The sequence below is a fragment of the Canis lupus genome, chromosome 27, assembly GCF_048164855.1.
Source record: "Canis lupus baileyi chromosome 27, mCanLup2.hap1, whole genome shotgun sequence".
Classification (NCBI taxonomy): Eukaryota; Metazoa; Chordata; class Mammalia; order Carnivora; family Canidae; genus Canis; species Canis lupus.
In genome coordinates this window covers 34,773,330-34,917,508 of record NC_132864.1, presented here as the reverse complement: position 1 = coordinate 34,917,508, position 144,179 = coordinate 34,773,330, and the positions used below count along the sequence as shown (strand labels likewise).

At 45.1% G+C, this 144,179-nt stretch overlaps 3 pseudogenes; 1 reads left to right on the top strand and 2 right to left on the bottom strand.

Annotated features, from left to right (window-relative positions):
- Positions 1 to 33,943: 33,943 nt before the first annotated feature.
- Positions 33,944 to 34,419, bottom strand: LOC140619629 (ATP synthase subunit d, mitochondrial pseudogene; annotated as a pseudogene).
- Positions 34,420 to 37,789: 3,370 nt separating this feature from the next.
- LOC140619027 (large ribosomal subunit protein uL11-like) lies at positions 37,790 to 103,553 on the bottom strand (annotated as a pseudogene).
- A 16,213-nt stretch (positions 103,554 to 119,766) lies between these two features.
- LOC140619069 (large ribosomal subunit protein uL30-like) lies at positions 119,767 to 120,493 on the top strand (annotated as a pseudogene).
- The last annotated feature ends 23,686 nt before the right edge of the window (positions 120,494 to 144,179 follow it).

The following is a 144,179-nucleotide window of genomic DNA, read 5'->3' as shown; positions in this document are numbered from 1 at the left end:
ACAGTGCAATTGCTGGGTCGTAGGGCAGGTCTATTTTGAACTGTTTGAGGAACCTCCACACAGTTTTCCAGAGTGGCTGCACCAGTTCACATTCCCACCAACAGTGTAAGAGGGTTCCTTTTTCTCCGCATCCTCTCCAACATTTGTTGTTTCCTGCCTTGTTAATTTTCCTCATTCACACTGGTGTGAGGTGGTATCTCATTGTGGTTTTGATTTGTATTTTCCTGATGGCAAGTGATGCAGAGCATTTTCTCATATGCATGTTGGCCATGTCTATGTCTTCCTCTGTGAGATTTCTGTTCATGTCTTTTGCCCATTTCATGATTGGATTGTTTGTTTCTTTGGTGTTGAGTTTAAGAAGTTCTTTATAGATCTTGGAAACTAGCCCTTTATCTGATACATCATTTGCAAATATCTTCTCCCATTCTGTAGGTTGTCTTTTAGTTTTGTCGACTGTATCCTTTGCTGTGCAAAAGCTTCTTATCTTGATGAAGTCCCAATAGTTCATTTTTGCTTTTGTTTCTTTTGCCTTCGTGGATGTATCTTGCAAGAAGTTACTGTGGCCGAGTTCAAAAAGGGTGTTGCCTGTGTTCTTCTCTAGGATTTTGATGGAATCTTGTCTCACATTTAGATCTTTCATCCATTTTGAGTTTATCTTTGTGTATGGTGAAAGAGAGTGGTCTAGTTTCATTCTTCTGCATGTGGATGTCCAATTTTCCCAGCACCATTTATTGAAGAGACTGTCTTTCTTCCAATGGATAGTCTTTCCTCCTTTATCGAATATTAGTTGACCAAAAAGTTCAGGGTCCACTTCTGGATTCTCTATTCTGTTCCACTGATCTATGTGTCTGTTTTTGTGCCAGGACCACACTGTCTTGATGACCACAGCTTGTAGTACAACCTGAAATCTGGCATTGTGATGCCCCCAGATATGGTTTTCTTTTTTAAAATTCCCCTGGCTATTTGGGGTCTTTTCCGATTCCACACAAATCTTAAAATAATTTGTTCTAACTCTCTGAAGAAAGTCCATGGTATTTTGATAGGGATTGCATTAAACGTGTACATTGCTCTGGGTAACATTGACATTTTCACAATATTAATTCTGCCAATCCCTGAGCATGGAATGTTTTTCCATCTCTTTGTATCTTCCTCAATTTCTTTCAGAAGTGTTCTATAGTTTTGAGGGTATAGATCCTTTACATCTTTGGTGAGGTTTATTCCTAGGTATCTTATGCTTTTGGGTGCAATTGTAAATGGGATTGGCTCCTTAATTTCTCTTTCTTCAGTCTCATTGTTAGTGTATAGAAATGCCACTGATTTCTGGGCATTGATTTTGTATCCTGCCACGCTACCGAATTGCTGTATGAGTTCTAGCAATCTTGGGGTGGAGACTTTTGGGTTTTCTATGTAGAGTATCATGTCATCAGCGAAGAGGGAGAGTTTGACTTCTTCTTTGCCAATTTGAATGCCTTTAATGTCTTTTTGTTGTCTGATTGCTGAGGCTAGGACTTCCAGTACTATGTTGAACAGCAGTGGTGAGAGTGGACATCCCTGTCTTGTTCCTGATCTTAGGAGAAAGGCTCCCAGTGCTTCCCCATTGAGGATGATATTTGCTGTGGGCTTTTCATAGATGGCTTTTAAGATGTTGAGGAATGTTCCCTCTATCCCTACACTCTGAAGAGTTTTGATCAGGAATGGATGCTGTATTTTGTCAAATGCTTTCTCTGCATCTAATGAGAGGATCATATGGTTCTTGGTTTTTCTCTTGCTGATATGATGAATCACATTGATTGTTTTACGGGTGTTGAACCAGCCTTGTGTCCCAGGATAAATCCTACTCGGTCGTGGCGAATAATTTTCTTAATGTACTGTTGGATCCTCTTGGCCAGTATCTTGTTGAGAATTTTTGCATCCATGTTCATCAGGGATATTGGTCTGTAATTCTCCTTTTTGGTGGGGTCTTTGTCTGGCTTTGGAATTAAGGTGATGCTGGCTTCATAGAACGAATTTGGAAGTACTCCATCTCTTTCTATCTTTCCAAACAGCTTTAGGAGAATAGGTATGGTTTCTTCTTTAAACGTTTGATAAAATTCCCCAGGGAAGCCATCTGGCCCTGGACTCTTGTGTCTTGGGAGGTTTTTGATGACTGCTTCAATTTCCTCCCTGGTTATTGGCCTGTTCAGGTTTTCTATTTCTTCCTCTTCCAGTTTTGGTAGTTTGTGGCTTTCCAGGAATGCGTCCATTTCTTCTAGATTGCCTAATTTATTGGCGTATAGCTGTTCATAATATGTTTTTAAAATCGTTTTTATTTCCTTGGTGTTGGTAGTGATCTCTCCTTTCTCATTCATGATTTTATTAATTTGAGTCTTCTCGCTCTTCTTTTTAATAAGGCTGGCTAATGGTTTATCTATCTTATTAATTCTTTCAAAGAACCAACTCCTGGTTCTGTTGATCTGTTCCACAGTTCTTCTGGTCTCGATTTCGTTGAGTTCTGCTCGAATCTTTATTAACTCCCTTCTTCTCTTGGGCGTAGGATCTATTTGCTGTTTTTTCTCTAGCTCCTTTATGTGCAAGGTTAGCTTTTGTATTTGAGATCTTTCCAGTTTTTGAATGGATGCTTGTATTGCGATGTATTTCCCCCTTAGGACTGCTTTTGCTGCATCCCAAAGATTTTGAACGGTTGTATCTTCATTCTCATTAGTTTCCATGAATCTTTTTAATTCTTCCTTAATTTCCTGGTTGACCCTTTTATCTTTTAGCAGGAGATGGTCCTTAACCTCCATGTGTTTGAGGTCCTTCCAAACTTCTTGTTGTGATTTAGTTCTAATTTCAAGGCATTATGGTCTGGGGAAGATGCAGGGGACAATCCCAATCTTTTGGTATCGGTTCAGACCCGATTTGTGTCCCAATATGTGGTCTATTCTGGAGAAAGTTCCATGTGCGCTTGAGAAGAATGTGTATTCAGTTGAGTTTGGATGTAAAGTTCTGTAGATATCTGTGAAATCCATCTGGTCCAGTGTATCATTTAAAGCTCTCGTTTCTTTGGAGATGTTGTGCTTAGAAGACCTATAGAGTATAGAAAGAGCTAGATTGAAGTCACCAAGTATAAGTGTATTATTATCTAAGTATTTCTTCACTTTGGTTAATAATTGATTTATATATTTGGCAGCTCCCACATTCGGAGCATATATATTGAGAATTGTTAAGTCCTCTTGTTGAAAAGATCCTTTAAGTATGATATAGTGTCCCTCTTCATCTCTCACTACAGTCTTTGGGGTAAATTTTAGTTTATTTGATATAAGGATGGCTACCCCTGCTTTCTTTTGAGGACCATTCGAATGGTAAATGGTTCTCCAACCTTTTATTTTCAGGCTGTAGGTGTCCTTCTGTCTAAAATGAGTCTCTTGTAGACAGCAAATAGATGGGTCCTGCTTTTTTATCCAGTCTGAAACCCTGCGCCTTTTGATGGGGTCATTAAGCCCGTTCACATTCAGAGTTACTATTGAGAGATATGAGTTTAGTGTCATCATGATATCTATTAAGTCCTTGATTTTGTGGACTGTTCCAATGAACTTCTTCTTAAAGGGGAATTTTAAGAGTCCCCCTTAAAATTTCTTGCAGAGCTGGTTTGGAGGTCACATATTCTTTTAGTTGCTGCCTGTCTTGGAAGCTTTTTATCTCTCCTTCCATTTTGAATGAGAGCCTTGCTGGATAAAGGATTCTTGGTTGCATGTTCTTCTCATTTAGGACCCTGAATATATCCTGCCAGCCCTTTCTGGCCTGCCAGGTCTCTGTGGAGAGGTCTGCTGTTACCCTAATACTCCTCCCCATAAAAGTCAGGGATTTCTTGTCTCTTGCTGCTTTTTGGATCTTCTCTTTATCTTTGGAATTTGCAAGCTTCACTATTAAATGTCGAGGTGTTGAACGGTTTTTATTGATTTTAGGGGGGGATCTCTCTATTTCCTGGATCTGAATGCCTGTTTCCCTTCCCAGATTAGGAAAGTTTTCAGCTAGAATTTGTTCAAATACATATTCTGGCCCTCTGTCCCTTTCGGCGCCCTCGGGAACCCCAATTAAACGTAGGTTTTTCTTTCTCACGCTGTCGTTTATTTCCCTTAATCTATCTTCATGGTCTTTTAATTGTTTGTCTCTTTTTTCCTCAGTTTCCCTCTTTGCTATCAACTTGTCTTCTATGTCACTCACTCGTTCTTCCACTTCGTTAACCCTTGTTGTTAGGACTTCTAGTTTGGATTGCATCTCATTCAATTGATTTTTAATTTCTGCCTGATTAGCTCTAAATTCTGCAGTCATGAAGTCTCTTGAGTCCTTTATACTTTTTTCTAGAGCCACCAGTAGCTGTATAATAGTGCTTATGAATTGGCTTTCTGACATTGAATTGTAATCCAGATTTTGTAACTCTGTGGGAGAGAGGACTGTTTCTGATTCTTTCTTTTGAGGTGAGGTTTTCCTTCTAGTCATTTTGGTCAGTGCAGAGTGGCCAAAAGCAAGCTGTATTGGGAAAAAGAGAAAAAGAGAGGAGAGAAAGAAGGAAAGAAAAGAGAAAGAGAAAAAAAAGGGAAGAAAGAAAAAAACGAAAAAAAAAAAAAGAAAAAGAGAAAGAAAAAGAAAGGAGAAAAAAAGAGGTGGGGGAAGGAAACAAATCAAAAAGCAAAACAAAACAAAACAAAACAAAAAATAAATAAAAAAAAGAACCACGGGGCAGTATCTTCTGATTCTGTGTACTTTAAGTCCCTTGGCTTCTCCTGGAAGTTGTCAGTCTAGCTGGTATTCTGGGGGAGTGGCCTGCTGTGCTGATTTTCAGGTGTTAGCACTTGGGGGAGCTGCTGTGCCCCCTGCCTGGTGCAGGGCTCAGTGGGGGTTGTTTACCCCGTGAGGCCCCAGGAGCAACAGCCCCAGTGGCGGGGCCAGCTCTGGAAACCTGGATTCAGCTCCTGCAGGAACTCCGGAGCTCTCCGTCTGCAGGGTCTGGAGGCTCCGGGGCGGGGCCGCTGATCTGCTCAGCTCGGGCAGGAGCGTCCTTGCTCTCCTGGACTCTCCCGGCCTCTGCCTGTCCCGGGGGGAGGCCGGATCCTGGGCTGTGTCCCGGCGCCCTGTGCTCCGGAGCCTGCGCTGGTGGATTCACGCTCCCGGTTCGCGCAACCCCCTCCGCGGAGGTGCCGCCCAAGCCCCTCCGAGCTGCTCCTGGAACCGCGGAGGCCCCTCTGCACGGAGCCTCTTCCTCTGCCCGAGCCCCTCCGAGCTGCTCCCGGGGCCGCGCAGCCCCCTCCGCGGAGCCGCCGCCCGAGCCCCTCCTGGCTGCTCCGGGTCCCGCCGGGTCCCGCCGTGCGCGCTCCAGCCCTTAGGGAGCTCGGCGCACTCTCCTTGGCGCGCAGTTGCTCTTTTACTGTCCCAGGGAGCCCGAGGGCATCCCCTCCCTCCTTGGTCCTGCTCCAACTCCCTGTGAGCCCCTTTCCGCCCAGGAAGGTCGGTGCAGCTCCTGCATCTCCGGGACGGGGCTCTCCTGTCCTGGGGACACTCGCCCCGGCCTCAGCCCGGCTCCTCGCGGGGCCCCTCCCCCTCGGAGGCCTTTTGTTTCTTTATTTCTTTTTCCCCGTCTTCCTACCTTGATAGATGCACGAACTCTTCTCACTGTAGCATTCCAGCTGGTCTCTCTTTAAATCTCAGGCCGAATTCATAGATTTTCAGGATAATTTGAAGGTTTTCTAGGTAATTTGGTGGAGACAGGTGATTTGGAGACCCTACTCTTCCGCCATCTTCTATTTATTCTGAGAATGGGTTCTATCCAGCATTAAAAGCATGAGTTCCACATGTTCTCACAGAAATGTATTTGCATTTTAACCTCCATTTTTTGTTTATTTTTGTGTATTTTAGGGATCCCTGGGTGGCGCAGCGGTTTGGCGCCTGCCCTTGGCCCAGGGCGCGATCCTGGAGACCTGGGATCGAATCCCACATCGGGCTCCCAGTGCATGGAGCCTGCTTCTCCCTCTGTCTGTGTCTCTGCCTCTCTCTCTCTCTCTCTCTCTCTCTCTGTGACTATCATAAATAAATAAATAAAAATAAATAAATAAAAAAATAAAAAAAAATTAAATATTTTTTTTGGAGTTAGTTTGCCAACATATATTATAACATCCAGTGTCATCCATCAAGTGCCACCCTCATTGCCCGTCACCCAGTCACCCTATTCCCCACCCACCTCCCATTCCATTACCCTTGTCCGTTTTGTTTTTTTTTATAAATTATTTTTTATTGGTGTTCAATTTGCCAACATATACAATAACACCCAGAGCTCATCCCGTCAAGTGCCCACTTCGGTTCCTCTCACCCATTCACCCCCACCGCACGCCCATCTCCCCTCCACCACCTCTAGTTCATTTCCCAGATATTGGAGACTTTCATGTTCTGTCTCCCTTTCTGATAATTCCCTTGTTCTTTTTGTACTAAAATATTTGTTGTATCAGTGACAAATCCAAGAAGCACAGTGTGTTCACAGATGAGCACTAGTGTGGCTCACATCAGGCCATATTGTGTTAGATACAGTCTACACATTAGAGATATATTCAGACCCTCAATCATTGTCTCCATCATTCATTTCTCCCTGTACAGAGTCTTTTCTTTTTGGACAAACCTAATTTTTTCACATATTTTGCTGTGGTAAATCCCCAGCAGTGCAGTTGCTGGGTCATAGAGCAGGTCTATTTTTAATTCTTTTTTTTTTTAATTTTTTTTTTTATGATAGGCACACAGTGAGAGAGAGAGAGGCAGAGACACAGGCAGAGGGAGAAGCAGGCTCCATGCACCGGGAGCCCGATGTGGGATTCGATCCCGGGTCTCCAGGATCGCGCCCTGGGCCAAAGGCAGGCGCCAAACCGCTGCGCCACCCAGGGATCCCTATTTTTAATTCTTTGAGGAACCTCCACACAGTTTTCCAAGGTGGCTGCACCACTTCACATTCCCACCAACAGTGCAGGAGAGTTCCCGTTCTCCACATCCTCTCCAAAATTTGTGGTTTCCTGCCTTGTTAATTTTCCCCGTTCTCACTGGTGTGAGGTGGGATCTCATTGTGGTTTTGATTTGTATTTCCCAGACGGCAAGTGATGCACAGCATTTCCTCATGTGCTTGTTGGCCTTGTCTATGTCTTCCTCCATGAGATTTCTGTTCATGTCTTTCGCCTATTTCATGATTGGATTGTTGTTTCTTTGATGTTGAGTTTAATACGTTCTTTATAGATCTTGGATACTAGCCCTTTATGTGATTTGTCATTTACAAATATCTTCTCCCATTCTGTAGGTTGTCTTTGAGTTTTGTTGACTGTATCCTTTGCTGTGCAAAAGCTTCTTATCTTGATGAAGTCCCAATAGTTCATTTTGCTTTTGTTTCTCTTGCCATGGATGTATCTTGCAAGAATTCCATGTTGTACTACAAAGCTGTAGTCAAGACAGTGTGGTTGGCACAAAAACAGACACATAGATCCATGGAACAGAATAGAGAATCCAGAAGTGGCCCCTCAACTTTATTGTCAATTAATCTTCGACAAAGCAAGAAAGATTATCCACTGGAAAAAAAAACATTCTCTTCGATAAATGGTGCTGGGAAAATTGGACATCCACATGCAGAAGTATGAAACTGGACCATTCCCTTACACCATACACAAAGATAAACTCAAAATGAATGAAACATATAAATGTGAGACAAGATTCCATCAAAATCCTAGAGGAGAACACAGGCAACACCCTTTTTAAACATGGCCACAGTAACTTCTTGCATGATTTCACAAAATTCTTTTTTTCTTAATTGGAATTCATTTTGCCAACAATTTGCTATGTTATGTTAGAGCATAACACCCAGTGCTCATCCCATCAAGTGCCCCCCTCAGTGCCTGACAGCCAGTCACCCCCTACCCCCACCCACCTCCTTTTCCACTACCCCATTTCCATTTCTCAGAATAAGGAGTCCCTCATGTTCTGTCTCCCTTTCTAATATTTCCCACTCATTTTTCTCCTTTCCTCTTTATTCCCTTTCACTATTTTTCATATTCTCCAAATGAATGAGACCATATAATGTTTGTCCTTCTCCAATTGACTTATTTCACTCAGCATAATACCTCCAGTTCCATCCACATCGAAGCAAATGGTGAGTATTTGTCGTTTCTAATGGCTGAGTAATATTACATTGTATACATAAACCACATCTTCTTTATCCATTCACCTCTCGATGGACACCGAGGCTCCTTCCACAGTTTCGCTACTGTAGACATTGCTGCTATAAACTTCGGGGTGCAGGTGTCCTGGTGTTCCACTGCATGTGTATCTTTGGGGTAAGTCCGCAGCATTCAATTCCTGGGTCCTAGGGCAGATCTATTTTTAACTCTTTGAGGAACCTCCACACAGTTTTCCTGAGTGGCAGCACCAGTTCACATTCCCACCAACAGTGCAAGAGGGTTCCCCTTTCTCCACATCCTCTCCAATATTTGTGGTTTCCTGCCTTGTTAATTTCCCTCATTCTCTCTAGAGTGATTCCACACAATTCTTAAGATGACTGTTTCCAAATCTCTGAAGAAAATCCATGGTATTTTTTTTTTTTTTGCTCAGAATATATAAATTTATTTATTTATTTATTTTTAATCTATCTATTTATTTTTAAATTTATTTATCTAATTATCTATTTACTTATTTTTATTTTGTATTTTGTATTTTTTTAAATATTTTTTTAAATTGTAGTTCAATTTATCAACATATAACATAACACCCAGTGCTCATCCCATCAAGTGCCCCCCTCAGTGCCTGTTACCCAGTTACTGCAACCTACCACCTATGGTATTTTCATGGAGATTACATTACATGTGTAAATTGCCCTGGGTAGCATGGACATTTTCACAATATTAATTCTTCCAATTCATGAGCATTGAATACTTTTCCAAGTCTTTGTGTCTTCCTCCATTTCTTTCAGAAGTGTTCTGTAGTTTTTAGGGTATAGATCCTTTACCTCTTTGGTTAGGTTTATTCCTAGGTATCTTATGCTTTTGGGTGCAATTGTAAATGGGATTGACTCCTTAATTTCTCTTTCTTCAGTCTCTTTGTTAGTGTATATCAATGCCATTGACTTCTGAGCATTGATTTTGTATACTGCCACACCGCCAAATTGCTGTCTGAGTTCTAGGAATCTTGGGGTGGAGTCTTTTGGGTTTTCTATGTAGAATATCATGTCATCGGTGAAGAGGGAGAGTTTGACTTCTTCTTTGCCAGTTTGAATGCCTTTTATTTCTTTTTCTTACTTCTTTTGTCTGATTGCTGAGGCTAGGACTTCTAGTTCTATGTTGAATAGTAGTGGTGAGAGTGGTCATCCCTGTCTCGTTTCTGATCTTAGAGGAAAGGCTCCCAGTGTTTCCCCATTGAGAATGGTATTTGCTGTGGGCTTTTCATAGATGGTTTTTAAGATGTTGAGGAATGTTCCGTCTATCCCGACACTCTGAAGAGCTTTGATCAGGAATGGATGCTGTATTTTGTCACATGCTTTCTCTGTTTCTACTGAGAGGATCATATGGTTCTTGTTTTTTCTCTTGCTGATATGATCAATCACATTGATTGTTTTACGAGTGTTGAACCAGCCTTGCATCTCAGGGATAAATCCCACTTGGTAATGGTGAATAATCTTCTTAATGTACTCTTGTATCCTTTTCTTTTTTATAAATTTATTTTTTATTGGTGTTCCATTTGCCAACATATAGAATAACACCTAGTGCTCAACCCTTCAAGTACCCCCCTCAGTGCCCGTTTTGTTGTATCCTATTGGCAAGTATCTTGTTGAGAATTTTTGCATCCATGTTAATCAGGGATATTGGTCTATAATTCACCTTATTGGTGAGGTCTTTGTCTGGTTTTGGAATTAAGGTGATGCTGGCCTCATAGAATGAGTTTGGAAGTATTCCATCTCTTCCTATCTTTCCGATCAGCTTTAGTAAAATACGTATGGTTTCTTCTTTAAAAGTTTCATAGAATTCTCCAGGGAAGACATCTGACTCTGGACTTTTGTGTCTTGGGAGGTTTTTGATGACTGCTTCAATTTCTTCCCTGGTTATCGGCCTGTTCAGGTTTTCTATTTCTTCCTGTTCCAGGTTTGGTAGTTTGTGGTTTTCCAGAAATGCTTCCATTTCTTTTAGATTGCCTATTTTTTTGATGTATAGCTGTTCATAATATGTTTTTAAAATCGTTTGTATTTCCTTGGTGTTAGTAGTGATCTCTCCTTTCTCATTCTTGATTTTTTTAATTTGAGTCTTCTCTTTCTTCTTTTTAATAAGGCTGACTAATGGTTTATCTATCTATTAATTCTTTCAAAGAACCAACTCCTGGTTTTGTTGATCTGTTCCACAGTTCTTCTGGTCTCGATTTCATTGAGTTCTGCTCGAATCTTTATTAACTCTCTGCTTCTGCTGGGTGCAGGATCTATTTGCTGTCTTTTCTCTGGCTTCTTTAGGTGCAAGATTAGCTTTTGTATTTGAGTTCTTTCAGTTTTTGGATGGATGTTTGTATTGCGATGTATTCCCTCTCAGGTCTGCTTTTGGTGTATCCCAAAGATTTTAAATGGTTGCACCTTCATTCTCATTGGTTTCCAGGAATCTTTCTAATTCTTCCTTAATTTCCTGGTTGACCCTTTCATCTTTTAGCAGGATGGTCCTTAACCTCCACGTGTTTGAAATCCTTCCAAACTTCTTCATGTGATTTAGTTCTAATTTCAAGATATTATGGTCTGAGAATATGCAGGGGGCGATCCCAATTTTTGGTATCGGTTAAAACCTGATTTGTGACCCAGTATGTGATCTTTTCTGAGGAAAGTTCCATGTGCACTTGAGAAGAATGTATATTCAGTTGCAATTGGATGTAAAGTTCTGTAAATATCTGTGAATTTCATCTGGTCCAGAGTATCATTTAAAGCTCCTATTTCATTGGACATGTTGTTCTTAGAAGACCTATCGAGGGTAGAATGTGCTAGATTGAAGTCACCAAGTATAAGTGTATTATTAACTGGGTATGTCTTAACTTAGGTTATTAATTGATTGATATATTTGGCAGCTCCCACATTTGGGGCATAAATGTTCATGATTGTTAGGTCCTCTTCTTGGATAGATCCTTTAAGTATGATATTGTGTCCCTCTTCATCTCTTACTACAGTCTCTGGGATAAACCTTAGTTTATCTGATATAAGGATGGCTACCCCTGCTTTCTTTAAAGGACCATTTGAATGGTACATGGTTCTCCAACCTTTATTTTCAGGCTGTAGGTGTCCTTATGTCTAAAATGAGTGTACTGTAGACAGCAAATAGATGGGTCTTGCTTTTTTATCCAGTCTGAAACCCTTCGCCTTTTGATGGGGTCATTAAGCCCATTCACGTTCAGAGTTACTATTGTAAGGTATGAATTTAGTGTCATCATGATACCTATTCAATCCCTGTTTTTGTGGACTGTTTCCTTGGACTTCCTCTTTCTTTTGCAGAGTCCCCCTTAATATTTCTTGTAGAGCTGGCTTGGTGGTCACATATTCTTTCAGTTCCTGCCTATCTTGGAAGCTCTTTATCTCTCCTTCTATTCTGAATGAGAGTCTTGATGGATAAAGTATTCTTGGCTACATGCTCTTCTCATTTAGGACCCTGAATATATCCTGCCAGCGCTTTCTGGGCCTGCCAGGTCTCTGTGGAGAGGTCTGCTGTTATCCTGATGCTTCTCCCCATAAAAGTTAGGGATTTCTTGTCTCTTGCTGCTTTAAGGATCTTCTCTTTATCTTTGGAATTTGCAATTTTCCCTATTAAATGTTGAGGTGTTGAGCGGTTTTTATTGATTTTAGGGGGGGATATCTCTCTATCTCCTGTATTCTGATGCCTGTTTCCCTTCCAAGTTAGGGATTTTCTCAGCTATGATTTGTTCAAATACATATTCTGGATCTCTGTCCCCTTCGCTATCCTCAGGAACCCTAATTACACGTAAATTTTTCCTTCTGAGGCTGTCATAAATTTCCCTTAACCTTTCCTCATGATCTTTTAATTGGTTTTCTTTTTTTTTTCAGTTTCCCTCTTTTACATCAACTTGTCTTCTATGTCACTCACTCCTTCTACTACCTCGTTAACCCTCGTCATTAGGCCTCCAGTTTGGATTGCATCTCTTTTAACTGATTTTTAATTTTGGCCTGATTAGATTTAAATTCTGGAGGTATGAAGTCTCTTGAATTCTTTATGCTTTTTTCCAAAGCCACTAGTAGCTTTATAATTGTGCTTCTTAATTGGCTTTTGGACATTGAATTGTTTCCAAATTTTGTTATAGTGATTTTTTTAAGATATAGAATTGGATTGCATAATGTTCAATCCTCTAAGATAAGACATCAAATTAGTAAATCAACTGATGAATATCACATGGTCTCATTAGACCCTGAAAGATCCTATGACTAAACACACTCTCTCCCACACACAAAAAAACTTAGCCCCACAGCTAGGATATTAGCCAGTGAGGTGGTGGGTGGAGTACATTTCTACAAGTTCAGAAACAAGGAAGTGTGAGTTAAATTCCATTATAATTCAACATCTTCTTCAAGTATTAGACGACACAAGTAAGAAATAAAAATTACTGGTTACATCATAGCATTGAGGGAATGGTCATGAAGTTATTTCAAAAGACCCAAATATATAATTCTTCCATAGATTCTTGGGGCTGGTGCAGGTGTGACAGGAGAAATCACCCCAATGAGCAAAAATAATAGGCCTTCCTATTGAAGACTACTAAGAGTATTACATGGGTCTCGAAATTCCAGAAATAGGTAAATGACCAAGGATGGAGATCCTGGATTCATCAGAGGTCAGGTGAGAGAATGAGCACCCTGAACATTTCACTCCACAATCAATGAACTTCAGTCCAAAGAAAATCTGTGCACTAACCTGATGAGGGAGATGACCTTTCTGTGTCCTTTTAGCCCCTTTGTCTAGGAAGTGGCTGAATGACTTTGGGGACAGAGGGAAGGAGGATTGCTTCCTCCCAGATGGTTCCCCTGGAAGGACCTTGACCCATGTTGGTGGAAGCAGGAGCAACAGAAACAGAATCCAAAGGCTAAGCCTGAGCAGATGAGGAAGGGGTTCTGATCTCAGTTCCCACAGGGCTGGAGCTCTGTGTGAGCCCTGAGATGTTGTCATAGGAAAGGTTGTGAGGAGTAGCTTCCTCCTCAGGCCTCAGCCCAGCGATGGTCAGGGAGCTAGATCACCAGACAAGGAGCCAGAGAATGGATCAGGGTCCACAGAACATCTAACCATCATAAATAGATGAGGATTGGTTGCCCATTCACGGAGCTGTTTGCACTAGGACACATACTGGACACTTCTGATGTGTCCTGACTCAGAAAGAGCTGTATTCAGGGTGGCCATTTCTGCCCTGATCTGTCATGGAATCTATCCTCAGGGCAGTGGACCCTGGCACCCAGGAATCTGTGCTCAATTTAAGAAAATCACACAATATCTAGCTCCCAAGGATAGGCTTCAAGGAGAAATTTCAAAGAATGTGGAAAGACTTGGGTAAACAAATTTAGTGAGATGGATCTCAGAACTCAGTTCATATCAAAGAAGTAGCTGACTTTGCCATAAGGCCAGGGGTGCACAGGCAGTGCCACTGTTTTAGGGACAGCAGGTTTGTGTCTCACTTCCCTGTAGGCCCGGAGCACTGTGGGAGCACCAAGCGTGAGATCATAGGACTGACAATAATAATCAGCCTCGTCCTCAGCCTGGAGCCCAGTGATGGTCAGAGTGCCTGAATTGCCAGATTTGGAGCCAGAAAATCGGTCAGGGACCCTTGAAGGTCGATTCCCAGTACCATCTACAAGGAGTTTAGGGGCATTTCCTGGGAGCTGTTGGTACCAGTTCACACCAAGCATACCGATGTCATTCGTGCTTCCAGAGCAGGAGATGGTGATTCTCTGGCCCAGGGATCCAGACACTGAAGGTGGCTGATTCAGCACAGACTGGGCCCAGGACCCTGAATGGGGGAGAGACACAGAGAAAGTTATGTTCTTTTCTTTAGACAAGAGGAGAAATCAAGGCACATGTATCCTACCAGGGCCCCTTCTCTCATCCCCATATCTAATCACCTGTGCAGTGAGCAAGGAGGGTGAGGAGGAGAGGGGACCACGCCATGGTGGAGGTCATCACTGATCCTGCCTTCAGTGGTTGCAGAGCTGAGCAGACCTCCTCTAATCTCTCCCTTCCCCTATTCAACCTCTGAGAGAGGGAGGGGCCATCCATGCAAATAAGACCCCAGGTCCCACTACCAGCGGATATTAATGGGGTGTGACTGGGAGGGGCTGAATGGGCTAGGCGTGGGAGGTCTGAGCTATGAGCCCTGACACAGGCAGTAGCAGGTGGAAAATTTCTTGTTCTGATCAACCCTTATCCTTCAGAAACAGGTGAAGGATGCTCCCTGGGTCCAGGCCTAGACAAAGCATTGTATGACATGGTGACACAATGAGTCTATTAGAGATAACTCAGGCCTCCTCACTACACTGTCCATTGTCAACCTCATTAGGGCCAGGACATGTGTCCCCTTATGTGGCCTCCTATCCCCACAGGGCACATTTTTACTCTATTCATGCTCCACATAGTGAGTCTGTCCACAGATCCCTGAGCTGTTCATAGGACAGGCCTGAGGTGATGTCTCTTGTAGAACCACATAGATGAGGATCACAGCAAGAGCAGTGATGTGTCCATATTGACACATAGCCGGGTTTGATTTCTTTCCTCTTACTTGATTTCTCTCTGGTTTGTGGAGTTCTCCTCTCCTAGAAGTTCCCTCAGCACTGAGAACCAGGGAGCGCTCTTCCCGGGTTGTGGGTAGAAGTGGTTGTGTGCATTGTAGAAGATTATACACTGGACATCCCTCAGAAATCTCTGCCAGGCCTGAGTCCCCAGCAGAGAGCACAGGGCCCAGCCCCCAGGACCAGGCTCCTTAGTGTCTATGGTCCTCAGTAAGCAGTGGAGTAGGGACCACAGGGTAGTCCCACCGCACCCCCTGCTGGTTTGAAGAGCACACACTCACCCTGGCCTGAAGACCTGAGTCCAGCAGGTTTCTGCAACTGCTGATTTGATTTCTAGATATGGTAAAACTAATATATTGTACTTCATTCTTTTGTATCTCACCCTTGGGAGGTGTCCCAATCTTTAGGAGGTTCAGGAATGTACATCAATGGCCATTTAAGATATTTTTCCTCCAAAGAAGGCACTGCACACTTTGTGTCACTTCATTGGCCTGTGATTTTGGTTACACTTTCATTGTTAGTTTTCCATCTGCTATGCATCAAAATAAGAGTTTTTACCTACTGTCACAAAAAACTACATTGTGTTGCACATCTTCATGTTGTCATAAACGAAAAGTTGCTCTAATTGGCATTGTGACAGGAGCATCATGTATGCCATTTTGCAGATGCTATGTTTACACCATGCCACACTGTCGAAAAGTAAAATGCAATGGAGGTATCAATTCTCAGGCATTTATTCACTGGCTTCCATCCTTCCCTTCTCTATGTGAAGAACCTTCTCTTCTGTGAATACTGCACTCACGCACCATCATTCTTCAATAGATTTGCCACTATGTGGTCTTTTCAAGGAATTTGGATGAGGATGTAAATACGACAATTTTGCAATCCTGTAATGTGTTTGACAAAATGCATCCTCATGTAGGCAAATGGCAATTCAACAGGTACTCAGTTAAGTGAAATGTTAGCAGATTTTCATACAGCTGACCCGCATGCTGCAGTTCATTTTCTCAAGAACTTTGTCTTCTGTGCTCAGAATGTTCTCTACGATTGAGCTATTCATTTTCTTCAACCAGTAGCTGTAGCCTAGTCAGGTCCTTTCTTCTTCCCCACGTGAACAAATGGAATCCAGTCCATGGGTCTGTCACCCTCCCCAAGATGGAAGTCTATGTATTCCTCTTGTCCTCTGTCTTAATATCAATTCCTTAGTTCACAACTCCTCTCCAATCAAATCAGACCCCCAAATATAGAAAGGTCCACAGGCATAGGTCATTTTTTTATTGCCACAGATCTATTCCTCTTCATGGATTTTCTATTGAGGTGAATTTACAAATGTATTCAACAAGCTGGTCTTGAATTTGTCTTTGGTGTCAGGGTGGGGTTTCAGCTTTGTGTATTCAGTAGTAACACATACACAAAAGGAAAAATCTCAAGTGTGGGACACACAGTGAAGACAGACACAGAGAAATCTATCCATGCTGTTGATGCTCCCCAACATGAGATCACTCTGGCTATGTGGAGGCACTGCCTGTGTAGACTCCATCACCTCCTACAGAACTTCAACATTAACCTCTCCATGTTCTCTCCACAGCATGGCCTTGCACTTCACACTTCCCTGCTCCATTCCAGTTGCCTCAGTACAGGTGCCCAGCCCTGCCCACCTGGTGTTGGTTTTGAACACTTTTGGAAGCTCCTACATGTGAGCTGAAACTGGCCCCAGTTCTGAGAGAGCTGGGAAAGACAGGAGAAAGAGGAAGGCCATGATAGATTAGTAGATGACTAATAAGTAAAGGGGACATGCATACAAGTCTTGTCTTGATCAGCAGCAAGATGAATAGATCCTCACATGCATCCACTAAATCTTAACTTTATGAAGAGGTCATTACTAGGTTGAGGCATGTGTACACCAAATCACTATCTCAAGGATACATTCTTGGGGCAGATTCTGGAGTAGCAAGGCAACCAGAACCCACCAAACACAGACAGGACAGAGGTGAAGAGCCTCAGAGGGCCTGAACCCAGCTCTTGGGTCAATCTATGGTTACACCTATTTCTGACATTCCCCAGCAATTGCGATACAGAGTTTGTTCTGTGACCTATGCAAAACCTTTGTCATTTTTAATCTGGATTAAGGATTTCTAATTGGAGTGGGGGGTGTCTGGGTAGCTCAATCAGTTAATATCTGCCTTCAGGTCAGATCATGTCCCTGGTATCCAGAGATAGAGACCTGTGTTTGTCTCCACACAGAGCAAAGTCTGCTACTCCAGCTGACCCTCCCCACCTCATCTTCTTCCTCTCAAATTAATTAATTAATTAATCAATTAATCAATCAATTATGTTTATAAAATTTATTTTTTATTGGTGTTGATTTGCCAACATATAAAATAACACCCAGTGTTCACCCCATCAAGCGGCCCCCTCAGTGCCCGTCACCCACTCAACCCCACCCCCCGCCCTCCTCCCCTCCCACCACCCCTAGTTAGTTTCCCAGAGTTAGGAGTCTCTCATGTTCTGTCTCCCTTACTGATATTTCCCACTCATTTTTTCTCCTGTCCCATTTATGCCCTTTCACTATTATTTATATTCCCCAAATGAATGAAAACATATAACATCTGTCCTTCTCCAATTGACTTATTTCACTCAGCATAATACCCTCCAGTTCCATCCATGATGAAGCAAATGGTGGGTATTTGCCATATCTAATGGCTGAGGAATATTCCATTGTACACATAGACCACATCTTCTTTATTCATTCATCTTTCGATGGACACCAAGGCTCTTTCCACAGTTTGGTTATTGTGGACATTGCTGCTATAAACATCAGGGTGCAGGTGTTCCAGTGTTTCATTGCATCTGAATCTTTGGGGTTAATCCACAACCGTGCAATTGCTGGGTCATAAGGCAGATATATTTTTAACTGTTTGAGGAACCTCAACACAGTTTTCCAGAGTGGCTGCACCAGTTCACATTCCCACCAACAGTGCAAGAGGCTTCACCTTTCTCCACATCCTCTCCAACATTTGTGCTTTCTTGCCTTGTTAATTTTCCCCATTCTCACTGGTATGAGGTGGGATCTCATTGTGGTTTTTATTTGTATTTCCCTGATGGCAAGTGATGCAGAGCATTTTCTCATGTGCTTATTGGCCATGTCTGTCTTCCTCTGTGAGATTTCTGTTCATGTCTTTTGCCCATTTCATGACTGGATTGTTTCTTTGCTGTTGAATTTGATAAGTTCTTTAGAGATCTTGGAAACTAGCCCTTTATCTGATTCATCATTTGCAAATATCTTCTCCCATTATGTAGGTTGTCTTTGAGTCTAGCTGACTGTTTCTTTTGCTGTGCAAAAGCTTCTTTTCTTGATGTTCCAATAGTTCATTTTTGCTTTTGTTTCTTTTGCCTTCGTGGATGTATCTTGCAAGAAGTTACTTTGGCCAAGTTGAAAAAGGGTGTTGCCTGTGTTCTCCTCTAGGATTTTGATGGAATCTTGTCTCACATTTAGATCTTTCATCCATTTTGAGTTTATCTTTGTGTATGGTGAAAGAGAGTGGTCTAGTTTCATTCTTCTGCATGTGGATGTCCAATTTTCCCAGCACCATTTATTGAAGAGACTGTCTTTTTTTCAGTGGATAGTCATTCCTCCTTTGTCAAATATTAGTTGACCATAAAGTTCAGGGTCCACTTCTGGATTCTCTATTCTGTTCCATTGATCTATGTGTCTCTTTTTGTGCCAGTACCACACTGTCTTGATGACCACAGCTTTGTAGTACAACCTGAAATCTGGCATTGTGATGCCCCCAGACATGGTTTTCTTTTTTAAAAATCCCTTGGCTATTCTGGATATTTTCTGATTCCACACAAATCTTAACATAATTTGTTCTAACTCTCTGAAGAAAGTCCATGGTATTTTCATAAGGATTGGATTAAACGTGTAAATTGCCCTGGGTAACATTGACATTTTCACAATATTAATTCTGCCAATCCATGAGCATGGAATACTTTTCCATATCTTTGTGTCTTCCTCCATTTCTTTCAGAAGAGTTCTATAGTTTTTAGGGTATAGATCCTTTACCTCTTTGGTTACGTTTATTCCTAGGTATCTTATGCTTTTGGGTGCAAATGTAAATGAGATTGACTCCTTAATTTCTCTTTCTTCAGTCTCACTGTTAGTGTATAGAAATGTCACTGACTTCTGGGCATTGATTTTGTATCCTACGGCACTGCCAAATTGCTGTATCAGTTCCAGCAGTCTTGGGGTGGAGGCTTTTGGGCTTTCTATGTAGAGTATCATGTTATCGGTGAAGAGGGAGAGTTTGACTTCTTCTTTGCCAATTTGAATGCCTTTTATTTCTTTTTGTTGTCTGATTGCTGAGGCTAAGACTTCTAGTACTATGTTGAATAACAGTGGTGAGAGTGGTCATCTCTGTCTCATTTCTGACCTTAGGGGAAAGGCTCCTAGGGTTTCCCCATTGAGAATGATATTTGCTGTGGGCTTTTCGTAGATGGCTTTCAAGATGTTGAGGAATGTTCCCTCTATCCCTACGCTCTGAAGAGCTTTGATCAGGAATGGATGTGTATTTTGTCAAATGCTTTCTCAATGCCTATTGAAAGGATCATATGGTTCTTGTTTTTTCTCTTGTTGACATGATGAATCACGTTGATTGTTTTACAAGTGTTGAACCAGCCTTTCATCCGGGGATAAATCCTACTTGGTCATGGTGAATAATCTTCTTTTTTTATTTTTATTTTTTTTTTAATTTTTATTTATTTATTATAGTTACAGAGAGAGAGAGAGGCAGAGACACAGGCAGAGGGAGAAGCAGGCTCCATGCACCGGGAGCCCGACGTGGGATTCGATCCCGGGTCTCCAGGATCGCGCCCTGGGCCAAAGGCAGGCGCCAAACCGCTGCGCCACCCAGGGATCCCTAATCTTCTTTTTTTAAATTTTTATTTCTTTATGATAGTCACATCACAGAGAGAGAGAGAGAGAGAGAGAGAGAGAGAGAGAGAGAGAGAGGGAGACACAGGCAGAGGGAGAAGCAGGCTCCATGCACCGGGAGCCCGACGTGGGACTCGATCCCGGGTCTCCAGGATCGCGCCCTGGGCCAAAGGCAGGCGCTAAACTGCTGCACCACCCAGGGATCCCAAATAATCTTCTTAATGTACTATTGTATCGTATTGGCTAGTATCTTGTTGAGAATTTTTGCATCCATGTTCAACAGAGATATTGGTCTATAATTCACCTTTTTGGTGGGGTCTTTGTCTGCTTTTGGAATTAAGGTGATGCTGGCCTCATAGAATGAGTTTGGAAGTACTCCATCTCTTTCTATCTTTCCAAACATTTTTAGTAGAAATGGTATGGTTTTTTCATTAAACGTTTGATAGAATTCCCCTAGGAAGCCATCTGGCCCTGGACTTTTGTGTCTTGGGAGGTTGTTGATGACTGCTCCAATTTCCTTCCTGGTTATCGGCCTGTTCGGGTTTCCTATTTCTTCCAGTTCCAATTTTTGTAGTTTGGTAGAAATGCATCCATTTCTTCTAGATTGCCTAATTTATTGGTGTATAGCTGTTCATAATATGTTTTTAAAATCGTTTGTATTTCCTTGGTGTTGGTAGGGATCTCCTCTTTCTCATTCATGATTTTATTAATTTGAGTCTTCTTTCTCTTCTTTTTAGTAAGGCTGGCTAATGGTTTATCTATCTTATTAATCTTTCAAAGAACCAGCTCCTGGTTTTGCTAATCTGTTTTGGTCTCAATTCTATTGAGTTCTGCTCGAATCTTTATTAACTCTCTTCTTCTGCTGGAGTTAGGATCTATTTGCTGTTTTTTTCTCCAACTCCTTTAGGTGCAAGGTTTGCTTTTGTATTTGAGTTCTTTCCAATTTCTGGATGGATGCTTGTATTGTGGTGTTTTCCCCCTCAGGACTACTTTTGGTGTATCCCAAAGCTTTTGAACGGTTGTATCTTCTTTCTGATTAAGTTTCCATGAATCCTTTTAATTCTTCTCTAATTTCCTGGTTGACCCTTTCATCTTTGAGCAGGATGGTCCTTAACCTCCATGTGTTTGAAATCCTTCCATACTTCTTCTTGTGATTTAGTTCTAATTTCAATGCATTTGGTCTGAAAATATGCAGGGGATGGTACCAATCTTTTGGTATGTTAAGACCTGATTTGTGACCCAGTCTGTGGTCTATTCTGGAGAAAGTTCCATGTACACTTGAAAGAATGTGTATTCAGTTGCCTTTGGATGTAAAGTTCTGTTGATATCTGTGAAATCCATCTGGTCTAGTGTATCATTTAAAGCTCTTGTTTCTTTGGAGGTGTGCTTAGAAGATCTATTGATTATAGAAAACACTACATTCAAGTCACCAAGTGGAAGTGTATTATTACCTAAGTATGTTCATGATTGTTAGGTCCTTTTGTTGGATAGATCCTTTAAGTATGATATAGTGTCCCTCTTCATCTCTTCCTACAGTATTTGGGATAAACTTTAGTTTATCTGATATAAGGACGGCTACCCCTGCTTTCTTTTGTGGACCTTTTGAATGGTACATGGTTCTCTAACCTTTTATTTTCAGGCTGTAGGTGTCCTTATGTCTAAAATGAGTGTCTTGTAGACAGCAAATAGATGGGTCTTGCTTTTTTATCCTGTCTGAAACCCTGCACCTTTTAATGGGGTCATTAAGCCCATTCACGTTCAGAGTTACTATTGACAGATATGAATTTAGTGTCATCATGATGCCTATTCAGTCCCTGTTTTTGTGGATTGTTCCCTTGGACTTCCTCTTTCTATTACAGTATCCACCTTAGTATTTCTTGCAGAGCTGGCTTCATGGTCACATATTCTTTCAGTTCCTGCCTATCTTGGAAGCTTTTTATCTCTCTTCTATTCTGAATGAGAGTCTTGCTGGATAAGTATTCTTGGCTGCATGTTCTTCTCATTTAGGACCCTGAATATATCCTGCCAGCCCTTTCTGGCCTGCCAGGTCTCTGTGGAGAGGTCTGTGGTAATCTAATATTTCTCCTTAAAAGTTAGAGGTTTCTTGTCTCTTGCTGCTTTGAGGGTCTTCTCTTTATCTTTGGAATTTGCAATTTCCACTATTAAATGTTCCAGTGTTGAGAAGTTTTTATTGATTTTAGGTGGTGATCTCTCTATTTCCTGGATCTGAATATCTCTTTCCCTTCCCATGTTTGGAAAGTTCTCAGCTATGATGTGTTCAAATACATATTCTGGACCTCTGTCCCTTTTGGCGTCCTCGGGAACCCAATTAAACAGATTTTTCCTTCTGAAGCTGAATTTATTTCCCTTAACCTATCCTCATGATCTTTTAATTGCTTTTTGTTTTCCTCAGTTTCCCTCCTTGCCATCAGTTTGTCTTCTATGTCACTCACTCGTTCTTCTACCTCATTAACCCTCATTGTTAGGACATCTAGTTTGGATTGAATCTCCTTTAGTTGATTTTTAATTTCTGTTGACAGGCCTTTTAATAGAAGACTTCATAGTAATACATCAATGGATAGCAGCATATTTTCTCAAAAGAACTTGAAAGAGCCTTTGACAAAATCTAAAATATATATATATATATATATATATATATATATATATATATATAATAGAAAGTCTCAAATACACTTGCAATTTGGTAACCCATTCTTTCCCTTGTGCATGTATTTAGCGCCACAGCCAGGACCTTAGCTAATGGGGTCCAGTAAGAGAATATTTTCCAAGGAACAGGGTGGTGTAACATTCAACTCCCTTATTACTCAACCTAATTCTGCAAGTATTAGATAATGCAATTAGACAAGAAAAGTCACTGGCTGCATCCTGTAATGGATGGGAATGGACAGGTAGTCATTCTAAAAGATGCAAATACAGAATTCAGGTATACATACTCCAGTCCTGGTGCAACCATAACAGAAGAAATCTCCCCAATTGTATGAATAATACGTGTTCCTGCTGATGACTAATGAGGGGATGGCCTAATTCTGGAAACTTCTATGAATAGGTAACTGAAAACCCATGAATCCTGAGATGTCAGGAGTCAGATCCACATCTGCCTGTCCCTGTCATGAACTTCACTGCAAAGACACTCTGTGTCCCAACCTGATGGGGGATGTCCTTTCTATGTATTTTTGGAAACTTGGTCTAGAAAGGGTTGCTGTGAGTGACTTGATGATAGAAGGGAAGGAGGAAGCCTTCCCTCCAGGGCAGTGTCCTGGATAGCCCCATGGTGGCAGCAGCAGGAGCAGGAGAAGCAGAAGACACAGGCTGAGCATGAACAGATGCTGTGTTCCCGCTCCCAAAATATGAGAAAGGCGTTCTGCTCCCAATTTTCACAGGTCTGTGGCTCAGTGTGAGCCCCAAGAATATTGTACCAGGAGGGGCTGTGAGGAGAAGCCCTATCTTCATACCATAGCCCAGTGATGTTCTTGAAGCCATAGTTGCCAGACATGGAGCCAGAGAATGGATCTGGGCCACCAAGTGATCTAAATGTTATTTATAGATATAAATATAGATATAAATAATGTTATTATAGATAAGGATTTGGGAGCTATAGGTACCAGGACACACACTGCACACCCCTGATGAGCTGTGTCTCAGACAAACCTGGCTTCTGCATGTCTGTCTCAGCCTTGACCTGTACAATCTCATTGCCCAGGGCAGCCTGCCCCTGGCAACCAGGAATGTCTGTTGAATCTGAGAAAATCCTACCACGTGTTCATGCCTAAGTTGGATTTTGGGAGCTCAGTTTAAAGAGAATGTGGACAGATTTTGTAGATAAACTCTCCTGGAGTGTATCTCAGACTCCAGATTACACCAAGGAAATAAAGGAACCAGCTGACAGCCAAGGAATAGGAGCTGCAGCGGAAACCCTTTTGCTGTGGGGACAACAGGTTTGTGTCTCACTTCCCCATGGACCCAGAGCACTGTGTGAGCATTAAGACTATCATCCCACACTGAGCAGTAATACTCAGCCTCGTCCTCAGCCTGGAGTCCAGAGATGGTCAGGGAGGCTGAGCTACCAGACCTGGAGCCAGAGAATTGATCAGGGACCTCGGAGTTTCCGGTATCATCCCCATAGATGAGGAGACTGGGTGCCTTTCCTTATACTGTTGGTACCAGCTCACATAAGTATAAATTTCCAATCCACTATAATCAGTGTTGCTAGGGATTCCAGTGCAGTAGATGGTGACCCTCTGGCCCAGTGACCCAGACACTGAGGGTGGCTGAGTCATCATGGACTGGGCCCAGGACCCTGCAAGGGTGAAAGATACAGAGAAGGTGATGCTGAGGTCTGAAAACAAGAGGAGGAAGCAGGTCCTCATATGTCCTCCCAGGGCCCAGGCCCCTGTCCCCACAACCAGTCACCTGTGCAGTGAGCGAGGAGGGTGAGGAGGAGAGGGGACCAGACCATGGTGGAGGTCATCACTGATCCTGTCTTCAGTGGTCCCACAACTGAGCAGAGCCTTCCCTCATCTCTCCCTTCCCCTCTTCATCCTCTGAGAGGGAGGGGCTGTCCATGCAAATGAGACCTAGGCCTCTGACTCCTCCCTGGCCCAGTGTCAGGTGCCTCTGCCAGAGGATATGGGAGTGGTGGGCAGTGGAGGGGCTGTGTGCGGACCCAGGGCATGGGGATTTCCTAGCTGTGATCCCTGAGCAGAGGGCATAGGCTGTACCAGGTGACAGGTCCCAGCTCTGATCAACTCAGATTCCCAAGCAAATGGACCCTAGTGCACTCTGGTGCATGTTGCCAGGCATACCCTCATCTGATTGGTGACTAGAAACTGTTAGAGATAAGTTCTATCTTTCCACTTTTCTGTCCAATGTTTTCTCCATTAAGGACTTGCCAGCTGTCCCCTTCAGGGTCCTCCCATTTCCTCAGTGTAAATGTTAGGCTCTACTCAGACTCCTCAGTTGACTCCAACCATGGTGCTCTCAGCTCTTCATGGATAAGGACTGAGCTGGTGTCTCTACATAAACTACATTTAAGTCAGGATCAAGTCCAGAGCAGGTATGGGTGCCCCTAGACCCCTTCTGTGAAGGACACTCTGTATTTTTTTCTTTTGTGACACCTCTCTGTTTTCCAGATCTCTCCTTGCTCTGAGGGTCCCCATGGGCCTTGAGCACCATGATAGCATCCCCAATTCTGTTTTCACAGAATCAATACCCTGATCACCCCAGGCATACCCTAGATATCCAGAGATCCTCTGGAGCTGAGCTGCCTACAAGGACCGACACATTTGTGGGATCCTGCGCATCAGCCTCCTCCCAGGAGAGCAGGTGTTCATGACATCTCATGGCTTTCCTGGTGACAGGAACCCTGTTACACTGAGTGTCACTGGTATTACTTGTTGATGGGGTTATGCTACTTGGAGATTATAATGCTGAGGGTGACCCTGAATTCGGGAGTGAGAGGGAAGCCTGGAAACTGCAGAGACAAACTCTACGAGAGAGGAGGAGAGAGGGGTGTCCCAAACACGTACACACACACACACACACACACACACACACACTCACACACATCTAGAATGAGAAAAATCTCCATGAATGCTCAATATACCTTTCCTTAGAGGCTTAGCATGAGGACAAGTGTCCCCTGTCCCTCTTTATGCCTTCTCTACTATCTAGGGTTGATCTCCATGCACACCCATCCCACAGCAGGATTCCTGTTAGACATTCCAGAGTCCTGGAGCCTGGAGCCAAAGAAGGCCAGTGTCTGGAATGTCACTTCCCCTCAGGAGGATGGAATTGACACAAGGACGAGGAACTTGGTGCAGATGGACCCTGATAACACATCCTATGAAAAGGAAGATTGAGTCCCATGCAGCGGGAGATGTCTGTCCATTTTCATCCCTGCAGACACAAGTCTCACAGCTGAGGGGTCTTCAGGTCTCAGGAAGCACAGCACAATAGGGACCACACATTCGCCTTTTCTTGCTCCCCCAACTTCACCGACATAGTCACTGTGCCTGGGGTCCACTGGGGACTCCCTGGGGTGCCCTTGAGGGGACATTTGTAAAGGAGCTTATGACTGTGATTTCATGGAAGGAGGGAAAGTGTGTGGCTGAGTGAGTGTCCTGATGATTTTCAAAGCAAATATTCTCCAAAACAAGAAAAATAGTGTATGTGAAAATATAAATCCACTGTCTCCCGTGCTGACTATGTCAACACTGACTTTCCGTGGGGCCCCAGTGATGATGAAGGTGAAAAATTGAATACACCAGTAGCTCCTATGTGCCAACCCTCAAAGCCTGAAAGAACATCCATTTGTGGGAAATACTATAATGTCATTGCCATATTACAGAGATTGACCAGGCTGGTGGCGTGTGTGAACTACATCGAGGATGAGATCAGGAGTCAGATGGTGAACGGATTCCATGTTGGTCCACGTTCTGCTACTTCTCCTTAGAGATGGACCATGGAGACTGGAAACGACACCAAGAGCATTGTCACTTTTCTCTGAATTCCTGATGTGGACACAGAGTTCAGACCTGAAGAGCCAGAGACACTGGAGCCTGAAGCACAAGGGAAAGGAGAGAAGAGGAGGGTGGGAGTGGAGGTGTTGTCAGGGAGTCTGAAGAAGCTGTGACTATTTATCAGTTGGTTCAGAGGGAGGAGAAATTGTGTCTGTGATCAAGGTGGGTGTTAACATATGGTCTATGGTTGTGTCCTCAGTCACACAAGAGTCACATTTTATGGCATGAGATGTGGGTATGAGCTTGACTGTCTAGGCTCCATTTTCTGTTGAGACACCTTATTGTGAGATCTTAAAAACTACCGTTCGGTCTGCCCCTGGTCCCCGCTCCTGAAAACCCCATCTATTCCTAAGTGACAAGAGCACTGGGAGCATCTTTTTTTGAATGAAGGGACTCTGGATGGGCTCCTGGGTGGCTCTCAGATGGGGCTGATCCCTAGAGAGATCAAGCCCTGGTCAGAGGCTGGGAACATACACCTGCCCAGCCCCATCCTTGTGAGAGAGGGAATGAGCTCCAGGAGGGTGAACATATCCCTGCCAGATGAGTGACTGCCCAGGTGTGGGGGGTCCCCCTGAAGGGCCCAGGGGATGCACAGAGCCCCTGCTGGTTACATGTCCCTCTCTGGGTCCTCAGTGTCCTGAGGTTAACATCTAGAGCTCTGTCACCAGCACTCAGCAGTGACCTGAAGGACTGTGTGAAGCACCCTGTGGGGTCTGATGTAAAGATCATGGATACAGGGTCTGTGATCTGAGAGCATCCCACATGGAGGGAAGAGTCATCCCGAAATAAGCACCCCTGTGAGAGGGGGAATGTCTACAAAACGTAAGTCATGCAAAAGACTGAGCCTATCACACTCCTTGGGACATTTAGGGAGCTGCTCAGAGGAGGGCCTTTCAGTTCACCTCAAGAAAGCAGTGACCATGTTTTGCACATAGTCATAGAAGAAAAAAAATCAAAGCCGGCCATAAAGATCTTCAAATTAGGATGGAAGGCAGCGATTTCACAGAAGCACCAGCATCTGGTGGCGACGTGGCCCTGTGATGGGAGGACGGACAGAACAGGGCAGGACTGAAGATACCAAGTTGTCAGGGCAGAGCAACTGAGGCAGGAACACAGCAGGTGGGGTTGCAGGTGGTTGTACTCCCAGGAGCTGCTCAGGCCTCCCATCCAAGTACTAACCAGGCCCGACCCTGCTTAGCTTCCGAGATCAGACGAGATCGGGCGCGTTCAGGGTGGTATGGCCGTAGACTGCTCAGGCCTTTGTAGCTGTAGGAAGGTGAGGAGAGAAGGGGGAAGAGGACAGTGTGAACCGGGGTCTCTGCTATGACAGGCCCATCAGAGGGGCTGCTGTTGCTGCAGGGAAGCCTCAGGTAGAGAGAGGCTTCTCTGTGCATGAAGGAGTAGAAGATCTGGGGAAGGAGCACAAACACTGAATTCCTAGCTCAGAAATGGGAGACCCTGACCTTCAGGAGCAGTGCCCAGGACCCGAGGTTGGTTTGCAGGCCTGGTGAGCACGTCCCAGAGAAGGTGTGGCTGTGTAGGGGGTACAGGAGCCTGGAACTGACCCAGAGCCCCCTTCCAGGTGAAGGACAGGAGACAGGAGTCCTGGAGGCAGTGTCTGTCAGTCCAGGCTGGCTCCCTGGGGCCATCCCTTCAGTGTCCCTGCAGCATGAGGGGGAATGAATCCTCATCACTGTTCTAGGTCTCCAGGAGTGAACCGGGTGTCAGATGAGGTGAGACCTGCCCCTCTTCATATTCCCATGGGAATGTTGTAGGAGAGCTCAAGACAGTAAGCATGTGTTTGGAGGAGATGTTTGCAAACCTTCACACCACAGGGGAGAAGGATTGATGGAGGAGTATGAGCTGAATTTCCCAGGTGAGGCTGCAGTGGCCAGGACACCAGACATCATAAATAAGGGGGGATGCAGAAGGACCCCAACTTTTCCCCCCACCTGATATCCCAGGACCCAAGGCACAGGGAGGCAGAGCTGAAGGGTCTCTTTTCCCTTCAGCACTCCCAGGACGAGGAGCTCTGTATTCTCAGTACTGCTCCCCACTCCTACTTCCTCTCCCTGGTGTCTATCATGGGGAGGGGTTGGTCGGAACCCCATGAACTCTAGGGACCTGGGGCTGACAACAGGTAGGTCCTGGGCCCAGACTCAGGCAGGAGTACCTTCCTAGCTGCCAGCACCCCATCAACCCAGGGACAGGCACCCAAGATGTTGCTGCCCCAGGCCTGGTCCGCTCTGACTTAGATGAGGGGACAGGAGCCCAGAGAAGAGCTCCCTGCCCCAGTGCTGTGGGTCCCCTACCCATTGAGTTTGGAGGACAGGCCACACCCAGGTCACACCCAGCCTTCTTGAGGCTGCACCTCATGGCCCCAAATGGCTCAGAATCCCCTGCTGTGGCTCCTCCCTAGGGACTGCCTCCAACTGTCCCCACTGCTTCTCCAGGATTAGAGAGAGGCTCAGGGTCAGCACAATCCCCAGGGCAGGGAGCACATGGACAAGGACATCAGTGTTGCTGCCCCCTTGGACTCCAGTGTGGGTCCCTGAATCCTGGTCTCTCTCTATCTCTGTGTCTGCCTCTCACCCCAGCTCCTTCCTCTGTCCGCTGAGCTTCTGTCCACACTCCTGGTTGGGAGGCCACAGGCTCGCTCTGTATCATGACCTCTGTGTATGACCCCAGGTGAGTTCTACAATTTTTAGTTTGATAAGTAATCAACCTTTACTTTTCAAAGTTTCCTGAGTTGTAGCTGAAGGACCTCCTGCAGTCGTCCACAAGGGTAGGTCCGACCTTGACATTGGTTATGGAGAGGCTGACCCCTCACAACACAGGACCTTCTGTTCCTGAAGGGACAACGCTGGCTCCCACCATCTGCACCCTTGGACGTCATCGTTCAATTCCAGGCAAGGCTCTGACACATCACAATGACTGCTCCCCCGCCCGCCCTGGGGACAGGCCCTGTCATCTGGACTAAGGGGCTCATGTGCAGTTTCTCTGCTCCCTTTTCAAACTGCCTGTTCAAACTCCCTCAGGCACCACCTTCTTGTCTTCCCCCCTCAAGGAGACGGGGGTTCACACTTCATTGGAGAAGTGGATAAGATGAACACTGGTGTTATATAGAGACAAATTGAATGCAAATAAAATATTTTTTTAAAATTAGGGTGCCTAGGTGGCTTAGAGTTTGAGCATCTGTCATTGGCTCAGGGCATGATCCTGGAGTACTGGGATGGAGTTCCCCATTGGGTTCCCTGCAGCGAGGCTGCTTCTCCCTCTGCCTGTGTCTCTGCTACTCTCTCTGTGTCTCTTACGTATAAATTAAAAAAATCTTTAATAAAAGAAGAAAATATGCATCTACAGAGACTCCTTGCTGGCTCAGTCAGTGGGGGTAGGATTCTTGATCTTAGTTGCAGGTTTCAGACCCATGCTGTATGTAGAGGTTAGTGAAAAATTCTTAAAAATAGGAAAATATAAATGTAATATTTCCTAAAACATAGTATGATGGTGTGTGCACTCATCTGTATGGATTTCATTCCTGTTCTACATATTTTATGAGGGAAAAAGCATTAGTGATGTTAATATCAATTTGTATTAATAAACATTTTGTCTAGCATTTTCGAGAATCCATTGGTATCATGTGTAAGAAAGGAAAGCATTACAGAAAGGCACCATTTCATGCCAGCATCCCCAGGGAATATGCTCTACTGTGGTCACCAGTAAAGGGATTCACTACCTTAGGGCCTGTTTCCCAGGTTGGGAGCTATGGACCCAGGACTGTGGCCCACCCCCTCATCTGTCTCTGTCACTGTGCTTAGGATCACTGTCATGCACCTGACTGTAAGCTCCACAGAAGCTTCTCAATGACAAGGATCAGAGACAAGGGCCCAGAGGTTTTTGTCTCGCTGCCTCCTTATCTGAGATACTGTGGGTAAGTGTAGCTGCTCCCACTGCCTTGATACACAGCACTGTAGTAGTAAGCCTCATCCTCAGGCTGGGCTCCTGTGATGGTGAGGGTGGCTTTGTTCCCAGAGATGGATCCAGAGAAGTGATTAGGGACCCCAGAGGGGCGGTTGTTTGTGTTGTAGATAAGCATGCGAGGAGACCGGCCTGGGGTCTGCTGGTACCAATCAGGGTAGTTACTTGTAGTGACTGACCCAGAGCTTAGGCCACATGTGAGTGTAACTGTTCCTCCTGGAGACACTGACAGTGATGGCTCCTGGGTCACCACAATCTGAAAATCAGCTCCTAAAACCAAGAGGAGACAAAGGTTTTGTTTTGGGAAACAAGAGTCACATGAGTCCCTGCTTTTATGTTCCCCCAACAGATGCAGAGTCCATTTCTCTGAACTGAGCCATAGGCAAGGAGCCCGAGAAGAAGCACCGACCAGGCCATGGTGGGGACCCTCACGCGATGTGGCCTCATGAGCTGTTTGGCGGGATTAGGGTGTTCCTGAGCCTTTTCATGTCTCCAAACCTATGAGAACAAGCAAGAGCTTCATGCAAATCAGCTCCCAGGCTCCTGCTGACCCAGTCTTGGTCCACACTGGCTGAGATGAAGGAAGAGAATTCCAGAGCAGAGCCCTCTGCCTCCAGGCCTGTGGGTCCCCACCCCTTGTGCATGGAGGACAGGCCACATCCAGGTCACACCCAGCCTTCCTGAGGCTGCATCTCATGACCCCAAATGGCTCAGAATCCCCTGCCTTGGCTCCTCCCTGGGGACTGTCTCCAACTGTCCCCACTGCTCCACTGCTTCTCCAGGATCAGAGTGAGGGTCAGGGTCAGGACCATCCCCAGGGCAGGGAGCAGATGTATAAAGACATCAGGGATGCTGCCCCCATGGACTCCAAGGTGGGTCCTCGAGGTCTGGTCTCTGTCTCTCTCTATCTCTGTCTCTCACCCGAGCTCCTTCTCTGTCAGCTGAGCCTCTGTCCCCACTCATGGTAGGGAGGCCACAGGCTCGCTCTGTCTCCACGATGACCTCTGTCTGTGGCCCCAGGTGTGTGCTATAATTTACAGGTTTATAAATAATCAACCTTTAGTTTTCAAACTATCCTGTGTTGTACCTGAAGGACCTCCAGAAACATAAGGGCGGGTCCGATCTCCACACTGGCTATGCAGAGGTCGAGACTCTCACAACACAGGACCTTCTGTTCCTGAAGGGACAACGATGTCTACCATCAGCTGTGACCATGGACATCATGGTTCAATTCCAGGCCTGGCCCGACACATCACAAGGACTGAGCCCTCAGCCCAGGGGACACACTCTGTCATCCTAAGGGGCTCAGGTGCAGTTTCTTTGCTCCCTTTTCAAACTTCCTGTTCACAATACCTCAGATCCCCACCCTCCTGTCCTCCCCCTTTGGGGACAAGGGGTCACACCGCCTTGGAGAAGTGGATCGGATGATATTTCCCTGTGAGCTCCGTCATGGACCCGATTCCTAGAAGACATTCTCTGCCTGCATGAAGGAGCTGTCGCTCTGGGGTAGAGTTTCCTGAGCTATGACAACACAGCAGTGTGGTGTGGCCACCATCCCAGTGCCGACATGTGCATCAGCAGAGCAGGGATGGGGCTGAAGGACCATGATAGCCTCACGACCTAAGAGTATTTCTTTTACTGAGAAATAGACAATGACAAGTGAATGTACACTAGCCTAAAAGAACCTTTCCCTGATCCCAAGGACAAAACTTTCTCTTTCCTTTCACACACTGTGTGCACAATTGGCTACTCTGAGTGATTCTGAGGTCAGAGATGATGAAGCAAGTGCCATTCCCAGAAGGTCCCCAAGATGCACCTGGGCCCAGGGCATCAACTGAAGAATCAGCAGAAACACATGGGGAGCCTAAGCAGACAGCTGCTGGGGCGCTCATTCACTTTGCAGTCAGGTAACTGGTTTTTGTCTCACTTCCCCACAGGCCTGGAGCACTGTGCCAGCATTGAGACTGCTGTCCCATGTTGAGCAGTAATACTCAGCCTCGTCCTCAGCCTGGAGCCCAGAGATGGTCAGGGTGGCTGTGCTGCCTGACTTGGAGCCAGAGAATCGATCAGGGACCCCTGAGGGTCGGTTACTACTACTATAGATGACGGTTCTGGGGCCTGTTCCCGGGAGCTGCTGGAACCAGCCAACATTATATCTACCGATGTTGGAGCTGCTTCCAGTGCAGGAGATGGTGACCCTCTGGCCCAGGGACCCAGACACTGAGGCCGGCTGAGTCAGCACAGACTGGGCCCAGGAACCTGCAAGAAGGAGAGAAATAGACAGGGTGATGCTGGAGTCTGGACCCCACATGTCCTCCCAGGGCCCCTACCCTTGTCCCACATCCAGTCACCTGTGCAGTGAGCGAGGAGGGTGAGGAGGAGAGGGGACCAGCCCATGGTGGAGGTCATCACTGATTCTGTCTTCGGTGGCCCCACAGCTGAGCAGAGCCTCCCCTCATCTCTCTCTTCCCCTCCCTCTTCATCCTCTGAGAGAGGGAAGGGCCTTCCCATGCAAATGAGACCTCAGCTCTCTGACCTCTCCCTGGTCTTGGGTCAGGTCCCTCTGCCTGAGGATGTCAGAGGGTGGGCAGAGGAGGGGCTGGTTGGGGCTGGTGTGTGGTTCGGGAGGTCCCACCTGTGAGCCCTGAGAAGAGGTCACAGTCAGTGCCAGGTGGTGTTCCCAGCTCTGATCAAGCCTCAGCCCTAAGAAATAAGCCTCATCTGCCTTCTAGAATCCTGACACCACCTCACCCTGCATGACATGGGGATCAGTTGGCCATAGGACTCAGGTTCTGTCTCCAGAGCTCTGTCCGCTCTCCTCCTATGATCTGGACAAGTCTCCCCGCATGTGGTCTCCCATGACTGTGGCATAGATTTTAGTCTACACTCTAATATCTCGGTGTGAGGGACTCCTGGGTCATTCAGTGGTTAAGCGTCTGTCTTTGGCTCAGTGCCTGATCCTGGAGTCCTGGGATCAAGCCCACCATCAGGCTCTGTGCAGGGAGCCTGCTTCTCCCTCTGCCTATGTCTCTATATCTCTCTGTGTGTGTCTCTACCATGGACCCCTTGGCTTTTCATGGGCCACTCAGTACTGAGATGGTGTCACTACACCAATTTGTCTGACATCACTGTCACATCCAGAGGAGTGAAGGGTCCCTGTGTACAAGTGGCCTCTTTGCGCAGGATGCTGAGATCTTCCTCCTATATTATGACCCTGGTTGCAGCCCTCTCCTTCTCTGAGTTTCCAGAAATACTGAAGACCCAGGGAGCTAGATTTTCCAGGTAGTGGGTGGAAGCCCTCGTGTGCTTTCCTGGAAAGGTTACACACTGAACATCATTGTCATCTTTCATTGTTTTAACCTGTTTTAAACATTAGGTCTCCCCACCCTGTGGGCAGGGACTCCCTCCCAGGGTCTGTCCTCCCTGCACATGGACACAGGTCCGCAGGAGCCCTGCCATGTGAGGTTGTGTGTGTGCCACTGACCTCAGAGCACTAGGGGCAGACGTGCCAGGGTGTTTTAGCAGGAAGATGTGACAGCTGGAGAATTTCTGCCAAGAATCCAGAGGAAGAGATTGCATATTGGTCACCCCCTAGACCAACTGTGCACATAAATTGGATGAATTTTTTTCCATATCATTATTTTTAATGTCCAAGGTTTATAATATGAGAGCCAGGTCTTTCTCCTCAACTCAAGTTTATAAATTTTCAACTGGCTTGTGAGGTCAACAGGGATACTTCTTCTTGTCTAATTTGGTTTCTGGGAAGACTTCATTCAGGTCCTCAATGGTCATCTGATCAAATGGAATTATGTTCTTCATCATCTCCAGCTCTTTTTCATGTTCTTCAATCCTGGCCTTTGAGAGGGACAAAAACTCAGCACAGCTTTTCACATATTCTTTTTCCTCAGCATCCACCTGGACAGTATATTTATCCTCTGACACAAGAAACTTCAGGGCATTAAACTTCTTCTCAAAGTCACCTACCCAGCCAGCCCTTGTCACATTGGCCTTGTAGTAAGCCCAGTCGGTAGAAGGTGGTTTCTCAGGAAGAGTAGCCAACCGGGAGGTATCTCATTCCACGATTTCAGGGAGTTGTCAATGCCCTTCTGGTTTCGGGGTATGATCTCCACAAAAGCTACCCAGTCAATGGTTTTTATTTTTATTTTTTTAATTTTTATTTATTTATGATAGTCACAGAGAGAGAGAGAGGCAGAGACTTAGGCAGAGGGAGAAGAAGGCTCCATGCACCCAGAGCCCGATGTGGGATTTGATCCCGGGTCTCCAGGATCGCGTCCTGGGCCAAAGGCAGGCGCCAAACCGCTGTGCTACCCAGGGATCTCCAGTCAATGGTTTTAGAGCAAGTTTTCGCCCAGCCATCTTGAGATCCTTCACTGACCCTGGCAACCCACAGTCCTGAATGTTCTTTTTAAGAAAATCTTCTCAATATGCATTGATGAAGACTCAATGATGACGTCACTGTGAAGACACAGGTGGAATTACGAGTATATTGTTCACATCTGTGCGTACTGCTTGGAGAATAACGATGGAAGTTGCATTTAAAACCTCCGTGCAGTGACACCTGGTGGCTCAGTGCTTGAGTATCTGCCCTTGGCTCAGGTCATTATTCCAGGGTACTGGGATCAAGACCTGCATCAGGCTTCCTGTGGGGACCCTGCTTCACCCTATGACTGTGTCTCTGTCTCTCTCTATTTGTGTCTAATGAATAAATAAATAAAACGTTTAAAAAAAGAATGACTTTGGCTTTCATTTAAATAGACATTTAAAAACATTTTATAGAAACATTTATCTCTTTTTTTTTCTAAAGTTTTTTTTTTATTTATTTATGATAGTCACACACACACAGAGAGAGAGAGGCGGAGACACAGGCAGAGGGAGAAGCAGGCTCCATGCACCGGGAGCCCGATGTGGGATTCGATCCCGGGTCTCCAGGATCGCGCCCTGGGCCAAAGGCAGGCGCCAAACTGCTGCGCCACCCAGGGATCCCTCTCTTTTTTTAACCTTATGATTATATCATGTGTCTGATCATGCAGGCAGGAAAACCTGAAGGGGTGCCCATGAGTCCCCATGAGGACCCTGTTGTATGAACTTCGCAGCCATCTGAGTGCCCTGCATTGGCCATGGTGTCCTTGAAACCAGAGAAGTGGCTGGGGACCCTGGAGCCCTGGTGAGTCTCAGTAGAACGTCAGCAGGTACTCAGGAAGCTTCCTTGCTGCTGGAACCACCGTATGGCCACTGCTGCAGCCGCTGCTCAGATTGCAGGTGAGTCTGGTTGTTATTCCCCAGGATACAGAGAGGGAGGGCGCTGGGTCAGCACAGGCTGGGACGGGGAACCTGCAGACACATTCATGGGTGATGGAGCAGGGGCCAGACTGAATTTCCTCAAACCTCTAAGCTAGACCAACTGACGTAGGCTGACAGTGGCTCTGTGTCCCTGAGGTCAGTCCTGACCTGTGCACTGACAGAGTAGAATGAATATTAAAGATCCCAGGCCAGGGTGACACAGTCCCTGGTCCCCTTCATGGGCTGGGCTACCCCAGGCCTCCTCTTCTCCTCCACCCTCTGCCATAGGAGGGGCTGTCCATGCACATGGGTGCCACCCACTGACTGCCCAGCCCCTCCCTGGGCCCTGCTCACAACACACACTGCCCAGCCCCTCCTGGAGCTCTGCTCACAACACACACTGAGGAGGATGGAGGTGGCTTCAGCCCTGGGGACAGCCCTGGGGGGAAGCACTTGCTGAGACTACACACAGGCCCGCAGGGGAGACTGCCAGGCCAGAGGGGCCACAGATGCTGAGTCCCCATCAGGGAGCTCATAACCCAGTTCTCAGGCCCAGGCACCCTGAGTGAAGCATCCTCACTGAGCAGCACTGTAGGGACCACAGGGCAGTCCCTCAGCGCCCCCTCCTGGTCACAGGGCACACACCTCGGCAAGGCCCAAAGCCCTGAGAGCCCAGCTGGTTTCCAGGGCTCACCAGTTCTCTCCCCATTGGCATGGACAGGTCTGACTCTCAGAATGGGTTCCATCTCTTGGGCATTAGAAGCATGAGTTCCACATGTTCTCACAGAAATGTATTTGCGTTTTAACCTCCCGTTTTTGTTCATTTTTGTGTATTTTTTATTGGAGTTCGATTTACCAACCTATAGTATGACATCCAGTGCTCATCCGTCAAGTGCCCCCCTCATTGCCCATCACCCAGTCACCCCATTCCCCCACCCACCTCCCCTTCCACTACTCCTTGTTTGTTTTGTACCAACATATTTGTTGTATCAGTGACAAATCCGAGAAGCACAGTGTGTTCACAGATGAGCCCTAGTGTGGCTCACAACAGGCCATATTGTATTAGCATACAGTCTACACTGTAGGGACATATTCAGACCCTCACTCATTGTCTCCATCATTCATGTCTCCCTGTACAGAATCTTTTCTTTTATGGACAAACCTCATTTTTTTCACATATTTTGCTAAGGAATCCCCTTATTAGGATTGTGTTGAAACATGGAAATTATATATACTACTGAAGATGGTGGAAAAGTAGGGTCCCCAAGTCACCTGTCCCCACCAACTTACCTAGATAACCTTCAAAGCATCCTGAAAACTTACGAATTCAGTCTGACATTTAAAGAAAGAACAGCTGGAATGCTACGGTGAGAAGAGTTCATGGTTCTATCAAGGTATGAAGACAGCGAAAAAAGAAATAAAGAAAAAAAGGCATCCGAGGGGGAGGGTCCCCGAGGAGCCGGGCTGAGGCCGCGGCGAGCACCCCCAGATCAGGAGAGCCCTGCCTGGAGGAGCAGGAGCTGTACCAACCTTCCAGGATGGACAGGCGCTCACAGGGAGTCGGAGCAGGACCCCAGGAGGGCGGGGATGCCCTCAGGCTCCTGGGGGCACGAGCAGAGCCCCTGCCCCTGGGGAGAGCCCCACACCCCACGGCGGAGCTCCCTAAAAGGCTGCAGTGCGCCCCACAGCCTGGGAGCAGCTCGGAGGGGCCTGGGCGGAGGCTCTGCAGAGGGGGCTGCACTGCCAGGAGCGTGATTCCAGCAAAGCAGGCCCGGGAGCCCAGGGTGCCAGGGACACAGCCCAGGATCCCGCCTTCCCCTGTGATAGGCGGGGGCGGGAGGGCCCAGGACAGCGAGGACACCTGCCGCCGGGGGCCCCGACCTGAGCAGATCAGCAGCCCTGCCCAGGAGCATCCAGACCCCTGCAGACTGGGAGCTGCGGAAGTTACTGTGGGAGCTGACTCCAGGGATGGGGAGCTGACCGCTGCCTCTGCTATTGTTCCTCCTGGTGTCACCTAGTGCCACAGACAGAGCAAGTCTGCCAGGGAACAGGGACTTCACAGGATAAACAGCTCCCACTGAGACATGACGTGGCAGGGGGCAGGACAGCTCCCCAAGTGCACACACCTGAGAGTCAGCATAACAGGCCCCTCTGCTAGAACCAGCTGGAAGGACAGGGGAAGAGCAAGTTCTTTTTTTTTTTTTGTCAAATGATCCTTTATTAAAATATTTTCCTTTGTAGTCAACTCTCTGGGCATTCAACTGCATAGCTATTGATTTCATCTATGATGTCATGATAGTTACAGCCACCAACATTGCAGCCCACAGACTGGGCAGTCCCCAGGATCTCTTTAATGGTTCTAGAGTGTTCTCTGGCTAGAAATCCATGTCGCGTCTGTTGGGCAATATTGACAAGCTCATCAAAAGTCATATTTCCACTGTGCTTAATGTTTTTCTGCTTTTTTCTGTCTCTTGGTGGTTCCTTGAGGGCTTTGATAATCAGGGAAGAGGTAGAAGGTACCACTTCAATCTGGGCCTGTCTGTTCTGAATGATCAGTTTCACTGTAATCCTTATAACCTTCCAATAACCAGTTGTCTTGACGATGTCATAACCAACCTTTTTTGGAGACAGTCCCAGCAGCTGATCTTCGGGGTCAGGGCAGATGTGGCACCAACCTCACCACCGGTGCACCTCAGGAACATGACTTTGATCTCTTTGGGATTGAACTTAGGCGGAATAGTGGAGGCAGCTGGTGTCGGATGAACCCGGATTCGGGAGGACCAAATACAGTTGCACCTTTGCCTCCTCCGAGCCAAAAGCGGAAGAGCAAGTTCTTGACCAAGCAGTGCTGGAAAGCTCCAGGGGAAGTTCAGGGACTTACAATATATAGAACAGAGGATACCCCTCCTTGGTTTTTTGTTTGTTTGTTTGTTTTTTGTTTTTTGTTTCTGTTTGGTTTGGTTTTTTGTTCTTTGTTTGTTATATCTTATTTTTACTTTTTTCCTTCCATTTTCCAGTACATCTAGCTTTTAGCCACTCTGCACTGAGCAAAATGAGTAGAAGGAAGAACTCACCACAAAAGAAAGAATCAGAAACAGTACTCTCTCCTAGAGAGTTACAGAATTTGTATTTTTTTTTTAATTTTTTTATTGGAGTTCAATTTGCCAACATATAGCATAACCCCCAGTGCTCATCCCAAATACCCCACTCAGTGCCCATCACCAAGTTACCCCAACTCCCAGCTCAAATCCCCTTCCAGTACCCCTTCTTAATTTCCCAGAGTTAGGTATCTCTCATGTTTTGTCAACCTCACTGATATTTTCACTCATTCTCTCACTTTTCTCTTTATTCCCTTTCACTAATTTTTATATTCCCCAAATGAACAAGACCATATAATACTTGTACCTTTCCAATTGACTTTCTGACATCGAATTGTAATCCAAATGTCAGAAAGCCAATTCAGAAGCACAATTATAAAGCTACTAGTGGATCTGGAAATAAAAGCATAAAAGATTCAAGAGACTACATGACTGGAGAATTTAGATCTAATCAGGCTGAAAATAAAAATCAAATAAATGAGATGCAATCCAAACTGGAGGTCCTAATGACAAGGGTTAACGAGGTAGAAGAACAAGTGAATGACATAGAAGACAAGTTGATGGCAAGAAAGGCAGCTGAGCAAAAAAGAGAAAACCTATGAAAAGATCATGAGGAAAGGTTAAAGGAAATAAATGACGGCGTCAACAGGAAAAATACACGTTTAATTGGGGTTCCAGAGGGCAATGAAAAGGATAGAGGAGCAGAAGGTGTCTCTGAACAAAATGTAGCTGAGAACTTCCCTAACATTGGAAGGGAAATAGGCATTCAGATCCAGGAGATAGAAAGATTCCCCCTAAAATCAAAAAAATAAAATCAAAATTCAAAACCTCAACATTCAATAGGGAAACTTGCAAATACCAAAGATAAAGGGAAAATCCTTAAAGCAGCAAGAGACAAGAAATCCCTAACCTTTATGGGGAAAAGTATTAGGTTAACAGGAGACCTCTCCACAGAGACCGGGCAGGCCAGAAAGGGCTGGCAGGATATATTCAGGGTCCTAAATGAGAAGAACATGCAGCCAAGAATACTCGATCAAGCAAGGCTCTCATTCAGAATAGAAGGAGAGATACAGAGCTTCCAAGACAGTCAGGAACTGAAAGAATATGTGACCACCAAACCAGCTCTGCAAGAAATAGTAAGGGGGACTCTGTAAAAGAAAGAGGAAGTCCAAGGAAACAATCCACAAAAACAGGGACTGAATAGGTATCATGATGACACTAAACTCATAACTTTCAACAGGAAATCAATGTGAATGAGTTCAATGACACCATCAAAAGGTGCAGGGTTTCAGACTGGATAAAAAAGCAAGACCCATCAATTTTCTGTCTACAAGAGACTCCTTGTAGACAGAAGGACACCTGAAACCTGAAAATAAAAGGTTGAAGAACCATTTACCATTCAAATGATCCTCAAAAGAAAGCAGGGGTAGCCATCCTTATATTAGAAAAATTAAAGTTTATCCCAAAGACTGTAGTAAGAGATGAAGAGGGACACGATATCATAATTAAAGGATCTATCCAACAAGAGGACTTAACACTCATGAATATTTATGCCCCGAATGTGGGAGCAGCCAACGATATCAATCAATTCATAACCAAAGTTAAGACATACTTAGATAATAAATCACTTATACTTGGTGTCTTGAACACAACACTTTCTAGAATCGACAGATCTTCTAAGCACAACACCTCCAAAGAAACAAGAGCTTTAAATGATACACTGGACCAGATGGATTTCACAGATATTTATAGAAATTGACATCCAAACGCAACTGAATATGCATTCTTCTCAAGTGCACATGGAACGTTCTCCAAAATAGACCACATACTGGGTCAAATATCAGATCTTAATCAATACTAAAGATTGGGATCGTCCCCTGCATATTTTCAGACCAGAATGCTTTGAAACTAGAACTAAATCACAAGAAGTTTGAAAGGATTTCAAACACATGGAGGTTAAGGACCAGCCTGCTACAAGAAGAAAGTGACAACCAGGAAATTAGGGAAGAATTAGAAAGATTCATGGAAACTGTTGAGAATGAAGATACAACCATTCAAAATCTTTTGGATACAGCAAAAGGAGTCCGGAGGGGGAAATATATCGCAATACAAGCATCCATCCAAAAACTGGAAAGAACTCAAATACAAAAGCTAACCTTGCACGAAAAGGAGCTGGAGAAAAAAACAGAAGATAGATCCTACATCCAGACGAAGAAGAAATTAATAGATTATAGCAGAACCCAATTAAATAGAGACCAAAAGAACTGTGGAATGGATTAACAAAAACAGGAGTTGGTTCTTTCAAAGAATTAATAAGATAGATAAACCATTAGTGAGCCTTATTAAAAAGAAGAGAGAAAACACTCAAACTAATCAAATCATGAATGAGAAAGGAGGGATCACTACTAATACCAAGGAAATACAAACAATTTTAAAACATTATGAGCAGCTATAAGCCAATAAATTAGGCAATCTAGAAGAAATGGATGCATTTCTGGAAAACCACAAACTACCAAAAATGGAACAGGAAGAAACAAAAAACCTGAACAGGCCGATAACCAGGGAGGAAATTGAAGCAGTCATCAAAAACCTCCCAAGACACAATGTCCAGGGCCAGATGGCTTCCCAGGGGAATTCTATCAAAGGTTTAAAGAAGAAACGATACCTATTCTACTAAAGTTGCTTGGAAAGATAGAGATGGAATAGTTCCAAACTTGTTCTATGAGGACAGCATCACCTTAATTCTAAAACCAGACAAAGACCCCAACAAAAAGGAGAATTATAGACCAATATTCCTGATGAAAATGGATGCAAAAATTCTCAACAAGATACTACCCAATAGGATCCAAAAACACATTAAGAAAATTATTCACCATGAACTTGGTCACAGTAGCTTCTTGAAAGATACATCCATGAAGGCAAGAGAAACAAAAGCAAAAATGAACTATGGAGACTTCATCAAGATAAGAAGCTTTTGCATAGCAAAAGAAACAGTCCACATGCAGCCCGGTTGGCTCAGCGGTTTAGCGCTGCCTTCAGCTCAGGGCCTGATCCTGGAGACCCGGGATCGAGTCCCATGTCGGGCTCCCTGCTTGGAGCCTGCTTCTCTCTCTCTCTCTCTCTCTCTCTCTCTCTGTGTGTGTGTGTCTCGTGAATAAATAAATAAAATCTTAAAAAAAAGAAAGAGTCCACAAAACTAAAAGGCAACCTACAGAATGGGAGAAGATATTTGCAAATGACGTATCAGATAAAGGACTAGCATCCAAGATCTATAAAGAACGTGTTAAACTCAACAACAAAGAAACAAACAATCCAATCATGAAATGGGCAAAAGACATGAACAGAAATCTCACAGAGGAAGACATAGACATGGCCAACAAGGACGTGAGAAAATGCTCTGCATCACTTGCCATCAGGGAACTTCAAATCAAAACCACAATGAGATAACACCTCACATATGTGAGAATGGGGAAAATTAACAAGGTAGGAAACCACAAATGTTGGAAAAGATGTGGAGAAAGGGGAACCCTTTTGCACTGTTGGTGGGAATGTGAACTGTTGCAGCCACTCTGGAAAACTGTGTGGAGGTTCCTCAAAGAATTAAAAATAGATCTGCCCTATGACCCAGCAATTGCTCTGCTGGGGATTTACCTCAAGGATACAGATGCAGTGAAATTCCGGGACACCTGCACCCCAATATTTATAGGAGCAATGTCCACAGTAGCCAAACTGTGAATGGAGCCTCAGAGTCCATCAAAAGATAAATGGTAAAGAAGATGTGGTCTATGTATACAATGGAATATTCCTCAGCCATTGGAAACGCCAAAAACCACCATTTGCTTTGACATGAATGGAACTGGAGGGTATTCTGCTGAGTGAAATAAGTCAATCAGAGAAGGACAAACATAATATCGTCTTATTCATTTGGGGAATATAAAAAATAGTGAAAGGGAAAAAAGAGGAAAGGAGAAAAAATGAGTAGGAATTATCAGAGAGGGAGATAGAATATGGGAGACTCCAAACTCTAGGAAAAGAACAAGGGGTGGTGGAAAGGGAGGTGGGCAGGTGTTGAGGGTGACTGGGTGATGGGCAGTGAGGGGACACTTGATGGGATGAGCACTTGGTGTTATGCTATATATTGGCAAATTGAACTCCAATAAAAATAAATAAATAAAAAATAAATAAATAAATAAATAAATAAATAAATAAATAAATATTTCGTTTAGCTCTGCAAGAAACTACCCAGTTATTTTCCCAAGCACCTTGGACATTTGGCATTCCCCCAAGCAGTGTAGGAGAGTTCCTGCTGCCCCACATCCTGGGCACCATCTGATGTTGACGTGGTACTGAATTTTAGCCTTGCTGATGGGAGTCTGGTGCTACCTCACTGTTTCGGTGTGTAGTCCCCCAGTGACTTTTCATGTGGGAAATCTTTACACAGGTGCAGTTGTTCTCTGTGTACATTTTTGGTAAGGGTTCTGTTCACATCTGCTCACTGGGATGACACGACCCAGCATCCTGTAATTCAGGAGCTTCCAAAGCTCCAATCTGAAAGGAAAGAGAGAAAAACGTTATCACCAAATACCAGAACTCAGGGAATTCTCACTAAATCCCTAGAATGGTACCAGTGGACAGGCAGGGCTAGGCAGTATGCCAACTGGTTCTCCTGGGTCACACATCTTGCACAACTGCCCTTCTTCTCATTCCAACACAGCAGTAGTGTGGGTAATATCGCTTCTGAAATCCATGTAACTATTTTTTCATTGGGAGATGAATATCTTCAAAAGGAGGTATTTTCATTGGAATTTAAACAAGTCTGGAATTTAAATTTAAACAATTCTGTTTCTAGTGAGATACAAAGCATTCAAAGCCAGATTCTGAGCCTGTGTTGCTTAGAGGCTGGGACAGGGGAGTGATGGAATAAGAGGTGAATAGTAGGGCAGCCCAAGTGGCTCAGAGGTTTAGCGCCGCCTTTAGCCCAGGGCGTGATCCTGGAGACCCGGGATCTAGTCCCACGTTTGTCTCTCTGCATGAAGCCTGCTTCCCCCTCTGCCTGTGTCTTTCCTCTCTCACTGTGTGTCTCTCATGAATAAATAAATAGAAGAAAATAAAGATGTGAAGAGTAGATGTTATCACATGTCCCTGGGAAACAGAACTTATCTGGGTGATGTTGATCGTATGTGGCTCTACAGTAATGATGATCAATCTCTCCCCAGGCTGCAGCCCAAGGTGGTCAAAGACGTTTTTGTCAACACACCTGGGCCTGGAAAATTAGGGTTGAATCCCTGGCTGGTCTCTCAATGCTGTTCTGGGTCACAATATAGGATCTCTGCCTGAGAGCTGTGGTAACATTGCCATGGCAACCCCTGTGTTTCTACTGCTCTTGTGAAAGAGAAGATGACCTTGGATCTGGGGTCATCAAGAGATTCCTTAGGGCAGTGATACATGTACACATGGGAGAGTTCTTACTCTTGATATTCACGTCCCCTACAGCCCTGGATTATGGAAAAGCTCCAATGGGGACTAAGGGAAGAAGGAGACAGAGTCAGTACCTGTGGGCTCAGGATTCCCACTCACAGGAGTCTCTATCAACCTGGTGACAGCTATAGCAAATGTTCATTCATGCACCCACATCAACCAACTTCACTGAGGCAGGCTGAGCATTTTCCCAGTAATGGTGCAACATCCCCCAAATCTCATAGCCCATAAAAGAATTCATGGCCATAGGCCCCAAATTCGTACTTTGACGGACCCCATCTCCTCAGGTGCACAACCCAAGCCTCAGGTGCTGAGCGAGGGATCCCATCCAGCTCTGAGAATGGAATTGGCTACGACCTGTGTCCTCACACAACATCCCACATCCCAGTGTTCAGGCCTAAGACACAGTGAACCTTGGTCACTTCTGAGCAGTGGAGCCTGTGAGGGAAGGGAAGGCTCTGCTCTGAGCCCTGGAGGTGCCGAATCCATGCTGGGGAGGACTGCACCCCCTATTTATTTTTTTTATTTTTTATTTTTTTTAAGTTTTCAAATCAAGATATATTTTATTTATTTTTTTAATTTATTTTTTATTGGTGTTCAATTTACTAACATACAGAATAACCCCCAGTGCCCGTCACCCATTCACTCCCACCCCCCGCCCTCCTCCCCTTCTACCACCCCTAGTTCGTTTCCCAGAGTTAGCAGTCTTTACGTTCTGTCTCCCTTTCTGATATTTCCCACACATTTCTTCTCTCTTCCCTTATATTCCCTTTCACTATTATTTATATTCCCCAAATGAATGAGAACATACAATGTTTGTCCTTCTCCGACTGACTTACTTCACTCAGCATAATACCCTCCAGTTCCATCCACGTTGAAGCAAATGGTGGGTATTTGTCATTTCTAATAGCTGAGTAATATTCCATTGTATAAATAAACAACATCTTCTTTATCCATTCATCTTTCGTTGGACACCAAGGCTCCTTCCACAGTTTGGCTACCGTGGCCATTGCTGCTATAAACATCGGGGTGCAGGTGTCCCGGCGTCTCATTGCATTTGTATCTTTGGGGTAAATCCCCAACAGTGCAATTGCTGGGTCGTAGGGCAGGTCTATTTTTAACTGTTTGAGGAACCTCCACACAGTTTTCCAGAGTGGCTGCACCAGTTCACATTCCCACCAACAGTGTATGAGGGTTCCCTTTTCTCCGCATCCTCTCCAACATTTGCTGTTTCCTGCCTTGTTAATTTTCCCCATTCTCACTGGTGTGAGGTGGTATCTCATTGTGGTTTTGATTTGTATTTCCCTGATGGCAAGTGATGCAGAGAATTTTCTCATATGCATGTTGGCCATGTCTATGTCTTCCTCTGTGAGATTTCTGTTCATGTCTTTTGCCCATTTCATGATTGGATTGTTTGTTTCTTTGGTGTTGAGTTTAATAAGTTCTTTATAGATCTTGGAAACTAGCCCTTTATCTGATATGTCATTTGCAAATATCTTCTCCCATTCTGTAGGTTGTCTTTTAGTTTTGTTGACTGTATCCTTTGCTGTGCAAAAGCTACTTATCTTGATGAAGTCCCAATAGTTCATTTTTGCTTTTGTTTCTTTTGCCTTCGTGGATGTATCTTGCAAGAAGTTACTATGGCTGAGTTCAAAAAGGGTGTTGCCTGTGTTCTTCTCTAGGATTTTGATGGAATCTTGTCTCACATTTAGATCTTTCATCCATTTTGAGTTTATCTTTGTGTATGGTGCAAGAGAGTGGTCTAGTTTCATTCTTCTGCATGTGGATGTCCAATTTTCCCAGCACCATTTATTGAAGAGACTGTCTTTCTTCCAATGGATAGTCTTTCCTCCTTTATCGAATATTAGTTGCCCATAAAGTTCAGGGTCCACTTCTGGATTCTCTATTCTGTTCCACTGATCTATGTGTCTGTTTTTGTGCCAGTACCACACTGTCTTGATGACCACAGCTTTGTAGTACAACCTGAAATCTGGCATTGTGATGCCCCCAGATATGGTTTTCTTTTTTAAAATTCCCCTGGCTATTCGGGGTCTTTTCTGATTCCACACAAATCTTAAAATAATTTGTTCTAACTCTCTGAAGAAAGTCCATGGTATTTTGATAGGGATTGCATTAAATGTGTATATTGCCCTGGGTAACATTGACATTTTCACAATATTAATTCTGCCAATCCATGAGCATGAAATATTTTTCCATCTCTTTGTGTCTTCCTCAATTTCTTTCAGAAGTGTTCTATAATTTTGAGGGTATAGATCCTTTACATCTTTGGTTAGGTTTATTCCTAGGTATCTTATGCTTTTGGGTGCAATTGTAAATGGGATTGACTCCTTAATTTCTCTTTCTTCAGTCTCATTGTTAGTTTATAGAAATGCCACTGACTTCTGGGCATTGATTTTGTATCCTGCCACGCTACCGAATTGCTGTATGAGTTCTAGCAATCTTGGGGTGGAGACTTTTGGGTTTTCTATGTAGAGTATCATGTCATCGGCGAAGAGGGAGAGTTTGACTTCTTCTTTGCCAATTTGAATGCCTTTAATGTCTTTTTGTTGTCTGATTGCTGAGGCTAGGACTTCCAGTACTATGTTGAACAGCAGTGGTGAGAGTGGACATCCCTGTCTTGTTCCTGATCTTAGGGGAAAGCCTCCCAGTGCTTCCCCATTGAGAATGATATTTGCTGTGAGCTTTTCATAGAAGGCTTTTAAGATGTCGAGGAATGTTCACTCTATCCCTACACTCTGAAGAGTTTTGATCAGGAATGGATGCTGTATTTTGTCAAATGCATTCTCTGCATTTATTGAGAGGATTATATGTTTTTTTTCTATTTTTGATGTGATGTAATCATTGATTGATTTATGAGTGTTGAAACAACTTTGAAACCCAGGGATAAATCCCACTTGGTCATGGGGAATAATCTTCTTAATGTACTTGTTGAGAATTTTTGCATCTCTCTTCATCAGGGATATTGGTCTATAATTTCCTTTTTGGCGGGGTCTTTGTCTGGTGTTGGAATTGAGGTGATGCTGGCCTCATAAAACAAGTTTGGAAGTATGCCATCCCTGTCTATCCTTTGGAACAGCTTTAGTAGAAAAGGCATTATTTCTTCTTTAAATGTTTGATAGAAATCCCCTGGGTAGCAATATGACCCTGGTCTTTTGTGTCTTGGGACATTTTTGATGACTGCTTCAATTTCCTCCCTGGTTCTTGGCCTGTTCAGGTTTTCTGTTTCTTCTTTTACAGTTATGTTAATTTGTGCTTCTCCAGAAATGCATCCACTTCTTCTAGACTGCCTAATCTTTTGGCTTATAGATGCTCATAATATTTTTTTAAAATTGTTTGTATTTCCTTGATTTTGGTTCTGGTCTCTCCTCTTTCATTCATGATTTTGTTGATTTGAGTCATTTCTCTCTTCTTTTTAATAAGGCTGGCTAAAGGTTAATCTATCTTATTAATTCTTTCAAAGAACCAACTCCTGGCTTTGTTGATCTGTTCTACAGGATTTCTGGTCTCTATTTCATTGAGTTCTGCTTGAATCTTCTGCTTGGTGTAGGCTTTTTTGCTGTTCTTCTCCAGTTCCTTTAGGTGCGACATTACCTTGTGTATTTTTTTTTTTTTGCAAATTATTGAGAGATGCTTATACTCCAATGTCTTTCCCTTTTTTTTATTTTTATTTTTTTTATTTATTTATGATAGTCACAGAGAGAGAGAGAGAGGCAGAGACACAGGCAGAGGGAGAAGCAGGCTCCATGCACCGGGAGCCTGGCATGGGACTGGATCCCGGGTCTCCAGGATCGCGCCCTGGGCCAAAGGCAGGCGCTAAACCACTGCGCCACCCAGGGATCCCAACAATCTTTTTGAACTTGGCCACCGCAACTTCTTGCAAGATCCATCCATGAAGGCAAGTGAAAATAAAGCAAAAATGAGCTTTTGGGACTTAATCAGGATAAAAAGCTTTTGCACAACAAAAGAAACAGTCAACAAAACTAAAAGACAAACTACTGAATGGGAGAAGAGATTTGCAAAGGACATTTCAGATAACGGTCTAGTATCCAAGATCTATAAAGAAATTTTAAACTCAATAGCAAAGAAACAAACAATCCAATCATTAAATGGACAAAAGAGATGAACAGAAATCTCACAGAGGAAGACATAAACATGGCCAACATGCACGTGAGAAAATGCTCTGCATCACTTGCCATCAGGGAAATACAAATCAAAACCACAATGAGATACCACCTCACACCAGTAAGAATGGGGAAAATTAACAAGGCAGGAAACCACAAATGTTGGAGAGGATGTGGAGAAGGGGAAACCTCTTGCACTGTTGTGGGATTGTGAACTGGTGCAGCCACTCTGGAAAACTGTGTGGAGGTTCCGCAAGGAGTTAAATATAGATCTGCCCTACGACCCAGCAGTTGCACTGCTAAAGATTTACCCCACAGATACAAATGCAGTGAAATGCCAGGATGCCTGCACCCCAATGTTTATAGCACCAATATCCACAAGAGCCATACTGCAGAAGGAGCCACCATGTCTTTGACAGATGAATGGATAAAGAAGATGTGGGAAAGATATCTATATATACTGGAATTTTACTCATCCATCAGAAAGGATGAATACCTACAATTTATTTCAATGTGGATTGAACTGTAAACTATTATTCTGAGTAAAATAAGTCAGTCAGAGAAAGACAATCATATGGTTTCACTCATATGTGGAATATAAGAAATAGTGAAAGGGACTACAAAGGAAAGGAGGAAACTGAATGTGGTAAAAGTAGAGAGGAAGACAAAGCATGATAGTCTCCAGAAATATCTCAGGAGAACTTTGTGTGCCTGAGACCCTTGTGGCTAGATCCTGTGAAGAAAGGGAGGGGGATAAGGAGAGGTCACCCTGGGCACTCTGGGACCCATGCAGAGAGGATCTGTTACCAATTGTGGCTTGATTCATGCTTCCCAGTCCTGTGGATCCAGGAGCTGAGACCCAGAGCCCCCACCCTTCAGCTCCTTCACTCCCCTTCCTCTCCCCAGGCCTGGAGGCCAGTCAGTGGCAGCCAAGATCAGCCTGGTGGTCCTGGGGCACTGAAGAAGGGGCTGCATGGTGTTGTGGGAAAGGAGGACATGAGGCGCCTGGAGAAGGACCTTCAGGTCAGGAATGTAACCTCAGGGACAGGATCTGGGAGGATCCTGGGAGGATGCATGATGTTTGTGTGAGTCATTGATTAGGGCCATTTTTCTTTCCTTCATTCCTTCTTTCCTTCTTTCTTTCCTTCCTTCCTTCCTTCCTTCCTTCCTTCCTTCCTTCCTTCCTCCTGCAAAAACTGGGCAATGTGTGTCCTCTTTCATATCTCCCTATTTTTAAAGATAATGTCATTCTCCACTTTCATGTCTAGATCTCTGAGCCCAAATGTGTAGTAGCTTGGCAATGATTAGTTCTTTCCTTAAGTCCAAGCTTTAATTTCCCTTCCATTAAAAAACAACATGACGGGGGGGAGGAGCAAGATGGCGGAAGAGTAGGGTCTCCAAATCACCTATCTCCACCAAACTACCTAGAAAACCTTCAAATTATCCTGAAAATCTACGAATTCGGCCTGAGATTTAAAGAGAGACCAGCTGGAACGCTACAGTGAGAAGAGTTCGCGCTTCTATCAAGGTAGGAAGACGGGGAAAAAGAAATAAAGCAGCAAAAGGCCTCCAAGGGGGAGGGGCCCCGCGAGGAGCCGGGCTGAGGCCGGGGCGAGTGTCCCCAGGACAGGAGAGCCCCGTCCCGGAGGAGCAGGAGCTGCACCGACCTTCCCGGGGGAAAGGGGCTCGCGGGGAGTTGGAGCAGGACCCAGGAGGGCGGGGATGCCCTCGGGCTCCCCGGGACAGTAACAGCAACTGCGCGCCCAGGAGAGTGCGCCGAGCTCCCTAAGGGCTGCAGCGCGCACGCGGGACCCGGAACAGCTCGGGGGGCTCGGGGGCGGCTCCGCGGAGGGGGCTGCGCGGCCCCGGGAGCAGCTCGGAGGGGCTCGGGCAGAGGAAGAGGCTCCGTGCGGAGGGGGCTGCGCGGTTCCAGGAGCAGCTCGGAGGGGCTCGGGCGGCGGCTCCGCGGAGGGGGCTGCGCGGCCCGGGAGCGCGAATCCAACAGCGCAGGCTCCGGAGCACAGGGCGCCGGGACACAGCCCAGGATCCCGCCTCCCCCGGGACAGGCAGAGGCCGGGAGGGCCCAGGACAGCAAGGACGCTCCTGCCCCGAGCTGAGCAGATCAGCGGCCCCGCCCCGGAGCCTCCAGGCCCTGCAGACGGAGTTCCTGCCGGAGCTGAACCCAGGTTTCCAGAGCTGCCCCGCCACTGGGGCTGTTCCTCCTGCGGCCTCACGGGGTAAACAACCCCCACTGAGCCCTGCACCAGGCAGGGGCACAGCAGCTCCCCCAACTGCTAACACCTGAAAATCAGCACAAAGGGCCCCTCCCCCAGAACACCAGCTAGACTGATAACCTCCAGGAGAAGCCAAGGGACTTAAAGTACACAGAATCAGAAGATACTCCCCGGTGGTTCTTTTTTTTTTTTTTTTTTTTTTTTGTTTTTTTTTTGTTTTGTTTTGTTTTGCTTTTTGATTTGTTTCCTTCCCCCACCCCCCCTTTTTTTTCTCCTTTCTTTTTCTTTCTCTTTTTCTTCTTCTTTTTTTTTCTTCTTTCGTTTTTTTTCTCTTCCCTTTTTTTTCTCTTTCTCTTTTCTTTCCTTCTTTCTCTCCTCTCTTTTTCTCTTTTTCCCAATACAACTTGCTTTTGGCCACTCTGCACTGAGCAAAATGACTAGAAGGAAAACCTCACCTCAAAAGAAAGAATCAGAAACAGTCCTCTCTCCCACAGAGTTACAAAATCTGGATTACAATTCAATGTCAGAAAGCCAATTCAGAAGCACTATTATACAGCTACTGGTGGCTCTAGAAAAAAGCATAAAGGACTCAAGAGACTTCATGACTGCAGAATTTAGAGCTAATCAGGCAGAAATTAAAAATCAATTGAATGAGATGCAATCCAAACTAGAAGTCCTAACGACAAGGGTTAACGAGGTGGAAGAACGAGTGAGTGACATAGAAGACAAGTTGATAGCAAAGAGGGAAACTGAGGAAAAAAGAGACAAACAATTAAAAGACCATGAAGATAGATTAAGGGAAATAAACGACAGCCTGAGGAAGAAAAACCTACGTTTAATTGGGGTTCCCGAGGGCGCCGAAAGGGACAGAGGGCCAGAATATGTATTTGAACAAATTCTAGCTGAAAACTTTCCTAATCTGGGAAGGGAAACAGGCATTCAGATCCAGGAAATAGAGAGATCCCCCCCTAAAATCAATAAAAACCGTTCAACACCTCGACATTTAATTGTGAAGCTTGCAAATTCCAAAGATAAAGAGAAGATCCTTAAAGCAGCAAGAGACAAGAAATCCCTGACTTTTATGGGGAGGAGTATTAGGGTAACAGCAGACCTCTCCACAGAGACCTGGCAGGCCAGAAAGGGCTGGCAGGATATATTCAGGGTCCTAAATGAGAAGAACATGCAACCAAGAATACTTTATCCAGCAAGGCTCTCATTCAAAATGGAAGGAGAGATAAAGAGCTTCCAAGACAGGCAGCAACTAAAAGAATATGTGACCTCCAAACCAGCTCTGCAAGAAATTTTAAGGGGGACTCTTAAAATTCCCCTTTAAGAAGAAGTTCAGTGGAACAGTCCACAAAAACAAAGACTGAATAGATATCATGATGACACTAAACTCATATCTCTCAATAGTAACTCTGAATGTGAGCGGGCTTAATGACCCCATCAAAAGGCGCAGGGTTTCAGACTGGATAAAAAAGCAGGACCCATCTATTTGCTGTCTACAAGAGACTCATTTTAGACAGAAGGACACCTACAGCCTGAAAATAAAAGGTTGGAGAACCATTTACCATTCGAATGGTCCTCAAAAGAAAGCAGGGGTAGCCATCCTTATATCAGATAAACTAAAATTTACCCCAAAGACTGTAGTGAGAGATGAAGAGGGACACTATATCATACTTAAAGGATCTATTCAACAAGAGGACTTAACAATCCTCAATATATATGCTCCGAATGTGGGAGCTGCCAAATATATAAATCAATTATTAACCAAAGTGAAGAAATACTTAGATAATAATACACTTATACTTGGTGACTTCAATCTAGCTCTTTCTATACTCGATAGGTCTTCTAAGCACAACATCTCCAAAGAAACGAGAGCTTTAAATGATACACTGGACCAGATGGATTTCACAGATATCTACAGAACTTTACATCCAAACTCAACTGAATACACATTCTTCTCAAGCGCACATGGAACTTTCTCCAGAATAGACCACATATTGGGACACAAATCGGGTCTGAACCGATACCAAAAGATTGGGATTGTCCCCTGCATATTCTCGGACCATAATGCCTTGAAATTAGAACTAAATCACAACAAGAAGTTTGGAAGGACCTCAAACACGTGGAGGTTAAGGACCATCCTGCTAAAAGATAAAAGGGTCAACCAGGAAATTAAGGAAGAATTAAAAAGATTCATGGAAACTAATGAGAATGAAGATACAACCGTTCAAAATCTTTGGGATGCAGCAAAAGCAGTCCTAAGGGGGAAATACATCGCAATACAAGCATCCATTCAAAAACTGGAAAGAACTCAAATACAAAAGCTAACCTTACACATAAAGGAGCTAGAGAAAAAACAGCAAATAGATCCTACACCCAAGAGAAGAAGGGAGTTAATAAAGATTCGAGCAGAACTCAACGAAATCGAGACCAGAAGAACTGTGGAACAGATCAACAGAACCAGGAGTTGGTTCTTTGAAAGAATTAATAAGATAGATAAACCATTAGCCAGCCTTATTAAAAAGAAGAGAGAGAAGACTCAAATTAATAAAATCATGAATGAGAAAGGAGAGATCACTACCAACACCAAGGAAATACAAACGATTTTAAAAACATATTATGAACAGCTATACGCCAATAAATTAGGCAATCTAGAAGAAATGGACGCATTCCTGGAAAGCCACAAACTACCAAAACTGGAACAGGAAGAAATAGAAAACCTGAACAGGCCAATAACCAGGGAGGAAATTGAAGCAGTCATCAAAAACCTCCCAAGACACAAGAGTCCAGGGCCAGATGGCTTCCCAGGGGAATTCTATCAAATGTTTAAAGAAGAAATCATACCTATTCTCCTAAAGCTGTTTGGAAAGATAGAAAGAGATGGAGTACTTCCAAATTCGTTCTATGAAGCCAGCATCACCTTAATTCCAAAGCCAGACAAAGACCCCACCAAAAAGGAGAATTACAGACCAATATCCCTGATGAACATGGATGCAAAAATTCTCAACAAGATACTGGCCAATAGGATCCAACAGTACATTAAGAAAATTATTCACCATGACCAAGTAGGATTTATCCCTGGGACACAAGGCTGGTTCAACACCCGTAAAACAATCAATGTGATTCATCATATCAGCAAGAGAAAAACCAAGAACCATATGATCCTCTCATTGGATGCAGAGAAAGCATTTGACAAAATACAGCATCCATTCCTGATCAAAACTCTTCAGAGTGTAGGGATAGAGGGAACATTCCTCGACATCTTAAAAGCCATCTATGAAAAGCCCACAGCAAATATCATTCTCAATGGGGAAGCACTGGGAGCTTTCCCCTAAGATCAGGAACAAGACAGGGATGTCCACTCTCACCACTGCTGTTCAACATAGTACTGGAAGTCCTAGCCTCAGCAATCAGACAACAAAAAGACATTAAAGGCATTCAAATTGGCAAAGAAGAAGTCAAACTCTCCCTCTTCGCCGATGACATGATACTCTACATAGAAAACCCAAAAGTCTCCACCCCAAGATTGCTAGAACTCATACAGCAATTCGGTAGCGTGGCAGGATACAAAATCAATGCCCAGAAGTCAGTGACATTTCTATACACTAACAATGAGATTGAAGAAAGAGAAATTAAGGAGTCAATCCCATTTACAATTGCACCCAAAAGCATAAGATACCTAGGAATAAACCTAACCAAAGATGTAAAGGATCTATACCCTCAAAACTATAGAACACTTCTGAAAGAAATTGAGGAAGACACAAAGAGATGGAAAAATATTCCATGCTCATGGATTGGCAGAATTAATATTGTGAAAATGTCAATGTTACCCAGGGCAATATACACGTTTAATGCAATCCCTATCAAAATACCATGGACTTTCTTCAGAGAGTTAGAACAAATTATTTTAAGATTTGTGTGGAATCAGAAAAGACCCCGAATAGCCAGGGGAATTTTAAAAAAGAAAACCATATCTGGGGGCATCACAATGCCAGATTTCAGGTTGTACTACAAAGCTGTGGTCATCAAGACAGTGTGGTACTGGCACAAAAACAGACACATAGATCAGTGGAACAGAATAGAGAATCCAGAAGTGGACCCTGAACTTTATGGGCAACTAATATTCGATAAAGGAGGAAAGACTATCCATTGGAAGAAAGACAGTCTCTTTAATAAATGGTGCTGGGAAAATTGGACATCCACATGCAGAAGAATGAAACTAGACCACTCTCTTTCACCATACACAAAGATAAACTCAAAATGGATGAAAGATCTAAATGTGAGACAAGATTCCATCAAAATCCTAGAGAAGAACACAGGCAACACCCTTTTTGAACTCGGCCATAGTAACTTCTTGCAAGATACATCCACGAAGGCAAAAGAAACAAAAGCAAAAATGAACTATTGGGACTTCATCAAGATAAGAAGCTTTTGCACAGCAAAGGATACAGTCAACAAAACTAAAAGACAACCTACAGAATGGGAGAAGATATTTGCAAATGACGTATCAGATAAAGGGCTAGTTTCCAAGATCTATAAAGAACTTATTAAACTCAACACCAAAGAAACAAACAATCCAATCATGAAATGGGCAAAAGACATGAACAGAAATCTCACAGAGGAAGACATAGACATGGCCAACATGCATATGAGAAAATGCTCTGCATCACTTGCCATCAGGGAAATACAAATCAAAACTACAATGAGATACCACCTCACACCAGTGAGAATGGGGAAAATTAACAAGGCAGGAAACAACAAATGTTGGAGAGGATGCGGAGAAAAGGGAACCCTCATACACTGTTGGTGGGAATGTGAACTGGTGCAACCACTCTGGAAAACTGTGTGGAGGTTCCTCAAAGAGTTAAAAATAGACCTGCCCTACGACCCAGCAATTGCACTGTTGGGGATTTACCCCAAAGATACAAATGCAATGAAACGCCGGGACACCTGCACCCCGATGTTTCTAGCAGCAGTGGCCACGATAGCCAAACTGTGGAAGGAGCCTCGGTGTCCTTTGAAAGATGAATGGATAAAGAAGATGTGGTTTATGTATACAATGGAATATTACTCAGCTATTAGAAATGACAAATACCCACCATTTGCTTCAACGTGGATGGAACTGGAGGGTATTATGCTGAGTGAAGTAAGTCAGTCGGAGAAGGACAAACATTATATGTTCTCATTCATTTGGGGAATATAAATAATAGTGAAAGGGAATATAAGGGAAGGGAGAAGAAATGTGTGGGAAATATCAGAAAGGGAGACAGAACGTAAAGACTGCTAACTCTGGGAAACGAACTAGGGGTGGTAGAAGGGGAGGAGGGCGGGGGGTGGGAGTGAATGGGTGACGGGCACTGGGTGTTATTCTGTATGTTAGTAAATTGAACACCAATAAAAAATAAATTAAAAAAAAAAAACATGACAAGGGAGCCTTTGAACCAACTTGCAGTTTGGAAACTTTGGTTCTCTTCTCTCATAAGCCCATGAGCACTTGGACTAGCAGATAGAAGGACTATTCCTGTCATTATTCTATTTTAATTTTATCTCAAGATGTGCACACAACACGTAAAGAACTCTGAAATTCAACAAGGAGAACATAAACAATTCCCTACTTTTTTTTTTTAAACTGAGCACAGTACACTGAGGAAAATATACTGATTGCAAAGAAGTGCTTGAAATGATTTTACATTACAGAAGGAACCGTTCCTACATATGTATTAGGACAGAAAAGAGAAACATGATGCCTGTCTGCTAATTTCCCATGAGGATAACGACATAGAACATAAATGCTGAAAACATTTGTCCACTGGAAATCCATGAAGACATGAAACTTTTTAAATGAAATAGGAACTAAATGTTGAAATAACAAAGGTTGAATTGGAACACACAGGAAGCTAGATTCTTTTGGACAATCCGCCAAATGCTGGCTATGGATCGGGGTGTCCTGAATTCCCTCTATCATTATTGAAGGAGGTACACTTAGATGAGAATTTGGCAATATAGAAAATAGATCCTGGTGACATAATCACGACAGCACCTTCTCTCATTGATGAACTGAACTGGGAGCTTTCAAAAGGAGCGCTACCTCCAGGCATATTTAACATTGTGACTGAATTAAAATGAAACAGTTCTCTTTCTCACATGCAAAGGCTCTGCTCTACTTTAATTTAAAATGAAAAATAAAACCTCATAGAGGCAGGAAACTTAAGTTGTGACAGAGTGGGGTGAAGTACAGTAAAAAAAAAAGGAATTCTAATTTTATAGGACATATGTTACTATCCATTGGAGAGGCCCTGGGTATTCTGAGGCTCAGAGGGATGGTGTGTTGGACTCTAAAATGAGGAGGAAAAAACAAACACAAAGAAATAACCACCACAACACAAAGTGTGAGGTCCCTGAGCTGAGCTCCTAGGGCTTCTTACCTGTTGGTCCCAGAGGCAGCATTTTATGTTAACAGCAGAACCTCCGGGCAGTATAGTTTCTGAACCCTAGGCTCACTGCCAGTTTTCAGTGGGGGACACGCTGGTTATTGGAGACATCTCTGTTATGGTGGGAGGCTCATCATAAAGTTCATTTATTTAATTAGCTTTCTCATTTGGAGGCAAAAAGAAGTCCCTGGGATCAGGACTGCAAGTGACACTCTGTGTTGAAAATATGCATCTATAGGGGCCCTGGGTGACTCTGTCAGTAGAGGGTGGGATTCTGGATCTTTGGCTTGTAGGTTTGAGCCTCACCTGGGTGTAGAGATTACTGAAAAATGAAATCTTAAAAGAAAAAAATTATACGTATATATGTAATGTTTCCTAATACCTAGTATGATGGTGTGCGCTGTCATGTGGATGGATTTCATCTTCTATTCTACACATTTTACAAGGAAAAATATATGTGATGTTAATATTTTTTAGTATTAATATACATTTTGCTTAACATTTTAAAGGCTCCATGGGTATTGTGTGTAACAAAGAAAGAACTATGGGGGGCACCATTTCATATCAGATCCCAGGGACTATGCTCTACTGATGTCACCAGTAAAGAGATTAGCATCCTCAGTACATGTGTCCCAGCTTGGAACCTGTGGCTTGGTACTGTGTCCCACCTCCTCATCTGCTTCTGTCACTGTGCTTAGCATCAGTGTCATACACCTGACTGTAAGCTACATAGAACCTTCTAGATGATGAGGGTCAGAGACAAGTGCCCAGGGGTTTTTGTCTCACTGCCTCCTTATCTGAGACACTGTGGGTAAGAGTACCTGCTCTCACTGCCATGATCTGTAGCACAGTAGTAGTCAGCCTCGTCCTCAGGCTGTGGCCCAGAGATGAGCAGGAGCCCTGTATTGGCTGAGGTATCCTTGGATCCAGAGAAGCTGCTGGAGACCCCGGAGCCCTGGTGTTTATATGAGTCTGAGTAGTAGTACAGGAGATCCCGGGGGGGGGGGGCGGCTCCCTGGCTTCTGCTGGTACCAGTACATGTCATAGTCACCAACACTGAAGCCACTGCTCAGGGTGCAGGTGAGTCTGGCTGTTGTTCCCGGGGATGCAGAGAGGGAGGGTGGCTGGGTCAGCACAGGCTGGGACAGGGAACCTGCAGACACACACATGTCACAATGACGACAAGAGACAGGGTGCATGTGGTTGAGGAGCTGAGCCACAGGGATCCGACTCAGGCTGGGGTCCCCCCTCCTCTTTCACTGGGGCCTGTCCCTACCTGTACAGTGACAGAGGAGCACAAGGAGGACAGAGGTCCAGGCCATAGTGATGCAGCCCCTTCTTCAGCCACAGAGCTGGGGTTGGGCTGCCCCTGGCCTGTCTTATACCCTGTCCCAGGGCCTCACAGAGGAGGGGCTGCTCATGAAATGTGACCACCCCTGCCTCTCCCCCTGTGCACTTACAGGTGTGTGCCCCTTTGACAGGGAGGATTCCTGATGCACTAGCTTCCCCCTGGTGGGCCTGGAGGAAGCAGCTGCTGGGACCCACACACAGACCCAGGCCCTGGGACTCCTCCAGGTCCAGAGAGGACACAGCTGCCCATTACCTACTGAGATCAAAGGGCCCAGGACCTAGGCTTCCCATCAGTGAAAGGCTGCCCAACCTAAAGCCCCTGTCCTTCAGAAACCCTGAGACTCCATCTCACTTTGCCCCCTGCTGGTCTTGGGACAAATCTCTCCTTCTTTCCCACCTCAGGCAAGCCTCTCTTCCCCTGTTTCTCTGACCCCTGTTCTCCCACCATGGGAGAGTGATGCTCCAGGGATGGATAGACGTCTTGGGGTGTCGTCTCTGATCAGGACTCTTCTGCGTATTTGGATCTAGCGGGAGGGACCTGTGAAGTGCTGAGCCAGGAAAGCCTGGGAACTGCTGTAGGTCTGAGGATAAAACTTAGGGGACAGAGAGGAAAGGTGATCTGTCTCCACAGGGGGAGCCCAAGGGAGACAGGCTGGCTGTGAGTGATGAGTGTGAGCAGGAGCTTGTGGGATGGACACACATCTTCATAGAGGAGGACACAGAGGATGGGAATGCTGGGCCCTTCTTGAGCAGGACTGACAGGACACAGCAAAGGCTGATGATTTTTCTGGAGGTTTGGACAGAACAGGCATCCAGCAGGAACCAGTGTAGGGCCATCCTGTGACCTCCCTTCCTTTTACTGTGAGAGTTTTCATCCCAGCTGTGTCTGTTGTCACTGCTGCTCATTACAGAATTAGCTCCAGGGGATGTCTTAGGACAGAGCTAGGGATAGGAGACCTAGAAGTTACATTAGGGCATGGCAGGAGGAATATGACAGCAGAGGAAACAGGGAAGGGTGAAGGGCTGGTGTCCCAAGGTGGGACAGTGAGAGGTGACCCACTGGACCCCAGCTGTGGGAGGCACAGGGATGTTCCAGAATTTCAGGTGATTTTTTTCAACTCCCACATTGTCAGGGTTGCCTGGAGTGACACAACTGAGATCCAGAGGGGAGAACAGGTTGAAGGCTGGAGGTGGTCCTCTCATCATGTGTCACAGTGTCTATAGTGTGACATGGAGAGGTGTGGAGACACTAATAGACAACCAGGGCTGTAAGGGTGCCTGCTCTCCCCCAGAGGATGGATGTGTGTGTTACCTTAACCACCTAATTGAGGGCTTGGTCTGCATCATCCGTCCATTCATTCATTCATTCATTCATTTTTTTCTTTAAACATACACTTAAGGAATGTCCAGTTATGTCAAATCTCTCTTCATCATGAGATGAAATAAATCAGAATTTTTTTACATTTCAAAAAAAAGAATTTTTATACATTTCATAATTGCTCATACTTGTCTGTTTGATATATACGCATGGTTGCTGTTTGCTTTTCTCAATGTCTGTGTGTGAGAGCCCAACATATCACAACATAGGTTCCTAATCAATCACTTTGTCTATTTATCGTAAGGTTCTTTGATACACTGTAAAAAAGTTTGCAGTTTTATATATATCAAAGTTAAAGATAAGAAGGACCTAACGTGTAAGAAGAAAAGGAAGAATCATAAAGAATAATTGAAAAATATCTCAAAAACACAATGTCAGGTTCTATAAGTCAACATAAAACATAGAAATGGGTGACGGGCACTGGGTGTTATTCTGTATGTTAGTAAATTGAACACCAATAAAAAAATAAATTAAAAAAAAACATAGAAACAAGTGATTGATGTCGTATTACTTAGAAATAACAAATAAAATTACGACAATCTGAGAAGTAATGAAATATATTTCATCGTGAATAAACTGGGGAGTCACTGCAATCAGCGAGGATCCTTCACCTTGAAGGGAGTCTTGAGCCACCCCTAGACCTGTCTCAGGCATCACCAAGGCTTCCCGGTTCACAGGAACCCTTTCCTACTACGGAGGTCTGGAGTCAGTGGTGAGCACAAGGATTGGAAAACTGGATGTGGGAGGAGAACCCGGGGTCCAGCAGCTCCTCCCAAAGTTGGAATATGCAGACAGAAACCCTCTCCCCCGCTGGCTCTAGGGTGATGCAGGCTGTCCATGGGGAGAGCTGTCTTTGGCTGTACTGTTCATCTCTGAAGGCCCACACTGATACACTCTGTTCATGAGAGTCTATGGTACCTAGGAATCCCATCAGTGGGTCCAAGTGTGAGCAGAAAAATCTAGGGGTGCCCAGGAGAAAAAATAGGATAGAGCTTTCATGACACAAGAGAGGTCATTTTAACCCTAACTCTTTTCTGGGATCTCAGTGCTAGTAGCTCCACCTTCCCCAAACTTCTCTTACAGGTCTTCCCAGAACATGTCAGAATTAAAAAGAAATGCAAAACAAACAAACAAACAAACAAACAAACAAAAAACAGAACTCATGTCAGTAGTTAAGAATTTTAAGGAGATAAAGGGTATGAAAAACTTGACAGTCTCTTCCAGGACAGGACGGAGCCTAACCACATTAGAGACAACAAATCAGTGGTTAAACACCCAGTGCTGATTCAAAGGAAACTAGGCCCTGCATTCCTTATCCCAAATTAGGACTAAAATCCTCCCAGTTTACACTGGCTCTGAGAGCAGATCCCCAGCTTGTTCTCCCTGTAGGACAGGTACCTCTGTTTCTTTCATTCCTGAACAAATGCAACTATTTATCTTTTATCCGTACTTGATTGTTCCAAAACTCAGAAAATGCCATTATTCTTATACTTTTATGGCAATATATTTATTAACATAAGTTTGATAAGATTCTATTTTCCTTATAACAAGATATAATTGGAAACATTGGCTATATTACCAAGATGTTGACTAGAATGTTATGTTTGAAAGAGATGTGCGTATGTACACATATATCTATACATACATAATCAGGTATGACTAGACAGATCTAAGGAACTAACATTGACTTTATGGATCCAATAAAGCCTCTTGGAAATATGAGTCAGGCACCTTCTTACAGTTTCCATCCTCTTTACTCCGTGAATCAAGAAAGTCATGTCCTAGCAGGTGCAGGAATCTTGGGTTTTTAGATACCTCAAGAACAATTTACTCAACTCTAGAGGTGTTGTAAGTTAGGTCTGATGGCAAGTATGTGACACAAGTTTTCACTTGGCTCCTATCCTGGAGGAGCTGTTAAACATTTACCCAAAGGTATCTTATAAAAGGCCCTGTCAAGCAGGTTTTAAAGAGCCTGTATGATTAACTGTCATGCTTCCTGCAAATATGTGAATAATCAGAAAATTTTTGAAACTACACATATTTGGTAAATCAATTAATGTTTAATCAGCTATATTTAGTAGAAATGAGGGTGATTGTTGAGAAAGAAAATGTGCTTCAATGAAACTCCCAAGTAAATATTTGTATCCAATTCTGTTCATTAAAACCTCAACTGGATCATGTTTTTCTCTAGCTTCTAAAAAACCCTGACTATAAGGGTCCGGGTGAGATGGTGAAAAAGTAGGGTCCCAAGGTACCTGTCCCCACCAACTTACCTAGATAACTTTCAAATCATCTTGAAAACCTACATATTTGGCATGAGATTTAAAGTGAGAACAGCTGGAATGCTTCAATGAGAACAGTTCGCGCTTCTACCAAGGTAGGAAGATGGAAAAAAATAAACAAAAAAGCATCCAGTGTGGGAGGGGCCCTCATGAGGACCCAGGCTAAAGCCGGGCGGTGAGTGCCTCCAGGACAGGAAAGCCCAGTCCCAGAGAAGTAGGAACTTTACCAATCTTCCCTGATAGAAAGGCGCTTGCAGGGAACTCGGGCAGGACACCAGGAGGGGCAGTGGAGCCCCAGGTTCCCGGGGTCACTAACGGCGGAGGTACCCCCCAGGAGAGAGCATGCCACACCCCGTGGGCTGAGCTCCCTGAGGACCTGGAGCGTGCACCTGGCAGAGCCCTGGGAGCAGCTCAAGTGGCAGCTCAGGCTGTGGCTCTGCACAGAGGGGCATGCACGACCCAGGAGTGCAATTCCAGCAGCTCAGGCCCCGGAGCCCAAGGCACCAGGGGACACATCCCAGGATCCAGGGATCTCCCCGGGACATGTGGAGGCAAGGAGGACACAGGACAGCAAGGACACTCCTGCTGCCAGGAGGCCCCAAGCTGTGCAGATCAGTGACAACTGCCTCTGGAGCATCCAGGCCCCTGCAGACTGGGAGACTGTGGTAGTTACTGTGGGAGCTGACTCTAGGGCTGGAGAGCTGGCCGCCACCACTGCTGTTCTTCCTTGTGTCACCTTCCTTGTGCCTGGGAATGAGCAGGTCCACCAGGGAGCAGGGGCCTCACAGGATAAACAGCTTCCACAGAACCCTGCATCTGGCAGGGGTGGGGCAGCTCCCCCAGGTGCACACACCTGAGAATAAGCACAGCAGCCCCCCCCCCAAAGAACACCTGGAAGAATGGGGAAGACCAAGTTCTTGACCAAGCATCACAGGAGAGCTCCAGGGGAAGTCAAGGGACTTACAGTATATAGAATCAGAGGATGCCTCTCCTTTTTTTGGTTTGTTTTCCCAACCCTTTCCCCCCTTTTTCCATCCTTTTCCCAGTACAACTTGTTTTTAGCCACTCTGCACTGAGCAAAATGACTAGGAGGAAAAACTCACCATGAAAGGAATAATCAGAGAGTCCTCTCTCCCACAGAGTTAGAGAATTTGGATTACAATTCCATGTAATCCTCCCATCATCTGTCCCTTCCTGTCTTCATCTTCTGAGACAGGGAGGGCTTGTGCACAAGAATGAGACCCCAGCCCACTGACCCCTCCCTGGCCCAAGATCAGGTCCCTCTGCCAGAGGATATGAGGGAGGTGGGCAGGGGAGGGCTGTGTGTGGCCCCAGAACATGGGGATTTCCAGGCTGTGAGCCCTGAGCAGAGAGCATAGGCAGTGCCAGGTGGCAGGTCCCAGCTCAGATTAACTCAGATTCCTAGGAAAAGGACCCAAGTGCCCCCTGGTGCATGATGCCAGACATATCCTCATCTAATTGGTGACTAGAAATCATTAGAGATAAGTTCTATCTTTCCACCTCTTTGTCTCCTGTTTTCTCCATTAAGGACTCTCCAGCTGTCCCCTTAAGGGACCTCCCATCACCTCAATGTAGACTTTATGCTCTACTCAGACTCCTCAGGTAAGTCCAACATTGTGCTCTCAGGTCCTCATCAGTCAGGACAGAGCTGGTGTCTCTACACAAACTATATTTAAGTCATGATCAAGTCCAGAGGAGTTAAAGCGGGGCAAGATGGTGGAAGAGTAGGATCCCCAATTCATCTGTCCTCAACAACTTACCTAGAAAACTCTCAAATCATCCTGAAAACCGATGAATTCAACCTGAGATTTAAGGAGAGAACAGCTGGAATGCTAGAGTGAGAAGAGTTTGCGCTTCTATCAAAGACAACTTGTTTTTAGCCACTCTACACTGAGCAAAATGAATAGAAGGAAGAACACACCACAAAAGAAAGAATCAGAAACAGTATGACTCTCAAAGAGTAACAGAATTTGGATTATAATTCAATATCAGAAAGCCAATTCAGAAGCACAATTATAAAGCCACTGGTGGCTCTAGAAAAAAGCATAAAGGACTCAACAGACTTCATGACTGCAGAATTTAGATCTAATCAGGCCAAAATTAAAAATAAATTTCATGAGATGTAATCCAAAATGGAGGTCCTAACGATGAGGGTTAATGAGGTAGAAGAACAAGTGAGTGACATAGAAGACAAGGTGATGGCAAGGAAGGAAGCTGAGGAAAAAAGAGAAAAACAATTAAAAGACCATGAGGAAAGGTTAAGGGAAATAAATGACAGCCTCAGGAAGAAAATATCTATATTTAATTGGGGTTCAGAGGGCGCCGAAAGGGACAGAGGACCAGAAAGCATATTTGAACAAATAATAGCTGAGAACTTCCCTAACTTAGGAAGGGAAACAGGCATTCAGATCCAGGAAATAGAGACCCCCCCCTAAAATCAATAAAAACTGTTCAACACACTGATATTTACTAGTGAGACTTGAAAATTCCAAAGAAAAGAAAAGATCCTTAAAGCAGCAATAGACAAGATATCCCTAACATTTATGCAGAGAAGTATTAGGTTAACAGCAGACCTCTCCACAGAGACCTGACAGGCCATAAAGGGCTGGAGGGAGATACTAAGGGTCCTAAATGAGAAGAGCCTGCAGCCAAGAATACTTTGTCCAGTAAGGCTCTCATTCACAATAGAAGGAGAGATAAAGAGCTTCCAAGATAGGCAGAACATGAAAGAATATGTGGCCACCAAATCAGCTCTGCAAGAAATATTAAGGGGGGACTCTGTAAAAGAAAGAGGAAGTCAAAGGAAACAATCCACACAAACAGGAATTGAATAAGTATTATGATGACACTAAATTCATATCTTTCAATAGTAACTCTGAACGTGAATGGGCTTAATGATCCCATCAAAAGATGCAGGGTTTCAGACTGGATAAAAAATCAAGACCCACCTAGTTGCTGTCTATAAGACACTCATTTTAGACCTAATTACACCTACAGCCTGAAAAATAAAAGGTTGAGGAACCATTTACCATTCAAAGGGTCCTCAAAAGAAAGCAGGGGTAGCCATCCTCATATCAGATAAATAAAAATTTATCCCAAGACTGTATAAGAGATGAAGAGGGACACTATATCCTACTTAAATGATCTATCCAATGAGAAGTCCTAACAATCATCAATATTTATGCCCTGAATGTGGGAGCTGCCAAGTATATCAATCAATTATTAACCAAAGTTAAGACATACTTAGATAATAATACACTTATACTTGGGAGACGTGAACACGGCCCTTTCCAGAAACAGTAGATCTTCTAAGCACAACATCTCCAAAAAAAACCAAGAGCTTTGAAATATACACTAGACCAGATGGATTTCACAGATATTAACAGAACTTTACATCCAACTGAATACACATTCTTCTCAAGTGCACATGGAACTTTCTCCAGAATAGACCACATACTGGGTCCCAAATCAGGTCATAACCAATACCAAGATATTGGGATCATCGCCTGCACATTTTCAGGCCATAATGCTGTGAAACTAGAATGAAACCACAAGAACTTTGGAAGGATTTTAAACATGTGGAGGTTAAGGACCATCCTCCTAAAAGATGAAAGGATCAACCAGGAAATTAGAGAAGGATTAAAAAGATTCATGGAAACTAATGAGAATGAAGACACAACCATTCAAAATCTTTGGGAAAGAAGTCAAACTCTCCCTCCTCACTGATGACATGATACAGAACATAGAAAGCCCAAAAGACTCCATGCCAAGATTGCTGGAACTCATAAAGCAATTCTACAGTGTGGCAGGATACAAAATCAGGACACAGAAATCAGTGGCACTTCTATACACTAACAATGAGACTGAAGAAAGAGAAATGAAGGAGTCAATTCCATCTACATGGCACCAAAAGCATGAGGTACCTAGGAATAAACCTAACCAAAGAGGTCAAGGATGTATACACTAAGAAGTACAGAACATTTCTAAAAGAAATGGAGGAAGACACAAAGTGATGGGAAAATATTCCATAATCATGGATTGGAAGAAATAATATTGTGAAAATGTCAATGCTACCCAGGGCAATGTACACATTTAATGCAATCCCTATCAAAATAAAATGGACTTTCTTCAGAGAGTTGGAAAAAATCATCTTAAGATTTGTGTGGAATCAGAAAAGATCCTGAAGAGCCAGGGGAATATTCAAAAAAGAAAACCACATCTGAGGTCATCTCAATGCCAGATTTCAGGTTGTACTACAAAGATGTGGTCATCAAGACAGTTTAGTACTGGCAAAAAAAAAAAAAAAAAACAGACACATAATTCAAAGGAAGAGAATAGACAATCCAGAAATGGCCCCTCAACTTTATGGTCAACTAATATTTGACAAAGGAGGAAAGACTATCCACTGGAAAAAGGACTGTATGTACAATAAATGCGGCTGGAAAAATTGGACATCCACATGCAGAAGAATGAAACTAGACCATTCTCTTACACCATACACAAAGAAAAACTCAAAATGGATGAAAGATCTAAATGTGAGACAAGATTCCATCAAAATCCTAGAGGAGAACACAGGCAACACCCTTCTTCAACTTGGCCACTGCAACTTCTTGCAAGATACATCCATGAAGGCACGGGAAACAAAAGCAAAAATAAACTACTGGGACTTCATCAAGATAAGAAGCTTCTGCACAGCAAAAGAAACAGTCCACAAAACTAAAAGACAACCTGCAGAATGGTAGAAGATATTTGCAAATGAGGTATCAGATAAAGGGCTAGTTTCCAAGATCTAAAAAGAACTTATTAAAATCAATAGCAAAGAAACAAACAATCCATTTATGAAATGGGCAAAAGACATGAACAGAAATCTCACAGAGGAAGACACAGACATGGCCAACAAGCACATGAGAAAATGACCCGCATCGCTGACCATCAGGGAAATACATACAAATCAAAACCACAATGAGATACCACCTCACACCAGTGAGAATGGGGAAAATTAACAAGGCAGGAAACCACAAATGTTAGAGAGGATGCGGAGAAAGGGGAACCCTCCTGCACTGTTGGTGGGAATGGGAAATGGTGCAGCCACTCTGGAAAACTGTGTGGAGGTTCCTCAAAGGGTTAAAAGTAGATCTGCCCTGCAACCCAGCAATTGCACTTCTGGGGATTTACCCCAAAGATACAGATGCAGTGAAACGCCGGGACACCTGCACCCCGATGTTTATAGCAGCAATGGCCACGATAGCCAAACTGTGGAAGGAGCTTCGGTGTCCATCGAAAGATGAATGGATCAAGAAGATGTGGTTTATGTATACAATGGAATATTACTCAGCCATTAGAAACGACAAATACTCACCATTTGCTTCAACATGGATGGAACTGGAGGGTATTATGCTGAGTGAAATAAGTCAATTGGAGAAGGACAAACATTATATGGTCTCATTCTTTGGGGGAATATAAATAGTGAAAGGGAATAGAAGGGAAGGGAGAATTAGTGTGTGGGAAATATCAGTAAGGGAGACAGAACATAAAGACTACTAACTCTGGGAAACGAATTAGGGGTGGTGGAATGCGAGGTAGGCAGGGGGTGGGGGTGACTGGGTGATGAGCACTGAGGGGGGCACTTGGCGGGATGAGCACTGGGTGTTATGCTATACGTTGGCAAATTGAACTTCAATTAAAATTTTAAAAAAAAATGTCCAGAGCAGTTATGTGTGTCCCTAGACCCCTTCTGTGAAAGACTTGGTGTACTTTTTTCTTCTGTGACATCTCTGTTTTCCAGATCTCTCCTTGCTCTGAGGGTCCCCATGAGTCTTGAGCAGCATGACAACATCACAACCCTGTTTTCATAGAATCAACGTACTTATCACCCTCAGGCCCACACTAGAGCCCAAAGATCCTCTGGAGCTGATCTGCCTACAAGGACCGACTCACTTTTGGGTCCCTGCACATCAGTCTCATCCCAGGAGAGCAGGTGTTCAGGGAATGTGATGGCCTCCCTGATGACAGGAACACTGTTATACTGAGTGTCACAGGTATTACTTGTTGATGGGGATTATGCTTCTTGGAGATTGTAATAGGGGGGACCCTGATATCTGGAGTGAGAGGGAAGCCTGGAAACTGCAGAGACAAACTCTATGAGAGAATAGGAGAGAGGGGTGTCAGAAACTCGTACACACACACACACATATACCTAGAATGAGAAAAATCTCCATGTCCACTCACTATACCTATCCTTCAGAAGCCAAGCATGAGGACACAGGTCCACTGTCCCTCTTATGCCTTCTCCACCCTCTTGGGTTATTTCCTTCCAAACGCATCCTCACAGTAGGCTTCCTATAAGACTCCAGGGTCCTGGAGTCTGGAGCCAAAGAAGGCCAGATCTGGAATGTCATTTCCAAAAGCAGGATGGAATTGACACAAGGACGATTAATTTGGAGCAGATCAACTTTGATAATACATCCTGTGAAAAGGAAGATTGAGTCTTGTGCAGTGGGAGATGTCTGTCCATTTTCACCCTGCAGACGCAAGTCTCACAGCTGAAGGGGATCCAGGTCTCAGGAAGCACAGCACAGAGGGGACCACATAGTCCCTTTTCCTACCCCTCCATTTAACAGACATATCTCACTGTGCCCAGGATCCCCTGGGGCCTTCTGCCCTTGAGAGACCATTTGTAAAAGAGCTAATGAATGTGACTTCATGGATATAGGGAAAGTGTGTGGCTGAGTCAATGCCCTGATGGGTTTAGAAACAAACATTCTCAAAAACAAGAAAAATAGTTGGTGTTGGGAAGCCCAGGTGGATCAGCGGTTTACTGCTGCCTTCAGCCCATGGCCTGAACCTGGAAGCTGGGATCCAGTCCCACATCTTACATGGAGTCTGCTTCTCCTTCTGCTTCTCTCTCTCTCTCTCTTTCTCTGTCTCTCTCTCTCTCTTGAAGAAATAGATAATTTAAAAAAATAGTTGATATGTGTGAAAATAAAAATCCACTCTCTCCTGTGCCAATTATATCAACACTGACCTTCTTTGGGGCCCCAGTGATGCTGAAGGTGAAAAATTAAATACACCAGTAGTTCCTATGTGCCAACCCTCAACACCTGAAAGAACATCCATATGTGGGAAATAAAATAGTATCATTGCCATATTACAGAGATTGCCCCAGACTGGTGGGGTGTGCGAACTACATCTGGGGATGAGATGAAGAATCAGATGATGAAGGGATTCCATGTCGGTCCAAGTTCTGCTACTTCTGCCTAGAGATGGACCCTGGAAACCAGAAATGACACCAAGAGCATTGTCATTTTTTTCTGAAATCTTCACGTGGACACAGAGTTCAGAACTGAAGAGCCAGAGACACAAGTCTCACAGCTGAGGGGTCTCCAGGTCTCAGGAAGCACAGCACAATAGGGACCACACATTCGCCTTTTCTTGCTCCCCCAACTTCACCGATATACCTCACTGTGCCTGGGGTCCACTGGGGACTCCCTGGGGTGCCCTTGAGGGGACATTTGTAAAGGAGCTTATGACTGTGATTTCATGGAAGGAGGGAAAAGTGTGTGGCTGAGTGAGTGTCCTGATGATTTTCAAAGCAAATATTCTCCAAAACAAGAAAAATAGTGTATGTGAAAATATAAATCCACTGTCTCCCGTGCTGACTATGTCAACACTGACCTTCCGTGGGGCCCCAGTGATGATGAAGGTGAAAAATTGAATACACCAGTAGCTCCTATGTGCCAACCCTCAAAGCCTGAAAGAACATCCATTTGTGGGAAATACTATAATGTCATTGCCATATTACAGAGATTGACCAGGCTGGTGGCGTGTGTGAACTACATCGAGGATGAGATCAGGAGTCAGATGGTGAACGGATTCCATGTTGGTCCACGTTCTGCTACTTCTCCTTAGAGATGGACCATGGAGACTGGAAACGACACCAAGAGCATTGTCACTTTTCTCTGAATTCCTGATGTGGACACAGAGTTCAGACCTGAAGAGCCAGAGACACTGGAGCCTGAAGCACAAGGGAAAGGAGAGAAGAGGAGGGTGGTTGTGGAGATGTTGTCAGGGAGTCTGAAGAGGCTGTGACTATTTATCAGTTGGTTCAGAGGGAGGGGAAATTGTGTCTGTGATCAAGGTGGGTGTTAACATACGGTCTATGGTTGTGTCCTCAGTCACACAAGAGTCACATTTTATGGCATGAGATGTGGGTATGAGCTTGACTGTCTAGGCCCCATTTTCTGTTGAGACACCTTATTGTGAGATCTTAAAAACTACCATTCAGTATGCCCCTGGTTCCCGGGTCCTGAAAACCCCATCTATTCCTAAGTGACAAGAGCACTGGGAGCATCTTTGTTTGAATGAAGGGACTCTGTATGGGCTCCTGGGTGGCTTCCAGATGGGGCTGGTCCCTAGAGAAATCAAGAGCTGGTCAGAGGCTGGCAAAATTCACTTGCCTAGCCCCATCCTTGTGAGAGAGGAAATGAGCTCCAGCAGGGTGAACACAACCATGCCAGGAGTGTGATGCATCCCAACTTCACAGGCAGAGAAGCTCCTACACATAAGTCACTCCCAGGTTTAGTCCTAGGTGTCTCTTCACCTGGCTGTTCACCTATCTCATTTATCAGGTCCTTTAATGGACTGGCAAACAGATGAAAGAATTTCCCAGAGTTCTGTGAGCTTCTCTAGCAAGTTAATCAAATCTGAGGAGGGAATCATGAGAACCTGATGAAGGAGTCATGAGAACTCCTTATTCCTACCCAAGCTGGACAGAAGGTAGGGGTAAGCTATTCCTTTCTGTTGGCATCAAAGAAGGTAGCCGTGTCCAGGGACTGAGCTCTGATCCTGTGCTTCTGACACAGTCTCCGGACAGAGAAATTGTTACATTGACATACGTTGTAGAACACCCAGTTGAGACTACATCCCACAGAATTGCTTGTTTCAGAGAGAAGAAGAAAAAAAAGAAAGAAAAAACAAAACAAAAGCCTAAAAAACATAGGATTTAAGACAATAGTATGATATGTAAAACATTTAGTGTGTGTAGTCAAGGAGAGACAAGAGGAGGAAGTCCAAGATATTTGTATTAAAAGTCTTTGTTGGGATGCCTGGGTGGCTCAGTGGATGACCTTTTGCCTTTGGCTCAGGGCATGATCCTTGGGTCCTTGGACCCAGTCCCACATCGGGCTCCCTGCAGGGACTCTGCTTCTCCCTCTGCCTGTGTCCTGCCTCTCTTTCTGTGTTTCTTATGAATAAATAAATAAAATATTTTACCAAAGTATTTTTTCTAATTTTACACAGACCCTGGAGTATTTGTAGCTGGGCTCTCTTCCTTCACCTGATTGTGCACCCGGGACACCTGTGGTGCCTCAGTCAACATCAGAATCTGTGCGTCACTCCTCCCTCCTCAGGGACAGGTGTCCCAACACAGTACTCTTCCTGAAAGGACACTCACAGAAGCTACTCAATAAAAGAGGCTCAGATACAAAGCCTGTGGACCCAAGGTTTATTGTCTCACATCCTCACTATCTGAGAAACTATAAGTCATGAAGCCATGAGCTGTATCCACAGCATTTGAAAAAGACAGTTTCCTCCTCCTTAAAAAACATTCTCCATTTGGCATCCAAACCAAAGCATCCCAGTAATAGTCCTAGTCCTCAACCACCACTGATAGACTAGTTGTCAGGTGGCAGCACAACAATGAGCAGGAGCCCTGCATTGGCCGAGGTTTCTTTGGATCCAGAGACGTGGTGTCTATTAGAGGGGAACCTCAGCAGATACCAGGCAGGGCTCCCTGCCTCTGCGGGAGCCGTTATAAGGAACAGCTCCCAACACTGATGCCTCTGCTCAGGGTGCAGGTGATTCTGGCTGTAGTACCTGGAAACGCAGAGAAGGGGGTGCTGGGTAGCAGAGGCTGGAACAGGGTACCTACAAACACAGACATGCATGAGTGATAGGGCATTTTTGCCAGAAGGTTCTCAGTCATAGGGGCTGATAACGTCTTGGAAGCTCCCTCAGAAGTCAGATTTTGTCCCTACCTGACCAAAGAGACAGGAACAGGAGGAGAACAGGTATCTAGGCCATGTTGCTGAAGACCCTGCCACCACAGTGGGACTGGCCTGTCCCAGGAGTGTCATATCTCACTGCTGACCCAGAGAAATGAAAGTGCTTATTCTGCAACTTTGCACCTTCTGCCCTACTCTCAGACTCCACCTAATTAGTGATTCAGGAGCAGAGGTAGGACCTGAGGACAAGAAGGCTGAGAACAGGCTCTGCTCACAGTGGGAAACAGGGATGAGTGGAGGGAGCAGCTGTGGGAACCCCCACAGGACCCTGCCCAGGAGCCTCTGCCAGGCCCGGAAGGCACCAGGCTGCTGGGGTCTCAGCCTCTGCCCAGCCCTGAGGTCCGGGGCCTTCCCCAGCTAGGAGGGACCCCCTGCAGGGCCCAGGAGATGCACAGTTCTGCCTGCCGGTTACATGTCCTACTCAGAGTCCTCAGAGTAGTGAGGTTAACATCCAGAGCTGTGTCACCAGCACTCACCTGTGACCTGAAAGACTGTGTGAAGCAGCCTATGGGGTCTGACGCAAGGAACATGGATACACTGTCTGTGGTTGAGAGCTTCCCACATGGAGGGAAGAGTCATCTAGCTATAATCACCCCTGTGAGTGTGTGAATGTCTACAAAATATAAGTCATGCAAAAGACTGAGCCTATCCCACCTGTGGGACATTTCGGGAGCTCCTCAGAGGAGTGCCTTTCAAGTTCATCTCAAGAGAGGAGTAACCGTGTCCTGCACAAAGAGTCATAGAAGAGAAAATCAAAGCAGGGCTTAAAGATCCTGAAACCAAGATGGAAGGCAGTGATTTCACAGAAGCACCAGCACCTGGTGACATTTAGGTCACCTCCCCGGTGAGATCCCCTCATTTGGGGATCTCCTCCCTGGATGGGAGGGCAGAGAGAACAGGGCAGGACTGAAGATAACAAGTTGTCAGGGCAGAGCAACTTAGAGAGGAACACGTCAGGTGGGGATGCAAGCAGCTGTGCTCCCAGGAGCCACTCAGGGCTGTGCAGCAGGAGGAAGGCTGGGAGAGAAGGGGGAAGAGGACTGTCTGAACCCAGATCTCTGCTATGACAGGCCCTTCAGAAGGTGCTCCTGTCACTGCAGGGAGCCTTAGGTAGGGAGAGGCTTCTCTGTGCATGAAGGAGTAGAAGATCTGGGGAAGGAGCACAAACACTGAATTCCTAGCTCAGAAATGGGGGCCCCAGACCTTGAGCAGCAGGAGCAGTGCCCATGGCCTGAAGCTGGTGTGCAGGCCTGGTGAGCAGGCCCCAGGGTGGGTGTGACCGGGAAGGGGGGAAAGGATCCTGGAACAGACCCAGAGCCCCCTCCCGGGGCGCAGCAGGGGCAGAGGAGTCTTGGAGGCAGCGTCCCTCGGACCCACGGGAATGTTCACGCAAGGCTGAGGGGAGTGAGCATGTGTTAGGGGGATGTTGGCAGACCTTCACACCCCAGGGGGAGGAGGAGTCAGGGAGGAGCATGAGCTGAATGTCCAAGGTCAGGCTGCAGTGCCTGGGACAGTGGGCACAATGAAGTGGGGATGGAGACGAACCCCAACCTCTGCACCCACCTGCACATCCCCAGGACCCCTGCCACAGGGAGGCAGAGCTGGGGGCTCTCTCTCCTCCCTTCAGCCCCTGGGAGGAGGAGAATATATCCTGGTCAACACTCCACCCCAAATTTCTCTCCTTGATTTCGGTCATGGAGGGGCCCTGGAGGATTCCCCTGAACTGTGGGGGCCTGGGGCTGACAGCAAGTGGGACCTGGACCTCGACACACGTAGGAGCTGTCTTCCAGGTGCCAGTACCCCGTGGACCCCAGGGGAAGACCCCCAGTCCCCTTCTGCCCCAGCCCTGGTCCCCCCTGACTGATGAGGGGACAGGAACCCAGAGCAGAGACCCTTGCCTCTAGTGCTCTGGGTCCTGACCCCTTGTGCATGGAGGACAGGCCACACTCAGGTCACACCCAGCCTTCCTGAGGCTGCACCACATGACCCCAAATGGCTCAGAGTCCCCTGCTGTGGCTCCTCCCTGGGACTGTCTCCAACAGTCCCCACTGCTCCACTGCTTCTCCAGGATCAGAGTGAGGCTCAGGGTCAGCACAATCCCCAGAGCAGGGAGCACATGGACAAAGACAGAGATGCTGCCTCCATGGACTCCAGTGGGGGTCCTTGAAGCCTGGTCTCTCTCTGTCTCTCTCTGTGTCTGTCTCTCACCCCAGCCCCTTCCTCTGTCAGCTGAGCCTCTGTCCACACTCCTGGTGGGGAGGCCACAGGCTCGCTCTGTCTCTATGATGACCTCTGTCTGTGGCCCCAGGTGTGTGCTATAATTACAGGTTTATAGATGACCAAGCCTTACTTTTCAAAGTTTCCTGTGTTGTAGCTGAAGGACCTCCTGCAGTCATCATCAGAAACACAAGGCAGATCCAACCTTGACATTGGTTATGGAGAGGCAGAGACCCTCACAACACAGGACCTTCTGTTCCTGAAGGCACAACACTGGGTCCCACCCTCTGTGACCATGGAGGTCGTGGTTCAATTCTAGGCACGGCTCTGACACATGACAATGACGGACCCCTCCACCCTGGGGACATGCTCTGCCATCTGGACTAAGGGGCTCATGTGAAGTTTCTTTGCTCCCTTTTCTAACTGCCTGTTCAAACTCTCTCAGGTCCCTTCCTTCCTGTCCTCCCCCTATCAAGGACACGGGGTCACAGGCCCTGGAGCAGTGGAGGGATGATGTCACCCTGTCAGCTCTGTCATGGATCCCAGACTCCTAGATGACATTCTCTGCCTGCATGAATATGCTGCGGCTCTGGGGTCCTGTTTACTGAGCTGTGACAACACAGCAGTGTGGTGCAGCTGCCTTCACAGTGCTGTGTATGAGAGTGACATCACCAGGAATGCAGTCACCTCACATACTCATCCTCCTCCTTCCTCCACCTGCTGTCAATCACTGGCCTCCTTACCACCTCTAGATTCCCACCTCTTCCAAAATACAGTGAGATTCCAGTGATGTGGAGTGTAGCCTGTGGTATGTTCTTCTTCCCGAAGAAATGTGCAGGTAATTCTCATGCATAATTTTGGACTTGAGAACTTATTTTCTTTAAATATTGACTAATATCACCCTCTACTAATATACAACATGTTTGAGGACATTTTCATTACATCAAGTCTGATCATTTTATAAACAGCTGGTATAAAAAATCAGTGTGTAAATTTTTTATTGCTTTCAGGGGTGCTGATTATGAATAAAGTTTCCATAAGCAAGCACATGGGTGTTTTTCTCTGGAAAGCTTTTTTTATACCTTTTATTATTTTGATTGTGGCATTGATTTATGTGTTTCATGCAATCATCAAATGATAAGGAAAACTAGTCATTTGTTTGAGGTGAGGAAATAATGATCCTAGTTGCAAAGAGAGCTGACATGTGCATCAACAGAGCAGGGACCAGGTTGAAGGACCATCATAGCTTCACAACCTAAGGGTGTTTCATTTATTGAGAAATCAGAACAAGATGAGTGAATGTACACTGCCTAGAAGAACCTGTCCCAGCTCATGAGGACAGAACTTTCTCTTTCCTTTGAGACCCTTTGTGTAAAATGAGGCTACTGAGAGTGACTCTGAGGTCAGAGACGTGAAGGAGTCTCCATTCCCAGGAGGGTCCCCAAGATGCAAGTGGGCTCATGGCATCAACTGAAGAATCAGCAGAATCCCAGGGGTTCCTAAGCAGGCAGCTGTTGGGGTGCTCACTCACTTTGCAGATGGGTAAGTAGGTTTTTGTCCCACTTCCCCACAGGCCTGGAGCACTGAGAGCACTGAGACTGCTGTCATATGTTGAGCAGTAATAATAAGCCTCGTCCTCAGCCTGGAGCACAGAGATGGTCAGGGTGGCTGTGCTGCCTGACTTGGAGCCAGAGAATTGATCGAGGACCCCCGAGGGTCAGTTACTATTACCATAGATGACGGTTCTGGGGCCTGTTCTCGGGAGCTGTTGGTACCAGCCCACATATTTTGTACGGATGTTGGAGCTGCTTCCAGCGCAAGAGATGGTGACTATCTGGCCCAGGGACCCGGACACTGAGGCCGGTTGAGTCAGCACAGACTGGGCCCAGGACCCTGCTAGGGGAGAGACACAGAGAGGGTGATGCTGGGGCCTGTATACAACAGGAGGGAACAGAACCCCACATGTCCTCCCAGGTCTCCTCCCCCTGTCCCATATCCAGTCACCTGTGCAGTGAGCGAGGAGGATGAGGAGGAGAGGGACCATCCCACGGTGGAGGGAGGTCATCCTTGATCCTGGTTCTGTGGTCCCACCACTGAGAGGAGCCTCTCCTCCTCTCTCCCTTCCCCTCTTCATCCTCTGAGAGAGGGAGGGTCCCTTCCATGCAAATGAGACCCCAGTTCTCTGACTCTCCTGGCCCTGGGTCAGGTCCCTCTGCCTGAGGATGTCAGGGAGGTGGGCAGGGGAGGGGCTGTTTGGGGCTGGGGTGTGGTTAGGGAGGTCCCAGCTGTGAGCTCTGAGAAGAGGCCAATCAGTGCTAGGTGGTGTTCCCAGCTCTGATCAAGCCTGACCCCTCAGAAATAAGCCTCAATCGACTTCTGGCATCCTGACACCACCTCACCCTGCATGACATGGGGATCAGTTGGCCATGTGACTCAGGTCCTGTCTCTGGAGCTCTATCCACTCTCCTCCTATGATCAGGACGTGTGTCCATGCACGTGGTCTCCTACCTTGCAACGTAGATTTTAGGCTTCACTTTAATTTCTTGGTGTGGGGGACTCCTGGGTGCCGACTGGTTAAGCATCTGTCTTTGCCTCAGGGCATGATCTTGGAGTCCTGGGATCAAGTCCCACATCCGGCTCCCTGCAGGGAGCCTGATGCTCCATCTCCCTATTTCTCTGCTTCTCTCTGTGAGTGTTTTTTTTTTTTATTGGTGTTCAATTTACTAACATACAGAATAACACCCAGTGCCCGTCACCCATTCACTCCCACCCCCCGCCCTCCTCCCCTTCTACCACCCCTAGTTCGCTTCCCAGAGTTAGCAGTCTTTACGTTCTGTCTCCCTTTCTGATATTTCCCACACATTTCTTCTCCCTTCCCTTATTTTCCCTTTCACTATTATTTATATTCCCCAAATGAATGAGAACATATAATGTTTGTCCTTCTCCGACTGACTTACTTCACTCAGCATAATACCCTCCAGTTCCATCCATGTTGAAGCAAATGGTGGGTATTTGTCATTTCTAATAGCTGAGTAATATTCCATTGTATACATAAACCACATCTTCTTTATCCATTCATCTTTCGTTGGACACCGAGGCTCCTTCCACAGTTTGGCTATCGTGGCCATTGCTGCTAGAAACATCGGGGTGCAGGTGTCCCGGCGTTTCATTGCATTTGTATCTTTGGGGTAAATCCCCAACAGTGCAATTGCTGGGTCGTAGGGCAGGTATATTTTTAACTGTTTGAGGAACCTCCACACAGTTTTCCAGAGTGGCTGCAACAGTTCACATTCCCACCAACAGTGTAAGAGGGTTCCCTTTTCTCCGCATCCTCTCCAACATTTGTTGTTTCCTGCCTTGTTAATTTTCCCCATTCTCACTGGTGTGAGGTGGTATCTCATTGTAGTTTTGATTTGTATTTCCCTGATGGCAAGTGATGCAGAACATTTTCTCATATGCATGTTGGCCATGTCTATGTCTTCCTCTGTGAGATTTCTGTTCATGTCTTTTGCCCATTTCATGATTGGATTGTTTGTTTCTTTGGTGTTGAGTTTAATAAGTTCTTTATAGATCTTGGAAACTAGCCCTTTATCTGATATGTCATTTGCAAATATCTTCTCCCATTCTGTAGGTTGTCTTTGAGTTTTGTTGACTGTATCCTTTGCTGTGCAAAAGCTTCTTATCTTGATGAAGTCCCAATAGTTCATTTTTGCTTTTGTTTCTTTTGCCTTCGTGGATGTATCTTGCAAGAAGTTACTGTGGCCGAGTTCAAAAAGGGTGTTGCCTGTGTTCTTCTCTAGGATTTTGATGGAATCTTGTCTCACATTTAGATCTTTCATCCATTTTGAGTTTATCTTGGTGTATGGTGAAAGAGAGTGGTCTAGTTTCATTCTTCTGCATGTGGATGTCCAATTTTCCCAGCACCATTTATTGAAGAGACTGTCTTTCTTCCAATGGATAGTCTTTCCTCCTTTATCGAATATTAGTTGCCCATAAAGTTCAGGGTCCACTTCTGGATTCTCTATTCTGTTCCACTGATCTATGTGTCTGTTTTTGTGCCAGTACCACACTGTCTTGATGACCACAGCTTTGTAGTACAACCTGAAATCTGGCATTGTGATGCCCCCAGATATGGTTTTCTGCCACAGTTCACTTGGCTTTTCATGGGCCATTTAGGATGGAGGTGGTGTCTGTAGACCAACTGCTCATCCAGAGGAGTGAAAGGTCCCCTTGTACAAGTGGCCTTTTCTGCACAAGATACTGAGACCTTCCTTATATATGATCCCCCTGATTGCAGCCATCCCCTTCTCTGAGTTTCCTGAAATCCTGAAGACCCAGGGAGTGGATTCTCCAGGTTGTAGGTGGAAGCCCTCGTGTGCATTCCTGGAAAGATTATACACTGAACATCACTGTCATCTCTCACTGTTTTCTCCTGTTTAAAACATAAGTTCTCCCCATCCTGTGGACAGGGACTTCCTCCTAGGATCTGTCCTCCCAGCACATGGTCAAAAGACTGCAGGAGCCCAGGCAGGTGAGGTTGTGTGTGCCGCTGACATCAGAGCACAGGGGGCAAACCTGCTGGAAGGTCTTGTCAGACAGGAGTGACTGCTGAAGTTGCTCTGACAGAGACCAAGGGACAGAGTTATGTGTGAGTCGCCCCTCAGTCAACTGGGCATTTAAAAGGGATGTGGGCTCCTTCACACAAAATGCCTCTCAGGGATATTGATTTAAACTCAGTGACAAAGTAACTGTGAGGCTTCAGGTGGAATCACTATGCACCTTTCCCAGATCTGTGCTTAGTGCAGAGAGAATATGGATGAAAAGTCTGGTTAAGGAATTGGATGCAACAACAACTGTAAAGGAAGGCCTTCTGTTCTTGCTTGAAAAGGAGTCTACAGCCTTTTAATGAAATCAACTTTCTGTTTTTTGGTCATAGCTGTACTATTTTGGTTTTTTTCTACAAGCAGGAAAGTCCAAAGTGATGGCTAAGGAAACTCAGGGAGTGCCTATGCCTCCAAATTTCAGAGGCATGTCAGCCATGGAGTCACCAAACACGCACAGAGCTTCCAGGGCAGAGCAATCTGAGGTCAGACTTGACTCTGGGGTGGACACAGCTGTAGTCCTTCTGCCTGGTAACCATCATATTCAGGACATATCTATTGCTCACTCAGCCACCCTGAGCCATAGGCAAGGAGCCCGAGAAGAAGCACCGTCCACGCCATGGTGAGGACCCTCACAGATTGCAGCTTCCTTAGGCTCCTGGGATGGAATTGGGTGTCCCTGGACCTTTTAATGTCTCCTGTCCTACGAGGTTAAGAAGGCACTTCATGCAAATCAGCTTCCTCTCTCTCTCTGCCCTAGAGACACCAGCATGTCCCCTGGGAGACTTTGAAATGAGCAGACTCTGGGACCTCACACACATAAGTGACTGCACGGTGACCTTAGACACAGGGTATCAGGAGGACATCCTTCAGCAAATGACCAGCATACTGTCTCTAGTGACCTCTGTCCCAAGCTTCTACTATGGAAAGCTTGAGAGCTGAATGAGGAGATGGACGTGTTCTCACCCCCTGACCTCATATCTACTTCACCTCAAATCTAACCCATCCCTGGAACATTTTCTTCCCTCCCCAGTGACATTCCCTCTTCTGTCTTGGAGGGTCTTAGCGGTGCCTCTTCCAGCAGTGAGGACACTGGGAATCTCAGAGCCCCTGTGACAGAGGTAGGGGTAATGGTCTCCTCTCAGTTAATCATGGACCCTGTTGCAGTAGTCCCCGGGGAGCTGAACAGGGATGTCTCTTTATCAGAAATGAGCATGACATTGTGTGAACAAGTGATGCTTATGGAGCATTTTTAACTCCATTCCCCTTTGTGTTCTGCTGATGATTGTATTGTATGATTGTCCTGTCCATCTATCATTCCATGAAAATAATGTTTGGACAGGTTACTCCATGACGTAGTAGAGGACGAATTATGAGGCCTGTGTGATTCAGAGCTGACAGCTTTTGTGGCTTCAAGGCCTTAGGTGCAGGAAAGTAACCCACAGGGAGGACCCTGCTTGCTCTAGGGTGCAGGGGCCAGTGATCGATTTCCCTAGTCTTCCTGTCCCAGACCCTGACTCCCAGGAGCAGCCCACTCGCGCCCCCTTCTGGCCTCAGACACCTTGTCCCCCAGCCTGTATCAACCTTCCCAGTCCTCCTGGAAGGGCCTCTGAGCTTTGCAGTTGGACCTGTTATGTCACCACCCAGGACAGTACAATGAGCAGGTCAGCTCTGTGGGGTTGAGCCATTCATTTTTCCAGGGCATCAATGTCCTCATTTATACAGCTAACTGGAATAATTATGTCTCAGTATGTTTCAAGATTTCCTGACACTGGAGTTTGCATAGGCCTTGTCCCTGGCATCATTATTGGGATTTAATGCACTTGAAGTGAGCTCAAGATTTATTTTTTTAAATTTTTTATTTATTTATGATAGTCACAGAGAGAGAGAGAGAGAGAGAGAGAGAGAGAGGCAGAGACACAGGCAGAGGGAGAAGCAGGCTCCATACACTAGGAGCCCGACATGGGATTCGTTCCCGGGTCCCCAGGATCGCGCCCTGGGCCAAAGGCAGGTGCCAAACCACTGCGCCACCCAGGGATCCCGAGCTCAATATTTAAAGTCTGTAGAGCAGCTCATTGGTTCAACCTGGGTAATATTTCTACTTGAGGTACCCTTATAAGCTGATTTACTTGGTTTTTGTTGTTGTTGGCAGGATCTCCTGTTAGGTTAACCAGCCCTCATGTGCATGTCTTGGCTTTTATCCCTATTCTTGCAATGAGAGTCATGCATTCAGGGATGACATGTCCTTTGCTCTTGGTTACTTCTGTGGCTTCTTATTTATTCTTGGATATGACCCTTACAACAATTATTTTGTAAGGACTTGTTGATACGTTTAAGATGTTTTTTGTCTACTTGTGTAATTTTGCTCAGTACAAAGGTTGATATTAAATAACATTGCTCTAAATGGTCTATAAAATTGATATGCAGAGCCTTGTTGGCTCAGTAGGTTAAGTTTCTGCCTTCAGATCAGATCATGATCCCAGAAATCCAGGATAGAGCCCTGCATTGGGCTCGTTGCTCAGTAGGGAGTCTGCTTCTCCCTCTCTCTCTGATCCTCTCCCTGCTCCTCCTCTCTCACTCACTCATTTTCTCAAATAAATTAATAAAATCTTTTACAAGAATTGATATGATACCAATGTACCCTCAGTTTGGCTGCCACTTACTTCCTGAAGGGATAACTGATAATACTGTCTTAGATTTGCTCTAGTATTTTATATACACACACTCACATCCGTACACACACCTACACAACACATATATATTACATAACACAATGTTGTTTTTTATGTAGTTCCATTGCTCCTCATAAAACATAATCACTGAATTTTTTAAAATAGTTTTTAAAGATTTCATTTATTTATTCATGAAAAAGAAACAGAGAGGCAGAGACACAGGCAGAGGGAGAAGAGGCTCCAGCAGGGGGCCCTATGTGGGACTGGATCCCAGGACACCAAGGATCAAGTCCTGGGCTGAAGGCAGGCGCTAACTCGCTGTGCCACCTAGGGATCCCCTAATCACTGAGTTTTGACAAGCATTAAGATTCTTGACAAGCTTAGGATGCTCTCATTTTGATTCATAGTTCATCATTTATTCATAGGTTAATTTACCATAATTTCACGACTTTTTCACAATGAAATATTCAAGTTGGTTTCAATTATTTGTTATTTTAACATGTTTTAACTAGATGTACCTGTATACTTTATCTTGGAGTGTATTAGCTAGATAATTTTCATTAGAGTTGATTTCAAAAATTTGTAACGGTGATGCAGGTCATATATATATTTAATATTTTTTAAAAAGTACTTAAAATTTATGTTCCAAAATTGATTTACCAATTCATACTCTCATCATCACAGTATGAGATTTCCTATTTCAGCAGACAATTTCAGTGGATAAAGTCAAACTTAATATCTTCCAATTTTATATTGAGAAATAACTTCATTGTTTAGTTGTAATCCATTATTAGTGACACTTCCTAGATCTATAAATTGGTTTTTAGATTATATTATATTTCTAGGGCTGCCATAATAAAGCACCACAAAATAAGTGGCTTAAAACAATAAAAAAGGCATTTGTGCTGTTCATACACAACTCCACAGTCTGTAGGGAGGGGCCATGATCTCTTTGGTACCTACAGAGTAGTCCTTCATGCCTCTCCATAACTGTAAGAAATTTGAGGACAATTTTTGGGGTTCCCTGTCTGCAGCTGCAGAACCACAATCTTTGTCTCCACCCTCCCAAGGATCCCTCCTTGTCTCCATCTGACTGTCATGTTACAAGTACAGAAATCCAACGAATTAGGAGGTCACCCCACCCCCTTCATCACCACATCTGTATGAATTACATCTGCAGCACCCTTTTCCATAATAGGTCATATTCTTAAGGCCTGAGGTCTACAATTTCAACATATATTCTTTGGTAGGATACAATTTAAATGAGGATATTAGGAAAGATGAATCATTTCCAAAAAGGCTTATAATAATCACTATGTTTTATTTATTATTGATTGATTGATTGATTTACAAGTTTATATTTATTCATTCAAGGGAGACACACAGAGAGAGGCATGGGCACAGGCTCTGGGAAAAACAAGCTCCATGAAGAGAGCCTGACATGAGACTCCATCCCAGGAATCCAGGATCAAACCCAGGGCCAAACTCAGGAGTTCAACTGCTGAGTGAAGCACGCGTCCTTTTTTTTTTTTTAAGATTATTATTAGTATTTTTAAATATGTAATGCAGTTGCATTGCACTGAAATACAACCCAATAAAGTGAACATTAAGAAAATACAAAATGAGGAATTTTCCATTTTTTAAAAATTTTTATTTATTTATGATAGTCACACAGAGAGAGAGAGAGAGAGGCAGAGACATAGGCAGAGGGAGAAGCAGGCTCCATGCACCGGAAGCCCGACGTGGGATTCGATCCTGGGTCTCCAGGATCTCGCCCTGGGCCAAAGGCAGGCACTAAACCGCTGCGCCACCCAGGGATCCTGGAATTTTCTATTTTTAATTTTTTATCTGTAAAGGAAGAATTTTAATGTTCCTTTTTTTTTCTAGAGGAAATGTTTTTAGCCTCAATCTATAGTTCTGATCCTACACACATTTTGTAATACAAAATACCTGAATTTGTCTTTTAGTGACTAAGGCCTCCTGAGTCACTCATACATTTATTCAATGTTAGGACTCACACAGGGATGGAAATCAGTCCAGACCCTTCCCATGCCCATCTCCCCATGGCCAGTCTGCATTTATACTGCTCTGGGTTCAGGTGTTTGGCCATGAGATGTCAGTAATCACATGATATTTGTAGCCATACTGGATGAAACAAAGTGTATGTGTCCCTTCCTCATCTGGGTCTCTCACTGGACCCAGCACCACTATTGTGTAGCCCCAGGGATATTCAGTCTTGGCCTCAGGCTGGGCACTAGGAGATGGTCAAGTCAGATTTGCTCCCGAGAATCTGAGAAATCAGTATTTGTTGTTTTTATTATAAATAAATGGCCTAGACTTGGCCAATCTTTTCCTGGATCCAGTATGGATAGTGTCCTGTGCTGGTGGCATTGTTGAAAGTGACTGTCCCTCCTGGGGACATGGCCATGAAGGCTCCTGAGTCACCATGACCTGAGAATTGGTCCCTGAAATGAAAATAGACCCTTTTTAGGAATGAAGAGGAAAGGCAGAGGGATCCCTCCTAAGGATGCCTCTCAAATCTCCATGAATTGGGGAAGTGGCTGAGGAGGGGGAGGAGAAAGAAAGGAGTCAAGATCATGGTATGGAATTTCCACAGATTCCCTGGCCTTAAAACTGGCCCTGGTCTCTGGGATGTCTCTTTTCTGTTTAAGTTTTTCATATATTCCAAATATCTAACACAATGTGTAATAGAAGTACAACTTAGTCATTCAATACTTAAATAAATGAGCCAGTGCTCATCACAAGTGCACTCATGAAGCCCCACCACCTTTGTAACCCAAGTGAATAAAGTCCACCCACCTTCCATTAGTTTTTTTAATAAATTTATTTTTTATTGATGTTCAATTTGTCAACATACAGAATAACACCCAGTGCTCATCCTGTCAAGTGCCCACTTCAGTGCCTGTCACCCTCCCCCGGGCCACCTCTCCTTCCATCACCCCTAGTTCATTTCCCAGAGATAGGAGTCTTTCATGTTCTGTCTCCCTTTCTGATATTTCCCACTCATTTTTCTCCTTTCCCTTTTATTCCCTTTCACTATTTTTTATATTCCCCAAATGCAGAGAGACTATATAATTTTTGTCCTTCTCCGATTGACTTATTGTACTCAGCATAATACCCTCCAGTTCCATCCAGGTCGAAGCAAATCTACCTTCCATTTGGTAAGCATTAGTCAGTTCTAAAGATTTAAAGGTTTGTTTCTTGTTTTCCTCACTTTTTCCCCTATGATATTTTATTTCATTTCTTAAATTCCACATGAGTGAAATTATATATTTGTCTTTCTCTGATTGACTTATTTCACTTAGAATTATACTCTTTAGCTCCACCACGTCTTTGTAAATGATAATATTTCATTCTTTTTTATGGCTGAGTAATATATATAATATTCCATCATCCTTCTGTTCTCTCTCTCTCTCTCTCTCTCTCTCTCTTCCTTTTCATTTATCAGTTGGGCTCACACTATAATTTGGGTATTGTTGGAAATGCTACTATGAACCTCACGGTGCATGTATAACTTTAAATTAGTATTTTTGTATTCTTTGGGTAAATACCTAGGAGGGTAATGGCTGAATCAGAGTATTTCTATTTTTAACGTTTTGAGTGGCCTCCAAACCATTTTCCAATGGAGCTACACAAGTTTTCACACCCATCAACAGTGCAAGAGGGTTCCCCTTTCTCTGCATCTTTGCCCACACCTGCTATTTCCTGTTGTGTTTGTTAGCTGTTATGACTGGTGTGGGGTCATATCTCCGTTTAGTTTTGATTTGTATTTGGGATGTTTCTTTTATCTCCTCCTCGGCTCCAGGGATGAAGAGCATGCTTGGTGGTATATTGTGCAAATAGGAGACCACAATGCCGTCTGATTCTGGATCCTCAGCCCAGCTTGGAGCTTCCATCCAGGGAGGAGTTCTGGGATGGGTGAGAGCTATGGGTTTGTCCCCTGGGATGAGACAGCTGCTGTCATCTCTCCCTCTGGCAGTGAGCACCGGTGCAGGGCCTAGGCAGGTGGCACCATTTCAGTGGGTTTCAGGCCTGGCCAGCTCTGAGCAGGTGCACAGCGTCCCCTGCTGACAGCCTCAGGAGATCGTTCAAGATAGTGGGAACTGTGCAGAAATAATGGAGCCCATTTTTGGTTTCAACAAATAAGCCAGAAAACAAACAAATAAGGAGTAGCCCTAGCCCTGGAAGAAAGCATTCAGAACAGGCACCATGAAGATCCCCAGTTCTGGACACAAATGGTTACCATTTGGAAAAGCTGGGTGAAATCATCAATTGCATGCACAATTTCCAATCATGAAATGGGCAAAGATACAGATGCAATGAAATGCTGGGACACCCGCACTCTGATGTTTCTAGTAGCAATGTCCACAGTAGCCAAACTGTGGAAGGAGCCTCGGTGTCCATCAAAAGATGAATGGATAAAGAAGATGTGGTTTATGTATACAATAGAATATTACTCAGCCATTAGAAACGACAAATACCCACCATTTGCTTCAACGTGGATGGAACTGGAGGGTATTATGCTGTGTGAAGTAAGTCAATCGGAGAAGGACAAACAGTGTATGTTCTCATTCATTTGGGGAATATAAATAATAGTGAAAGGGAATATAAGGGAAGTGAGAAGAAATGTGTGGGAAATATCAGAAAGGGAGACAGAACATAGAGACTCCTAACTCTGGGAAATGATCTAGGGGTGGTGGAAGGGGAGGAGGGAGGGGGGTGGGAGTGAGTGGGTGATGGGCACTGAGGGGGACACTTGACAGGATGAGCACTGGGTGTTATTCTCTATGTTGGTAAATTGAACACCTATAAAAAATTATATTATTAAAAAAAGAAGGAGAAATTGGAGACAGAATTATGAAATTCTGTCATAGAAAAACGTGGTGCAGGGGAAGGATTTATATGGGCCTCTTAAAGAGTGAGAGAGGCGTTCTTCTTGGAATCCCAGATGAAGGGAAGATTTCCACCCTGTCTTCTGAAAATGGAGGTGATTAGTGGTTGAGGAATCAAGTCAATAACAGAGGGACAGGAGCTGAAAAGTTTGAAGATGCCCAGGAGAGGAAAGGAGGCTAAGCAAAAAATGCAGGGTGAGGGAAGACCGTTGATGGCAAAGGGAATGGACCTCCTATGCCTGGATTATTGCAGGTTCCTGGGCATAGGGCCCCCACCCCTTCATAGGAGAGCTGTCTGAGGAACCTGCAGAATGTGCTGGAGTGAATGGCTAAGGGCATAAGGAAGCTGGATAGATACAGAGAACCTGGGAGAAGATTGATCCTTTCACAACTCAACCTACTGTCAGGTCAGAGAAACCCCTGTGAACTTAACAACTTGTCATCTGCAAATCACCATAGTCTTCCAATTGAGGGAGCTCCTCCTCACTCCTCTCAGGAGGCCCCCAGTTCTTCCCATCACAAGGGTCCTCTCCTCAGTTGCCCTCTCTGATATTTGGTCACTTGTACAGGGACCTTAATCATGCTGATTTTGTACACTTGGTGCTCATACGTGCAGAGTAGAAACAGGTGGTAGTTCTGGAATCCCACATGGTGGGGTGGTGGGGTGGTGGTGGGCACCACTCCTGTGAGGGCAAGATCTGCTCTCTGAGCTACACTTGGGTAGCAGGTGGTGTTCTCATGTGCATTTTAGGTCGCAATTAGGCATTAAATAATGAAGGAAATATGACAGCACAGCATCTTGGGCACCACCATGACACCTGGGGACAGTCTTGCTCCTTCTTTCCTTTTGCTCTTGGGAATGGAGTCATTCATGACATATGGGGTCTTATTCCCCATGACTCTTCTGTACATCATTCTGGACTGGTAATGGCTTTGTCACAGGAAGAAGGAAGAGATGATGTTGGTTTCCATATGAGTTGAGGGAAAGCCCACCATCCAGTTTCTATAACCAGAGGGTTATAGTCACAGCACAGAAGAGCCTCAAATGGGTGGAGTCATTGGTCCGAGTCCCATTGGAGTAGGCTAAGGCCCTTCTCACATGTGAAGAAGTTTAGCATCAGTCCTTCTTTCTTATCAGCTGCCCAGAGCCCCCTGGTGTCCCAACAATCGTGACCCGTATTTATCAAAATGGTACTTCACAGTCGGGTTTTTCAGTGACAGAATAAGATAAGCCTCTTGAAAACTTTTAAATAAAAATGTATGATACTCAAATATGAAAATAAGTAATGAAATGTGGACAAAAATAAACAATGAATAATTTGAGATAATAATAAATAAGAAGTACATTTTATTATGAAGAAGAAAATCGTCCAAAAATGTTTAAATATACCAATTTCATTAGAAAAAATACTCAATCTAATTAGAAGCTATTCCTCAAAAAGGCATAAGATACAGTCAACTTCAGGAGAAAAACTAATGAAAATGAACATACAACCATTCAAAATCTTTGGGATACAACAAAAGTAGTCCTAAGAAGGAAATACATCAGAATACAAACATCCCTCAAAAATTTTGAAAAAAAATAAAAAACAAATACACAAGACAACCTCACACCTGAAGGAACTGGAGAAGAAGAGTAAATTTTTTTTTAGAAGAGTAAATTAAACCTACACCAAGCAGAAGAAGAGAGCAGAACTCAATGAAATAGAGACCAGAAGAACTTTAGAAGAAATCAACAAAACCAGAAGTTGATTCTTTTAAAGAATTAATAAGATAGATAAACAATTAGCCAATCTTAAAAAAAAGAAGAGACAAAAGACTCAAATTAATAAAATCATGAATGAGGAATGAGAGATCACCCCAACCCCAAGGAAATAGAAATGATTTTAAAATCTTATTATGAGCAGCTATACACCAATAAATAAGGACATCTAGAAGAAATGGACATATTTATGGAAAACCACAAACTACCAAAACTGGAACAGGAAGAAATAGAAAACCTGAACAGGCCAATAATCAAGGAGGAAATTGAAGCAGTCATCAAAAACCTCCCAAGACACAAAAGTCCAGGGCCAGATGGCTTCCCAGGGGAATTCTATCAACTGTTAAAGAAGAAATAATGCCTTTTCTGCTAAAGCTGTTTCGAAGGATAGAAAGGGACAAGATACTTTCAAACTTGTTTTATGAGACAATATCACGTTAATTCCAAAACCAGACAAAGTCCCAACCAAAAAAGAGAATTATAGACCAATATCCCTGATGAGCACAAATGCAAGAATTCTCAACAAGATGCTAGCCAATTGGATCCAGCAGTACATAGTGGAAAGGGAAGTGGGGGGTGGCTGGATGATGGGCACTGAGGGGGGCGCATGACGGGATGAGCACTGGGTGTCATATGTTGGCAAATTGAACTCCAATAAAAAATTTTTAAAATTAAATTAAAAAAAGAAAAAAATATATCCAGCAGTACATTAAGTTTATTCACCATGAATAAGTGGGATTTATCCTCCAGATGCAGTGTTAGTTCAACACTTGTAAAACAATCAACGTGATACATCACATCAACAAGAGAAAAACAAAACCAAATAATCCTGTCAATAGATGCAGAGAAAGCATTTGAAAAGATACAGCCTCCATTCCTGATCAAAACTCTTCAGATTGTAGGGATAGAGGGAACATTCTTGGTGTCTTAAAAACCAACTATGAAAAGCACACAGCAAATATCATTCTCAATGGGGAAGCTCTGGGAGCCTTTCCCCTAAGATCGGGAACACGACAGGGATGTCCACTCTCACCACTGCTACTCAACATAGTACAAGAAGTCCTAGCCTCAGAAATCAGGCAACAAAAAAAATAAAAGACATTCAAATGGGCAAAGAAGGTCATTTGCAAATATCTTCTCCCATTCTGTAGGTTGTCTTTTAGTTTTGTTGACTGTTTCTTTTGCTGTGCAGCAGCTTCTTATCTTGATGAAGTCCCCATAGTTCATTTTGCATTTGTTTCTCTTGCCTTCATGGATGTATCTTGCAAGAAGTTGCTGTGGCCAAGTTCAAAAAGGGTGTTGCCTGTGTACTTATCTAGGATTTTGATGGAATCTTGTCTCACATTTAGATCTTTCATCCATTTTGAGTTTATCTTTGTGAATGGTGTGAGAGAGTGGTCTAGTTTCATTCTTCTGCATGTGGATGTCCAATTTTCCCAGCACCATTTATTGAAGAGACTGTCTTTCTTCCAATGGCTAGTCTTTCCTCCTTTATCAAATATTAGTTGACCATAAAGTTCAGGGTCCAAATCTGAGTTCTCCCGTCTGTTCCATTGATCTATGTGTCTATTTTTGTGCCAGTACCACACTGTCTTGATGACCACTGCTTTGTAGTACAACCTGAAATCTGGCATTGTGATGCCCCCAGATATGGTTTTCTTTTTTAAATTCCCCTGGCTATTCGGGGTCTTTTCTGCTTCCACACAAATCTTAAAAAAGTTTGTTCTAACTCTCTGAAGAAAGTCCATGGTATTTTGATAGGGATTGCATTAAACGTGTAAATTGCCCTGGGTAACATTGACACCTTCACAATAATAATTCTGCCAATCCATGAGCATGGAATATTTTTCCATCTCTTTGTGTCTTTCTCAATTTCTTTCAGAAGTGTTCTATAATTTTTAGGTTATAGATCCTTTACCTCTTTGGTTAGGTTTATTCCTAAGTATCTTATGCTTTTGGGTGCAATTGTAAATGGGATTGACTCCTTAATTTCTCTTTCTTCAGTCTCATTGTTAGTGTATAGAAATACCATTGATTTCTGAGCATTGATTTTGTATTCTGCCACGCTACCAAATTGCTGTATGAGTTCCAGCAATCTTGGGGTGGAGGCTTTTGGGTTTTCTATGTAGAGTATCATGTCATCAGCGAAGAGGGAGAGTTTGACTTCTTCTTTGCCAATTTGAATGCCTTTAATGTCTTTTTGTTGTCTGATAGCTGAGGCTAGGACTTCCAATACTGTGTTGAATAGCAGTGGTGAGAGTGGACATCCCTGTCTTGTTCCTGATCTTAGGGGAAAGGCTCCCAGTGCTTCCCCATTGAGAATGATATTTGCTGTGAGCTTTTCATAGATGGCTTTTAACATGTCGAAGAAAGTTACCTCTATCCTTACACTCTGAAGAGTTTTGATCAGGAATGGATGCTGTATTTTGTCAAATGCTTTCTCTGCATCTAATGAGAGGATCATATGTTTCTGGTTTTTCTCTTGCTGATATGATGAATCACATTGATTTTTTTTCCAGTGTTGAACCAGCCTTGTGTCCCGGGGATAAATCGTACTTGGTCATGGTGAATAATTAATGTACTGTTGGATCCTACTGGCTAGTATCTTGTTGAGAATTTTTGCATCCATGTTCATCAGGGATATTGATCTGTAATTCTCCCTTTTGGTGTGGTCTTTGGTTTTGGAAGTAAGGTGATGCTGGCCTTATAGAATGAATTTGGAAGTACTCCATCTCTTTCTATCTTTCCAAACAGCTTTAATAGAATAGGTATGATTTCTTCTTTAAACGTTTGATAGAATTCTCCTAGGTAGCCATCTGGCCCTGGACTCTTGTGCCTTGGGAGGTTTTTGATGACTGCTTCAAATTGTTCCTTGGTTATTGGCCTGTTCAAGTTTTCTATTTCTTCCTGTTCGAGTTTCGGTAGTTTGTGGCTTTCCAGGAATGTGTCCATTTCTTCTAGATTGCCTAATTTATGGGCGTATAGCTGTTCATAATATGTTTTTAAAATCTTTTGTATTTCCTTGGTGTTGGTAGAGATCTCTCCTTTGTCATTCATGATTTTATTAATTTGAGTCTCATCTCTCTTCTTTTTAATAAGGTTGGCTAATGGTTTATCTATCTTATTAATTCTTTCAAAGAACCAACTCCTGGTTCTGTTGATCTGTTCCACAGTTCTTCTGGTCTCGATTTCGTTGAGTTCTGCTTGAATTTTAATTAACTCTCTTCTTCTGCTGGGTGTAGGGTCCATCTGCTGTTTTTTCTCTAGCTCCTTTATGTGTTAGGTTAGCTTTTGAATTTCAGTTCTTTCCAGTTTTTGAATGGATGCTCGTATTGCAATGTATTTCCCCGTTAGGACTGCTTTTGCTGCATCCCAAATATTTTGAACGGTTGTATCTTCATTCTCATTGGTTTCCATGAATCTTTTTAATTCTTCCTTAATTTCCTGGTTGACCCTTTCATCTTTTAGCAGGATGGTCCTTCACCTCCACGTGTTTGAGATCCTTCCAAACTTCTTGTTGTGAGTTAGTTCTAATTTCAAGGCATTATGGTCTGAGAATATGCAGGGGACAATCCCAATGTTTTGGTATCGGTTCAGACCCGATTTGTGACCCAGTATGTGGTCTATTCTAGAGAAAGTTCCATGTGCACTTGAGAAGAATGTATATTCAGTTGAGTTTGGATGTAAAGTTCTGTAGATATCTGTGAAATCCATCTGGTCTAGTGTATCATTTAAAGCTCTCATTTCTTTGGAAATGTTGTGCTTAGAAGATCTATCAAGGGTAGAAAGAGCTGATTGAAGTCTCCAAGTATAAATGTATTATCATCTAAGTATTTGTTCACTTTGTTTATTAATTGTTTAAATATTTGGCAGCTCCCACATTCGGGGCATATATATTGAGGATTGTTAAGTCCTCTTGTTGGATAGATCCTTTAAGTCTGAGATAGTGTCCCTCTTCATCTCTCGCTACAGTCTTCGGGGTAAATTTTAGTTTATCTGTTATAAGGATGGCTACCAACAAACAAATTTTGAAATCCAGATTCAGTCAGCAATGTTTTCAGGATTATCAGACCACTGCTCAATGCTTTTTTTTATAAACATATTATAACACACACAAAATATTACCATCAGAAAAAGCTGGGTGAAACATAGAGATCTCCATCCTGTATTTGTATTTATTTCTGTAAATAAAAACTTATTACAGAATAAAATTTCTACACACAAACAAATAAAAGAAAACAGGAATAAAAATTTCTTCTCTCCACTCCTCTGCATTTAAGAACAGAAAGACAGGGCAGCCCCGGTGGCGCAGCGGTTTAGCGCCGCCTGCAGCCCGGGGTGTGATCCTGGAGACCCGGGATCAAGTCCCACGTCGGGCTCCCTGCATGGAGCCTGCTTCTCGCTCTGCCTGTGTCTCTGCCTCTCTCTCTCTCTCTGTCTCTCTCATAAATAAATAAATAAAATCTTTAAAAAAAATTAAAAAAAAAAGAACAGAAAGACAGACATTTGTGCTCTACTGGTTTCCAGCCAGCCTGTAAAACTTTTCACATTGAGTTCTTGGTTATGGAATGTATTTGCTTTTCTTTACACTGTAAAGAGTAATGTGAAAATAACAATCAGGTTCTTTGTATTTTATTTACAAAGCTTTAGAGTCAAGATAAATCTCCTCCCTTCCAGCAGGTCAGCAGGATCCCCGCCATCCTAGCCCTAGAAAAAAGAATTCAGAAAGGGGACCATGAGGATCCCCAGAACTGGACAGTACGAAGTGCTCCCATTCATGCAGGTCCTCTCTCTTACAACTGAAATGTCCTGACACACTACAAGAAACAAGTATAGGAAGACTTTTGAAAGTAGAAAGAGGAAGAAGGAAGACTTCAAACAAATTCAGGAAAATTCAACAGTGCGTACCCTGGATCATTTTCTTGTGTTAGGTCCCCCACATGTAAGACAAGTTTCTGTAGGTTCCTCCAACCAAGAAACATTCAAAGGCTGATATCCAGAAAATCAAACCAGAAACACTAAAACTCCAAAAGCAGCAAATCCTTTGGGCAGAGGACATGGAGATATGTCGGCCTGAGTGGAGTAAATATTTGAAGAAACCTGCCTACCACTTGCACACACTAATGAATCCCCAAACTGTGCCCTGATGCAGGGTTCACATTATTGCTCAGAAGAGAACATGGTGTCCATATCCTCCTGGCAGAAGCAGGCAGTATCCCAATACCCACCCGCCATGGTGTCAGCTACTCAGGATATAGCTGAGCCTCCATCGCATGGAAGCATCAACAATTCTGGGAAAGGCAGGCCTAGTGGACTAGTTTGCACTCCAGGTTTTCTCACCCATGATTTTGGCAGATACAGGGGAGATCATATGAACTCCATCACTCAGCAGGGAGAATGAATGCAGTGGTACATGGCAAAGCTGGTTTTTTGTCATAACCCATTGCTGGTGGTGGTCTGAACACTGTGGAACTGAGCCTGGGCTCTCCCTGGGCCTGAAAACACTAAAGTATGATGCAGGAGGCAAGGGAGCTGGATCTGCATTTGACCATCCATTCTCTGGTGTCACTGAGGACAAGGAATGCAGTGGGGAGCAGAGGATCCACTCCCTGAAGGAAAGCAGCTCCATTCAGTCCTGTGCATCCCAACAGGTGTTGACAGGGCCCAGCAAAGAGCTTGTCCCACACCCCCACCTGATAATAGCTGGGAAGTAGCAATCACTGCCCCATCTTCTCCAGCAGAGAGTAAGCAGCAGAGTGGAAAACATTTTCACTTGAGCCACCTGGAAGCTGACATGAACACCCTACCCCTTGCTGCTGCACCTCAGCGGGAGGATCACTTGTTTGAAGAAAAATAACTGAGAACCAAGCATCTCATTATATAATAGCCATCATACCCAGGATCCTTTAAAAAATATGACATGTCAAGAACCAGGAAGATAAAATCCTGAATGAGAAAGGAGAATCGATTGCCAGCAACACTGAGATCACTCACATGCTGTAACTATTGGTCAGGTAGTTTTAAGCAACTATCATAAAATCCACGTGGTGTAAAATTACAAACACTCTTCAACAAATGGAAAAAATACAAATGCAGAAATTAAAGAGAAATCATAAAAAAATGGAAATTTTAGAACTGAGAAAGATAACAGAAGTCATTGACAGAAAGAAACTCTCCAGATGGATTCCAGAGTAGGTAACACTTCTTTTTTTTTTTTAAACACTTCTTGTTTGTTTTCTTGCTTATTTGTTGAAACCAAAAATGGGCTCCATTCCTCCTGCAGAGTTCCCACCACCTTTTCTGATCTGTTGAGCCTGTCAGCATGGAGCGCTGTGCACCTGCTCAGAACTGGCCAGGCCTGAAACCCACTGAAATGGTTTCACCTGCCTGGGCCCTGCACTGGTGCTCACTGCCAGAGGGAGAGATGACAGCAGCTGTCTCTGACCACGGGAGAAACCCATAGCTCTTACCCACCCGAGAAATCCACCTTGGATGGAAGGTGCTCGCTGGGCTGAGGATCTAGAATCCGATGGCCTTGTGGTCTCCTATTTACACAATATACCACCAAGCGCACCCTTCATTCCTGGAGCTGAGGAGGAGATAAAGAAACATCCTAAATACAAATCAAAGTTAAACTGAGATATGACTTCACACCAGTCATAACAGTTAACAGACACAACATAGGAAACAGCAGGTGTGGGCAATGATGTGGAGAAAGGGGAAACGTCTTGCACTGTTGACGGATGTGCAAACTTGTGTAGCTCCTTTGGAACACAGTTTGAAGGATACTCAAAGCGTTAAAAATAGAAATAGACTGTGATTCAGCAATTGCCCTCCTGGTATTTAACCAAAGAATACAAAAATACTAACTCAAAGGGATACATGCTCCCCGAAGTTCATAGTGGCATTTTGAGCAATTCCAGAGTGAGCCCAACTGATAAATGGTTAAAGATGTTATATATATATATATATATATATATATATATATATATATATATATATATATATGATGGAATATCACTGAATCATAAAAAGAATCACATTTTATCATTTGCAAAGATGTGGATGGAACTAGGGAGTGTAATGCTAAGTGAAATAAGTCAATCAGAGAAAGACAAATACCATATAATTTCACTCATGGAGAATTTAAGAAATGAAAAATGAAATTCTTAAGAAAAGAATTTAAGAAATGAATTTAAGGGATCCCTGGGTGGCGCAGCGGTTTGGTGCCTGCCTTTGGCCCAGGGCTCGATTCTGGAGACCCGGGATCGAATCCCACATCGGGCTCCCGGTGCATGGAGCCTGCTTCTCCCTCTGCCTATGTCTCTGCCTCTCTCTCTCTCTCTGTGACTATCATAAATAAATAAAAAATAAAAAAAAGAAATGAATTTAAGAAAATTTTCCTGCATCATAGGGGAAAAAGAGAGGAAAACAAGAACAAACCCTTAACTCTAGAAACTAACTAATGCTTACTAAATGTAAGGTGGGTAGAAGGATGGATTACAAAGGTGTTGGGGCTTAAGGAGTACACTTGTGATGAGCATGGGCTCATTTATTTAAGTCTTGAATTACTATATTGTACTCCTATTACATATTGTTTTTTTCTTTTACATATTGTGTTAATAATTAAAATGTAAAGAAAAACTTAAATAAAAAAGAGACATCCCAGAGACCAGAGCCATTTTTAAGGCCAGGGAATATGTGGAAATTCCACACCATGATCTTGACTCTTCTCCTTCTTCTCCCCCTCCTCAGTCACTTCCCCTGTTCATGGGGATCTCAGAGGCATCCTTAGGAGGGATCCATCTGCCTTTCTTCTTCATTCCTAACATGTGTCTATTTTCATTTCAGGGACCAATTCTTAGATTGTGGTGCCTCAGGAGACTTCACAGCAGTGTCCCCAGGAGGGACAGTCACTTTCAGGAATGACTCCAGCACAGGACTCTATCCATACTGGATCTAGGAAAAGATTGGCCAAGTCTGGAGCATTTATTTATAATAAAAACAATAAATACTGATTTCTCAGGCTCCCTTCTTGGGAACAAATCTGACTTGACCATCTCCTAGTGCCCAGCCTGAGGACAAGGATGAATACCCCTGGGGGCTACACTATACTGGTGCTGGGCCCAGTGAGAAACCAAGATGAGGATGGGACACATACACTTTGTTTCATCCAGGGTGGACACAAATATCATGTGATTACTGACATCTCATGGCCAAATACCTGAGCCCAGAGCACTATAAATGCAGACTGGCCATGGGGAGATGGGCATGGGAAGGGTCTGGATTGATTTCCTTCCCTGGGTGAATCCTAACATCGAAAATTATATGAGTGACTCAGGAGGCATTAGTTCACAAAAACCAAAATCAGATATTTCGTATTACAAAATGTCTGTTGGATCAGGACTATAGATTGAGGCTAAATCCATATCCTCTAGAAAAAAAGGAACATTAAAAGCCTTACAGATAAAAATGAAAAATCGATGAAGTGTTCATTTAGTATTTTCTTGATGTTTACTTTATTAGGTTGCATTTCAGTGCAATGAAAATGTTGCGTACTTAAAAATAGTAATAATATTTTTTTAAAGGTAGGCCTTCTTATTTCAGGGGTTGAACTCCTGCCTTCAGCCCAAGCCTTGATCCTGGAGTACTGGGATCGAGTCCCATGTTGGGCTCCCTGCATGGAGCCTATTTCTCCCTCTGCATGTGTCCCTGACTCTGTGTGTGTGTCTTTCTTGAATGAATAAATAAAAACTGTTAAATAAATAAATAAATAAATAAATAAATAAATAAATAAACAAATAAATAAAATAGTGATAGTTATAAACCTTTTGGGAAGGATTCTTCTTTCCTAACTTCCTCATTTAAATTCTATCCTACTGGGGATCCCTGGGTGGTGCAGCGGTTTGACCCCTGCCTTTGGCCCAGGGTGCAATCCTGGAGGCTGTAGGATCGAGTCCCATGTCGGGCTCCAGGTGCATGGAGCCTGCTTCTCCCTCTGCGTATGTCTCTGCCTCTCTCTCTTTCTCTCTGTGACTATCATAAATAAATTTTTTAAAAAATAAATTCTATCCTGCTAAAGAACATATGATGAAATTATAGAGCTCAGGACTATAAATGTGACCTTATATGCAAAAGGGGTACTGCAGATGTAATTAGTACAGATGCAGTGATTAAGGGAGTGGGGTGGCCTCCTAATTCAATTGATTCCTGTGCTTGTACCATGACAGTCAGATGGAGACAAGGAGGGATCCGTGGTAGGGTGGAGATAGAGAATGTGGTTCTGCAGCTGCAGAGAGGGAGCCCCTAAATTTGTCCTCAAATTTCTTATAGTTATGGAGAGGCAAGAAGTACTCCTCTGCAGGTTCCAGAGAGATCATGGCCACTCCTTACAAAGCGTGGAGCTCTGTATGAACAGCAGAAATGCATAGACATGGCCAACAATCACATGAGGATATGCTCCACATCACTTGCCATTAGGGAAATGCAAATCAAAAATAATAGTGAAAGAGAATAGAAGGGAAGGGAGAATTGGGTAGGGAATATCAAAAAGGGAGACAGAACATAAAGACTCCTGACTCTGGGAAATGAACTAGGGTGGGTGGAAGGGGAGGAGAGCGGGGGGTGGGCGTGACTGGGTGACGGGCACTGAGGGCGGCACTTGACGGGATGAGCACTGAGTGTTATAATGTATGTTGGTAAATTGAACACTAATAAAAAATAAATTTATTATTAAAAAAACACAATGAGATACCACCTCACACCAGTGAGAATGGGGAAAATTAACAAGAGAGGAAAAAACAAATGTTGGAGAGGATGTGGAGAAAGGGAAACCCTCCTGCACTGTTGGTGGTAATGGGAACTGCTGCAGCCATTCTGGAAAACTGTGTGGAGGTTCCTCAAAGAGTTAAAAATAGATCTGCCCTACGACCCAGCAATTGCACTTCTGGAGATTTACCCCAAAGATACAGATGCAGTGAAACGTGGGGACACCTGTACCCTGATGTTTATAGCAGCAATGTCCACAATAGACAAACTGTGGAAGGAGCCTTGGTGTCCATCGGAAGATGAATGGATAAAGAAGATGTGGTTTATGTATACAATGGAATATTCCTCAGCCATTAGAAACGACAGATACCCACCATTTGCTTTGACGTGGATGGAACTGGAAGGTGTTATGCTGAGTGAAATAAGTCAATTGGAGAAGGACAAACATTATATGGTCTCATTCATTTGGGGAATATAAATAATAGTGAAAGGGAATAAAGGGAAATGAGAGAAAATGAGTGAAAATATCAGTGAGGGTGACAAAACATGAGAGACGCCTAACTCGGGGAAATGAACAAGGAGTAGTGGAAGTGAGGTGGGCGGGGGGTGTGGGTGACTGGGTGGCAGGCACTGAGGGGGCATTTGGCGGGATGAGCACTGGGTGTTATGCTATATGTTGACAAATTGAACACCAATTAAAATTTTAAAAATTTTAAAAATACAGTAATAGATGCTTCTTAAACACTAACTTCCATAAATATCTCTCGGAATACTTGTTAAATATTCATCTATGAATGTGTCCTGTGCACCTACCAGCCCTTCAAACCAGTTCCACTGTCCTCTGATCAGTGATGCTTGACATGATACACGCTTGACTTTCACCTTTTGTGGTAACTTCTCTGGTGACACATTAATTGGCTATTTGTGCACATGGTTGTCCATTAGATAGGGAAGCATCACTTCAGAGAATGAGTCCAGAGTAATGGTGTGCAGTGTGTACGAATCATGGTATATAGAGAACAGACATGGGGGTGTGGACATGGCCCTGGTGAGCTGGTGAAACCCCCTGGGCTTCCAGGGCTTTGATCCCAGATGGGGTGTGTGCCTGTGAACAACAGAGGGAGGTGTGGGGCTGTGGGCCCTACATAACTGTTCAGTGAGGACCCTTCGCTCAATGAAGCCTGGGTCTGTGTGCTGGGCCCTCTGCTCATTGATGGGGACTCAACAGCTGTGAACTCTCAGGTCTGGAGGAGTCCCCTGAGCAGGGACTGCATGTGGTCTCATTAGATGTTTCCTCCAGGGTTCTCCCCATGGGGGAAGCCAACTCCCAACCTCCACAATGTGGTGTGAGCTGAGCTTCAGCACCAGGGCTCAGGGAGGGGCTGGGAAATCACTAGATGGACTTCATTTGCAAGGAACCCCTCTGGTATAAAATAATGGGGGTAAAAGGAGGCATCTGCGGAAGCCCACATGGTGTGGGGATGGTCACTATATCCTAGACTCCTGTCTCCTGATGTCCTTCTCTCAGTGCACAGGTACAGACAGGCCTCACATACCAGGTCCCAGTTCCTAGGCTCCATCAGCCTCTCTGGCTCATCTACTGGGAAGTTTTCTCTGGTCTTTGCTCCATTACCCATCAGTGTCTGTGTTTGCAGGTCCCTGTCCCAGCCTTTGTTGACCCAGCGCCCTCCCTCTCTGCATCTCCTGGAACAACAGTCAGACTCACCTGCACCCAGAGCAGTGGCCCCTGTGTTGGCAGCTACTACATACACTGGTTCCAGTGGAAGCCACGGAGCCCTCCCCGGTATCTCCTGTACTACTACTCAGACTCAGATGAGCACCAGGGCTCTGGGGTCCCCAGCCGCTTCTCCTGATCCAAGGATGCCTCAGCCAGGGCAGGGCTCCCTCATCTCTGGACTGCAGCCTGAGGACTAGACTGACCTTCACTGTCTAATCAGAAACAATAATGTTTCTCACAGTGACACTGGCAGATCAGGACATGGGACAAAATCCTTCATCTCTTCAGATTCTTCTTCATGAAAATTTAAACTTGTAGAATAAGTTGTAGATATATACTGTGTACTTACAAGTGCCACCTGGTTCATGGGTTTATTCTCAGTTATCTCATCAGTGTCTCTATGTCTTCAGAAAAAAAAATAAACAAGAATAAAACAAAACACTTCAATGTTGTAACATTCATGTTACCTGGGTTTCCAAATGTCATAAAACCGGATTCTCTGCTGGTAAGTGTTTTTCTCCTGAAATGAGGACAAAAAGCCTTTCTTTGACTTTATCCCCCTCAGAGGTCTTGGACCATCTAAGCAGAGGGTGCAGTCCTCCCCAGCATGGATTCAGCACCTCCAGGGCTCAGAGCAGAGCCTTCCCTTCCCTCCCAGGCTCCAGTGCTCAGAAGTGGCCAAGGTTCACTGTGTCTTAGGCCTGAGCACTAGGATTTGAGATGCTGTGTGAGGACACACGCCCTGGGAAATTCCGTTCTCAGAGCTGGACAGGATCATTTGCTCATCACATGAGGCTTCCATTGTGCAGTGGAAGAGAAGGGTTCAGTCAAAGAGGGAATTTGGGACCATGAACCATTTTATGGGATATGAGATTTGGGGGATGTTGCACCATTACTCGGAAAATGCTCAGTGTGCATTAGTGAAGTTGGGTGATGTGGGTGCGTGAATGAGACTCTGCTATAGCTGCCAACAGGTTAATGGGGACTCCTTTGAGTGGGTGTCCTAAGCCCAAGAGTACTGACTCTGTCTCCCTCTTTCCTTAGTCCCATTGTAGCTTTTCCATAATCCAGGATGTGGGGGCTGTGGACGTCAAGAATAAGAACTCTCCCATATGTACATGTGTCCCTCCCCTAGGGAACCTCTTGTTGAGCCCAGATCCAAGGCTACCTTCTCTTGCACAAGAACACTAGAAATACAAGGGTTACCCTGGCATTGGTACCATAGCTCCCAGGCATACATCCTACATTGTGACCCAGAACCGCATTGAGAGACCAGCCAGGGGTTCAAGCCTGATTTTCCAGATCCGGGTGTGTTGACAAAAACACCTTTGACCAACTTGGGCTGCCCCCTGAGGAGAGATTGGTCATCCTTGCTGTAGAGCAGCATACTACCATTATCACACAGAGAACTTCTGTTTCCTGGGGACGTGTATTAACGACTATCCTCCATGTCTTATTTCATCACTCCCCTGTCCTTGCCTGAGAGCAACACAGGCTCAGAATCAGGGTACGAAAACTTTGTATCTTGCAAGAAAGAGAATGATTGATAGTCCAGTCTTTTTTTAAATATAAAAGGACAATGAAAATACCTCCTTTTGAAGATTTTCATCTTCCAATGAAAAAATAGTTACATGGATTTCAGAACCGATATGAGCCCCACTGTTGCTGGGCTGGAGTGTGAAGAAGGGCAGTTGTGTGACCCAGGAGAACCATGTGGCCCTCTGCTCAGGCCCTGCATATCCCCTGATGCCCTCCTAAGAATTTAGTAGAATTCCCTGAGTCCTGGAATCTTGGTGATATTGATTTTCTCTCTTTCTTTCATATTGGAGCTTTGCAAGCTCCAGAATTCATGGGTGCTTGCTCATGTTTTCCCAGTGAGCAGATGTGAAGAGACCCCTCACAAAATTGTACACAGAGAACTCTTGCACATGTGTAAAGATTTCTCACATGAGGGATCCCTGGGTGGCTCAGCGGTTTGGCGCCTGCCTTTGGCCCAGGGCGCGATCCTGGAGACCCGGGATCGAATCCCACGTCAGGCTCCCGGTGCATGAAGCCTGCTTCTCCCTCTGCTTGTGTCTCTGCGCCTCTCTCTCTCTCTCTCTATGTGACTATCATAAATAAATAAAAATTAAAAAAAAAAAGATTTCTCACATGATGTTTCACAGGAGTATTACACACTGAAGCAGTGAGGGAGCACCAGACTCCCATCAGCATGACGAAAATTCAATACAACATCAATATCAGATGGTGCCCAGGTTGTAGGGCAGCAGGAACTCTCCTTCACTCCTTGGGGGGGGATGCCAAATGCCCCAAACACTTTGGAAGATGCCTGGGCAGTTTCTTGCAGAGCTAAACAAAATCTTGGAGATATAATAAAAATCCATGCTCCTTGGTAATTCTATAAATCAGTTACTTGTGTTCACCCAAAATATGTGCCTAAATATTTATTCTTATTTTATTGATGATTGCCAATAAAAATCCATGCTCCTCAGTAATTCTATAAATTAATTGCTTTTGTTCACCCAAAATATGTCCCTAAATATTTATTCTTAGTTTATTGATGATTGCCAAGCCTAGAAAACAACAAATATGCCCTGAAAATGGTAAATGGTTAAAAAAATTCTAGTATGTCCATACATGGAATGTGACTCAACAATTCAAATACAATAATTTTCAGGGCAGAAGAAGACATGGGGGAGACTTCCATGTATATTTCTCAGTAAAAGAAGACAATCTGAAGAGACTAGATCAGTGAGCATGGAGAAATGGGGGGCAGGAGCCCTGGACACTGGCTCGGCCCAAGGTCCACATGTCCCCTGCAACCACCAGAGAGCAGTGGTGCTCCCTTGTACATCCCCTGAGAGTGTCTGTCTCTGGGCCTTTTGCAGGTGCTTCTGTGTCACTCCTGGGTGAAACCTTACCCCCGAATCCTATACTCTCTTTTGCTCAGCTGGAGCCCTGGCTAAAGTCAAAGGAAGAGCTTGAAAAACCTTAGGAAAGAGGAAAGTTTGCATGAGAACCCTCCCCTCCAAACGTATTAGGGGAGCACAGAAAATGGGTTGGTAGGCCAGGTTTGGATGTGGGGCTCAGGATCCAGAGTTGGGTTGTCTCTACCCTGTTCCTCACACTCCTCCCTCACTGCATAGGTAATTTCCACATACCCTGGGCAACAAAATTATACCCCGAGAAGGTCCACTGAGTCGAATAACAAAGTCTCCATTACTATGATTTTGCTCTAAGTCCTTCTTATTGCATTCCCAGGATAGAGGACAGATGAGATAAACGGACAGATTTATGACACCCAACAAAACCTGGGCTTCTGATTGTTGCAAGGTCTCCTCTCAAGTGAGTCCTCACCACCAGAAACAAATCCCCCTCAGGGAAATGATCTTTCAGGCACCTGACTTTTATTTCTAGGATCGGCTCCAGGGAGAACCATCCATCAGAAGTCACAAGAAGAAAAGGAGGAAAGTGTCTTCTTCTCTCTTTTCTCGGTACAATATCCTTGACTCTGCAGTTTCTGGATTTCTCTGTGCTTCCAGAATTCAGACTAAGCCTGTGCTCACCCACCATCCTCAAGGTCACCATCTCCAGAATGCAGATTCCAAGTCACCAGGAAACACCAGCAACATCCTGTATAACTGGGGTCCTGTAAGTGGGGCAGCCAGGACTTGCCCTGAACACCTGCTCTCCTGGGACAAGGCTGATTCTCAGGAATCCCAAAGGCATCTCTGTCCCTATGGGCAAATCATCCCCTGACCATCCCTGGGCTCCAGTCAGCACCTGAGGCTGATCAGTACATTGATTCTGGGAGCCCAGCGTCAGTACTATTCTCACGGTTCTCAAAGGCCATGGTGACGTGGAACACACCCTCCCTGTACTCTCAGGGCTGGACTGTCACACCCTGAGTCACCCCCCTGACACCTCCAAAGAGGCTGGATCTCTGTGGAGAAAACTTCTTTCGCAACTCAGGACCACATGATCTCCCTTATCTCCACATCTCCACCACAAACATCTGGGACCTTTGACAAAAACTTTGGGGTGCAGCTGGCCTTGATATTGGAAATCCCTTCTTTTTGTTGCGGGTGGCTGGATGAGCAAGAAATCTGTCCTGAACATAATGGGTACCAGGAAGAGGGACTATAGCTGTGTCCACCCCAGAGTCAAGTCTGACCTCAGATTGCTCTGCCCTGGAAACTCTGTGTGTGTTTGGTGACTCCATGGCTGATACGGCTCTGAACTTTGTAGTCATAGGCTCTCCTTCAGTTTCCTTAGCCATCACTTTGGACTTCTCTGCTTGTAGAAATAAAAACACAATATTAAACTTATGACCAAAAATCAGAAAGATGATTTTATAAAAATGTTGTAGACTCCTTTTCAAGCAAGAACAGAAGGCCTTCCTTTACAGTTGTTGTTGCATCCAATTCCTTAACCAGACTTTTCGTCCATATTCTCTCTGCACTAAGCACAGATCTGGGAAAGGTGTTTAGTGATTCCACCTGCAGCCTCACAGTGACTTTGCCACTGAGTTTATTTATTTATTTATTTATTTATTTATTTATTTATTTATTTATTTATTTTAAAGATTTTATTTATTTATTCATGATAGTCACAGAGAGAGAGAGAGAGGCAGAGACACAGGCAGAGGGAGAAGCAGGCTCCATGCACCGGGAGCCCGATGTGGGACTCAATCCCGGGTCTCCAGGATCGCGCCCTGGGCCAAAGGCAGGCGCCAAACCGCTGCGCCACCCAGGGATCCCTGCCACTGAGTTTAAATCAATCTCCCTGAGAGGCATATTGTGTGAAGGAGCCCACATCCCTTTTAAATGCCCAGTTGACTGAGGGGTGACTCACACATCACTCTTTTTCCTTGGTCTCTGTCACAGCAAGTTCAGCAGTCACTCCTGTCTGACAAGAACTTCCAGCATCTTTGCCCCTTGTGCTATGATGTCAGCGACACTCGCAACCTCACCTGTCTGGGCTCCTGCAGTCTTCTGACCATGTGCTAGGAAGACAGTCCCTAGGAGGGAGTCCCTGCCCACTGTGTGTGGGAAACTACGGTGACAACCAAGTGCAAGTAGAGACAGATGACAAAGATTCTCAGTATATTATCTACTAGGAATGAATTCCAAGGCTTCTACACAAAATGTGGACAGATTATTCCATCTCCTCATTGATGTACAAACCTCCGAGGAAGGAATCCTCTAGAACTCAGGGAGGAGTCACATAACAGGAGAGAACACAGCATTTCACGCGGAAGGTTCCAAATGTCCATAGAGACCCGTCACTGCTCTGGACTTGATCCTGATCCAAGAATAGTTTGCATAGAGACACCACCTCAGTTCTGAGTGAAAAACACCCAAGAAGCTATGGACACATTTACCCATGAGAAGTCTAAGTAAAGCAGAAAGTTTGTCCTCTGGAAATGGGAGGTTACATAAGGGGATTCTGGACCTGGCCCTAAAGCAGTGGACAGAGCAGTGAGGAGGCACCCTTTGCTTTAGATGGACTCTGATCACCAAGTCACCCAATAGTACATCTGGGATTGGACAACAGGGGCTGATGGGGTCCACTTCTGAAGAGTCAGGGTGATTATAGCTGGGACCTGCCACCAGGCACTGCCTGTGCCCTCTGCTCAGGGCTCACAGCTGGGACCTCCCTACCTCAGGTTTCTACACAGCACCTCCCCTCCCCTGCCCACACCCTTCACATCCCCAGGCTGGGGGACTTGACCCAGGGCCACTGAGGGACCAGAAAACTGGGGTCTCATTTGCATGGAAGGGCCCCTCTCTCTCCCCGAGGATGAAGAGGGGAAGGGAGAGATGAGGGGAGGCTCTGCTCAGCTGTGGGACCACAGAAGGCAGGATCAGTGAAGACCTCCACCATGGCCTGTTCCCCTCTGCTCTTCACCCTCCTTGCTCACTTCACAGGTGAATGGATGTGGAGACCGTGAAGGGGGCCTGGGAGGATGTGTGCCATTCTTCATCCTTCTCTTGTCTCCAGATCCCAGCATCATCCTCTCTTCGTCTCTCCCCCTTACAGGGTCCTGGTCCCAGTCTGTGCTGACTCAACCGGCCTCTGTGTCTGGGGCCCTGGGCCAGAGGTCACCATCTCCTGCACTAGGAGCAGCTCCAATGTTGGTTATAGCAGTTATGTGGGCTGGTACCAGCAGCTCCCAGGAACAGGCCCCAGAACCATCATCTATAATACCAATACTCGACCCTCTGGGGTTCCTGATCGATTCTCTGGCTCCAAATCAGGCAGCACAGCCACCCTTACCATTGCTGGACTCCAGGCTGAGGACGAGGCTGATTATTACTGCTCATCCTATGACAGCAGTCTCAAAGCTCCCAGGGAGCTCCAGGCCTTGGGGGAAGTGAGACAAAAACCTACTTACCCATCTCCAAAGTGAGTGAGCGCCCCAGCAGCTGCCTGCTTAGGCTCCCCCTAGGTTTCTGCTTATTCTTTAGTGGATGCTCGGGTCCAGGTGCATCCTGGGGTGCCTCCTGGGAATGGAGTCTCCTTCATCGTCTCTGACCTCAGAGTCACTCAAATTAGCCCCTTTTGTACACAACGAGTCTTAAACAATACTGAAAGTTTTGTCCTCATGAGCTGGGCCAGCTTCTTCTAGACTAGCGAACATTCACTTATCATCTACTGATGTTTCAGTAAATGAAACACTCATAAGTCATGAGGCTGTCATGGTCCTTCAGTCCGTCCCTGCTCTGCTGATGCACGTGTCAGCGCTCTGTGCAGCTGGGATCATTATTCCCTTAGCTTCAACCAGATGACTAGTTCTCATTATTTGATGTTGTGTTGAACACATAAATCAATGCCATACTGAAAATTATATAAAGTAAAAAAAATCTTTCTAGAGAATAATCCTGATGTGATGGTTTATGGAAATTTTTTATTTTTATTTTTTATTCAAGAGAGACAGAGAGAGAGAGAGAGAGAGGCAGAGACACAGGCAGAGGGAGAAGCAGGCTCTGTGCAGGGAACTCAACATGGGACTCAATCTCAGGACTCCAGGATAATGCCCTGGGCCTAAGGCAGGTGCTAAACCGCTGAGCCACCTGAGGATCCCCTAATGGCATATTTCATAGGGAAGAAGAACATATAACAGGCTACATTCTACATCATGGGAATTTCATTGTATTTTGGAAGAGGCAGGAATCTAGAGGTGGTAAGGAGGCGAGCGATTGACAGCAGGTGGAGGAAGGGGGAGGGTGAGTGTGTGAGGTGACTGTATTCGTGATGATGTTACTCTCCTATGCGGCCCTGTGACAGTGACCACACCACACTGCTGTGCTGTCACAGCTCAGTAAACTGTACCCCCAGAGCGACAGCACCTTCGTGGAGGCAAAGAATGTCATCTAGGAGTCTGGGGGCTGTGATGGGGCACAGGGTGACATCATCCCATCCACTGATCCAAGGAGGTGTGACCCTGTGTCCCTGAATGGGGAAGTCAGGAAGGAGGGGACCTGAGGACGATGGAACAGACTGTTTGAAAAGAGATCAAAGATATTGCACATCAGCCCCATAGTACAGATGACAGTGTGTGTCCTCTGGGCTGAGGGTCAGTCATTATGATGTGTCGGAGACTTTCCTGGGATTGAACCACAACCTCCATGGTCACAGATGGTGGGAGCCAGCGTTGTCCCTTCAGGAACAGAAGATCCTGTGTTGTGAGGGTCTCAGCCTCTCCAAAACCAATGTCAAGATCGCACCTGCCCTTGTGATTCTGGTGACAGCTGCAGGAGGTCCTTCAGCTACAATGCAGGAAAGTTGTAAAAGTGAGGGTCGACTAATTATGAACCTGTAAATTACAGAACACACTTGGGGCAACAAACAGAGGTCATCATAGAGACAGAGTGAGCCTGTGGCCTCCCCACCAGGAGTGTGGACAGAGGCCCAGCTGACAGAGGAAGGGGCTGGGATCAGAGACAAAGACATAGAGAGACAGAGAGAGACCAGGCTTTGGTGACAGACACTGGAGTCCATGGAGCCAGCATCATTGATGTCTTGGTCCACATGCTTCCTGCCCTGGGGAAGGACGGGCTGACCCCATGCCTCACTCTCTCTAATCCTAGAGAAGAAGACGGGCAATGGGGACACATGGAGACACTCCCTAGGGAGGAGCCACAGTAGGGGTTTCTGAACCACTTGGGGCCATGAGGTGCAGCCTTCGGAGGGCTGGTAGTGTCCTGGGTGTGGCCTGTCCTCCATGCCCAATAGGTAGGGGACCCAGAGCACTGGAGTCCATGGAGCTCTGCTCTGGGGTTCTGTTCATTCATCTCATTTAGAGCAAACAGAGCTGGGGCAGCAGGAGACTGGGTGCCTGTCCCTGGGGCCCACGGCATGCTTGTAGCTGGGAAGGCAGCCCCTGCATGTGTCTAGGTCCAGGGCCCACCCGCTCTCAGCCCTAGGCTCCAAGACCTTAGGGGAATCCACCCAGGCCCTTCGATGACATCAGGAAGAGGAAGTGGGAGTGAGGAGCTGTGACCAGAATGCAGTACTCCTCCCCCAGGGGGATGAAGGGATGAGAGAGACCCCCAGCTCTGCCTCCCTGTGGCTGGGGTCCTGGGGGTGTGCCGGTGGGTGCAGAGGTTGGGGTTGGTCTCCATCCCCACTTCTTCATGACACCTGATGTCCAGGCACTGCAGCCTGACCTTGGACATTCAGCTTGTGTTCCTCCATGACTCCTCCTCCCCCTGGGGTTTGAAGGTCTGCAAACATCCCTCCCAACACACACTCACTGTCTTCAGTCCTCCCTGAACATTCCCTTGAGGGACATGAAGAGGGGCAGGTCTCACCTCATCGGACACATGGCTCACCCCTGAGGACTCACAACAGACAGGAGGACTCACTACCCCATATGCTCCAGGGATGCTGCAGGGAAAGCCCCGGAAGTCAGCCTGGCTTGAGGGATCAGGCCTGCAGGACTCCTGTCCCCCATCTTGCACTGGGGGAGGGGATCCAGGGACCCTACTCAGTTTCCTGCCCCCCTACACGACCACACCCACCCGGAGGTCTGCTCACTGGGCCTCCACAACCTGTCTATGTCTCTCCTCCTTGTAGGGTCCTGGGCCCAGTCTATGCTGACTCACCCTGGCCAGAGGATCACCCTCTCCTGCCCTGAAAGAGTCCCAGTATTGGTGATTATGGTGTGAAATGGTACAGGCAGCTAGCAAGAACAGACCCCAGACTCCTCATCTATAGCAATAGCAATCGATCCTTGAGTCCCCAATCAATTTTCTGCCTCTGGTTTTGGCATTATTGGCTCCTTTACCACCTCCAGGCTCCAGACTGAAAAATAGGCTGATTACTAGTGCTTATACAGTGATCAAGGCTTGTGGGGCTTTTAGAGAAAACCTGGTATTCCCACAGCAGTGGGGCTCCATGTGCTGCCCAGACTTCCTGGCCAAGTCAGCTGTTTCCTTTCTGTTTGGCTGAACTCCAGATCTGAGGCTCACCGCAGAGAATTTTGCATTCAGTTTTGTCCCCATTGCTTAAAATCTATCTCCCAACCCTGTCTTTGGCAGCAACATATGGGGAATTTTATAAAAATGAATTGAAATTCCTGGTGCCAGGGACTGTCTAGACAGTGGACAGAGTCCAGGATGGTTAAAAGAAGAACCAGGGGCACAGAATTAAGCTGCATCTGAGTCAAGACACGTCAGGAATGTCCAATATGTGTCCTGAGACTGAAAGCTCCTATCAATAGGCCCACAGATTCTCATCTACTATGATAGTTAGACCCTAGGAGCACCTGGTTAACAGGAACTCTCGCTCTCTGGCCATCTGTGGGCTGAGGACAGAAGATGAAGGGGCCCCCCAGTAAAGCTCCTGTGACAGCATCTCAGGGGTCATGCAGATTCCCTGGCTTGTCAGAACTGAGATCAGAACCCTTTTATCAACTGCCAGAATGGGTCTCCAGGTGTTGGTGAGGCTCAGCCTGTGACTTCTGCTTCTGATGCTCTTGCTACTGCCACCATCACGTCTTTCTAAGGACACCAATGTGGGAATGAAGGCTCCTCTTTCCCTCACTTCCCCCAGAACTCATAGCAGCTCCTACCTAGACAAGGGGTCTCAGAAGACACAGAAGGGCTATGTCTCCCATTTGGTTGGGACACAGAATCTCTTTGACCTCAATTCAGAGACAAGGGAGTGGTAAGCCCACTGTGTTCATCTCTCACCTGACATCTGAGGAATCTGGGGTTCCTATGCTTGGTCATTTACCTATTTGTTCAAGTTTCAATGCTATGCTATCCTCTCATTAGTCTTCAGGGGAATGCCAATTTTTGGTATTTCTGCTTCTTATGCTCCTGCTACTGATGCCATGGACCAACGTCCATCCAGGGGAACCACATGCAAAAGAGGCTCCTCCTGCCCCTTCTGTCCTCAAGGCTACTCATAGCAGCCCATTTGTAGACAAAGAGGCTTCATGAAAACAAAAATTTCTTGTCTTTATCAGCTGGGGAACACTTACTTCTATGCTGATTTATATTCATTTTTTTTCTTTGTGATTTGAATTAAATGAAAGAAATTATTTTGCACTTGAAAATATCATGGGACCTCAGCAGTACCCATGAAGTGCTTGAAGACTAAGTCAGCCCTTATTTTAAACTGATATTATTATCTACATGAGTATAACTGGCATTGACCAATTTCTAATCTTGGGGTGTTTTCTAAATAGATGCCAGTGTAAAATTAAATATTTGCCACAGGAAACCTCCATGTGAGCAATTACAGCAGATTCATTGACAATCATTAAAAACTGCAAGTGCCTAGAAATCCACATGTGGATATTAATTCCAAGTTTGTATCTAATAACAAAAACCTGGGACTGACTAAGATGTTACCCAGGAAGGGGCCCACGTATAAAACATGATATGTTCATAGTAGGATCACAGTGTAATCACATTTTAGAAAAGGCAAATCTTCCATGAGAAGGCAGACACCTGCTGTCCCTGGGGTCTACGGAGGAAAAGGGGTTGAACGTGTGGACAGTCATCTTCTTATGGCAGGCCCGTCAGACCACTACATTTATCCTTCTGCGAATTTTTTATTCTCAAGCTTAAGCACACACAGCAAGTCTTCTTTAGTAAGAATGGTGTCACCCACACTGACGATGATATTTTAGCGGAATTCATATGTTTTCCCTTCCCTCTGAGTCCCGGGCCTGTTCACAACATCCCCTCACCTACCACAGCTGCCTTTCCTGACTGGCATGTTTCCAAACCAAATCCATGGGTCTCCCCGCATTGGAAACTGAGACTAGCAGCTCTGAAGAGGACAGGAATGTATACAGAAAGCAGCCCTGGGCTCTGGCTAAAAGGCAGGAGCCCTTCCAGGTCGAGTGGACACATTCCTGCCATCAGGGGGCAGTATGGGTTTGGGAGGCTCAATCCTGAGAGATGCTGGCAATATCCCCACAGGCCTGTGAGGGTCAGGATCCTGCTCAGATCTGTTAGGTGTGTGATCTGATGACATCTGTGATCAGTTTTGTCTGCTGCCCTGGCTGGAGCACAGGGATAGTGGGTAGGAACCACTGCCTTGCCTGCAGAGTGTCCACAGTCACAAATGCCACCTGTGGGGTTCCACATCAGGGCCTGTCTTGAGAGGCGCAGAGAAGGGGGTCTCCTCTGTGACCAGCAGTGTCTTCTCTCCCTGAGGAGGGCAACTCTCCACATGAATAGCTACTTATATGGAGTGAATCCTGGGAAGAACTGAGCGTTTATGGGGCAGAACTGGGTCTTCTGTTCCCCTTCTCAATCCAGAGCCAAGGATAGGGACTGGACCAAGGGAGGCACACCGCAAGTGTCTGTTGATTCTGAGCTAAAGGACTCTTCCATGGAAGATGAGATCTGGGACAAGGCGTTGGGCAGACTCCAGGGTAGTGGATTCAGGGGCTTCATTCCATGGTGGGACACAGAGGGGCAGGAGTCCTGGGGGGACACCTGAGAAATCAGAAGTGGGGCCTGAGGACTTTCAAGCACTTGCAGGTGAGCTCCATAAACAGGCTTTGGTGCAGGCACCTGGGGAGGCTGTGTCTGCGTGTGAAAGATAAAGTCCGTGTGCAGGCATGAGGGAGAAGCACAGGCCGCGAATCTGAGAGAACTGACTTCTCAGTCTGCACCTCCACTCTTGTTAAATACCAACCTTGGAGGAAACAGATGGGTACGAAGGTGCCAGCCCATCTCAACACTGTGCGGAGGGTATAAGACCTGGGATCCAAGGCTCGGGTGGGGCCTGAAGGACCAAGATCTGGTGTCTCCACCATGGACTGGATCCTGCCTCCCTCCTCCATGTAGTCACAGGTCAAGTGAGGAGAGTGGTCACTGTCCCCCAAGAACTGGCATCTTCCAGGCCTTACCCCTGTACCATCCCTTCCAGCAGTTTTCACCTGCCTCTTAAATGGAGCCCTAAAAAGAAATAATTTCCTTTTAAGATATTGTTTATTTATTTGGAGAGAGATGAAGAGAAGGGAGAGGGCATAGCAGAATCCTTGTTCAGTGGGGAGCCAAACACAGGACTCCATCCCAGTACACCAGGGTCATGATTTGAGCTGAAAGATGATTAACCAATTGATCCACCCAGGCACCACCTAATTATAAATTTCTAAATACAGATTAAAAATGAGAAAATTGGGGATCCCTGGGTGGCTCAGCAGTTTAGCACCCGCCTTCAGCCCAGGGTGAAATCATGGAGTCCTGGGATCAAGTGCCGCATCAGGCTCCCTGCATGGAGCCTGATTCTCCCTCTGCCTGTGTCACTGCCTCTGTGTGTGTGTGTGTGTGCGTGTGTGTGAGTGATAAATAAATAAATAAGATCTTTAATAAATACATTAAAATATTTAAATAAATAAAATGAGGAATTGGTGGACAGGACACAGGATGAACTCCGCATTGTCAGTTGCTGGGAAATATTGTAAAAACTTGTAATCACAGACTGATCCAGAAGCTGGACTCAGGCACTCTGAGGCCATTCAACTCTGTCCTTGTTTGTGGATTGTGGGTTCTGCTTGACTTAGCTGCTCCCAGAGTGCGCTCCAAGAATGTATCCTTGACATAGTGATGTGGTGTTGATGTGGTGTACACAGGCCTCAACATAGTAAAGGCATCTTCATAAACATAAGACTTAGTGGATGTGTGTGAAGATCTATTTGTCTTGCTGCTGACCAACACAAGCGTTGTATGCAGTCCTCCTTTGCTTATTAGTCATCTGCTGACCTGGAGTAGCCTTCCACTTTCTCCTGTCTCTGTTCCCTGTGAGGACAGGAGCCCATTTCTGCTCATACCTGGGAAGCACCCTAGAGCGTTGGAAACCCACACCAGGTGAGCAGGGCTGGACACCTGCATCAGGCACCTGGAATGGAGCAGGGATGTGTGAAGGCAAAAGGCAAGCTGCAGAGAGAGCATGGTGGACGTTATTGTTGATGTTCTGTAGGAGGTGAGGGGTTCTAAGCAGTAAGTAAGCTCAGATACCCAGGATGATCACTGGTCGGGTAATACCAACCACGTGGAGAGGTTTCTCTGTGACTGTCTTTGCTGTCTGTCCCACATTTGAATTTTTTCCTTTTGTGTATATGTGTTATTACTGTATCCACGAAGCTCAAAACCTAGCCTGGCACCAAGGACGAATTCAACACCAGTTTCTTGAATGAATGTGTGAATTCACTGGAATAGGATTCCCATGAAGAGTAATAGATCACTTGATGGGATGAGCACTGGGTGTTATACTTTATGTTGGCAAATCGAACTTCAATTAAAAAAAAAACAATAGATCTAAGGCAAAGACAATGACGTTTTCTTGTGGAACATTTCATATTAAGAGGGCTGAATTGATCAAAGAGGAGTTGGGAACTAAGCAGTTGATATTAGGACAGAACAAGAGAAAAACACAGACTTCAATCTTGGTGAAGGTGACAGTCCATGGACTGGATTCAATGGGTTCCTGCAGGGAAGAAGAAAGGACATGATTAGCCTCCAGCTACTGGTGGAAGAAACCAGAGGGAGGAGCGGGATCATAGAGCATATTCTGAGCACAGAAGACAATGTACTTGAGCAAATGAACTAACATACATGTCAGGTGTATGACCATCTGCTAACAATTCACCAAATCAAGTACCAGAAAAATTATCATTTGCCTACATAAGCATGGAATTGGTAAAAATACAACATAGGATCAAAAAATTGTAATATTTACTTCCTCATCCCCATCCATGCCACCCATTTGCCATGGTGGCAAATCTATCGAATAATGTTGGTGCAGGAGTTTGGTGTTCACTGAAAAGAAGTTTCTTCACATGGGGGAGGCAAAGATAGAAGCCAAGATATAAATCTCTGAGAATTGATTCCCCTATTTCTCTGTATTTTTTGACAGTGTGGCATGCTGTAAATGTAGAATCTGCAAAATGACATACATCATGCTTGTGTCATGGTAGCTATTAGAGCAGTCTTTCCTTAAGATTTTATTTATTCGATGGACACCGAGGCTCCTTCCACAGTTTGGCTATCGTGGCCATTGCTGCTATAAACATCGGGGTGCAGGTGTCCCGGCGTTTCATTGCGTTTGTATCTTTGGGGTAAATCCCCAACAGTGCAATTGCTGGGTCGTAGGGCAGGTATATTTTTAACTGTTTGAGAAACCTCCACACAGTTTTCCAGAGTGGCTGCACCAGTTCACATTCCCACCAACAGTGTATGAGGGTTCCCTTTTCTCCACATCCTCTCCAACATTTGTTGTTTCCTGCCTTGTTAATTTTCCCCATTCTCACTGGTGTGAGGTGGTATCTCATTGTGGTTTTGATTTGTATTTCCCTGATGGCAAGTGATGCAGAGCATTTTCTCACATGCGTGTTGGCCATGTCTATGTCTTCTTCTGTGAGATTTCTGTTCATGTCTTTTGCCCATTTCATGATTTGATTGTTTGTTTCTTTGGTGTTGAGTTTAAGAAGTTCTTTATAGATCTTGGAAACTAGCCCTTTATCTGATATGTCATTTGCAAATATCTTCTCCCATTCTGTAGGTTGTATTTGAGTTTTGTTGACTGTATCCTTTGCTGTGCAAAAGCTTCTTATCTTGATGAAGTCCCAAGAGTTCATTTTTGCTTTTGTTTCTTTTGCCTTCGTGGATGTATCTTGCAAGAAGTTACTATGGCCGAGTTCAAAAAGGGTGTTGCCTGTGTTCTTCTCTAGGATTTTGATGGAATCTTGTCTCACATTTAGATCTTTCATCCATTTTGAGTTTATCTTTGTGTATGGTGAAAGAGAGTGGTCTAGTTTCATTCTTCTGCATGTGGATGTCCAATTTTCCCAGCACCATTTATTGAAGAGACTGTCTTTCTTCCAATGGATGAATGGATAAAGAAGATGTGGTTTATGTATACAATGGAATATTACTCAGGTATTAGAAATGACAAATACCCACCATTTGCTTCAACGTGGATGGAACTGGAGGGTATTATGCTGAGTGAAGTAAGCCAGTCGGAGAAAGACAAACATTATATGTTCTCATTCATTTGGGGAATATAAATAATAGTGAAAGGGAATATAAGGGAAGGGGGAAGAAATGTGTGGGAAATATCAGAAAGGGAGACAGAACGTAAAGACTGCTAACTCTGGGAAACGAACTAGGGGTGGTGGAAGGGGAGGAGGGCGGGGGGTGGGAGTGAATGGGTGACGGGCACTGGGGGTTATTCTGTATGTTAGTGAATTGAACACCAATAAAAAATAAATTAAAAAAAAAGATTTTATTTATTCATTCATGAGAGACACAGTGAGAGAGACAGAGACATAGGGAGAGAGGGAAGCAGGCTCCCTGGGGGGAGGCCTATGTTGGACTCGATCCCAGGACCCCAGGATCACCCCCTGAGCCAAAGACAGACACTCAACTGCTGAGCTACCCAGGCGTCCCAGGCAATCTTTCTCTTATGACAACATGAAGTAGTGTAACACAAGGCAATTTATGGCACAGTAGGTAAAAACTCTTACCTGGAAGCAAAACTGATGAAAAACTAACAATGAACGTTTAACCAAAATCACAGACCAATGAAGTGGTTCTAAGTGTGTAGGGTCTTCTCTGGGATGAAAATAGTTGCCATTGATGTACATTCCTGAACCTCCTGAGATTGGAACACCTCTCAAGAGTGAGATACAAAAGAATCAGGTACAATATATTAGAATTGCCATATCTAGAAATCAGATCAGAGATGTGTGAATAGACAGGGACCTGGCAAGTTGCAGAAACCAGCTGGAGTCACGTCTTCAGGCCAGGGTGAGTGTGTGCTCTGCATCCCGCAGGGGGTGCGGTGGGACTTCCCTGTGGTCCCGACTCCACTGCTTACTGAGGACCATAGACACTAAGGAGCCTGGTCCTGGGGGTTGGGCCCTGTGCTCCCTGCTGAGGACTCAGGCCTGGCAGAGATTTCTGAGGGATGTCCAGTGTATAATCCTCTACAATGCACATGACAGCTTCTACCCACAGCCTGGAAAGAGTGCTCCCTGGTCCTCAGTGCTGAGGGAACTTCTGGGAGAAGAGGACTCTCCAAACCAGATAGGAACCAGGTAAGAGGAAAGAAATCAGGGGATCCCTGGGTGGCGCTGCGGTTTAGCGCCTGCCTTTGGCCCAGGGCGCGATCCTGGAGACCCGGGATCGAATCCCACGTCGGGCTCCCGGTGCATAGAGCCTGCTTCTCCCTCTGCCTGTGTCTCTGCCTCTCTCTCTCTCTCTCTCTCTCTCTCTCTGTGTGACTATCATAAATAAATAAAAAAATTAAAAAAAAAAAAAAAAAAAACTTTAAAAAAAAAAATAAAAAAAAAAAAAAAAAGGAAAGAAATCAGCCTCCTGCACAGAACTGGCCATCTGTCAATGTGGACTCATCACTGCTCTGGACGTGATCCTCCTCTGTGTGGTTTTACAAGAGACCTCACCTCAGTCCTGTCCCATGAACAGCCCAAGGATCTGTGGACAGACTCACTATGTGGAGCATGAATAGGGTAAAAATGTGTCCTGTAGGGATGGGAGGCCACATAAGGGGACACCAGGCCTGGCCCTAAGGAACTTGACAGTGGACAGCGTAGTGAGGAGGCAGGAGTTATCCCTAATGGACTCGTGTCACCATGTCGTACAATGCTGCGTCTAGGCCTGGACTCAGGGAGCACCTTTCACATGATTCTGAGGGATAAGGGTTAATCAGAGCAGAAAACTTGCCACCCACTACTGCCTGTGTCAGGGCTCATAGCTGGGACATCTACACCCCTGTCCCATGCAGTCCCTCCCAGCCCTACCCCCTTAGTGTCCTCAGACAGAGGGACTAGGGTCTTATTTGCATGAAAGGCCCCTCCTTCTCTTGGAGGATGAATGGGGCAAGGGACAGATTAGAGGAGGTCTGCTCAGCTGTGGGTCCCCAGAAGGCAGGATCAATCACTGATGACCTCCAACATGGCCTGGTGCCCTCTCCTCCACACACTTCTCGCTCATTGCACAGGTGACTGGATAAGGGAAAGGGAAAGGGATCCTGGGAGGGCACACGGGTTCTGATTTTTCCACTTTTCTGTAGAAAAGAACATCACCCTCTCTGTGTCTCTCCCCCTTGCAGGGTCCTGGGCCCAGTCTGTGCTGACTCAGCCGCCCTCAGTGTCGTGGTCCCTGGGCCAGAGGGTCACAATCTCATGCTCTAGAAGCACGAATAACATCGGTATTGTCGGGGCGAGCTGGTACCAACAGCTCCCAGGAAAGGCCCCTAAACTCCTCGTGGACAGTGATGGGGATCAACTGTCAGGGGTCCCTGACCGATTTTCTGGCTCCAAGTCTGGCAACTCAGCCAACCTGACCATCAATGGGCTCCAGGCTGAGGACAAGGCTGATTATTACTGCCAGTCCTTTGATACCACGCTTGGTGCTCACACAGTGCTCCGGGCCTGGGGGGAAGTGAGACACCAACCTGCCATCCCCAGTGTGACGGTGCTGCCGGTGCAGTCCTGAAAGTTTGGCCAAGTCAGTTCTTCTTTGTTTGTTTGATATAAACAGGCGTCTGAGACTCCCCTCAAGGAATTTGTCTACAATTCTTTCCACATTCTCTTAAACTTCTTGAAGCCTGTCCTTGGGAACAAGATATTGTATGATTTTCTTACATTGAGCACGGATTCCTGGGTGCCAAGGGCAGCTGCCCTGAGGACAGAGTCCATGACAGGTCAGGGCAGAATCAGGGACCCTGAATCCAGCTCTGTCTGAGTCAGGACACATCAGGAGTGTCCAAAATGTGTCCTGCTACCCACAGCTCCATGAATGGGCAGTCAAATCCTCATGTATTATGATGGCTAGACCTTCTGTGGACCCTGGTCCATTTTCTGGCTCCATATCTGGCAGTTCTGGCTCTCTGACTATTGATGGTCTGAGCCTGGAGGATGAGGTCACGCTTCACTGCCTCTCCGGTTACAGCATTTCAAGGCTCACATAGAATCTCAGGTCCTTAAGAACGGAGACCAGAAACCCTTTGTCATCTGCTGGGAGGGGGAGCCCACAGCAGCTGCTCAGGCTCAGTGTGTGGCTCCTGTGTCTGCTGTTTCTGTTGCCAACATGAGTTTAGGTCTATGCAGGGCTGCCACCTGGGTCTCAGTGCTACACCTTCCCTTGTGTGCCCAAATATACTCACTGTAGCATTTTCTGAGAAAAGAGGCCTCAAAGGAAAAAAGAAAGGCCTCAAAGGACACAGAAAGGTCATCTCCCCCATCAGCTTGTGACACAGGGTCTCTTTCTACTGAAATACATGGACTGGGGGTGGCAGGGCCAGGGTGCTCATCTCCCACCTGACTTCTGGGGAATCCAAGATCTCTAATCTTGGTCATTTAGCTATTTCTGGAAGTTTCCAGATGCATGGAATCCTCTGGCACATCTTCAATGTGAATGCCTGTTCTTTTTGCTCATTGGGTGATTGCTTCTGTCACTGATGCACCAATTCCAGAGTATCTATATCTGAATCATAGATTTGGATCTTCTGACGTAACTCCCTTTCCATTCCCAGCAATGCTGAAGCCTAACCAGGAATTTTTTCTTGCATTGTCTGACACTTGAAGAAACACGTTGAGTTTATTTATTTATTTATTTATTTATTTATTTATTTATTTTTTAAAGACTTTACTGATTTATTCTTGAGAGACACAGAAAGAGATAGAGGCAGAGACTCAGGCAGAGGGAGAAGCAGGTTCCATGCATGGAGCCCAATGTGGGACTCTATCCCGGGATTTGAGGATCATGCCCTGGGCCCAAGGCTGGAACTAAACCGCTGAGACACTCACCGTTCCCCAAGATGTTCAGTTTAATGGTATTTAGGTCACATTTGCACATTCTGTAATGGTAGAAATGTCTTCCCACCACCACCCCATTAACTATTTTCCTTGGTGTGAGACTGAGTTACATGTCTGTGCAAGAAAGCGACTCATCATTGTAAAATTTCTCTGTTTCTATTCATGTGGTTTTTATGAGGACTTTGCTTTCACATTAGTCAAAATTTCTTTCAAGGTCTAGTGAGATCATGTAATTTTACTCTGTTCATTTATTAGTATGACTGTTCTTAGATCAATTATCTTTATGAAAACCCACTCCATATCTATAATAATCCACAATGGTTATAGGGTCTGATATATTAGTCTGATAACACATTCTCACTGTTCATAATTTATTTAGAACATTTGAAACAGTATTTCTTCTTTTTAGTTCACAATATTCCACAATCTTTCTTTTTCTGTATTTTATGTGTCATGTGTATGTATCCCTATTGTCTTTATTTCCATAAGAGTTTAAATTTTCCAATGTTTTCAATGTTTAAAATATAAATGTCATATATATGACATTTATTTTAGAGAGACAGGGAAAGGAAGAGAATGAGTTGGGGAGAGGCAGGGGAAGAGGGAGTGAGGGAATCTCTAGCAGACTCCCCACTGAGTGCTGAATCTGACATGGTGAGACTCGATCCCATGACACTGAGGTCATGACCTGAGATAAAATCAAGATTCAAACACTCAAGCTCTTTCCTGGCTGGAGAGATGGAGGGTGCAGAACAGCAGAAAAAGGGTTCCTGCTGTGCCAGAAACGCTTAAGAAAAAGTGAAGGAATTTTGCAGAGTTGAAGATCAAGTGTCTGAGAAAAAAGTTGCCCAAAAGATGCTTTGAAAGGTAAGGAGGAAGCTAATCTTTGAAAAGGCTAAGCATTAACACGAGGACTCCAGGCAGATGTACAGAATTGAGATGCAAATGGCGAGGATGGCGAGAAAAGCTGGCAACTTCTACGTGCCTGCAGAACCCAAATTGGCATTTGTCATCAGGATTGGAGGTATCAATGGTGTGAACCCAAAGGTTCCAAAGGTGTTACAGCTTCTTTGCCTTCTCCAGGTCTTCAATGGCACCTTTGTTAAGCTCAACAGGGCTTCAGTTAACATGCTGAGGATTGTGGAACCATACACAGTAGGCTGTACCCAAACCTGAAGTCAGTGAATGAGTTGATCGACAAGCATGGTTATGGAAAGATCAACAAGAAGCGAAATGCCCTGACAGGTAACACATTGATTCTCCGATCTCATGGTAAATATGGCATCATCTGCATGGAGGATCTGATTCACACAATCTATAATGTTGGGAAATATTTCAAAGAAACAAACATCTTTTTATGGCCCTTCTAATTATCTTCTCCATGTGGCAGAATGAAGAAAAAGACCACTCATTTTGAAGAATTTGGAGATTCTGGAAACTAGGAAGACCAGATCAATTGGCTTATTAGAAGGATGAACTAAGGTATCTACCATGATTATTTTTGTAATCTGGCCAGTTAATAAATGACTGCTTTCAAATGGAAAAAAAAAAGAATCAGACAATCGTTGAGGCACCCACACACATGAAAAAGTATATATATACTAAAATCAAACTATGATCTCTGAAGGTTTGTTAGTTTCCTTTGTTGTTTTTGTTTGTTTGTTTTGTATTTTTTATTGGAATTCATTTACCCATCCTATAGTATAATAGCCAGTGCTCATCCCGTCAAGTGCCCCTTCAGTGCCCATCACCCAGACACCCCATCCCCCCACCCACCTCCCCTTCCACTACAACTTGTTCGTTTCCTAGAGTTAGGAGACTCTCATGACTTGTCACCCTTTCGAATATTTCCCATTCATTTTCTCTCCATTACCTTATAAACCCTTTCACTAGTGTTTATATTACCCGTATGAATGAGAACATACCCTGTTTGTCCTTCTCCGATTGACTTACTTCACTCAGCATAATACCCTACAGATCCATCCACGTTAAAAAAATGTGGGGTATTTGTCTTTTCTAATAGCTGAGTAATATTCCATTGTATATATAGACCACATCTTCTTTATCCATTCATCTTTCGATGGACACCAAGGCTCCTTCCACAGTTTGGCTATTGTGGACATTGCTGCTAGAAACATCGGGGCACTGGTGTCTTAGAATTTCACTGCATCTGAATCTTTGGGGTAAATCCCCATAGTGAAATTACTGGGTCGTTGGGAAGGGATATTTTTAACTCTTTGAGGAACATCCACACAGTTTCCCAGAGTGGCTATACCAGGTCACATTCCCACCAACAGTGTAAGAGGGTTCCCTTTTCTCCGCATCCTCTCCAACATTTGTGGATTCCTGCCTTGTTAATTTTCCCCATTCTCACTGGTGTGAGGTGGTATCTCATCATGGTTTTGATTTGTATTTCCCTGATGGCAAGTGATGCAGAGCATTTTCTCATGTGCATGTTGGCCATGTCTATGTCTTCCTCTGTGAGATTTCTCTTCATGTCTTTTGCCCATCACATGACTGGATAGTTTGTTTCTTTGGTGTTGAGGTTAATACGTTCTTTATAGATTTTGGAAACTAGCCCTTTATCTGATATGTCATTTGCAAATATCTTCTCCCATTCTGTAGGTTGTCTTTTAGTTTTGTAGACTGTATCCTTTGCTGTGCAAAAGCTTCTTATCTTGATGAAGTCCCAATAGTTCATTTTTGCTTTTGTTTCTTTTGTCTTCGTGGATGTATCTTGCAAGAAGTTACTGTGGCCAAGTTCAAAAAGTGTGTTGCCTGTGTTATCCTCTAAGATTTTGATGGAATCTTGTCTCGCATTTAGATCTTTCATCCATTTTGAGTTTATCTTTTGTATGGTGAAAGAGAGTGGTCTAGTTTCCTTCTTCTGCATGTGGATGTCCAATTTTCCCAGCACCATTTATTGAAGAGACTGTCTTTCTTCCAATGGATAGTCTTTCCTCCTTTATCAAATATTAGTTGACCATAAAGTTCAGGGTCCACTTCTGGGTTCTATATTCTGTTCCATTGATCTATGTGTCTATTTTTGTGCCAGTACCACACTGTCTTGATGACCACAGCTTTGTAGTACAACCTGAAATCTGGCATTGTGATGCCCCCAGATATGGTTTTCTTTTTTAAAATTCCTCTGGCTATTCGGGGTCTTTTCTGATTCATCACAAATCTTAAAATAATTTGTTCTAACTCTCTGAAGAAAGTCCATGGTATTTTGATAGGGATTGCATTAAACGTGTAAATTGCCCTGCGTAACATTGACATTTTCATAATATTAATTCTGCCAATCCATGAGCATGGAATATTTTTCCATCTCTTTGTGTCTTTCTCAATTTCTTTCAGAAGTGTTCAATAGTTTTTGGGTATAGATCCTTTACCTCCTTGGTTAGGTTTATTCCTAGGTGTCTTATGTTTTTGGGTGCAATTGTAAATGGGATTGTCTCCTTAATTTCTCTTTATTCAGTCTCATTGTTAGTGTATAGAAATGCCATTGATTTCTGGGCATTGATTTTGTATCCTGCCACGCTACCAAATTTCTGTATAAGTCCTAGCAATCTTGGGGTGGAGGCTTTTGGGTTTTCTATGTAGAGTATCATGTCATCGGTGAAGAGGGAGAGTTTGACTTCTTCTTTGCCAATTTGAATGCCTTTAATGTCTTTTTGTTGCCTGATTGCTGAGGCTAGGACTTCCAATACTATGTTGAATAGTAGTGGTGAGAGTGGACATCCCTGTCTTGTTCCTGATCTTAGGGGAAAGGCTCCCAGTGCTTCCCCATTGAGAATGATATTTGCTATGGGCTTTTCATAGATGGCTTTTAAGATGTCGAGGAAAGTTCCCTCTATCCCTACAATCTGACTAGTTTTGATCAGGAATGGATGCTGTATTTTGTCAAATTCTTTCTCTGCATCTAATGAGAGGATCATATGGTTCTTGGTTTTTCTCTTGCTGATATGATGAATCACATTGATTGTTTTATGAGTGTTGAACCCGCCTTGTGTCACAGGGATAAATCCTACTGGGTCATGGTGAATAATTTTCTAAATGTGCTGTTTGATCCCATTGGCTAGTATCTTGTTGAGAATTTTTGCATCCATGTTCATCAGGGATATTGGTCTGTAATTCTCCTTTTTGGTGGGGGTCTTTGGTTTGGAAATTAAGATGATGCTAGCCTCATAGAACTAATTTGGAAGTATTCTATCTCTTTCTATCTTTCCAAATAGCTTTAGTAGGATAGGTATGATTTCTTCTTTAAACGTTTGATAGAATTCCCCTGGGAAGCCATGTGGCCCTTGACTCTTGGGTCTTGGGAGGTTTTTGATGACTGCTTCAATTTCCTCCCTGGTTATTGGCCTCTTCAGGTTTTCTATTTCTTCCTGTTCCAGTTCTGGTAGTTTGTGGCTTTCCAGGAATTTGTCCATTTCTTCTAGATTGCCAAATTTATTAGCGTATAGCTGTTCATAATATGTTTTTAAAATCGTTTGCATTTCCTTGGTGTAGGTAGTGATCTCTCCTTTCTCATTCATGATTTTATTATTTTAAGTCTTCTCTCTCTTCTTTTTAATAAGGTTGGCTAATGTTTTATCTTTCTTATTAATTCTTTCAAAGAACCAACTCTTGGTTCTGTTGATCTGTTCCACAGTTCTTCTGGTCTCGATTTCGTTGAGTTCTGCTCGAATTTTAATTAACTCTCTTCTTCTGCTGGGCGTAGAGTCTATCTGCTGTTTTTTCTCTAGCAGCTTTATTTGTAAGGTTAGCTTTTGTATTTGAGTTCTTTCCAGTTTTTGAATGGATGCTTGTATTGCGATGTATTTCCCCCTTAGGACTGCTTTTGCTGCATCCCAAATATTTTGAACAGTTGTATCTTCATTTTCATTGGTTTCCATGAATCTTTTTAATTCTTCCTTAATTTCCTGGTTGACCCTTTCATCTTTTAGCAGGATGGTCCTTCACCTCCACGTGTTTGAGGTCCTTCCAAACTTCTTGTTGTGATTTAGTTCTAATTTCAAGGCATTATGGTCTGAGAATATGCAGGGGACGATTCCAATCTTTTGGTATCGGTTCAGACCTGATTTGTGATCCAGTATTTGGTCTATTCTGGAGAAAGTTCCATGTGCACTTGAGAAGAATGTGTATTCAGTTGAGTTTGGACGTAAAGTTCTGTAGATATCTGTGAAATCCATCTCGTCCAGTGTATCATTTAAAGCTCTCGTTTCTTTGGAGATGTTGTGCTTAGAAGATCTATCGAGGGTAGAAAGAGCTAGATTGAAGTCACCAAGTATAAGTGTATTATTATCGAAGTATTTCTTCACTTTGGTTATTAATTGGTTTAAATATATGGGAGCTCCCATATCCGGGGCATATATATTGAGGATCGTTAAGTCCTCTTGTTGGATAGATCCTTTGAGTATGAGATAGTGTCCCTCTTCATCTCTCACTACAGTCTTCGGGGTAAATTTTAGTTTATCTGATATAAGGATGGCTACCCCTGCTTTCTTTTGAAGATTATTTGAATGGCAAATGGTTCTCCAACCTTTCATTTTCAGGCTATAGGTGTCCTTCTCTCTAAAATGAGTCTTTTGTAGACAGCAAACAGATGGGTCCTGCTTTTTTATCCAGTCTGAAACCCTGCGCCTTTTGATGGGGTCATTAAGCCCGTTCATGTTCAGAGTTACTATTGACAGATATGAGTTTAGTGTCATCATGATATCTATTCAATCCTTGTTTTTGTGGATTGTTCCACTGAACTTCTTTTTTTTAATTTTTATTTATTTATGACAGTCACACACACACACACACACAGAGGCAGAGAGAGGCAGAGACACAGGCAGAGGGAGAAGCGAGCTCCATGCACCGGGATCCCGACGTGGGACTCGATCCCGGGTCTCCAGGATCGCGCCCTGAGCCAAAGGCAGGCGCCAAACCGCTGCGCCACCCAGGGATCCCCTGACATCTTCTTAAAGGGGAATTTTAAGAGTCCCCCTTAAAATTTCTTGCAGAGCTGGTTTGGAGGTCACATATTCTTTCAGTTCCTGCCTGTCTTGGAAGCTCTTTATCTCTCCTTCCATTTTGAATGAGAGCCTTGCTGGATAAAGTATTCTTGGTTGCATGTTCTTCTCATTTAGGACCCTGAATATATCCTGCCAGCCCTTTTTGGCCTGCCAGGTCTCTGTGGAGAGGTCTGCTGCTACCCTAATACTCCTCCCCATAAAAGTCAGGGATTTCTTGTCTCTTGCTGTTTTAAGGATCTTCTCTTTGGAATTTTCAAGCTTCACTATTAAATGTGAGGTGTTGAACGGTTTTTATTGATTTTAGGGGGGGATCTCTCTATTTCCTGGATCTGAATGCCTGTTTCCCTTCCCAGATTAGGGAAGTTTTCAGCTAGGATTTGTTCAAATACATATTCTGGCCCTCTAGCCTTTTCAGCACCCTTGGGAACCCCATTTAAATGTAGGCTTTTCTTCCTCAGGCTGTCGTTTATTTCCCTTCATCTGTCTTCATGGTCTTTTAATTGTTTGTCTTTTTTTTCCTCAGTTTCTCTCTTTGCCATCAACTTGTGTTCTATGTCACACACTCGTTCTTCCACCTTGTTAACCCTCATCGTTAGGAGTTCTAATTTGGATTGCATCTCATTCCATTGATTTTTAATTTCTGCCTGATTGGATCTAAATTCTGCAGTCATGAAGTCTCTTGAGTCCTTTATGCTTTTTTCTAGAGCCACCTGTAGCTGTATGATAGTGCTTCTGATTCGGCTTTCTGACATTAATTTGTAATCCAGATTTTGTAACTCTGTGGGAGAGAGGACTGTTTCTGATTCTTTTGAGGTTAGGTTTTCCTTCTAATCATTTTGCTCAGTGCAGGGTGCCCAAAAACATGTTGTATTGGGAAAAGGAGAAAAAGAGAGAGAAGCATAGAAAAGAGCGAAAGAAAAAAGAAAAAAGGAAGAAAAAAGGAAAAGAGAGAAGAAAAAGAGAAAAAGAAAGAAAGGAAAAAATAAAGGGTGGGGGAAGCAAACAGAAATCAAAAAACAAAAAAATAAAGCACGAGGGAGTATCTCTGATTCTGTATACTTTAAGTCAATTGACTTCCCCTGGAATTTTCCCGTCTACTTGGTTTTCTGGGGGAGGGGTCTGCTGTGCTGATTTTCAGTTGTTATGCTTGGGCGATCTGTTCTGCCCCCTGCCTGGTGCAGGGCTCAGTGGGGGTTGTTTACCCCGTGAGGCCCCAGGAGGAACAACTTCAGTGGTGGCTTCCAGCTCTGGAGCCCTGGAGTCAGCTCCCACAGTAACTACAGAGCTCTCCATCTGCAGGGGACTGGATGCTCTGGGGACGGGGCCGCTAATCTGCTCAGCTCGTGGCAGGAGCGTCCTTGCTGTCCTGGGCTCTCCTGGCCTCTGTCTGTCCCAGGGGGAGGCCGGATACTAGGCTGTGTCCCCAGCGCCCTGTGCTCCTTGGCCTGCGCTGTTGGATTCGTGCTCTGGCTGCGGAGCCGCCTCTCTGTGGAGCCGCCACCCGAGCCCCTCCAAGCTGCTTCCGGGTCCAGCTGTGTGCGCTGCTGCCCTTCAGGGAGTTCAGCGCACTCTCCCCAGGGGCGCAGGTGCATTGTTAGTGTCCCAGGGAGCCTGAGGGCATTCCCGCCCTCCTGGGGTCCCGCTCTAACTCCCTGCGAGTGCCTTTCCACCCGGGAAGATTGGTGCAGCTCCTGCTTCTCCAGGACAGAGCTCTCCTATCCTGAGCGCACTCGCCCCAGCCTTATCCCGGCTCCTCGTGTGGCCCCTCCACCTTGGATGACTTTTGTTTCTTTATTTCTTTTCCCCATTTTCCTATCTTGATAGAAGCGGAACTCTTCTCACTGTAGCATTCCAGCTGTTCTCTCTTTAAATCTGAGGCCGAATTAATAGATTTTCAGGATGATTTGAAGTTTATCTAGGTAAGTTGGTGGGGACAGGTGATTTGGGGACCCTACTCTTCCGTGATCTTGCCCCTCCTCTCCCAGCATCCATTCCGGATCAAAACTCTTCAGAGTGTAGGGATAGAGGGAACATTCCTCAGCATCTTAAAAGTCATCTACGGAATGCCCACAGCAAATATCATTCTCAATGGGGAAACACTGGGAGCATTTCCCCTAAAATCAGGAACACGAGAGGGATGTCCACTCTCACCACTGCTATTCAACATAGTACTAGATGTCCTAGGCTCAGCAATCAGGCAATAAAAAGAAATAAAAGGCATTCAAATTGGCAAAGTAGAAGTCAAGCAAAAACAAATTAAAACCATGACTTAGATTAACTTCCCATTTACCAGCGGAGAGTGTAACATACTTATATCAACTCTGGGAATGGGCTTTATATTCCCACATTTGTCGGTTCTGCATGTCCTGTCATTTACATCTTATCAGGAGTTTGTCTTGTCATAACATTTTTTATATTAAAAAAATTCCCTCCTGTTACTATTGAAAGATATGAGTTTAGTGTCATCATGATACCTATTTGGTCCCTGTTTTTGTGGATTGTTCCATTGGACTTCCTCTTAAAGAGCAATTTTAGAGTCCCCCTTAAAATTTCTTGCAGAGCTGGTTTGGAGGTCACATATTCTTTTAGTTCCTGCCTGTCTTGGAAGTTCTTTATCTCTCTTTCTATTCTGAATGAGAGCCTTGCTGGATAAAGTATTCTTGGTTGCATGTTCTTCTCATTTAGGACCCTGAATATATCCTGTCAGCGCTTTCTGGCCTGCTGGGTCTCTATGGAGAGGTCTGCTGTTAATCTAATATTTCTTCCCATAAAAGTTAGAGATTTCTAGTCTCTTGCTGCTTTAAGGATCTTCTCTTTATCTTTGGAATTTGCAAGCTTCACTATTAAAAGTCGAGGTGTTGAGCGGTTTTTATTTAATTTAGGGGGGGAATCTCTCTATTTTCTGGATCCGAATGCCTGTTTCCCTTCCCAGATTAGGAAAGTTTCAGCTATGATTTGCTCAAATACATATTCTGGACCTCTGTCACTTTCAGGGCCCTCAGGAACCCCAATTAAATGTAGAAGGTATTATGCTGAGTGAAATAAGTCAATTGGAGAAGGACAAACATTATATGGTCTCATTCATTTGGGGAATATAAAAAATAGTGAAAGGGAATAAAGAGGAAAGGAGAAAAAATGAGTGGGAAATATCAGAAAGGGATACAGAACATGAGAGACTCCTAACTCTGGGAAATGAACTAGGGGTGGTAAAAAGGGAGGTGGGCAGGGGGTGGGGGTGACTGGGTAATGGGCACTGAGGGGGGTACCTGATGGGATGAGCACTGGGTATTATTCTGTATGTTGGGAAGTTGAACACCAATAAAAATAAATTTATTTTATTTTATTTTTTAATAAATTTATTTTAAAAAAATAAATAAAAAAAAATAAAGTTATTTTTTATTGGTGTTCAATTTGCCAACATAGAGAATAACACCCAGTGCTCACCCCGTCAAGTGCTGTTTCAGTGCCCGCCACCCAGATATCTCAGTTGGGAGAGCATTATACTGAATCTAAAAAATAAATTTATAAAAAAATATTCCCTCCCTGCTTTTTTTACATGTTGTCTTAGTTTAGTAGCAGTTAAATGTGAGATTTTAGAATTTTCCAGATGTGTTCAATGTCTGAGCATTTGCTTCCACAAACCTTCCCTTCCTCAGCGCTCACCACAGATCCGCCTCAGCTTTCATTGTGCAAATTACTCCTACACTTCTAGACTCAAAAGCCTTTTTACTTAAATATCTGAGTCAGAACAAGGTCTTTCCCCAGACACTCTGTCCTCAAGGCAGTCAGTGGGATCTTCCTCAATGAGATGAGGCAGTTCCTCAGTTTGTTGGCATAAATTCAAACTCCGCACCCCTAAATGTCCACCATGGTCCTCCCTGCCACCAACACGGCCAGGCCCTTGTCCTCTGACCTCCACCATTAGAGGTTGTTGGTGTCAATGCAGGGGAACCTTGGGTAGGGAGAAGATTCTCTGTTCTTGAAAGAGTAGAAGAGCTGGGAAAGGAGCACAAACACTGAATTCCTAGATCAGAAATGGGGACACTGACCTTGAGCAGCAGGAACAGTGCCTATGGCCGGGGGCTGGTGTGCAAGCCTGGTGAGCAGTCCCCAGGGTGGGTGTGGCCATGTATGGGGGACAGGAGCCTAGGACTGAACTCTCGGCCCACTCCCTGGGTGCAGGACAGGGGACAATGTCCTGGAGGCAGCGTCTCTCAGTCCAGGCTGGCTCCCTGGGGCCGTCCCTGCAGCTTCCTGGCAGTGTGTGTGCTAGTGAGTCCTCCCCTCTGCTGTGGGTCCCCAGGTGTGAGTGGGTTATTGATAATGTAACACTTGCCCCTCCTTGTCTTCTCCATGAGAATATTCCAGAAGGGCTGAGGACAGTGAGCATTTGTTAGGGGGGATGTTGCAGACCTTCACACCCCAGGGTGAGAAGGACTCATGGAGGAGCATGAGGTAAATGTTCAAGGTCAGGCTGCAGTGCCCTGGATAGCAGGTGTCTAGAAGTGGGGATGTAGATGAACCCCAACCTCTGTCACCACCTGCATATCCCCAGGACCCCAGCCACAGGTAGGCAGAGCTGGGGGTCTCTCTCATCCCTTCAGCCCTCAGGGGAAGAAAACCTCACCTGGTTACTGCTCCCCACCCCCTCTTCCTCTTCCTGGTGTCTGTCATGGGAAGGGGCCTGGGAGGCCCCCCCCCCGAGCTCTGAGGGCCTGGGGCTGACAGCAGGTAGGCCATGGGCCCAGACTCAGGCAGGCACTGCCTTCCCAGCTGCCAGCACCCCATGGACCCCAGGAACAGGCTACCAAGCCCTTGTGGCCCCAGCCTTGGTCCCTCCTAACTGAGATGAAGGGACAGGAGCCCAGAGCAGAGCCACCTGCCCCGGTGCTGTGAGTCCCATACCCATTGTGCATGGAAGACAGGCCACACCCAGGTCACACCCAGCCTTCCTGAGGTGGCACCTCATGGGCCCAAATGGTTCAGAATCCCCTTCAATGGCTTCTCCCTGGGGACTGTCTCCAAATGTCCCCACTGCTCTAATACTTCTCCAGGATTAAAATGAGGCTCAGGGTCAGCATGATCCCCAGGGCAGGGAGCACATAGACAAAGAAATCAATGATGCCCCAATAGACTGTAGTGTCGATCCAAAAGTTTGGTCTCTCTGTCTCTCTCTGTGTCTTGCTTCTGACCCCAGTTCCTTCCTCTGTCAGATGTGCCTCAGTCCACACCACTTGTGGGGAGGCCATAGGCTACCTCTGTCACTATGATGACCTGTTTGTGGCCTCAGATGTGTTCTATAATTTCCAGATTGGTAAATAATCAACCTATTGTTTTCATTTTCCTGTGTTGTAGCTGGACATCCTGCAGTCTTCACAAGAACCACAAGGGCAGGTCCGACCTTGATATTGGTTATAGAGAGGCTGAGACCCTCACAACACAGGACCTTCTGTTTCTGAAGGGACAATGCTGGCTCCCATCATCTGTGACCATGGAGGTTGTGGTACAACTCCAGGCAAGGCTCTGACACATCACAATGGATGAAAGCGCTCATATGCAATTTCTTTGCTCCCTTTCCAAACTGCCTGTTCAGATTCCCTCAGGTCTCCACCTTCCTGTCCTCCCCATTTAAGGTACAAGGTCACACTTCCTTGGAGAAGTGGATGGGATGATCTCACACTGTGTGCCACATCACGGACCCCAGACTCCTAGATGACAATCTGCCTGCATGATGGTATTGTCGCCCTGGGGTACAGTTTACTGAGCTGTGACAACACAGCAGTGTGGAGTGGCCACTGTCACACTGCTGTGTAGGAGACTGACATCACCACGAATACAGTCACCTCACACACTCACCCTCCTTCTTCCTCCACCTGCTGTCAATCACTGGCCTCCTTACCACCTCTAGATTCCTGCCTCTTCCAAAATACAATGAAATAAATACCTTGATGAAGTCCCAATAGTTCATTTTTGCTTTTGTTTCCCTTGCCTTCAGAGATGTATCTTGGAAGAAGTTGTTGTGGCTAAATTCAAAAAGGGTGTTACATGTGTTCTCCTCTAGGATTTTGATGTATTCTTATCTCACATTTAGATCTTTTATCCATTTTGAGTTTATCAGATGTGCAGGTCCTGTCAGGTGACAGAAACAGGAGGGAGACACTAAGGGTTTCTCCTGCAGCCCGAATTTTTGGTCATTCAGCTCTCCATAGGTGGATCCTGGGGACTGGCAACTACAGAAAAATCTTTTTTTTTCTGAAATCCTCAGGAGGAGACAGGGTTCAGACCTGAAAAACCAGAGAGAGACCAAAGCCTGAGGGACAGGGGAGCAGAGGGGAGAAGACGCGGGATGGGGTGGGGGTGTTGTCAGGAAGTCTGCAGCACCTGGTTCAAGGGCACGTGGAGATGGTTCAGAGAGGAGACTGTGTCTGTGACCAGGGCTATGGTCAATGTACCAGCTGTGGGTACATCAGTAGCGACACAACTGGGTCACTACAAAGGTCCCATTTTATAGAATGAGATGATAAAACTGATGTGCGGATGAACATTTACTGGGCCTCAGGTTCACCTGGAGACATGGTAGTTATTCCCGTTCATCTTCTCCGCAGTGAGTGGCGATGTGCCCCTGGGCTGTTACCTCATCTCTCTGTCTCCTGTGATATCCCATTTTCAGTCACTCTATGTGCATTACAGGACTGTTTCTCTTTCCTGTGGAAGGATAGATCATCATGGGGAAGAGAACACCCTGCTCTGTATCTCCAGATAATTATATTACTATTTTTTACTGAACAGAGGCTCAGAGACAAGATCCTTGGGCCCAGAGATTTGTCTCACTTCTAAACCTATCTGAGACACTGTGAGTAATCGGAGCTGCTCCCACTGTCATGATTTACAGCACAGTGATAGTCAGCCTCGTCCTCAGGCTGCAGCCCAGAGGTGAGCAGGAGCCCTGCATTGGCCTAGGAGTCTTTGGATGCAGAGAAGTGGCTGGGGACCCCAGAGACCTGGGGTTTATCTGAGTCTGGGTAATAGTACAGGAGAGACTGGGGGGCTCCTTGGTTTCTCCTTGAAAAGGATGTTTAGTAGCTGCCAACACTGCTCAGGGTGCAGGTGAGTCTGGCTGTTGTTCCCAGAGGTACAGAGAAGGAGGGCAGCTGGGTCTACACTGGCTGGGACCGGGAACCTGCAGATACAGACACACATGGGATTTTATATAGGTTTATTTTTTTAAGATTTTATTTATTTATTCATGAGAGACACAAAGAGAGAGGCAGAGACACAGCAGAAGGAGAAGAAGGAGGCTCCATGCAGGGAGCCTGATTTGGGACTTGATCCCGGGACTCCAGGATCACTCCCTGGGCTGAAAGCAAGCGCTCAACTGCTGAGCCACCCAGGGATCCCCTTTACATAGAGATAGAGTAAATTTTCTCTAGGTTCTGAAACAGAGAGGTGATTCAGGATAATCCCCGAGGTCTGACCCTACCTGTGCAGTAAGAAAGGAACACAAAGAGAACAGGCTTTCAGGCCATGGTGCCGGAGCCCCAAGGTCCCCACGGTGGACTGGACTACCACATGCCTCCTTTTCTCCTCCACCCTCTGTCACAGGAGGGGCTGCCCATGTAAATACGCTCCACCCACTGACTGCCCAGCCCCTCCCTGGGCCCTGGTGCTGGAGCTTGGCTCACACCACACACTGAGGAGGATGGAGGTGGCTTCAGCCCTGGGGAGAGCTCTGGGAGGAAGCACCTGCTGAGACAACACACAAGTCCCCTGGGGAGTCTCTGCCAGAACAGAGGGGACACAACTGCTGAGTCCCATCAGGGAGCACTATGCCAGGCCTGAAGGCCCAGGCTGTTTGAATGCTTCTCACTAACGAGCTGCTTAGGGCCCACATGGCAGTTCCACAGCGCCCCGTGCTGGTCCAGGGCACACACCTCACCATGACCCAAAGCTGTAATTGTTGGAAATCCCTTGGTGCCTCAAGTGGCCGGGAGGTCAGGGGCCGGGCAGACAGCAGGTCTGATGCTAACACCACGTGTCACTGTGCAGGGATGTTTGGAGCTCAACAATCCATCAACTGCAGACGCTGTGGAGAGCCTCAGCGAGGACAAGGCGTCCTGGGGTCTGGCCGCTCTGACCCTGGAGGAGGGGGCACTCTACACGGAGGACCAGACTACACATGGGCCCAGGAATGGGGGCTGGGTGGGTGTGGGTTTGGGGTGGGGGCCTGGCCACATGGTGCTCCTAACTCTCTGGGTTTGACCCTCCTAGACCGCTCCTCTTCCTGTCTCCCCCTCCTGCGTCCTCACTGCCCTGCTGACACCCTGCGGTGACCGCAGGCCCCTGGCCCCTCTGCCTGTGGTCACTCACACCAGTTCCAGCCTCTTAGCTGATTTTTGGGGGTCTTTCATTATTCCCGTGAAGCAAGGTGTCAGTAGGATCCCCACAGCAGGGAGCAAAAGGACAAAGGACCCAGTGCACCTGCCCCAATAGACTAAGTCTGGAACTCAAGAAAGAATGTCTTTCTCTGCTTCTCTGTGTCTGTGTTTGTATCTCTCATCTGCAGCTCCTTCCTCTGTCAGCTGAGCCTCTGTTTACACTCCTGGTGGGAGAAGGCACAAGCTCTCTCTTTCTTTATCCATGACCTCTATATGTTGCCCAAGGGGTCCTGTGTAACTTCCAAGTCTTGTGAATAATAAACCTTTACTTTTAAAAGATTCCTCTGTTGTTCCTGAAGGCATCTTGCAGTAATGAGGGAAATCTGACTAGGACATTGGTTATGGGTAGGCTGAGAGCCTCACAAAATATGACCTTCTGTTCCTGAAGGAAGAATGCTGGGTCCCACCTTCTGTCACCATGGACTTCTAGGGTCAATTCCAGGCTTGGTCCAGAAACATCACAATTACCAGCTGACCCTCCACCCCATGGAACACAGAGCAATTCACTGGTATGAGGGGCTCATGCGTGGTTTCCGTTGTCTCTGGACTTAGAGGCTCCCCCTTTATTCAAAGGTTCTTAGGTCAGAAGCTTTCTTCCCCAGACCTTCAGTGGGATGGGTTCATATCTTTGTACAGCAGTGAATGGGATGATGTCACAGTGTGTGCTCCAACATGGACATCATCTCCTGGATAGAATGGCAGATGATAGAACAGGTCAGCCAGTTACTAAAAGTTAACTTTTTTATTTTATTTATTTATGATAGTCACACACACACACACACACACACACAGAGAGAGAGAGAGAGAGAGAGAGAGAGAGATAGGCAAAGACACAGGCAGAGGGAGAAGCAGGCTCCATGCACCAGGAGCCTGATGTGGGATTCGATCCCGGGTCTCCAGGATCATGCCCTGGGCCAAAGGCAGGTGCCAAACCGCTGCGCCACCCAGGGATCCCCACCAGTTACTAACTTTTGACGAAAAGAGGATGATGCACATATAAAGAAAATAAAAAATGATGTGTGGATGAATGAAAAATGACAAAAAATCTTACTGTTCACTGCTATTAATAATAGATAAAAAAGCACATGTCCCAGTTAGATAAAGACTACTCCACACGAAAGAAATGAATAAACACTGAGGGGAGGCACCTAACGGGATGAGCACTGAGTGTTATTCTGTATGTTTGGCAAATTGAACACCAATAAAAAATAAATTTAAAAAATAAATTTATTATTAAAAAAAGAAATGAATAAACAGACCAATTTCTAATGGAATATTACTGAGAACTTCTTCCAAAAAAGGGAAAAGCTCCAATTACTTTCACACACACACACACACACACACACACACACACACAAATAAGTCTTCAGAGATCAAATGAAGCCATTTGCTAGGTTCTTATTTATGTATTTTTTTCCCCAAACACTGAGAGATCTGGAAAGTTAAATTGTTGTAGAAAGCAGTTGTAATGGTAATATTTACACCTGAAAAATAGAATACAGAAAAGGAAACTGCAGACTAATATTATGAAATGTTGCTGTAAACCTTCTGAATTAAATATCAAAAAAGAGATTCCAACATCACATCCGTATATTGTACACCAGGACTGACTTGTTTCAGGGACGCAAGTTCATTTCCATATTGACAGGCCTTTTAATAGAAGACTTCATAGTAATACATCAATGGATAGCATCATATTTTCTCAAAAGAACTTGAAAGAGCCTTTGACAAAATCTAAAACAAATTCCTCATAAAAACATATAAAATAGAAACTGTCGAATACATTTGCAATATGGTATCCCATTCTTTCCCACATGCATGTATTTAGTGCCACAGTCAGGACCTTAGCTAATGGGGTGCAGAAAGAGAATATTTCCTAAGTAACAGACTGATGTGACCTTCAACTCCATCATTACTCAACCCAATTCTGCAGGTATTGTATAATGCAAGGACACAAGAAAAATCCCTGGCTGCATCTTAGCATGAATGGAAATGGGCAAGTAGTCATTCTAAAAGATACAAATACAGAATTCAGCAAAACATACTCCAGTCCTGGTGCAGCCATAACAGAAGAAATCTCCCCAATTTTATGAACAATATGTGTTCCTACTGATGACTAATGAGGGGATGGCATAATTTTGGAAACTTCTATGAATAATTAAATGAAAACCCAGGAATCCTGAGATGTCAGGAGTCAGACCCGCACCTGCCAGTCCCAGTCACGAACTTCAGTGCAGACACTCTGTGTCCCAACCTAATGGGGGATGTCATTTCTATGTATTTTTGGAATCTTGGTCTAGAAAGGGTTGTTGTGAGTCACTTGAGAATAGAAGGGAAGGAGGAAGCCCTCCCTCCAGGGCAGTGCCCTGGATGGACCTGGCCCCAAGGTGGCAACAGCAGGAGTAGGAGAAGCAAATGCCACAGGCTGAGCCTGAAAAGATCATGGGTTCCCGCTCCCAGCAGATGAGAAAGGGTGTGCTCCCCATTTTCACAGGTCTGGGCCTCAGTGTGAGCCCCAAGAATTTTGTCCCAGGAGGGCCTGTGAAGAGCAGCTCCATCTTCAGACCATAGCCCAGTGATGTTCATGAGGCCAGAGTTGCCAGACATGGAGCCAGAGAATGGATCTGGACCAGAAAGTGATCTAAATCTTATTTCTAGATAAGGATTTAGGGCCCATTCATGGGAGCCGTTGGTACCAGGACACACACTGCACACCTCTGATGAGCTGTGTCTCAGACAAACCTGGATTCTGCAGGTCTGTCTCAGCCTTGACCTGCACGAACTCATTGCCCAGGGTGGCCTGCCCTGGCAGCCAGGAATGTGTGTTGAATCTGAGAAAATCCTATCAACGTGTTCATGCCAAAGATGGATTTTGGGAGCTCAGTTTAAGAGGATGCGGACATATTTTGTAGATAAACTTCCTTGGAGTGTATCTCAGGCTCCAGATTACACCAAGGAAATAAAGGAACCAGCTGACAGCCAAGGAATAGGGGCTGCAGAGGAAATCCCTTTGCTGTGGGGACAGCAAGTTTGTGTCTCACTTCCTCATGGACCCAGAGCACTGTGTGAGCATCAAGACGATCATCCCATGCTGAGCAGTAATACTCAGCCTCCTCCTCAGCCTGGAGTCCAGAGATAGTCAGGAGGCTGAGCTACCAGATCTGGAGCCAGAGAATTGATCAGGATCCCCAGAGTTTCTGGTATCATCGTAGATGAGGAGACTGGTGACTTTCTTGGGAACTGTTGGTACCAGCTCATGTAAGTATGAATTTTCATGCATCATAATCATTGTTGTTAGTGATTCCATTGCAGGAGATGGTGACCCTCTGGCCCAGTGACCCAGAGACTGAGGGCGGCTGAGTCAGGATGGACTGGGCCCAAGACCCTCCAAGGGGGAAAGATACAGAGAGGGTGATGCTGAGGCCGAAGACAAAAGACGAATGCAGGGGATCCCTGGGTGGCGCAGCGGTTTAGCGCCTGCCTTTGGCCCGGGGCGCGATCCTGGAGACCCGGAATCGAATCCCACGTCGGGCTCCCGGTGCATGGAGCCTGCTTCTCCCTCTGCCTGTGTCTCTGCCTCTCTCTCTCTCTCTCTCTGTGTGTGACTATCATAAATAAATAATAATAATAAAAAAATTAAAAAAAAAAAGACGAATGCAGGATCCCATGTGTCCTCCCAGGGCCCAGTCCCCTGTCCCCACATGCAGTCACCTGTGCAGTAAGTGAGGAGGTTGAGAAGGGGAGGGGACCAGGCCATGGTGGAGGTCATCACTGACCCTGCCCTCTGTGGTCCACAGCTGAACAGAGCCTCCCCTCATCTCTACCTTCCCATCTTCATTCTCTGAGAATGGGAGGGGCCATCAATGCCAATGAGACATCAGCTCTCTAGCCCCTCCCTGGCCCTGGGTCAGGTGCCTCTGCCAGAGGATATGAGGGGGGTGGACAGGGGAGAGATTGTTTGTGGCCCAAGGGTGTGGGGATTTCCTAGCTGTGAGCAGAGGGCATAGGCAGTGCCAGGTGGCAGGTCCCAGCTCTGATCAACTCTGATTCCTTGGAAATGGACCCAAATGCCTTCTGGTGCATGGTATCAGACATACCCTCAACTGACTGGTGACTAAAAACCATAAGAGAAAAGTTCTATCTTTCCTCTTCTTTGTCCAATATTTTCTCTATTAAGGACTTGCCAGCTGTCCCCTTAGGGGTCTTCCCATCACCTCAGTGTAGACTTTATGCTCTACTCAGAGTTCTCAGGTGACTCCAACCATGGTGCTCTCAGCTCTTCATGGGTCAGGACTGAGCTGGTGTCTCTACACATAGTACAATTTTTTTTAATAAATTTATTTTTTATTGGTGTTCAATTTGTCAACATATAGAATAATGCCCAGTGCTCATCCCGTCAGGTGCCCACCTCAGTGCCCGCCACCCAGTCACCCCCACCCCCCCACCCTCCTCCCCTTCCACTACCCCTAGTTCATTTCCCAGAGTTATGAGTCTTTCATGCTCTGTCTCCCAGGCCATGGTGGGGACCCTCACTGGATGTGGTCTCACAGGCTCTTTGGATAGAGTAGGGTGTCCCTGGGCCTTTTCATGACTCCACACCTATGAGAATAAGCAAGTGCTTCATGCAAATCAGCTTCCTCTCTCCCCTGGCCCAGAGTCACTCGCATGTAATCCGGGAGATCTTAAAAGGAGCAAATGCTGGGACCTCACACACACCAATGATAGCATGATGACTGGGACACAGATTGGCAGGAAGACATCATTCACCAAATCACCTTCCTATGACCCTGGTGACCTCCATCCCAAAGTTCCTTTCAGAGAATCCTGACAGCTGTATGAGGAGATGGATATGTTTTCCAACTCCTGGCCCTGCCTCTAAATCACCTCAACTATAACCCCTCTCTGGGACATTTTCTTCCCTCCCCAGGGACATTATTCCTTGTCTCCTTGGAGGATCCAAGCAGTCACTCCTCCAGCCATGAGGACACTGTGAATCTCAGAGTCCATATGACAGATGTAGCGATGGTGCGCTCCTCCTCGTTAATCATGGACAGTGTATACAAGGAGTCCAGGGGGTGCCGACCAAGGATGTCTCTTTATCAGAAATGAACACAACACTGTGTGAACAAGTGAACCTCATGGAGCATTTTGAACTCCATTTCCCTTTGTGTTCTGCTGAGGATCAGATGGTCCTGGAAGGCTGGGAATGAACCTGGAGAAGGAGGACTGGCAGGACCATAAGGAGTCTCCAGGAACAGGGGAAGATGAGGCTCAGGAGTCATGTTTTCCCCAGGGTGAGATACCAAAATGACTGGCATTCATTTTGGAATTACTTCTAAATTGCTCGTTTGACAAATCATGCATGTTCTTTCCCCTTCTCTTCATGTTTAAGATTCAAAACTCATATCTGAGAAAAATACTCATACTCTTGATTTGCCTATTAAACTAACACATCACTGACACTTTAGAAAAGAATAGGGGGATCCCTGGGTGGCGCAGTGGTTTGGCGCCTGCCTTTGGCCCAGGGTGCGATCCTGGAGACCCGGGATCGAATCCCACGTCGGGCTCCCGGTGCATGGAGCCTGCTTCTCCCTCTGCCTGTGTCTCTGCCTCTCTCTCTCTCTCTCTGACTATCATAAATAAATAAATAAATACCTTAAAAAAAAATTATAGAAAAGAATAGGTAATTTCATTACTATCATTTTCAGATGAGCAGCAGTATTTATACTCAAGAAAATAGAAGAATAGGGAAAGTTGAAAACACAAACAGCATCTTTTTCCATAGATAACTATATAGTGACATAAACAAGGAAAGAAATAAGAACAGAAATGATGGCAGATAAAAGACTCTGTTACTTACTGCATATTCCATCAGAACACATTTGGAAGACATAGAGCAACGGTCCCTGAGGGTGTCCACCTGGACACATTGTCCAGGCCTTCCCCACACACCAGGGTCCTACTGACTTTCCTGTGGGGCAGATCTGGGTGGGGATCTGCAGCCAGAGCAGAACGGAGGGATGGATAGACTGGAGACAGAATCATCCAAGTCCCCAGGAGTCCTCTCAGGCAGGAAGGTGATAGAGCAGTGCCCCCCGTGGGTCCTGCATGATCCTACAAGAGTCAGGCAGGAGCTTCCTCTGGGCTGTCTTGTACCTCTGAGAGGACATACTGCTGCAGGCTGACCAGGGCACTCTAGAGATCACTGTTGTCCCTGTGGTGTATCCTGTCACATCACTGTTCTCTCCTACAGGGCATCAGGGAACCAGCACTGGGAGCTCAGGGGCTCTACCCGGGTTGGGGCATCTGATGCATGGCTCAGTGCCTCTTCACATCTGATCCCTTCATTCCATGTTCCTCATCACTGAGAGACTGCACACAACTATTCTCAGGTCTAATCCTCCCAGAGGATCAAGGCCAATTTTTTAAAAAGATTTTACTTATTTATTCATGACACACACACACACACACACACAGAGGCACAGAGGCACAGATACAGGCAGAGGGAGAAGCAGGCTCCATGCAGGGTGCCCGATGCGGGACTCGAACCCGGGACTCCAGGATCATGTCCTGGGCTGAAGGAAGGAGCTAAACCGCAGAGCCACCTAGGGATCATGGACATGCTGAAATTATGGTTGGGAAGAACTGGAGCACAAAGTAGCCAATTAGCCCTGCCTTGCCCAGAATTGTTGATGTTCCCATGGGATAGAGGCGAAGCCATCTACTGAGTAGCTGACACCATTGCAAGTGGATAAAAGGAAATTGCCTGCTTCTGCCAGGTTATGGACACCTTGTCTCTGCTGAGCAATAACGTGAACCCTGCAGGAGGGCACAGTTTGGGGATTCATTAGTGTATGCAAGCAGTGGGCACGTTTTTCCAAATATTTCCTCCCCTTAGGCCAACTTATCTCAATATCCTCTGACCATGAGAGTTGGTGCTTTTGGAGATTGGGTGTTTTTTGACTTGATTTTATGGCTCTCAGCCTCTGGATAGTTCTTGGTTGGAGGAACTTACAGCATCGTATCTTACATATGGGGGACATAATACAAGAGAAGGAACCCCAGGTTCTCACTGTTGTGCTGTGTTTTCCTCAATTTGTCTGAAGTCTTCCTTCTTCATTCTACCTTCTGAAGTCTTCCTACTTTTCTGTTGTAGTGTGTCCGGACATTTCAGTTGTAAGATCAGACCTGATTGAATGGGAGCATTTCCTATTGTCCAGAACTAGGGATCCTCATGGTGCCTTCTCTGATTGCTTCACTGCAGTGCTAGGATGGTGAGGATCCTGCTGAGGTGATGCTATGGAGGTGATCGATCTTGACTCTCAAGCTGTTAAAGTAAAAGACAAGTAATTTGAGTATCATTTTACATTATTCTTTATAGAATAATATAAACTATAGACAGGACATAACCAAAACAAGAAGTTTTACAAGCCAGATGGGACCTATTATAGTACAAATGTCTAGCTTTGTGTTCTTAAAAGCAGGGGATGGAAGAGAATATATTTTTATTCCCATTTTCCGTATTTTTCTGTGTGTTGAAATTTTATGTATATATACACAAAAAGGCAAAAATGTGTTAGAGATATCTACCATACATTTTTTTTACATTTCTTTTTTTAAGGATTTTATTTATTTATTTATTTATTCATGAGAGAAACAGAATAAGAGATTGAGGCATAGACACAGGCAGAGGAAGAAGCAGGCCCCATGCACGAAACCTGACGTGGGACTCGATCCTGGGTCTCCAAAATCAGGCCCTGGGCTTAAGGCAACATTAAACCACTGAGCCACCTGGGCTGCCCCTAACATACATTTCACCCAGTTTTTCTAATGGCTTTCAGACTGAGGGACCCAGAGCATCAGAAATGGGCAGAGAACATGCTGAATCTCCTAAAGGTATTTTATCTCTTAGCTGCCTCAGCTTTGACATTCTGTGTCCCTAAAGGACGTGAGGGTAAAGACCCCAACTGTTCTCCTTGCATCTCCTTTGCAGTCATGCTTAGGGGGCCCTGGCCTCTTCCTGAGAGATAGAGGATTTGCTACATATGTGCAGGGAACGGCTGAGGACAGAGGAGCTGTGTCATGATAGGAAATGGCCATGGAGCCCCAGCCACCACTGAACCAGCGAGGTACTTACCTTCACAATCTCCAGATTCATATCAGGAGGTGTGGAAAGAGGAGCCTAGGGAGGTGTGAGTGCTTGTGGATCAGGGCCTGCAGAGTGTATTAGGATTAGACCCATTCTGATAAGACACTCAACATATGAGGAGAGAGAAGGAGAGTCCCCAGCTGCCCTTTGCCTGTGACTAGTACAGAAAGTAGTGATATGGAGGTGGGACATGTGCAGGACACCATGCAGCAAACCCTGAGATCTACTGATCTGCTGGCACCCCCCATAGTCTCCCTCACTGCCACCCACATCCCTCAGCAGGGGCTCCTCAGGCAAATCCACACTCCACCCCTGGAGAAGTCCAACAGCTTCAAGCCACGAGGAAGGTCTCTCAAATTGACCTGTTTAGGGGTCTCTCTCCTCCTGTTCTCCACAGAGGGGGCTAAGCAGGAGGATGCAGGGAAGGAAGCACATGAACATCCTGACCTACAACCTAATCATTAAAGCCCCGCTATGAGGCTGCAAAGACCCATAGTTGTCCCTAAAGTAGGGCTCACATCCAGTGAGACTCAGCTCATGAGAAGCCTCCTGACAGTGATAACAGGGCAGGAGGGGTCACAGCACTGACCAGGCAGCCTTGAGCTCCCTGTCACATCGCAGAAGGACCCAGACATCCTGTCTGACTTCCCAGTGCAAACTAGAAATGTGTCCATTAATGACTCTCTGGAACGACAAGTAGAGATGGATGTACACATTGTGTGACTCGTATTTATGACCATATGTATAGTCAGTCCTCAATCAATCAATTGTAGTAGAATTTAGAATTTTTGTCTATGGGCGTTTTAAGAAATAAGAAATGTGAATTACACCATGAATGAAAACTTCTTTTTTTAAAAAAAGATTTTATTTATTTATTCATTAGAGAGAGAGAGAGAGAGAGAGAGAGCGAAGCAGGCTCCATTCAGGGAGTCTAAATGCAGGACTCGATCTGGGACCTCAGAATCATGCCAGGCTGAAGGCAGTGCTAAACCACTGAGCCATCCAGGGATCCTCAAAACTTTTTTTTTAATTTTTTTTTATGATAGTCACAGAGAGAGAGAGAGAGAGAGAGAGGCAGAGACACAGGCAGAAGGAGAAGCAGGCTCCATGCACCGGGAGCCCGACGTGGGATTCGATCCCGGGTCTCGAGGATCGTGCCCCAGGCCAAAGGCAGGCGTCAAACCGCTGCGCCACCCAGGGATCCCGGGATCCTCAAAACTTGAAAACGTCTAATCATAATTATTTCTTCAACAATAAATGCAGTCGACTTTCAATTATGAAATGAACTGAATGGAGTAACTCAGTGAAGAGAAAACCCATTGCACACCAGAATGGGTGCTACTGTTTGATTCTAGGGAGGAGACAGAAATTAAGTGCAATGTTTAAACCACCTTCATGCACATGGACTTAAATCCCCTGTATGGTGAAAGCCAAGGCTGTGGCCACATGTCAGTCCAGCCCTCTTTTAGCTGTGAGGTGACAGCTGGCCTGGAGCCTCAGAAGGAAACTCCAGTACATAGCATTTTCAAGTGTCATCAGACCTGTGTAGATGTGCATGTGCAGACCTCATGGCTGACAGATCTAGGGGACTGGACATCAAAGCCACCACTTGTTCTGTGCAAAGCACACAACTCAGAGCCTCTCACGAGGGCCCCAGGGCAGGAACCAGGAAGGAAAAAGAATTATTCTGGAACTTGACAGCTGCAGGTCCCAGGATAGGCAAAAAGTGACCCTGCCAATAGAGGAAACATTCCTCAACATCTTAAAAGCCATCTACGAAAAGCCCACAGCAAATATAATTCTCAATGTGGAAACACTGGGAATCTTTCCCCGAAGATCAAAAACAAGACAGGGATATCCCCTCTCACCACTGCTATTCAACATAGTACTGGAAGTCCTAGCCTCAGCAATCAGAAAACAAAAAGACAGTAAAGGCATTCAAATTGGCAAAGAAGAAGTCAAACTCTCCCTCTTTTCTGATGACATGATACTCTATATAGAAAACCCAAAAGCGATTGAGGAGGGGCAAGAAGGCAGAAGAGTAGGGTCCCCAAATCACCTGTCCCCACCAAATTACCTAGATAACCTTCAAATCATCCTGAAAATCTATGAATTCGGCCTGAGATTTAAAGAGAGAACAGCTGGAATGCTACAGTGAGAAGAGCTCACGCTTCTATCAAGGTAGGAAGATGGGGAAAAAAGAAATATAGAAACAAAAGGCATCCAAGGGGGAGGGGCCCCTCGAGGAACCAGGCTAAGGCTGGGATGAGGGCCCCCAGGACAGAAGAGCCTCGTCCCAGAGAAGCAGGAGCTTCACTAATCTTCCCGGGTGGAAAGGCGATCGCAGAGAGATAGAGCAGGACCCCAGGAGAGCGGAGATGCCCTTAGGCTCCCTGGGACACTAACAAAGCAACTGCGCCCCAGGGAGAGTGCACCGAGCCCCCTAAAGGACTGCAACGTGCATGGCTGGACTGAGGAGCATCTCAGAGGGGCTCCGGCGGTGGCTCTGCAGAGGGGGCTGCGCAGCCAGGAGCACAATTCCAACAGCGCAGGCCCGGGA